The 138,703-nt window shown below is 34.0% G+C and overlaps 2 protein-coding genes across 2 annotated transcripts; both read right to left on the bottom strand.

Annotated features, from left to right (window-relative positions):
* Positions 1-2,709: 2,709 nt before the first annotated feature.
* On the bottom strand, positions 2,710-5,418 carry LOC120350199 (GATA zinc finger domain-containing protein 14-like). The gene is made up of 3 exons (XM_039422730.1): positions 5,257-5,418; positions 4,613-4,682; positions 2,710-3,602 (listed from the first exon to the last, which is right to left on the bottom strand). The coding sequence occupies exons 1-3, from the start codon at positions 5,416-5,418 to the stop codon at positions 2,710-2,712; spliced, it is 1,125 nt and encodes a 374-aa protein (XP_039278664.1).
* A 2,061-nt stretch (positions 5,419-7,479) lies between these two features.
* Positions 7,480-57,179, bottom strand: LOC120350347. Its single transcript, XM_039423217.1, has 2 exons — positions 55,892-57,179; positions 7,480-7,560 (listed from the first exon to the last, which is right to left on the bottom strand). The coding sequence occupies exon 1, from the start codon at positions 56,819-56,821 to the stop codon at positions 55,979-55,981; it is 843 nt and encodes a 280-aa protein (XP_039279151.1). The 5' UTR covers positions 56,822-57,179; the 3' UTR covers positions 7,480-7,560; positions 55,892-55,978.
* Positions 57,180-138,703: the final 81,524 nt, after the last annotated feature.

The following is a 138,703-nucleotide window of genomic DNA, read 5'->3' on the forward strand; positions in this document are numbered from 1 at the left end:
TGAGGAAGAATTTAATATGATGAGCTAGGATAGTAGGTTATGTGAAGGACAATGTTAGAGGCTATAGTGAGGTCCACGTTATAATGACAGTATTTGATCAACTTGGTTTTGCTATCCTTGTCTATCATTCGACAAAGCCACAACGTTGCCAATTATGTTTCTGACAGTGTAGAAATATAATTAATCAATGCAGAGAATCGGCATCGCTATTCTTCTATCTTTATCTACTGCCATTATAACGTGGACCTCACTATAGGGTGAAATGAAAAAAAATTGCAAGATCAAAATAAAATTTAGAGACACAGTAGGAGGTGAGGACAGGAAAGCGAATCAGAATGAAAGGGAAAATGAGATGAGACAGATAAAACAGAAGAAGAGAGAGAGGAGGAGATATGTATTCGAAGAAGCCGGCGAAGAGGAAGAGAAACAGACGAAATAGACAAAGAAAATCAGAAAGTTATAGCGGTTTTAGCCTTACTACAATTAAAATTCATCAAGTTCTCTTTTTTAAATAAACATATGAATAATTCACGTGAATTTACATCAATCATATGTCAATTATGAAACGTATATTATATGTAAATGGTTTACTTCCAGTATACATTCAATTTATACACGAATAGGCCATAAAATCGCTATGAAACAATGAAAAATCAGAAACATAGCGGTTTTAGCCTCACTACAATTAAAATTCATCAACAACTTATTTTTAAATAACCGTATCTATAATTTATGTGAATTTACATAATTATATGTCAATTATGAGACGTTTATAATATGTAAATGATTTACTTTCAGTATACATTCGATTTATTAAGAAATAGGCTATGAAATCACTTATTTTAATCAAGAATCAGTAGCCCAATTTTTTTAGCTCAACTATAACTAGAATTCATCAAGTTCTTTTTTGAATACTTGAATGTATATTGTATGTAAATATACATAAATAATAGGTCAATTCTGGAAAGTATAATCCATGTAAATCATTTACTTTCAGTAAACATTCAATTTATTCACGAATAGTCTATGAAATTGCTATGAAACAATGAAAAATCATTAACACAACGGTTTTAGCCTTACTACAATTGCAATTCATCAAGTTCTCTTTTTAAAACAAGCATATATATTATAATTCACGTGAATTTACATAAATCATATGTCAATTATGAGACGTATATTATATGTAAATGATTTACTTTCAGTATACATTCAATTTATCGATGAATAGGCCATAAAATAGCTATGAAACAATGAAAAATCAGTAACATAGCGGTTTTAGCCCTACTACAATTAAAATTCATCAAGAACTTATTTTTAAATAATCATATCTATAATTTATGTGAATTTACATAGATTATATATCAATTATGAGACGTATATTATATGTAAATGATTTACTTCCAGTATACATTCAATTATTCACGAATAGTCTATGAAATTGCTATGAAACAATGAAAAATCAGTAACATAGCGGTTTTACCCTTACTACAATTAAAATTCATCAAGAACTCATTTTTAAATAATCATATCTATAATTTATGTAAATTTACATATATTATATGTCAATTATGAGACGTATATTATATGTAAATGATTTACTTCCAGTATACATTCAATTTATTCACGAATAGTCTATGAAATTGCTATGAAACAATGAAAAATCAGTAACATAGCGGTTTTACCCTTACTACAATTAAAATTCATCAAGAACTCATTTTTAAATAATCATATCTATAATTTATGTAAATTTACATATATTATATGTCAATTATGAGACGTATATTATATGTAATGATTTACTTCCAGTATACATTCATTTATTCACGAATAGTCTATGAAATTGCTATGAAACAATGAAAAATCAGTAACATAGCGGTTTTACCCTTACTACAATTAAAATTCATCAAGAACTCATTTTTAAATAATCATATCTATAATTTATGTAAATTTACATATTATATGTCAATTATGAGACGTATATTTTATGTAAATCGTTTACTTCCAGTATACATTCAATTCATTCACGAATAGGCTATAAAATTGCTATGAAACAATGAAAAATCAGTAACATAGCGGTTTTAGCCTTATTGCAATTAAAATTCATCAAGAACTCATTTTTAAATAATCATATCTATAATTTATGTAAATTTACATATATTATATGTCAATTATGAGACGTATATTATATGTAAATGATTTACTTTCAGTATACATTCAATTTATTGAGAAATAGCGGCCATGAAACCACTTTTATTAAAAAAAAATTAGTTGCCCAATTCTTTCAGCTCAACTACAACTAGAATTCATTAAGTTCTTTTTTGAATACTTGAATGTATATTTTACCTCAATATACATAAAAAATATATCAATTCTGTTAAGTATATTTTATGTAAATAATTTACTTTTAGTAACTTATACATTCATTTTATTGACGAATTGGCCATAAAATCACTTCAATTCAGTCAAATATCAGTGACACAGCCATTTAAGCTCAACTCCATAAAAAATTAATTAAGTTTTTAATCTTAAAATTTTCATGTATAATATATGTAAACTATACGTATTTTAAAATACTTGACATAGTTTACCAAGATTGACCTAAAAAATAGTATTATATACGTGGTGTGCTGACTGGGTTGGATTTCAAGGTCATCAATCTTTCATCTTTTCTCACTTGCTATTCTCTCAGTTCTTCGAACAATTCTTGGTTCAATTCTTCATTCGAATCTTCATTGAATTCTTCATTGAATTCTTCATTAGATTCTCCATTGGATTCTTCATTAGATTCTTCATTGGATTCTTCATTAGATACTTCATTGGATTCATCATGGATTCTTCATTGGATTCTTCATTTGATTCTTCATTGGATTCTTTATTGGATTCTTCATTAGATACTTCATTGGATTCATCATTGAATTCTTCATTGGATTCTTCATTGGATTCTTCATTGGATGCTTCATTGGATTCATCATTGAATTCTTCATTGGATTCTTTATTGGATTCTTCATTAGATACTTCATTGGATTCATCATTGAATTCTTCATTGGATTCTTCATTGGATGCTTCATTGAATTCTTCATTGGATTCATCATTGAATTCTTCATTGGATTCTTCATTGGATTCTTCATTGAATTCTCCATTGAATTCTTCATTGGATTCTTCTATAGATTCTTCATTGGATTCTTCATTGGATTCTTCATTGGATTCTTTATTGGATTCTTCATTAGATACTTCATTGGATTCATCATTGAATTCTTCATTGGATTCTTCATTGGATTCTTCATTGGATGCTTCATTGGATTCATCATTGAATTCTTCATTGGATTCTTTATTGGATTCTTCATTAGATACTTCATTGGATTCATCATTGAATTCTTCATTGGATTCTTCATTGGATGCTTCATTGAATTCTTCATTGGATTCATCATTGAATTCTTCATTGGATTCTTCATTGGATTCTTCATTGGATGCTTCATTGGATTCTTCATAAGATTCTTCATTGGATTCTTCATTGGATTCTTCATTGAATTCTCCATTGAATTCTTCATTGGATTCTTCTATAGATTCTTCATTGGATTCTTCTATAGATTCTTCATTGGATTCTTCGATAGATTATTCATTGGATTTGTCATTGGATTCTTCATTAGACTCTTCAATAGATTCTTCATTGGATTCTTCTATAGATTCTTCATTAGATTCTTCTATAGATTCTTCATTTGATTCTTCAATAGATTCTTCATTGGATTCTTCGATAGATTCTTCAGTGGATTTGTCATTGGATTCTTCATTAGATTCTTCAATAGGTTCTTCATTAGATTCTTCTATAGATTCTTCATTGGATTCTTCTATAGATTCTTCATTGGATTCTTCTATAGATTCTTCATTGGATTCTTCAATAGATTCTTCATCAGATTCTTCATTAGATTCTTCAATAGATTCTTCATTGGATTCTTCATTAGATCCTTCAATAGATTCTTCATTGGATTCCTCATTCAACTCTTTTGGATTTTCAGCTGCAAGTGTGTCATCCAAACTGTCAGCTGTACTTCTTGTCCAGTCAAGGATATTGAGGGAAAAGATTGGAAATAATTTTCGACCCCCAGTTCCAATAGGCAAGTCTTCTGATAGAATCCACTCAGGTGGTTTGGAGGATTCTTCTTTGAGTGCACTATACTATTGATTATTGAATGTAATATCTGAAATTATACTAAACGATGAATATACTAAAACTGGATACTGTAAAAAATACAGTAAATATGGTAATATGGTAAATATGGATACTGTAAATATGGTTAATATTGATAATGTAATTCTATTGATTATAGAAAATCACAACAAATAAAAAAACACTAATTCACTTGAACTAAAAGTAGGGTCCATACACCATGGTTTGTGAAAATGCACAAACAATGTTCACTTGAGTGAATCTCGTTCATGCTCCACTGTTTGATGAGTGTTTTCTGTTCCTAATATTGGAAAATTATGTTGACTGACTCCACCGCTTACATGCAATGTTTATTAATCGCTATGATCGAGATTTGCTTCAAGTAAATGTCTGATCACCAATCTTTCACTATTTACCTTCCAAAAACCATAGTGTTGAAAATGTTACTTTGCGCCAGAAGGAGCTCCAACATGGATGATAAAACATGAATATTGAATAAATTGAGTTCAACTGACGTCTGTAAAACATCACCAGTTGTACTATTTGAAGTTGGGAGGCTCTTTTGAAAATCGAATGTATTCAAATACGGCAAAAGGCTGTACAGAAATGACGTATTGCAATCTGGATTCTGTTCCGGCTGCCGCAGGGCTTTCAGCATTTGGATTTCAAGGTCATCAATCTTTTGTCTTTTCTCATTCGCTATTCTCTCAGTTCTTGGACAATTCTTGGTAAACTTCTTCATTGAATTCTTCGTTCAACGCTTCTGGATTTTCAGCTGCAAGTGTGTCATCCAAACTGTCAGCTGTACCTCTAGTCCAGTCAAGGAAAGGTTATAGAAGGAAAAGATTGTAGACAATTTTTGACCCCCTCAGGGGGGCCTAAGAATAGGCAATTCTTCTAATAGAATCAACTCAGGTGGCCAGGAGGACTCTACTTTGAGTGCACTATACATACTATTGAATGTAATATCTGAAATTATACTAAACAATGAATATACTGAAACTGGATACTGTAAAAAAGCACTAGTTGTGGATAAGGTTGTTGATCGGATAAAGAGGATTGTTACTTTATTTCTTAGCGCGCTGCCTTACCTGCTGGGCTGTCTTGGTTTTCATAGCATTAGCGACAGCAATTGAGTAGCTCTTGGGGTTTCCCTTTTTAGCAAGATAATCTTTAAGGTACTGCGCTTCATCCTCTGTCCAGGAATTTGGTTTACCAGGAGGTCTTTTCTTGGCTGCCTCAATTAGTATCATTTTATTTCTTCGCGCAGGATGACAATGCTTGATATGCTGAGACAAGCCTGTATTCGTATTGAAACGCATTTCACAGTTCCTCTCCTCGCAGATGAAGTCACCAGTGTAATCTTCGGCCCATTACATAGTGGTACATGGCACGATATTGCATGATAAGTGGCACATTTATCATTGCCACATTGCTCGTATCTAAGCCGGCATATGTTATTCTAAGCCGGCTCCAGACATGCATCATTCCCCAAACACCGAGCAGCGACTCGCCGAATGGCTAGTAGTGTGGATGGATGTTTGTCTATTCAGTAAGCAGCGAACATTCGTGCTCGTTGATTTAGCCGGCTCCAGACATGTGGCATTCGGCGAACACCTAGCATACTCGCCGAATCACGAGTAGTGTGGATGGATGTTTGGTATTCGGCAAGCAGTGAACATTCGTGCTTGTTGTTTTCCCGGTCGGTGTGGGACTTTTGCACACATCAAAGTGGACGAATGTTCATGTGAAATGTACATACCATATGTTAATATAGAACTATAATCTAGAGATACTACCTCTCTGAAACAGATGGTTAAATTTGGTAACTAAAATAATACCCAGTCCAATTTTGTAAGGTTGGCATTAAGTTGAGGAATGTTTCTAAACAAGAGTTGAGTTCTGTCACTTTATTATCATGGGCGTACAAGGAAAATTCACTAAGTGCAATTTTTCCAAAATTAGATTTTTCATTGTTTTTAATTAATTCTCTAACTATGAATGTTAAATCATATCAAATAATCAATTATCAAACAAGTAGAAAATATTTAATTTCTTGCAGTATGATATTATTTTGTAAAAAATCACTATAAGGAAATTAGGTACTTGAGTATTAAACGGAGGCCACCTAACCTACAGAAATATTTCGTACGGGATACCATAAATAACTACATAATTGGAAAGAACACACTTTAATAGATTAACAGGTGAAGTTTAGAATTAATCCGACGCCTGGTTCTGACGTTGTGCAACCCAGAACGCAGCAATGTCGGTCAGGATGGAGTTGAAAGCGTCGCCGCCGCTAGCAGTCACATCTGATCGCCACACGTATTCTACCAAATAGCTATCCAAATGATGGCGCGCAGTTCCTCGCTGCCTTTTATTTCTCCACTTTGCACTGCCCCACATTCGCTCGACATATTGCGTACTAGCCCCAGTGTCAGGGTCCACGAAGTTGTATTTGTGGTTTACCGTGAAATGTGTGAAGCCGGCGTTTTCTAGTTCCTCAGACTTGTAACCTTTCCAACAGTCTGAAATTATCGTACTTCCCGGTTCAATATGGTTCAATATTTCAGTAAGCAATGTATCTGCCCCACGGTTCGGCACTTTTACTAAAAACCTCTGTCCTGTTTCGCGGCACAGACCTCCGAACACCCACTGCTGTGGTAGCACTCTCCCGGCATTATTTTTACGCTTGGTAAACAAACTCTCGTCAATTTCGACAATTTTACCTTCGCCACCAATTTTTCCACTATTCTTGTTTTCAACACTGAATACACAAACCTCTCTCATATAACTGTTCCAGTCGATGACTGTTTTACCGGCCATGCCTAACTGTTTCTGACAGAATTTTAGTGAGGTTAGTTCCTCGGCCCAAAAGTAAATAAAACGAACAATAGTCTTGAACGCTAATCTGCTATGTCCGAACCAAGTATCAACCCTAATAGACACCTTTTTACGACACGAATGTACATTGCACTGCCAGAATGGATATTCCTTACCGAAATACAACTTCATTTCGTGGTCGTTAACACACAATTTCACTGAAGGCAAAAGATGCCATTCTTGAAAGAAACTTACACTATCCTCTTCATTTCGAGGTAAAATCCCACAACAAAATCACGTCACTCATTATTGAAACATGTATAGCAGTAGTAGCGCACGGCAATAAATCACTCAGTACACTGACCAGACACAGTGACAGGCGATGACAGGGAATGGCGCGCGCTCCGGTCAACGACCCTGACCTTGGCCTACTTGGAGGGGATTTTGCGAGTAGACACATGACCCATCTGATAACGCTCGACTCACAACAATACTAGAATAGTTCTACTACAACATCTATAACAATTTTAACCTTCTATAAGTGCCGCGGCGCGTTTCGTAATAGTGGCCTCCGTTTAATACTCAAGTGATTAATGTTAAAAATTGATTTCCTGAAAAATTTACTTTTATAGACTTTGTGGATTTTCCTTGTATGCCCACGTATGTTAATACCATGTTGAAGAACTTATCTATATTATACGTAATAAAGGAAAAACCGGCTTTTACACATACGGGATAGGAAAATTATGTTTGATGCATCATCACGCCTATACTACTGGACTGAAATTTTGCATATAATCAACCGAAGATGGTTTTAGGCCTACTTCAAGCTCTTCAAGATTCTACTCGCTCTATATTTCTATATATATATTTTTTTTTAATCAATAGAAGTAAGAATTCTAGGGCTATTTATGCCCTTTACAGTTATTGACCGGGTTACATAGGGTTAGTTTGGTTTAGTTATAGAAGCAGGATAAGCAAGAAGATCTTCAATATCGAGATCCATGTTTATTTATTTATTAGGTTAGCACAAACGATACAATGATCGGAAAAGAAAAAAACAGGCTATTGCCCAAAACTTTTTCAATTCACTAATTTAGTTCCAAATTGTCCAATATTATACTTAGGTTAGGTCCATTTTAATTTTCTACACCAAATCACAATCTGAGAATATAGATTAGAATAAAACAAACAATTTTACATTTGGATAGATTGATAGTAAAACTTCCGTAAAAACATGAAACAAACTTTAAATTCACAAAATACAGAATAAAACCACTTGAATTTTGAGCTCGAAAATATCATGTTCACCTTAGCTACATAACAACAGCTGTTTCATGTTGACAGTAGATGACATTCAGTTGACGAGTATTTGCTATTCCCAAAACGAGCAAGTGCTCGGAAAACCACGGTTGTGTGTAGATGTGTGCTCGTTAATCGGCAAATAATATCAAGACGAATAGTTCGCTGCTTGCTGAATGACGCATGTCTGGAGCCGGCTTTATATTTGTTATGCTCTCTCAGAGAATGGTTTACAAGACCCTCACTTTTACCAGCCGCTTCAAAGAACAGGTCACAAATTGTGCATTTTTGTGGTTCAAATAGGAATGTGATTCCTATGGTAATGCGGTTGACGTCATTTTCCTTATGTTCGACATTAAGTTTTAACCGGTGTTACAGCTTTCTTCGTCAATTCATTATTTCATGCTTGATTTCTTTCCGAAACCGTTGCAAATCTGCTTGGGTGAAATTAAACTCCTTTGGTCTGGCTAGGAACTCCATAAACTTGCACATGAAAACACCAAAATCATATCCGTTCATTTGTCGTGGCCCTCATTTCATACCACCTTCTCTCACCATAGCCTACTCTTTTGGCTTCCCATGTTAAATAGTCATGTTTTCTGCCAAGTATTATTTTCTCATCACTTCCATTCAGGCTGTCATAGTACGTAAGCTTTTGTGATTGTCCAGTGAAACTAGACTTCAATGGCTACGATAAAAGATTGGCATAAGCACCAATTATAGTTTGAATATTTCGCCAGGTTCGTCGAATGTATTCAAATACGGCAAAAGCTGTACAGAAATGACATATTGAATTCTATAAATGCTGTTCCGGCTGCTTCAGGGCATTCAACATTAGATTTCAAGGTCATCAGTCTTTCGTCGTTTCTTACTTGCTATTCTCTCAGTTCCTGGGACCATTCTTGGTTCAATGAATTCAGTGACCACCTCTTCATTGAATTCTTCGTTCAACGCTTCTGGATTTTCAGCTGCAAGTGTGTCATCTAAACTGTCAGCTGTATTCTAGTCCAGTCAAGGAGAGGTTATAGAGGAAAAGATTGTAGACAATTTTCGACCCCCTAGTTCTATTAGCGATTTCTAATAGATTCCACTCAGGTGGTCAGAAGGACTCTACTTTGAGTGCACTAGTACTCAAATTCAAATGTATTTCTCAAAAAAACACTCAAATATAGTAATAAATAATATTACATCATTGATTACTGATGTGTAATATTTGACTCGACAAGAGGTCCAATCTACATAGATTCGTCCCTTATTAATTATTTTTTCTCGTCGAATATCAGGAGGACATTCGATTACTTACCCAATGGGTGTACTCTCACTCTTTTTTACCAATTTGAATTCTTTATCAAATTTTTCTTTATTTACTGGTTTTGAGAAATTCCTGTTGAAAATTTCTAGACTTAAATCACTCTGGCTCAATTCTTTAGATACATTATATATAATTACTCTAGGTTTTTTCAATGAAGGAGTACTAATTTCGAAATCTTTATCATAACCTTTGATGCACAGAAATTTTTGGTGAGGTTTTTCTTGAAATAACTACGTATTTATTCTATGTCTAGTGACCTTAATAAATGATAATATGGTGTGAATTTTTTTTCACTAGCCAGGATTTATGCAAATGGGGGTATCCCATATACCACCATGCATGAACTGCCGGTCTCTAGAGATGGTACATAAAAAGTACCACCTATGAAATTTCATACAGAACAAGTTCAAAAATATATATCACTGATATTAGTGATCAATCCTGATATTGGAGAGGGTGCAACTCATAGAATAATTAAATAAAAAACTTTTTCAAATGAAATTTAATTTAAAAATAAAAGAACTCAACTTGACTCACCATTATTATACTGTACACTCAATTATTACTGATGATAATTATTGATAGATTACTTATACTCAAAACAATGTAACTTTTCATCTCCTATGAAATAAGTCAAAACAGTTTTTTGTTCCTCGAAGACACAATGGGACCTTACAAACCGAGCATAGCCACATTGATCTCACTTTAGTGCTGCAAAGGGCACATTGACGATATGTCCCTCGTTCAGGCTGGTGCTCTGAAGCATGAGTTCTCACATCCTGTGGGACTGAAGGTTTTTGTTTCTTCAACTCCACTACACTTTTTGATGAACGACGATGTGACGATTGATCAGATGCCTTGATTGAAGGACCAATCCCAAAGAGATCTCCCTCCGAAAATCTTTCAATGTTTTCTTCTCAATTCCCAACTCGGTCCATATTATAAAAGCATTTATTATTGATGCATCAATAAAATGCCAGAATATCCTGTGCCACCACTTCTTACTCTTTCTATCAATAGAATAGTATTTCTTCATCTGATCGAACATATTGACCTTGTTCATGTGACAATTGTAGTCCTTCAGAGCTTCAGGATTTTATTCACAATCCCATCTTCCTCTTTCCTGGGTACTGTAGTCGCCTGTGCAGGGTTGTGGAATTCGACAGTAAATTGACACACCTTTTATCCTTCCACTTCATCATTGAAATCCCAGAGTTACTTATTTTCCAGTCAATTTCACCTCTGGCCAGCATTTTGTCTGCTTTCAACATTGGAAGATGCGTTCGGTTTGCCTGGACAGTGCCACATGCATAGAATTTCTTTTCAAGAAGTTGCATCATCAAGTTATAACTATTGAAATAATTATCAAAACCTGAGAATTCGTCCGTCAAGCTGAGTACAACTCGAGCCCCAAGGTTTTTCTCCACAACATTGCTGTTTTCCCTGTATACACTTCAAATTTAAAATTATATCCATTTTGTGCACCTTTTTTATGGGCTTGTCCTTCATATATTGCTTGAGGGAACTCCTACCTTTGAATTTTATCATTGCCTCATCAACAGCCATCACTTTTCCAGGATTATATGCTTCTTTGAATGTTTATGCTTCTCAGACAACGAGTTCAAAAATGGTCTTACTTTATACAATTTATCATAATCAGCAGATCCTCTTTTACTGCATTATCATTCAGATGGATGTTACTAAGAAGCCATCCAAATCGGTTTACCGTCATGAGACTTGAAATATACTCATCATTCAATTCGGGGGCACTGGACCAATAGTCTCTGTAGGATGGGTAGCGTTTTATCCCCATTAGAATATTTATTCCTATGAATGTCTTCATTTCATTGACAGTGGTTGGAACAAAATTTTTCCCAAATTGTGTAAAAAGTTCATCAGTAAACAATGAACTAAACATTTTCACAGGAGTTTCATGATCCATATCCATGATTTTCTGACTAGGACCAGTATATTCATGAAATTCTTCTGCTGGTTGCAAATTATCAACATTGTTTGTCCAAATGGGCTCCAAAATAGCTTGATGCCTGTGCTCACCTTCAGCCGCCAAGTCAGCTTGTTGTTCATCTTCTGCAGCTGTTATATCACCATGTTGCTCACCTTGGTCGTCTTCAGCATCATCTTCTGCAATAACTCCATCCATATGTTCATTTGGGTCAAAATCAGGGTCATCATCGATCACCGATTCAGAGTCAGAAGGTATTTCGTCCACCAGTATTCTTTCAATCTCGCTGTCTTTTAATCCTCTTCACTCCATTTCAGTAGAATCTGTGAAAAGACAAAAAAAATTAGTATCAAAGTATGCTCAACTCATATAAAATAATATTCATTATTAAACAGAAATATGAGCTTTACATTATCAATTCTAAGACTATGAGATGTATATATTTTAGATGGAATAGTTTTGGGCCAAGCCTGTTGTTCCTTCCCAATCATATTTATATGATTTGTGATTGTACCCACAAATTAATAAATATTCTAGAGAATACTAATACTGTTAATTCTGAAGAATATAGCCACAAACGTTGCATAATCATGGCAGAAGTTATGATTGAATTGCAAATGTAAATCCAGTAACTAGGAAAAAATATAACTGAATGAACTGAATAATAAGCTTTGCATTATTACTTTCAAGGCTATGTAATGTATACATTTGGAAGAATACTAATAATGTAAGTTATAAAGAATATAAACATAAAATTTGCATAATTATGGCAGATATTAAAATTTTTATACAATTCAATTCAATATTCATTCAATCCTTGACCAGTCTTTACAATGGATAGATTTCGTCTTAGAAATTAAAACAAACGTTCATAACCAAATATTGGTTAAATTATTGATATTGGGATCAGCAAGAACAAAATTCTTTAAACCTACAGGGTTTGGTTTTCCTGGAACATGCTGTTTAATGTTAGAGTGTCCAGTAAAGGGAACCATTTGTTCATCAATGGAAAGTTGAGTTCTTCGACACATCTTGTAGCAGCCACCTTTTACAGAGTCAAGGAAAGGCCTCACCTTCCAGAGTTTATCTTCATCTTTTCTTGTTTGCGGTACAGTGAGGTCATTGACAACCTTTAAATTATTTCTTATTTCTCTGAATCTCTCCCTAGGCATTGTTTCTGAAATTGCTGGGACTCGACATGTTTTCTCCCAATTTATTCTTATTCTGGGATATCCCAAAACACTCATAAGAATATTCATCCCAAAAAATTTCTTCATTTGAGTTTTGGTGACATTCAAATGTTTGTTTTTTGTAGATGGTAACGGATGTTTATGTTTTCAACCATATTATCAAACATTTCTTCAGTCAAATATTGCTCAAAGTATTGAATTGGAGTCCAATCTCTTCTGTTCTGAGCCCCAGTGTCCTCTTCTTCTTCTCTCAGAGTTATTAAAGACTGGAATGTTGATTGCCTCTCCCAGTCATTTCGTTTGTCATTCAAAACAAACGTCTGCTGTTCTCTGCAAATGTTCTGCTGTTCTCTCCTCAGACTGCGTTGTCTAGAAGAACCAGCAATTGTTTCATCAGGTTGTCTAGAAGGACGAGCAATAGGCTTAGCAGGTGATGAAGAGTTAGGATTGGTGATTGATGATTGATGAGTCAGGATTGAAGTGGCTACTTCTTCATCTTCTTCTTCTTCTTCTTCTTTTGGTGGTGGTGGAGGATCGGAATCAGGAAAGGGTTCTCTGGATGATGTCAGAAAATTATCATCCTCTTAATCCCCCTCATTGTCCTCAAACTCTGATATGTTTCCATTCTCGATCAAGGTGAGGATGTCATCTACTGAATATTTAGATCCATCTGTTGAAAAAACAAACAAACAAATTTTACAAATAAGTAAATTAATAATCTAAACCAATATAATCTAAATTATTTTTCAAGTTTTCAACAGTTTCTCTTTGGTGTAATGATTTAATTTATTTTTTCATCAACCTTCCTAATTCAAAATTTTTAAATGACTTTTCCTGGATCAAAAATTATGTGCTGAAACAGTAATGTATTTTAATAACCTCATTTTGGACATTATAAAAATTTGGGAAAGAAATGATACAGGCTCAGCCTAGTTTTTCCTCCCTGGTCATAATATCATTATGAATATAGTATTTTGTACAATAAATGAATAAAATAAAATATTTTTATTGGGTGTCAATATGATGACAGATTTGAGAAATATTTAGCTGTGTGATCCCACCAGAATCATTGGTAATATTTTAGATGAATATTGTATTATTCATTTGTGGATGAATAATACGACCTTGAACAATTATTTCTCATATAACTTTTATTTTCAAAGAATAATGTTATTTAAAAAATTTAGAAGAAGAAAAACAAATAGTTGCACTCGTTTTGTTGTTCTGAACGTTTTGTAGAGGTTAGGTTAGAGGTTAGAGGCTGGTGTCCACAAGTGTGGACAGTTTTCAAACAAACACTGACATTAGTTGATTGCAAGAAATTACAAATAATGCAATACTAATCCATTCTAAACATTTGGTAATGTATGAAAAACATCAATTACTCTTTTAAAACATAAAGAAAACAACTTACCTGGCCTTAGAAGATTGCTATCCATTTTTCAAAGTTTGTCTGCTTTGACATCAAACAAAAATCATGGACTACTGATGATTATCCAAGCGACCACTAGAATGCGTTCTAGAAGGTCCACGGATGTGTACACACAGGTTCATATCCCCAGAAAATGTGAGGAAGCTTTCTTATTGGTTGAAAAAAAGAGTCCACAGATGTGGACACTCAAATTGCCTTGGGTCGATAGGGAGGGGGAATCAATTCTGGCTCTAGGCCGTTAGAGGTAATAGATTCTATTAGATTGAACATAACTTTATCATACACATGATGATCATATGTGTTTGACAAGTTCCCTTCAATCTAATAAAATCGATAAGGATTAAGTTGATAACATTTTGTTAATAACCCTGATGTAACTCTGTTGTACTTATTAGGAGCATTTTTGACCGAATGTAGTGAAGTCTATGTTTCAACTTGATTTGCTTTTGTCTGTCTGTATGTAACACAATAATTATTATGGCCAAATGCGTTGTTAGAATTCAATGTGATTTGGCAGGGATACTCCTTTTTCAACTGTGTGTCAATGTATACACAAAGTTTTTTGGAATTTTGAATTTTAAGGATAATATGAGATAAAAAGTAATTCATCCATACTCTGATATCACTATATATAATATCATTTACTTTGAAGATAGGATCAATCAGACTATAGAATTATTCATAATCAATCAGCTGACAAGTGAATTATTATTTTATTTCATGCATTACACATATGCCTGGCCGTGTCTATTTCTACAAGGTAGGATTTCAATATTCTTTATGACCCATGCCCATTAGTATCAATATTCTCATATTTGAAAAACGAATTTAATAGGTGATTGAAAACAAATAAAAAATTATTAAATGAACTGAATAATGCCGAAGAAATGATAATATTCTTGATTGAAAAAAAATAATTTTAAAATAGTTGAGAAATATTTTTATCAGATGGAAAGATTATCACGAAACTGGATAAATCATCATATGGGATACAAATTCAAACGTGAACTGAGTTTATGAGCATAATTGAGTTTTTGATCTTGGAGAAAACAAAATAATAACAGTTTTTAAGAGTAAACTATGTTTCAACTGTGAATTTATTGTGATTCAACTGAATCAACAACTGGAACAGGTGACATCAGATACTTGTGGATGAGAAAACTGTGTGAGGTCTACTGTTCACAGAGCTACTAGTAGGAATATGATGCTTTTCCAAGTTGAATAGCTTCTATTCAACAAGCATTGGTAAAAGAAAATGAAAAAATAAAACTCACAAACCAACAATTTCAAAACAATAAATTGATAATAAATTTCGAAAAAAGTACCTAGTAATTCAGATCATGCCATCAATTTCCAGCTCATCATGTTCATCTTCAATCTCTATCTCTTTATTCGTATCATTAGGGTTGTATAAAGTCCCTGCTTCCTTACAGAATTCAATGAATTTATCAACTTCTCTCAGCTTACAGGATTTTAAAAATAAATATTTTGACAAGTACCCAGGGAAAAATGCTTTTTTTCTATGGTAGCGCGGCAAACTTGATTTTGCTGCACTCCATGTTGCTTCAATTTTGTTGGTGTGAGCACCTGAATCAGGGTCCTCAAAATTAATTGAATGATTGACCTTCAGGTGCTCAAATCCTTCATCCTTTAAACAATCATATGCCTTCCAATAGTCAGATACTATTGTTGTACCCTCTTCAACAAATTCTTTTATAATAGGTATTAGAGTTTCAGATGTTCTGTTCTCCACAGCAACCATGAAACATTCCCCAGACGTTTCATCAATTCCTCCAAATACCCATTGCTCTTCAACAAGACAGCCCCTGTTATATTTTCTCTGCCCAAACTTGCTTTCATCAATCTGAACTCTTCTGCCTGGGCCACCAATCTTTTGCTTTCTAATTACCATTGTATCAAAATGTTACCTCTCGGCAAAAAGAGCTCCAATTGTCTACAGTTTGGCAAGCCATATGCAATTCTTCACTAATCAGCCGGGAAGAAACATTTTTCGTCCATAAATGGACAAAACCCAAAATCTTCCACAGCGGAAGATTTGAATTTGCAAAAAAAGTACCTGTTTGCAAACTTACCAAGTAATTGCATCTTTTTCTTTTTTGTTTCCGCACTACGACCTTGTGCCTACAGATCCATTTGTACCCATCAATACTTTGACAAATTTTCCGAAGCTTCATAACATTATCACAGTTGGAACATTTTATATATTTTTTCAAAATTCTCCAATCCATGCACTTGTCAATTAATGTTCCATCTCCCTTATCACTCCACTCTTTTAAAACCAACAAATTCACTTTAGCGGCCGCCATACTCACTTGTGCATTTGTGATCAAAATTGAAAATTTCCACCAATAATTTCTCATTGTTGTACCAACTACCAACACGTGAAATGACAAATATAATTCGAATAAATAATAAAATAATATAAATAATTTGATCATTTAAAAATTTTAACATTATAATTAATTTTATTTTTATTTGTATTCAAAAATAATGAAATATATTTTCATTAATTAAAATTGTATACCGATATTGTCGGAGCTCGATACCGGTTTGCAGAACTACCGTGTCGATCTTGAAACTATCGATATTTATAAAAGAAACAGTTGATGTTGATCTCGATAATCAGTTTAATAGAAATGAATTTCTCAACCATAGTCTCTTGAATTTTTTATTCATTTGTTTATTCAAATTGCAATTTAAAGATTTTTAATTTGATCCAATTAATTGAATATTAATTAAAATACATTGCAAGAATAATGAGATACACAGTGATTGATATCATTCGATCATTAGTAATCAGTTCTTCAAAATAAGGTTAGTTTTGAAACAGCTATTTATAATATTAAAATTGAATCAAATGGTATAAAAATATGCTAGCGTGCTTTATTTTGTCTTCCTCTTTCATTTAAAAAAACATTGAGTCGATATCTTCAATAATAACTGAGATAACAGAGGTAGCACACCGGCTAGAGCTTAGCCAATAACTGTTCCAATGTTGAAATGAAGCTGAAGATTATTTTTGAATTCATAAAAATAACATGAAGAGAAACATGCACCATAACCTCAAAAGTCCGGAATTGAAAACCATCTCACAATGAAATTCAATCAGCTGACATTGCGGAAACTGTGTAGCATCAATCAGAACATAATGTAAAGAGTAGCCTACCATAAGTAGTTGTGTGCTTCTACCACCATGCAGCACAGGAAAATTAATCAAAAAGGTGGTATAACTGCTATACCGCCATGCTTCAAGGAGTTTGTATCCTAGAACTTTTACCTTTTCCTCAGATGGGTCCATCACCAATATAACTCCACCTCCACGTACGTTTTCTATTTTCAATGATTTTTCTTTTGGAATTCTTTGTTTTAAAGTTTCCCTGACTTTTGCACAGCTTTCACTATCACTTCCCGTTACCACTGCAGGCTCCACTATCATGATGTTCTTGCGCAGTAATTTTGCCCAGTCACTTGTTGCTGCTGCTGTTTATTTACTTTTATTGGTACTTGCACTACTTCTGCAAATGATCTTGTAGCAGTATCAGTGGGTGGCTGTCCTCTCTTGAAGTCCGATGAGAGCTTGTTCATGCTTTTTTCCAAGTTATCCAGTCTGCATAGAACTTCATTCTTTTCATTCTCCTGGGTTTTTTGCCTCGTTTCGACTCTGGTTATGATCAATGCCAGCTTCTTGCACACAGAACTGTATTGATTACAATTCGCTCGAGACAGCTTTTTTGTCTAATGTCTCACTGCCCCATTTAATGAGATCAGAGTAAAGATTGTGAAGAGTTCCCACGTCTTCCAGTAAACTCTGGTCCATGATTTTGCTCACATTCTAATCATCCTTGTTGTTGAAACTGCTTCTCTCCGAATTTTCATCTTGCTCCTGAAACACTGGTGCTAGAAGAAGTGACAACTCCACCGGTGTACAGAATTGAGGTCCCGATCTATCCATAATTGAAGATTTTTATGAATATACACTTTAAAAACTTGAATACTTTTAAACTATTAATATTTAAAGACAATAATTTTATTGCTGAGGGCTAGAATGCTGTTAGCTAATTCTACAATATAGTACTATTAAATTTAATATCTGAAATTATACTAAACAATGAATATACTGGGACTGGATACTATAAAAAATAGCAATTTGCATCTTGACTATTGATTATAGAAAAACACAACAAATAAAAAAAATCTAAACGATACAAAAACACTAATTTACTTGAACGACATCTACAAGAAGTAAGGTACATACACCATGGTTTGTGAAAATGCACAACTACTTCTACATCGTGAAGGAGAACTTGCATTTGAGTAGCGAAATCCAACCGTTGGGGGTAGTTATTTTCTTCTAACTCCTGGACACACACAATCTTGTAAGGATGAAACTTGAGATCCAGTTTCAAAATTTTTCGAACCGACTCACATCCTATGTGTAACGCAGATGAACGACCAGGACTCGTAGTCATTGCTGTTCTCACTCTGTAAATGTTCTCCAGACTCCTCATTGTTCATGTAGCGCTGGGTGGTTTTTTCTCCATAATGTTGCCTGTGGTCCAAAAAGTTGTAACCCATTTCATAATCGTTGGTCGGCTAGATACGGCTCCATGCCTTCCTATGTTAAAATGAATGCAAAAATCACACTGAACCGCTACCACTGACTCATTGATTCTTACATTAGAATCGTACGTAAACACGCGATGTTGAACAGTCCACGGCTCCATTGCAACTGAATAGCAGCAATGGCCACTGCTAGGGAGGTGAATGACTGCCCGCCCATCCCCCCCCCCATTTGCCAAGGCCGAGTACAGTTGCATCAAAAATGTAAATACTTCCCGTGGTCACCCGAAATTTATAAGTTTGTCTGAAACACTATAATTATGCTCAAAAAGTTAATCAGTGAACAATGAACTAAACATTTTCACAGGAGTTTCATGATCCATATCCATGATTTTCTGACTAGGACCAGTATATTCATGAAATTCTTCTGCTGGTTGCAAATTATCAACATTGTTTGTCCAAATGGGCTCCAAAATAGCTTGATGCCTGTGCTCACCTTCAGCCGCCAAGTCAGCTTGTTGTTCATCTTCTGCAGCTGTTATATCACCATGTTGCTCACCTTGGTCGTCTTCAGCATCATCTTCTGCAATAACTCCATCCATATGTTCATTTGGGTCAAAATCAGGGTCATCATCGATCACCGATTCAGAGTCAGAAGGTATTTCGTCCACCAGTATCCTTTCAATCTCGCTGTCTTCTAATCCTCTTCTCTCCATTTCAGTAGAATCTGTGAAAAGACAAAAAGATATTAGTATCAAAGTATGCTCAACTCATATAAAATAATATTCATTATTAAACAGAAATATGAGCTTTACATTATCAATTCTAAGACTATGAGATGTATATATTTTAGATGGAATAGTTTTGGGCCAAGCCTGTTGTTCCTTCCCAATCATATTTATATGATTTGTGATTGTACCCACAAATGAATAAATATTCTAGAGAATACTAATACTGTTAATTCTGAAGAATATAGCCACAAACGTTGCATAATCATGGCAGAAGTTATGATTGAATTACAAATAATGTAAATCCAGTAACTAGGAAAAAATATAACTGAATGAACTGAATAATAAGCTTTCCATTATTACTTTCAAGGCTATGTAATGTATACATTCGGAAGAATACTAATAATGTAAGTTATAAAGAATATAAACATAAAATTTGCATAATTATGGCAGATATTATAATTTTTATACAATTCAATTCAATTTTCATTCAATCCTTGACCAGTCTTTACAATGGATAGGTTTCGTCTTAGAAATTAAAACAAACGTTCATAAAATTTACAAAACTATCGAGATGGCATGTCAAAGAGACAAATAAAACGAGTAATCACCTCTTCACTCAAGGAATAGAGTGGAAGTTTGAGGAGTAAGAATGTAAGCTGTTTGTCAATACTCCAGGAAACGCTAGATCAAGCATGGTGGTATAAGTTGAGTACCACCAAATATAAACCATAATTTTACAATAATAAAACCATAAAAAAGAAAATAAATATTACATACCTTATGTTTTGTTCATGTAATAACTGTTCCAATGTTGAAATGAAGCTGAAGATTATTTTTAAATTCATAAAAATAACATAAAGAGAGACATGCATCATAATCTCAAAAGTTCGGAATTGTAAACCATCTCACAATGAAATTCAATCAGCTGGCATTGCGGAAACTGTATAGCATCAATCAGAACATAATATGTTAAGAGTAGCCTACAATAAGTGGTTGTGTGCTTCTACCACCATGCAGCACAGGAAAATTAATCAAAAAGTTGGTATAACTGCTATACCATCATGCTTCAAGGAGTTTGTTTCCTAGAACTTTTACCTTTTCCTCAGATGGGTCCATCACCAATAACACTCCACCTCCACGTACATTTTCTATTTTCAATGATTTTTCTTTTGGAATTTTTTACACTGTTAATTTCACTTTTAATTTCATTTTTTGCTTCATCTTGTTTTTTAAATTCATTTTTTATACTTTTGTTTTGTTCTTCAAGAAACTTCATCAAGATATCCATTTTAGAATTTACATTATAAAGTGAATCGCTAGATTGAGCAATAGAATTTTCAATGTTTTGTTGAGCATCATTGTTTGAATTATTGACTTGATCATTTGAATTATTATTTGAAATCTTTAAATTTGAATCATCAACTTCTTGTAGTTCAGGTTCATTACAACTCCTATCGTTTTGATCGGGAAAACCAACCAAATCTTCACCTAAGGATTCATTTGACTCTACTAGGGTTAAGTTCAGTTGTTCTTGCAACTCCATATCACTCGGATTCAATACAATAGTATCATTGGATCTATCAAATTCTTGCATTGTACTTTCCCTATCTTCTAATTCATCTACAACTATAGTATCTTTGGACACTTCAGATTCATGAATCAATTTTTCCATTTTGGTTGATGTCTTCGTCTTACTTCTTAGTAGATAGTTGTTCATCAGAACTCGGTATTTTGAATACAGATATACTCATTTACAATTTTTTCTATAATTTACCTCACATTTCAACTCAATGAACTTAACTGATTTGTAATCTAACCTAGTCAAAATCATTCAAAGTATCTCTTAGTGTCACTATCAAATTCTAACCTAACCATGAACTTTTCAAGTTTCAACATTTATTATTTGTGGTCTTTGTGAATATTTTGTTTTGTTGGGTCCCACCAGGGGTACCATTTGGAGCGTTTCGTGTGTCTACTTTGATTGTAGCACCGAAATTCCACTTCAGAGATAGAATTATTTGATACTTTTATTTTCCAAGAAGGATTTTGCCTCTTGTCTAATAAAAATATTCATCATTCTACTCTGGATCTTAAACTAACAAATTTACCATTTTCATTAAGTTGATAATGCGTTAGTAATAAATAAAATACATTGCATCTGATTACATTTATTGAAAACTTTTCAAGGTTACGAAATAAAAGAATGTTACACAATAAAATAGAAACTTATTACTACCAAACCTATTCTCTGAATTATGTTTTTCTCTCAACAAGACCTAATTTTTAAAATAATAATCAAATGTTACTGATCTTCTCAAATAGATGAAATTAATTAAAATTTCTACTCACATGAATTTACCCAAGATTCCACATTTAATTTTCATCACCTCAAAAATTTAAATTGACACTTTCAATACTTACATTTCAATAAACAAATTTTCTACTTTATATTTAATCAAACAAATAAATGAAATAACAAGTTATTAATTAAAATTTTACAAATAAATGTAGAGCAACCAAATTTTTGTTCTATCTCGTGGATCTCTCGGGTGAAAAAGATACCAGATCAAACAGGATATTTCATGAACTTCCTCTACCTAGAGCAACTAAATCTCAATGCTACCGAAATCTGAGTTATATAATTCAATGTATCAATCAAATAAAAGTTAAATTTTAAGTTATAATCTGGTTATTCAATTTGTACAATGTCAAAACTTTATAAAGAATTAAATAAGCTACTGTTACAATTCAATTGAGTTCATTTAGTCAACCTGATTTATCAACATTAAAAGGCGGTAAGTTTAAAATTTTGTTTTGGTGGTACAAGATCGACAAGTTTGAATTACAAAATCAATTCTCTCTCAAGTTAACTTGATAATATTTATCGTAACATTTTTCATTATTTTTCCTAACATTACAAATGCCCGCCTTCAACAATAAAAAAATTTATCTTTAATTTTGAAAATTTAAAATTAAATTTTTTTATAAGTGTAATTACACAAAGTATAGAAATTCTGAATCAAGATTATTACATCGAATATACTGAAATAATTATTTTTTTATATAAAGCAATTACATTAAATTCTCATAGCAAAATTTTAAGTATGTCAAAAAATATTCAAATGATTATTAATTTATATAAGAAAATTACAAAATTATTTCCGTTACATTATTATGCATAACAATCTAGAATGTATCTTGTCAAAATTTTCATCAAAATGAATACATTATAGATATAACAGATTTGTCAAATTGTAAGAATAAAATTCCATAATAAATGAAAAAAAAATTAATAATAAATGAATATAGATTATTAGAATACAAACCAAATATAGAATAAATCAATGATGTATAGTGGATATATTTAGTTATAAAAAACATTCTCAAATACTCATACTCAATTATAGTCTATTTACGAAGAATAGTTCAATATATGAAGACACTTTCAATATTTACGTCGATGAATGTTTTTTGCGATGAAATGTTTTATGTGATGATGAATGATGATGAAGAATGTTTTTATTCCAATGAATGCAAAGATGGCAGCAGTATAGAACTCTAGAAGTTCTTGTAGACCAACTCGTTCTTGAAGTATCATGGAATTGTAGTCATCAGTCATCATTGAAGAATTATAGTCACAAATTGTAGACATCGCAAACATCTGGTTTCATTTTTCTTAGTGCTTCTAAAATTTTTTAGGAGTGATTTTTTCTTCTTTTTTTTATTCTCGAAGATAACATAACAGCATAAAGATTTCAGACACATCTTATGCAGTAATAACTTGTAGATACATCGTGAATAACTTTAAGATATTGTAGATTTCAGTCATGATTTTTTTTTTACAGCATCAATGAGAAAGTTCATTTGATAGAAGTTCTTGTAGAAATAACTGTTTTATTCGATAGTTCTTACGAGTTTTGAAGATCAATTTGACATTTTGTAAAGCAGGAACATTGTTTACAAAAATCCATTAGACTTGGATTTAGATGAAGATGTTACAAAAATCCATTAGACTTGGTTTTATGTGAATCTTGAAGATCAATTTTAAAAATTTTTTACAACTGGAACATTTTTGGATTTAGGCGAAGATGAAAGTTCATTTGCAGGCACATTCGTAGATATATCTCGTTATTTTTTAATCACTCATTTCTTTTACTTCTCACTTTTACATGTCCATACTCGTTTAGATAGCACTTTTATTTGTAGTTGTAGTTGCATTATGTGCAAGTGGAAAATTTTGAAAGGATTAACTTAAGGAACGGAGTGAGTTGCTAGAAAGGATTCACTGTTGCCAATATCTAGAAAGGAATAGCTTTTTTAAGGCAAGGTAAATTTTAGGTAAAGGTTTCTTGCAATGCAAAATCTTGAAGTTCTTGTGACTATAATTTCTGGAACACTCTCTATGTGGAATGACATCTTTACGCTGTGGAATGGAGTTAGGCCACATCTCAGCTTGAAGTTTTGCGACGAAGTTCCATACCACTACCATTTTATTTTCAGCAATTTCGTTGTCGTAGAATATTGAAGATTCGAAGATATCATTCACATTAAATGTGTTGTATTATATGTTGCAGTGTTATTCGATGCACTAGTAATCACTTTCACTTCAAGAATGTATGAGCATTTAAGAATAAAAAACTTATTATTCAAATTTTTAATAAGAATAAAATATATTTTTTTAACACGTTCACTGCCACAATGTACAGTAGAAAGTTTCCTCTTAAGGCCACTGTAATAGAGCGTGATATTATATCTGGTGCCACAGTGCCACCAAAAAAACTTTCCTCCCAGGCCATGGCAAAAGAATATCAATTACTATTCTATTAGCATAAACAATGGTATATATGAGCATAAAATACAATATAAACCTCAAATTATAGAATAAATGGTGAGTGTACCGGCGCTACTCATGGCTCATGAATTAAACTCAGATCATTGAAGTGCCATGAGTATCACCAGCAACCCTCAATTTCATAGCTGCAATCTGAATCTTTACTGAATCACCTGTGGTTTCATTCATAAGAAAGTAATTGAAATATCATGAAGAAAAAACTGAGTATACAAATGCAAATAAACTCCTCTTTATTACAACTATATTTACATAAAATATACAGATTATTAGAATAATAGTAATAAAATATACAGAGTAATAGAATAATAATAAAATAATGTTTATTGATATTATTTCAATGATTTTTTGTGAAGCATGGCAAACACATGTATTTCTCACACTGCTCACATTTGGTTGTGACAAACTTCACTGTTTTTTGAGCTACAGCTCTTCCTTCTTTTTTCACTATTTCAGCATAGCAGAAGACACACCGACCTCTAATTCTCCTGTTCCTTTGATTCCTCTCCGATGTAGGTTTCAAGCTGTGTTTGATAGATGAATCTTCACTTTGTGGGTGTGCTGTGATTGGATTTCCATGTTTGTCACAGTCAAGCATCTGCATGACGAGTTGCTCACGAAATTCAGTAATGGAAACAGGTTTTGTAGTAAAATGGTTGAATATCAACCAAGAATTCACAACAGATGTATTCAAAAGAAGCTCAAAAGCAACCTTATGGTACCATCTAATTGTTCGTCTCAAAGGTGAAAAGTAGCTGGCCATTTGATCAGAGAGATCAATCCCTTGCTTCCCCTTATTATAATCCAGAATGGCAGCTGGCTTGTAGATGACCTCTTTCTTTCTATTCCTCTTACCAGTAGTTGCAGTCTCCAGTGTATTCCTTGTGCTGAGGAAAAAAACGTCTCGTTTGTCTTTCCATTTCCCCACAACAATACCTTCACAGTTCTGTTTGCCTATCACTTCACCTTTCCTTAGGTTTTTGTCCATCACATCACGTGGTAAGTCTCTCCTATTTCGCCTTAATGTTCCAAGTAGATGGGTGTTCCTTGCTAGAAGAGATTTTGCTAGTGGCACAGATGTGTAAAAATTGTCCGTCACTACAACTCTACCACTATCTAGAAAATTTTCACAAAGTTCAAGAACCACATTTTCAGCTAGCCCTTGTGAATTTCTTTCCTCTTTTCCTTGATAAACTTTTACTTGAAGAGTATAGCCAACTGAATTGCATAGTTTGAACATTTTCACCCCATATTTATGACTTTTGTTCGGAATGTATTGTCTGAACTGCAGCCTACCTCGAAATGGAATCATTGTCTCATCCACAGCAATGAACTCACCAGGCACATATTCTTCGACGAATCTATTTTGAATTTTGTTCAGTAGATTTCTTATTTTATATATCTTATCAGATTGGTCGGCAGTCGCGTTGTTAGAGAAATGAACAAATTTTAGAAGAATTTGAAATCTGTTCCTGCTCATGACTCTTGGAACCAAACAGTTTCTGTAAAGTAATGATGTACTCCAGTAGTCGGATATTTTTGGATACTTCACTATCCCCATGTATATAATAATGCCGAAAAACTTCCACATTTCTTCATTCGAAGTTTCAACCCAATGTTTAATTCTATCGGATCGTTTCAGTCTGTTTTTTTCTATAAAACTTTCTATAAAACTTTTGGCATTCAGATTAGTCTCATTAACAATCATTTCCATGATTTCCGTGTTGAAGAAACGACGATAAACCTCACTTATCTTCAAATCCGCTTTATTTTGTGGGTACACATCGTGATGATAAAAATACTCCTCCTGTCCTGTGAATTGAATATGGAATGGGATTTTAGTGACATCCACTTCTTGCCAGTCATTATTGTTAGTAATTTCTGCTGCTGTAGGCTGGTCCAGAGGGTCTTCTTGATCATCTGATGATTCAGAAGTTGATTCAGGCTCAAAATCTGAATCATCCAAAGAATTGCTGGAAATAGAACTGTCTTCATCATCACGTTGCAAAATATGTAAAAGTTCATCATTAGACAATCTTTTCCTTTTGGAACTGTGTGATTGCGAACAACTCGGGCGTGGATTATCCATTGTAAGAAGTTAAAATTATTTACAAATATTATAGTCTATAAACAAAAATAACCAAACTGATGTCTTTGAAAGGCATAGTAAACTGTCAATTGTCATTCAAATTATTGGAAAATATTCAAGTACATAGATGCAACAACAAAAAAGATAACCTAATTTATGTCTTTCCCTCTAACCAATAGCCACGGATACGTTTCAATCACATACACAAAAATAGTCTGCAAAATCAATGTTTCAGTCTTTCACATCACTAATTATATCACTTACATTAAAAAAGTTTTAAGGAAAGAATTAGAAATGATTCACATTAATTATTACTTTTCCGAAACAGCACAGTATTTATGAACCAAACAGCATTCCAGCCAAACAAACTCTAATACGAATGGAGCGAGCAGAATAATAAACAACATTGCGTTCAGCGCCATCTGTGATCACAACAGTAGATCATATGGCAATGGAAACTAAATGGTGATAATCTACAGGCCATTACCTACGTCATCATATAAGTTTCAATGGAGATTGAGTGAACTACATGGCTACACACGGCCTGAGAAAAATAGCTGTGTGAGTAGCCACCGTGTTTACTCATGGCCTGTAGGGGCTGGAAGGTTGTGTAGCGCGAGCGCATCTCATGGCATACGAGAAATAACTGATTGAGTGACCTACGCGCATCTCATGGCCTACAAAGTATGTAAGCCTGAGTATTACTGGCGCAACTCATGGCAGTCAACGTGTTAAAGATAAGTTTTAGAATTGACTATTACTCAAAAATATAGTTAAGTTAATTTTTCTTTTTCGACATAAATCGTCAGTCATATTTCAAACAAAATGAATCATGAATATTATAAGTTCATGAATTTATCCACAAATTTTAAGTAAATCATAAAATAAAATATTGACAGAAGAGTTATACTAAATAATTAGGATATTAGTGATCAATAGCATATGAATCAATTTTAATTAAACAATATTATTATTTCAAGTACATACACATTATTATTACTGAATACAAGTGAATATAGAGTAAATATATCAAATATATCAATCATCATGAATACCTCAACAATATTTGAATACATATTTGACAAATTAAACATAACAATCATCATTAATACATTTATAATATTTTTCAATTCATTGTGAACAAAATACATTTTCAGAATTATTCAGACAGTTAGGTAACAACAATATTGTATTATTTATTCCTTTATTTAAATCGTTTCAATAGTTTTCAGCAATTTATTTTCAATTAATTTGAACATTCATTATTTTATTAATCATTAATGTCAATCATTTGTTTATGAATTTACTATAAAAGTAGGAAGTTAAACACAATGAAATTTAAATATTACTTATAAATTTTCCAAGACTTTCAAAATACGTTTCATCAAGTCATTTAAATCATTGTATTACCAACACAAGCTACATGGTCATTCATAAGCACAAATTACATTACACAAAATTTATGAGCATCCCTTGAGACTTCAAGGTCAGGATTTCTTACTCAAACAAAATACAATTGAAGACTTGTTGTAGAAAACACTGTAAGTGCCAAAAATTAAAATTCTCAGAAAAGCCAAAAAACTAAATCTTTAGCTTCTTTTTATATTTTTACCAATCAAAAATCACAAGTCTGTTACTATAGTATGAAAATGTAATTCCTTGATATTTTTTTTGAATATTTTTCAACTATTTTCCGAAATAAGCCAATTTTATCAATAAAATTTGTGGAGAACAATGAAAGTGCCTATAGCATTCGGTTGATAACAATGAATGTGCCTACCCTATAGTTTTGTGAGAAACGTTCTATGTGCCATGCATCCACAATAACTGAAAACAGTGAATATAAAGAAAGGTTTTATTTGAAGAAAAAATGAGAAAGTTTTGATTACATGTTTGAAATTACTCACCCCTCAAAGTATAATGTGAACTTTCGAGATCTTTGTGAAATGTAATGAAAATGGTTTGTTAATGAAAATAACACTATCTTCTTTCCAAAGTCTTTGTAAAATGTCTATTAGTTGATGAAATAACACTGTCTTCATTCAAAAGTCTCTGTGAAATATATATTACCGTAGTTGATGAGATAACACTGTCTTTTTCTAAAGTCTTTGAAAAATGTCTATTAGTTGATGAAATAACTATTGTCTTTTCTCCAAAGTATTTAAGAGTTTATTTTAAATGTATTTGTGTTAACATGATAATATTCAAACTGAAGCTAGATTTATCCACAAAGTTTTTTTTTAAACATTATTTGTTATCATCAATATCTATTACTGCAAAATTTCTTCATAGAAAGGATGATACTTTCTGTCTAAAAACTCAAGCATTGCGCGGAGATCCCTTTTTTTCTCATCAGACCACTTTGATTCACTTCTCTTCAAAGGAATTTCATTGGAAAGCTCATTGACCATGACATTTTTCTTCAGGACATTTAGTTTATTCCATTCATCCATTTCGTTGAATGAAGTTCTTGACCATATCTTTGTAGGATGTGTAGCATTTAACTTAATCCAACTTACTTTGCTGATTTCCAATTTAGTAGTATTGATAAAATTATTTGTGACACTTGCAACGTCCAGAAAGTCATTAGGTTTCATACTTACAATTTTGAAAGGGGTTTTCACACGTGCACTACGAATGATGTCTTCAACTTCTTTAGGAGTCATTGCTTTCATGTTCCTTTTTCTTTTTTCAATAATCCCAAAGTCTCTGTCGCAAGGTAGGTAACTGTGTCCTGACACAAGGAATTTCATTTCAATTTGGTTGAAGTGTTGTTTTACGCACAAATAAATGAGCACCATCAGTACAATTTTGTTTTATTCTGTCCCTTACAATTATCCGCCCAAATAATTAGTTTCTTCTTGGTTTTGAAATTTGGAATGTTCAATACTTTATACAAACATGATGCTATATCTCGTTACCACCTCTACCTGATATGCCCTCATGCCAAGTACACATGTAGTTATCATTGTTCTCACCAACATTTATGCAGAAATTGTAAGTACTCAGCTGTCTTGAATAAAACATGTTACTGTGAGTTAGAGTTGGTACGAATATAACTTGTAAGTCTATACAGATAACACAAGTATCACTCAAGGGCGCTTTTGATTGTAGAATATCCTCTTTCAGCAAATCGAATGCTTTCTCAGCTTTTCTTTGATGAATGTCCAATGCTGTTACACTTGTCGTTTTTTCAACATCGTTTTCGGCAGACTTGATTCGGATTTGAAGTTTGTCACACACTCTACATGTATCACTTCGAGGATTCCCGAACTTTAAAAATGAAAAATCCTTTTTGAAAACCTTCTCATAAAACTGATATGACATTCTCTTGTCAGGATACTTGATTTTGAATGCCTCAAACAATCGACTCATATTTAGATCAGAGCTAAGGTATTCATTCTTAGACCTACGCCTACTGTAGTGACTTTCTTGTCTCGGAAAAGAATTGATGTGTTCCTGTTTACTTCCTTTAACGGCCGCTCACTCAGATTAGCTTGAGGATGGTACATAGAAATGTAGTAAGGTTTGATTCCCAGACGCTCCATTTCTGACTTCCATATTCTACTTTGAAAACAGGTACCGTTGTCACTGATGATGTATTCAAATTTGCCAAATTCTTTTATGTATTCTTCTACTTTTTTAATTAAAGTCTTACTATTTGCTCTTACTAACGGATATAATTTTACATGCTTTGTAAACCCATCTAATATTATACACATCCATTTATAGCGACCTCCTGGTAATTCACCATATACATCAATAAATATTTTGCTATTCTTTTTCTCAGAAATGATAGTGTGCATATCGAGTAACTTTTTCTCATTTGAAGTTTTTACCAACTGACAATACTTACAATACTTAATAGTTTTCGTTACCATTTTATAGCAATCATTAATATTAAACGTTTCATGCAAAAATCTACAAACTTTAGAAATACCTACATGACCCTGTCTATAATGTGTTTCCATAATTAAATCTTCATAAAGTGCAGAAGGCACACACAATTTCCAATAATTATTTTTAGTAGTTTTTCTACAGAACAATAAGTCTTCATGGATAGTATTGTCATATAAGTATTTACAAATTTGAACGTTACCCATTTCTACTTTATCTTTTATCTTATTTATCCATGGATCAGTATGCTGTGTATTTTTTATTTTCTTAATTATTTCATTCATGGGCTTATCACTTTTAATAATATTAAAAACTTTATATTCATTTGAATTACGTACCTCTAAATTTTCCTCAAAGTCGGTTCTTGAAATTATATCGGCTACAATGTTTTCTTTACCTGGGATATATTCCCATTCAATATTATAATTTTGCAATGCTAAAATCCATCTGCCCATTCTACTGTGTCCTACTTTACATTTTTTGATAAAGGTTAATGTTTTATGGTCTGTTCTTACTATTATTTTACGATCTCCAAAGTAATTCTGAAATTTTTGCAAACCAAACAATACTGATAAACACTCCTTTTCACAAATAGAATAATTTAATTCGCTCTTATTTAAACTCCTGCTAGCATAGGCTATCACTTCATGTTCCTTCTCATTATTTTCTTGGAATAATTCCACACCGATACCTATATCGCTACAGTCAGTACTCATAATAAATTCTCTATTGTAATCAGGATGTTTGAGCATTACACAATCAATGAATTTTTCTTTTATTTCATTAAATACTTTTCTTCCCTTATCAGTCCAAATAAATTTTCTATTTTTATTCAATAGATGCTTAAATTCAGCTGTTAAGTACGAATAGTTCTTTTGAAATTTTCTATAATAATTACAAAATCCAAGAAAAGATTGAAGTTATTTTAAATTACTGGGTTCTGGAAAATCTTTAATTACTCTTAACTTGTCTTGATCCGGTTCAATTCCTTCCTTACTTATTACATATCCTAAATATTTTATTTTATCTGCAATTAACTTAGATTTAGCCAACTTTAACGTTAAATTACCTTCTTTCAATCTTTTAAATAAGAGATCAAGTCTTTGAATATGTTCCTCAAGTGTTTTACTACAAATAGCTAAGTCGTCGACATAGGCGATAATGAATTGACAAACATCTTCTCCTAGTATTTTATACAAACATTTTATGAATTCAGATGAGCTGATATTGAGTCCAAATGGAAGATGCGTGTATTGATATACTTGTCCAAATACGTTGAATCCTACAAATTTTTTACTATCTTCATCTAATTTTACCTGATTAAAACCTTGAGTTAGATCTAAACTTGTTATATAATTACATTGGTTGAATCTTATTAATAAACTATCAATTGGTTCTGGCTCAGTGTAATCTCTCAATATGAATTTATTTACTTCCCTACCGTCTAAGCACAATCTGATACTATTATTCGGTTTTTTAACTACAACCTTTGGATTAGTGTATTCAGAACAGCCTGGTTCAATGATTTTTTGAGATAACATTTTGTTGAGCTCTTCCCTTACTGCATCTCTTTGATTATAAGGAATAGGATAACTTTTCTTGATTAATTTTATATTATCTTTCATTCTTAACTTACAAACGTATCCTTTAGCTGAGCCTGGAGAATCAGAAAATACATCTCTATTGGAATCAAACACATTAATTAATTTCTCTACTAGATCTTTGGATTCATTCTGTAAACTATGACGTATATTTAATATTTGATCATCCCAAATTTCTTCATTAGTTCTTTTATCAGCATTGACTTTAATATTGAAAATTTGTCCATACCTACAAATCAGTTTCTTAATGAAAGGTATCTCTAGTTTTTTAATCACTACTTTTTCTTCTTAGAAATTAACAATACCTTTTATTTCTTTTAGAAAGTCACAGCCTACAATTAAATCTGTATTTAAATCGTCAACTATTAAGAATACTATCGGTAACTCCATTTTTTCAAACCCTACATCTAGAATAACTTGCTTATTTACTTTCTTATGTTTTATACCAGTTGCACTTACAATACTAATATTTTGAGCTGGAACAATACTTAAATTCTTAGAGTTATTTACTTTCAATTCTTTAATTATTTTTTCATTTACTACACTAACCTCAGATCCTGTGTCTATAATTAACATACCGTAAAATGGGGTTACATTGCTCCACTTTTTTCTTGATTTTTCAGTTTTTTGTTGCTATTTTAGTTATGATTCTTTTTTATTATTATGTTTGACATATATCATAAATATAATGTATTAGTTACTAACATTCATTGTTATTTTCAATAAATTTCCATGGTGACCTATTTTACATATTTTTAATAGTTGGAGCAAAGTTTCCCATAGGGGGAGGATACTTTGCTCCACTTGCTTGAATCCATTCAAAACTCATGTTAAATGAAGGCTGGGGCAAAGTAAGACTACAATATGTATTCCAGAACATGAAAATGTAACTATAGAATCATTATAGAACAGAAATATTATTCCCAAACACTAATTAGTAGAGTAAGACTTCAATATGTATTTCAGAACATAAAAATGTAACCATAGAAACATTATAGAAAAGAAATATTATTCCCAAAGACTGATTAGTTCGGGAATGTTGTAAAATCCTCTTTTTGATACTAGTTTTGGCTCTTTGCAATGACCTATGACATCATCCCAGTCATACTCATGTAAATCTGGCTTATCAGGCCACTTCCACGATTTCAAAGATTTCTGCATTGCAGATATTTCAACACTCTTCTCATCAAACTTGATAATTTTTCCTGAAAAGTATTCTCCTTCATAAAGGAATATTACATATTCACCAATTTTTTTTCTACTTTATCAAGTGACAGAAGATCCTCAAAAGTCTTTTTTCCTGAACTCAACAAATCCAAATTCTTCTCGACTTCTACATCTTTTTCAGCCTCTACTATCTCATATTCCATTAAGTCACAATCTTCATCTTCAGATAGCATTACATCCAGAGGAGAAGGCTTTTTCTTCAGCTTCAGCTTAACAGCATTAAAATTGTGCTCCCTTTTGTTACCAGCATTAACCTTATTAATTCTTCCAGAATATCCTGATGGCGATGATGGTTTTTGTCGATTAGCAAGGTCTTCAACAGCAACACTTTTACCTGGCGCAATATCCAGCTTCTTCCTCTTTGAGATCTTTGGCTGTGTAAGATCATTTCTCTTTGCATTCAATGAATCCAAGAATGAGACATCTATTTCTGTAGTCGGTATGATTGATGTCCTAGGCACTCTTTCCAATAGTGGATTCACATCTAGTGGGTAAATACCACACTTTTTGAAACCTGATATGAGATTTTCTTTTTGATTTGGCTCAATTGCCTCAAGAAGTTTTTTTAACAATGAAGGGAAATACTGCTTTTCTAAGCATGTACTCCTGCTCCCCCAAGCAGTCTCTTTGAATTCCTTTAATATTTTTCGCCAAGCTTGTTTCATGGGATGAAAGAAAGTAACATCCAATGGCTGGGTGATGTGAGTACTGTTGGCAGGAATACAAATGAAGCAAATGTCATTTTCTTGGCAGAGTTGAAGTATTTTTACAGAAAAATGAGAGGATAAATTATCACAAATGATCACTTTCTTTCCTTGAAACTTTTTAAGTCTAGGTAGCAGGAGACATTCAAAACAATCTTCAAAAGTACTTGATTCAAACCATCCACTTGATGTAACACTGTATCTACACCCCAAAGGTCCATTCTCTGTCCATGTGTTCCACAGATGAGAAGCTTTATATGCAACATATGGTGGCAGAAATTCACCAGCTGCACTACCACAAAACATTAATGATATGCTACTCTTAGATGAGTTACAAATTTTTTTCAGGATATTTAGAACCTCTTTTAACAATTACTCTTTTTTGCCCTGGATTGTCAGTTAGGTTGGATTCGTCAAAATTCCAAATGTTTTCTGGAGGAACGTCTTTAACACTTTCTCCAAGACTACTGATGTAACTTTGAAGAACTTCTGCATTTACAGATGCTCGAATACGCTTGATGTTTGTTGCAAACCTTGTTGTCAGCTCTGGATGACGCTTTAGGAAGGTCCTTACCCACTCTATACCAGGAATGTTGTTTTTGAATCGACTTACTGTACGGCCAGTTCTTGTAAGATAAGTTTTCACAATCATTCGAAGGTCCAGCTGATCAAGTGGAAAACCATAATCACTGAATTGCAAGATGCACTTCACAAAATGTTTTTATTTATCAAAAGAAAAAAATTGTGGAAAACCTGGTGGATTTCCATCACTTTTCAACTTATTGACAATTGTTCTTCTAGGTATATTGCATTTTTCTGCAGCCTGTCTTTGTGTCAGTTTCCCAGAGCGAATGGCATTCAGGCAGTTTTCCAGATGGTCCTTAGTGTAGTCTGCATACCTTCTGGATCCAGGAATCCTTTTATACACTCGTGGCATCTGAAAATAAGAACAAAACATAAGAAAACATCTAACAGAATTAGAGATAAGGAGGAGGTGATATAGAAGGAGAAGGGGGTAGGTGAATAGTTGTTTAATTGTTTCCTTTCTGTATTAATTTAAATTGAAATTTCAGCAATAGGTGTAGGCAAGTGTAGTCATCTATCATTAGTCTCATACATCAAAGAATTGGTCTTCCAAATCAATTTCATTCCACAATGTACCCATATATTTTGTATATAATTATTAATATGCAAAAATTAACTTAATGTCCAATATGTGCATTGCTTTATGGGGATACTTTGCTCCAAATCAATGGTGCAAAGTATCCCCACATTATTATTCTGGGGATTCTTTGCTCCAGAAATATTGGAGCAAAGAATCCCCAAAGTGGTGCAAAGTAACCTCACTTTTGAATGTAATATCTTTTCTTGGATAATAATACAGGATGTCTATAAAAGAACTCCGGGGTTTTAAGACAAAATATTTTAATAAACTAAAAAACGTACATACATGTTTTTATACATGATTAGAAAGCCTATATTTTCAAAATTTTTTAACAACTTAGTAAAGTTCAATGTGAGCTCCGTGAGTGGCATGGCACTCATTTGACTGATTCCTATCTTGATTTTCTTGATTGTTTTGATTTTTGTTCACCCTATATTCATCTAATAAACTGAATGCATCCAACACCTTGATAAATTCTTCTGCAATCTTTACATTCCTAAAAATTGCAGTGGTAATTATATTTTCATTGTAATGATTTTTCAACATTTCAAAAATTGTGTCTTTGTCAATAGCCGGAATTAAATTTTTACAGATATTAAATTTGGAAATAAAATATTCACTTAAAGTTAACTTACTACCAATGACGTATTTTCCAAATTGAAGTTCTTGTCGTGCTTTCTTCTGGATGTCTTGCGACCACATCTTCGAGATCAATTTGTTTTTGAAGCTTCCAAAACTGTCAATATCGGTTTTTACAAAATCCCACCATTCTTGTTGCTGATAAGTTTTATTCAATTTATTGTCCAAAATACTTTTTATTTTTCCCCATTCAGTAATATGGTTACGAGATAAATATTCAGTTAAGCTATTGATGAAGTTCATAGGATTTCTCCTGTCAATTGACATTTGAAATTCGTATTTGTCAGAAGGAAAGCAATTATTTATTTGCGGTACAAAGTTCGCTTGTGATGAGATTCTTTTCTGTAATTTATTAACTGTAATTATTTATTTGCGGTACAAAGTTCGCTTGTGATGAGATTCTTTTCTGTAATTTATTAACTGTTTCACTGTTTTTCTCTACATTCAACTATAAGGTACTGACCTTGACAGCTTCTTCGTTCTGCCTAACTTCCAAAATATTCAGATTCTTAGTGATCCTATCTTCTAAATTGATTTGCATGGTTGATTGTTTGTGGACACTAGCCCTAACATTTTCCATCTCTTCATTAATATTATTAATTTTATCTTTCAATTGACTTGTATTATTGTTCATTGTTTCGGTTACCTGTTCTACTTGTACTTCAAGTTTTTTAGTTTTGACCTGCATTTCTTTGATTTCTTTGTTATTTTTCATACAGTATTGATCTAACCTACTTTCTTGTTTTGTAATTTTGTTGTCTAGTTCTGACCTAACCTTTTCAATTTTCTTGTCCTGGCATTCAACTTTCTGATTTATTGTTTGAAATATTGTACTTTTATTTCATTAAACTTCTCATCAAACCTATCATTTTGTCTGTTAAGTTTTTGGTTCAAACCATTAATTTCATTTTATACACTGTTAATTTCACTTTTAATTTCATTTTTTGCTTCATCTTGTTTTTTAAATTCATTTTTTATACTTTTGTTTTGTTCTTCAAGAAACTTCATCAAGATATCCATTTTAGAATTTACATTATAAAGTGAATCGCTAGATTGAGCAATAGAATTTTCAATGTTTTGTTGAGCATCATTGTTTGAATTATTGACTTGATCATTTGAATTATTATTTGAAATCTTTAAATTTGAATCATCAACTTCTTGTAGTTCAGGTTCATTACAACTCCTATCGTTTTGATCGGGAAAACCAACCAAATCTTCACCTAAGGATTCATTTGACTCTACTAGGGTTAAGTTCAGTTGTTCTTGCGACTCCATATCACTCGGATTCAATACAATAGTATCATTGGATCTATCAAATTCTTGCATTGTACTTTCCCTATCTTCTAAAATTCATCTACCACTATAGTATCTTTGGACGCTTCAGATTCATGAATCAATTTTTCCATTTTGGTTGATGTCTTCGTCTTACTTTTTAGTAGATAGTTGTTCATCAGAACTCGGTATTTTGAATACAGATATACTCATTTACAATGTTTTCTATAATTTACCTCACATTTCAACTCAATGAACTTAACTGATTTGTAATCTAACCTAGTCAAAATCATTCAAAGTATCTCTTAGCGTCACTATCAAATTCTAACCTAACCATGAACTTTTCAAGTTTCAACATTTATTATTTGTGGTCTTTGTGAATATTTTGTTTTGTTGGGTCCCACCAGGGGTACCATTTGGAGCGTTTCGTGTGTCTACTTTGATTGTAGCACCGAAATTCCACTTCAGAGATAGAATTATTTGATACTTTTATTTCCAAGAAGGATTTTGCCTCTTGTCTAATAAAAATATTCATCATTCTACTCTGGATCTTAAACTAACAAATTTACCATTTTCATTAAGTTGATAATGCGTTAGTAATAAATAAAATACATTGCATCTGATTACATTTATTGAAAACTTTTCAAGGTTACGAAAGGTTACCTTAATTTGAATACCTCGTAACTCCATAGTGTAAAATTTTACAGGAGATGAAAAAAACCTTACCAATTTTTACCTACATTAGGAAATTGTTTCAAAACTTGAAAAAATAATTGTATATAATGTTTTGGTGAGTTTGAAATATTCAAAAGCAATTTTCCGTTTTTCTTGCATATTTTAAAGGAGTTAAGTGGTTTTCACACCGTTTGCACTGGAGATACGTGGTTATCAAAATGGTCATGATGATATTAAATAGGACCAGAAATGAATGAAAAATTTTTGTATAGAATTCAAGTAGGTTTATTATTAAAACATGATAATATGATATATATTTTTTCAAAATTGTCATTGCAGCAAATTTCTTTAATAAACACTATTAGAGAAATAATATGAGCACAATGCATATCAATAGTTTCAAGTTTTTCATCAGTCGAAACAGCACACAGTAAAGTAGGCCTAAGGTCGAAAAGAATGATTAACTATGAAAATATATTTTCTGATTCACAATAGAATCATGATAGGAAATACAATTATAACTTCATGGATATTGAGTAATTTATTTTTTAAATTGACACTTCACTAGATAAACATTAATTCTTAATAATAATAGATGAGTAGTTTGAAAAAGTACATAGCCTAAGTATTAAAGTTCATCGTGTATCTGCAATAAATTGTGGGCTTTTACTGCTAAATTACTAAAACTAAAAATGAGATTAGGATTTATAATTAAAAAACATAAAAATTATTCAAACTTGGAATTGATTGATTGAAATCAATTATTCATCAGAAAGAATTGAACATTTAGGCTACTGGATTTGAAATAAATTTTGACTTTTGAGTACAATACAATAGTTGTTATGATGAGCTAAAAGATAAAAATCATGATTGATTGGAATTAACAGTTAAATAATTGTTTGAAATTAATAGTGAAAATGATTGGTTGAAAAAGTTGTATCTCAATGAGGGAGCTCATCATAAAAACTATGGTAGTCGAACTCCAAAATAGATTTCAAATCTTGTAAATCTTCATATTTCCTGTGCTTTACTGCAATCCTTTCTTCATAGAGGCTAGGTAGACATTCAATATTTGTGGGCTTCACTACTTTGTTTAACCTCTGTGGGATATCCTGCCACTCATCAGAAAAGCTAAGCTTATACTGGAATTTCAAATTTGGCAGGTATCTTAATGCACGAATCTCATTCACTCTTGACTGACCAACGCCTCTGCCAGGACAAATACTGTTGTAAAACAAATGATTATCAATTTTTTTGAAAAATCGGTGGTTTAAATAGTAAACATTGAAAGGTGTAGGTGATTTTCGTGCTTCCCTACAAACATTGATGTAGTCAGCCGGCACATTAATTTTTTTGTTTTTAAGTCTACGTTCAATGAGTGAGTGCATCGCATCCGCTTCCATCTGTGTATGGCCAACTTCTAAAAATTTCTGCTCGATTATCACGTTTTTGGTCGATGCTACATGTAGCAGAGCGTTGGATAAATTGCAACAACGATTTTGGTATGAGCAACCATCACTATATAAAACAATTTTTTCTTTATCTGGAAGTAAAGGAAGTTGTGATAAAACAAAATTAGAAATTAAAGTTGAAAACTCATTCGACGAGAGTCCTCCCTCAGTCTCATTCCAAAGGTAGCAGAATCCTTCTTTTGTACCCAAATTAAAAATAGTGAAGTTGTGAACTGACAACTTCATTTTATAATAGAGTGATGATACGTTTGATCTGGGACTAAGCAACAGCGATTGCAGGTCCATTGTAAATGTAATTGATTTAATGTCTTCTTTGTCTCTCTCTTTTTCCACTCTTGCTTCATCCTTTCTCAAAATATGAGCTTCATACTCTTCTCTGCTCATATTTCCGGATTTATAAGATTCACAATAGTCATATGCATCTTTTTTGGGCTGAAATATGGACAAATTTCTGTCTTCAAAACAGTTCAAAAATGTACAAAGAGAAACTGGATTGATGTTTTTTTTCATGCACCAATCAGTCTTATAAAATTGAAATAGTTCTTGTTTGGAATGCCATAAAGGTTCACAGTATAGTTTTGCTGATCTTCTTCGACAATAATGAGACTCTACCTTCGGTAGAGAAGTGAAAAAATCCTCCAGTGCCTCCATTTCCTTTGGCTTTCTGAGCTTTTTAGTAGCAGGAACAATCTCATTTTCATGATCTGAGTTGTCAGAGTGTGATGAATTGTCTTCTGTTGTGTTGTTTTTTTTCTGCCAATTTATAGCTGTCCACTCCCCAATGCTCAGTGTGTTTAAGAACATGGTTTTACAAACTCGTACTATGTTGGTGCCTTTTTTTAGATAATATTGACATGAGTTTTTCCTTCTACTTTTTGTCTCTTCTTTACGATCCCGAGGTCTAGCAATGTTTGATTTTCTAGTCAACAACTGTACAAAGACTTTTTTAGCTGACCACGCATCTAGATTCCAAAATTCATCAAAATTCTTCTTTCTCTCTTCTTCAGTTAAAGTGCTGCATTGTAATAAACTTTTATCTTTTCTGTTGCATTTACATCTTTGTCTCATTACTCTAGCACACCTTTTCTTTATAAATTTTGACTTTGCATTTACTTGATCTTTAGCTCTCCCCACATATTCCTTACCAAGCTTTCGACTTTCTTTCCACTGATTTATTTTCCAAGTTGATGAATTGACCTGGTGTCTCTTCTTCCGTTTATTCATTTTTGGTTCATCATGTTCAAATGGCTTGAAATCTTCATCAGAAATATTAGCGTCTCCCAGATTTTTCATATCCATATTTTCTCTCAATCCAGTAGTTGATCTTTCATTATCAGAATTATCTAATTCAGATTCCGCGTTATTTAAAAGTCCAATTTCTGTATCCATATCATTATTTTCAAGTGAATGAAGAGTAAGATGAGTGTCATTTAGGTTTGAAGCGTCAGTTGAGTTATCCTGTGGCATTTCAGTGGTCAAATTCGTCGGATTTACATTTTCTCTCAATAGAGTCAAACTTTTAGAATCTGAATCATTCAAAAACGGGTTATCAAAAAGTCTAAATTCTATATCCATATCATTATTGTCAAGTGAATGTAGAGTAAGATGAGTGTCATTCAGATTTGAAGCATCAGTTGACTTGACTTCTGGCGTTTCAATTACCGGTATAATGGTCTCAAAGCAGTTTTCATTATCATCAAATATTACTGGAGTCTCTTCTGTCAGTATAGGGATATCATTATTATAACAATTTCCATAGTTACAAGGAGCCTCGCGATGTTTTAAGGAAGTTGGATGTGCAAGATGAGTGTCATTCAGGTTTGAAGTATCAGTTGACTCGTCTTGTGGCGTTTCAATTATTGTGGTCTCAAAGCAGTTGATAGTATCATCAAATATGACGAAAGTTTCTTCTGTCACTTTGGGGACATCATTAGAACAATTTTTTCCATAAAGATTGTTACACGGAGCCTCATGCTGTTTGTCAGAAGTTGGTTGAGTGATATGAGTTTCATTCAGGTGTGAAGCATCAGTTGTATTATCTTGTGGCGTTTCTGTAGTGGTTTCTAAGCTGTGGATATTATCAAAATCAGACATAATTGGAGTTTTTTCTGTCACTATGGGGACATCATCGACATTATCATTTCCATTGTTACAAGGAGCCTTAATATGCTGTTTGTAGAAAGTTGGTTGTGTTGAATGATTTCCTTTGACTGCCATCTCTACCAAACGTCTTGATCTGGATTCAGGAAAGATTTTTGCTGGTTTCCGTTTTCGTGTTCTGGAAGGGAAATATTTAATTAAGTACTGCAAAGTATTAAATAATACTCAACAGTACCTCCAGGCAAACGGGATTGGCCGGTTTTTTAGGGACACATATTGATAGCCTAATAATTGATCATGCTTTGTAAATAATTGGTCATTCACAAAGTATTAACAACAACAATATTTGTGATTGACTTCACTGTTAATCAATTCAATTATGATTCAATAAATAATAGTTATTATTTATTTTTATAGGAAAAAGGTTTTAGTTTCTTTACTACCTACTTAAAATGCTAAAAAAAAACCTCGTAACTCCACATAAGAGAACATAACCTGTAAAAGTTGCCGCCCAGATAACCTCTTAACTCCTTGTCTATTTTTCAAAGTCGTATTTAGAATAAATAAATATAATTTTACTATAGTTTTGAATAATATATCAGTACTTACTTCTCCATGATTGGATAAATGTAGCAGAAGTTTTTTTCAGTGCAATTACATCTCAATCACCATGACATAAAATATAATCAGTTAATCACGCTGCAACTTTGAACAATCCAATGCAACTGCTGCAGATCAGCTGGGAGTTAGAAGGTTTGCCAACCAGAGAATTGATTAATGGAGTTACGAGGAATTTTCTTTGCTGAATATAAAATCAACGGATTTTTTCTGGAGATAGGTGTTTTTACAAGTGGAAAGAGCTATTTATTATTGATAGGTTGGCATTAAAATCTTATTTTCGATAAAAAGTGGAGTTACGAGGTTTTCAAATTAAGGTAACGAAATAAAATACATTGCATCTGATTACATTTATTGAAAACTTTTCAAGGTTACGAAATTAAAGAATGTTACACAATAAAATAGAAACTTATTACTACCAAACCTATTCTCTGAATTATGTTTTTCTCTCAACAAGACCTAATTTTTAAAATAATAATCAAATGTTACTGATCTTCTCAAATAGATGAAATTAATTAAAATTTCTACTCACGTGAATTTACCCAAGATTCCACATTTAATTTTCATCACCTCAAAAATTTAAATTGACACTTTCAATACTTACATTTCAATAAACAAATTTTCTACTTTATATTCAATCAAACAAATAAATGAAATAACAAGTTATTAATTAAAATTTTACAAATAAATGTAGAGCAACCAAATTTTTGTTCTATCTCGTGGATCTCTCGGGTGAAAAAGATATCAGATCAAACAGGATATTTCATGAACTTCCTCTACCTAGAGCAACTAAATCTCAATGCTACCGAAATCTGAGTTATATAATTCAATGTATCAATCAAATAAAAGTTAAATTTTAAGTTATAATCTGGTTATTTAATTTGTACAATGTCAAAACTTTATAAAGAATTAAATAAACTACTGTTACAATTCAATTGAGTTCATTTAGTCAACCTGATTTATCGACATTAAAAGGCGGCAAGTTTAAAATGTTGTTTTGGTGGTACAAGATCGACAAGTTTGAATTACAAAATCAATTCTCTCTCAAGTTAACTTGATAATATTTATCGTAACATTTTTCATTATTTTTCCTAACATTACACCAGTCTGCATAGAACTTCGTTCTTTTCATTCTCCTGGTTTTTTTTGCCTTGTTTCGACTCTGTTTATGATCAATACTAGCTTGTTGCACAGAGAATTGTATCGATTAAAATTCGCGCGAGACAGCTTTTTTTGTCAAATGTCTCACTGCCCCATTTAATGAGATCAGAGTAAAGATCGTGAAGAGTTCCCACGTCTTCCAGTAAACTCTGGTCCATGATTTTGCTCACATTCTAATCATCCAAGTTGTTGAAGCTGCTTCTCTCCGAATTTTCATCTTGCTCCTCAAACTCTGGTGCTAGAAGAAGTGACAACTTCACCGGTGTACAGAATTGAGGTCTCAATCTATCCATAATTGAAGATTTCTGTGAATATACACTTCATAACACTTGAATACTTTTCAACTATTAAAATTTAAAGACAATAATTTTATTATTGCTGAGGGCTAGAATGCTGTTAGGTAATTCTACAATATAGTACTATCAAATTTAATATCTGAAATTATAGGTACTAAACAATGAATATACTGGGACTGAATACTATAAAAAATAGCAATTTGCGACTTGACTATTGATTATAGAAAAACACAACAAATAAAAAAAATCTAAACGATACAAAAACACTAATTCGCTTGAACGACATCTACAAGAAGTAAGGTACATACACCATGGTTTGTGAAAATGCACATCTACTGCTACATCGTGAAGGAGAACTTGCATTTGAGTAGCGAAATCCATCCATTGGGGTAGTCATTTTCTTTTAACTCCTGGACACACACAATCTTGTAAGGATGAAACTTGAGATCCAGTTTCAAAATTTTTCGAACCGACTCACGCAGATGTGTGCCGTCGAGCTGAACGACCAGGACTTGTAGTCATTGCTGTTCTCACTCTGTAAATGTTCTCCAGACTCCTCACTGTTCGTGTAGCGCCGGGTGGTTTTTTTGCCATAATGGTGCCTGTGGTCCGAAAAGTTGTAACCCATTTCATAATCGTTGGTCGGCTAGATACGGCTCCATGTCTTCCTACATTAAAATGAATGCAAAAATCACGCTGAACCACTACCACTGACTCAATGTTTCTTACATAATATGAATCGTACATAAACACGCGATGTTGAACAGTCCACGGCTCCATTGCAACTGAATAGCAGCAATGGCCACTGCTAACTGATGTCTAGTGCTTTCGATAATCTTCGTGCACGAGAGCCTTTTCTCGATAGTGGTGGGGATGAAGGGGAAGTTGTTGTAGTAGAGAGGGGATGCTTCACAAGTGGATCAACGACATACTGGGTCGAAGTCGAAACACATTTCACTCCAACGACAAACTGGGTAGAAACACATTTCACCCCAACGACTAACTGGGCTAACGACAAACAGCTGTTGTAATGTTCGATGTTTTGTCCAGGAAATAATATGTACCTCACGTATAACCCTTAAACAAAAAACGTATAGGGGCTATATTACTGTGGCTATCTACTGGGCTACATTACTGTGCCCTTAATCAGTTTTCTACTGTGTGTGACGTTTATAAAGAGTCCAACGGGTGGACTATGCAGACTATCAATGCTTATTATAAATAATTATTATTAATAAAGCAAACAGAAAAAAACGATATTGTGAATGTTGATCTCATTAGTTGAGTTGTACAAGAAAAATGTGACTCAACTACTAATATCAAGTGTTGAATATTTATTTGTCCATAACGAGCTTCGAGATATTATCAATGTTTTAACACTATAACCGACTGCAGAACATTGTTTTTAAGTGAAATATATGAATATTTAACTCACCGACTGTAGCATGCTTTCAGATGTCATGCTCTCATTATCAACATGACTTAAATTTCACCTAAAACTATTAAATTATTAAGGATGATGATGAGAGTTGACTACATTTTAGGTAGTCGGGACCGACGGTTTATCGTCTCCTCCGAAAGACGGATCTTTTCTATTTTGCTGTGGTCAAAAACTTTTGCCCCGGTCAAGATTCCAACTCAAGTTCTCTTGATTATTCTATTTATTTATATTTTTTACAAAGAAGCACTGATTGGGAGAGAAAAACTAATGATAATCCTTGTACTATATCTCTCGCAAATTTAGATAGGTAACATTTTAAAAGTCCAAAATAGGGTTATGATTTCACTTTACTAAAATTTAGTCCATTTTCACTCAAAAACAACGAAAACTAAGATTTTTTAATTTTGACGGTTGAAAACAGAATAAAAAGCAAAAATATCACACTCAGATCACCATTAATTGGAAAATTATTGAATTAAATTTATTGGATCGGCTTGTTATCACTTACTCCAATTAGCCACCCAATTTTGTTCCCCAATTATGATAATTACTATAGGCTGCTTATGAACGGTATTGTAATCATATTCTTCTTGAAATATATACCTGGTTAAAAGAATAATATGGCCCTTGGAAGAGGTTTTTAGAAAGCTCAACACAGAAGTCTAGAATGTTCTATTTAATTAAATGACACTCATTGTAATTATCATAATGAATGGTAATTGAACAAGAAGAATATTGAGACAACAATGGTGAATCTGTAACCTATTGCTGATGCTGTGAGGTAAATGGGGTGAGACGTATTGCATAATACAAATAGCTGAGTAGAGTAATGAAAACAAAAATATAAATATAGGACTACATACTGGTATTATATAAAATAAGATTATGACTGTCTTGTTTGTACATTTATTATAATTTAATTTCTGTGAAGAACAATCGGCCTAACTCTGATGAAAATTCCAATGTACATTCTTATAATACCAGACATAAAGATAATACAACGAAGTCTACTGTTATTTGTCTAAATCCTTGAAACAATACTTGAAGCAGTACTTGAGGACCCTATTAAAATTTTCCAGGCTCATATTGGTGTTTATTCCAGCATGGGTCCTGTAACAGTATGCCCAAGATTTATACTTTTCATTTTTCATGTAATAGTTGTAAAAATAGTTGTGGTACTCTGTAGTCTCCAAATCACTTTTCAGTTTATTTAGGGCTGCAGGAAGAATGTTATGGAAGGTGTTGCAGTCCACTTCATAAAGAAGCGTTTTCATCATTTTGTAAACCGTTTCTTTTTTTTCTTTATTCTTGATTTTATTTAGGTTGCCCCGCCAAGCTCGCAACACATGCCAGGTGCAAAAGAGTCGCAATCCTGCTTCTCCCATTGATCTACACCTTGCAGAATAAAATGATTCTTCCATGTCTGACATGAAGATTTTTGGGGTGAATGACCCAGTCACACTTTTTATTGATTCAAAAAATTGAGATATTATTGATTCATCCCCTCGATTTGTAAACATAAACGCACATGGCACACCTTCTCTGGTTTCATCTAAAGTTAATAGAGTATATAATTGAAAATTATAATTGTTTAGACCATGTGTACCATCAATACAGATAGTATTGTGGCCAAAAGTTGTCAATAAAGATTGTTGGGCTTTTGTCATGAATATTAGTAAGAAATCATCCTCTTTAAGATGAGGATATGATGAATTGTATATTCCTTGAGGTTTGTAAATTAACAAAGCAGTGTTTTGATTAGTGGTCATTTCATTCACCCAAGTTTCAACACTCACTGGGTCAAATTTATGTTTTATTTCATCAGAGTTTATGTTAAAACTTCTCTCTATATTGATAAGGTCTTTTTTATTTGATAAATGAATCCTTTGAAGTTCATTGTTTGACAAAGGTGTCCGTCTTAATCTCTTGAGAATCTCGTCATGGGGAGTCTTAGACAATAGCTGTGATGCTATGACCATTCTATCAGCAGCTGGTATTCTCATAAATTTCAATTCATTTTTGTGTCCCACGTGTGTGGGGTAATATACCACAGAAACACCGCCATTCTTGTTGATTTTTGCGTGAATTTCACTAGGGCAATAACCATTAATTTTGCATGACCCTGTTATTTTAATATGTCTAATATTGCGCCCTTTGCTCTTAAAATATCCTCGCCTATGACATACAAAAAGTAGGCATCTAGCTTGATTGGATGAGGCCTTAATAAATGTAGACAAAGTATTCGACTGCAGTTGATCTCTCCACTCATTGAACTCGTCCAAGTCAACAAAACTGTGTTTTACTGATTTTATATTTAAATTATGAGTTTGTTCAAAGTGTTTAAATATTTCTTTTTTGTTTTTTTTTCATTGAATAAAAAGGGCATAATGGACATTTCCTTTTTATCTTGGAGGGATGAATATCCTTGTGGATATTCTTTTCATGTCTCCTTAGGTTACTTTTACATGTAAAAGTGGAAGGGCACTTACCAAACTTTTGTTTTTCTGTAAGCCTATTCGGTTTTGGCTTATGTACTTTTAGCATGTGCCTATTCAGCATACCCTTGTGGTCACTTTTATAGGAACAGTTAGAAAAATCACATTTGAAAACTTTGTTTTTAAAGAAATGCACCGAATCCAAATGATGTTGGAGTGAGGACTTCGTGTTATAAGTCTTATCGCACAACACACATGTAAATTTTGTTACAGTCACTTCTTCACCACGAGAGTTTTTGTTATGAACTGTTTTCATATGCCGGGAACGATTACTTGCCCTATTAAAACTTTTCTCGCAGTAAATACAATTGAACACCTTTTCTTTTTCTATTGATTCCATGACTATGTTTTATTTTAACTCACTTTATTACAACACACTCCTACACTGACCATGCTTTATTTTAACCTCACTTTAATACAACACACACCTACACACTGACCATGCTTTATTTTAACCTCACTTTATTACACTCCTACACTGACGACTGACCACATTGATATGTGACGAATCGATATAGACCGATCGATATATATATATCGATAAGTTCGACTTATCGACTATCATACAGTTCCAACGCCCTCCCCACCACTATCGGGAAAGGCTCTGGTGCACGAAGATTATCGAAAGCACTAGACATCAGTCCACTGCTAGGGAGGTGAATGACTGCCCGCCCATCCCCCCCATTTGCCAAGGCCGAGTACAGTTGCATCAAAAATGTAAATACTTCCCGTGGTCACCCGGTATTTATAAGTTTGTCTGAAACACTATATGCTCAAAAAGTTCATATGAATGGAGTTATTGCAGAAGATGATGCTGAAGACGACCAAGGTGAGCAACATGGTGATATAACAGCTGCAGAAGATGAACAACAAGCTGACTTGGCGGCTGAAGGTGAGCACAGGCATCAAGCTATTTTGGAGCCCATTTGGACAAACAATGTTGATAATTTGCAACCAGCAGAAGAATTTCATGAATATACTGGTCCTAGTCAGAAAATAATGGATATGGATCATGAAACTCCTGTGAAAATGTTTAGTTCATTGTTCACTGATTAACTTTTTGAGCATATAGTGTTTCAGACAAACTTATAAATACCGGGTGACCACGGGAAGTATTTACATTTTTGATGCAACTGTACTCGGCCTTGGCAAATGGGGGGGGGGGGGGGATGGGCGGGCAGTCATTCACCTCCCTAGCAGTGGCCATTGCTGGGAGGTCAAAATCAGGGTCATCTTCAGAGTCATCGATCACCAATTCAGAGTCAGAAGGTATTTCGTCCACAAGTATCCTTTCAATCGCGCTGTCTTTTTATCCTCTTCTCTCCATTTCAGTAGAATCTGTGAAAAGACAAAAAAATATTAGTATCAAAGTTCGCTCAACTCAAATAAAATTATATTCATAAATAAACATAAATATGAGCTTTACATTACCAATTCTAAGACTATGAGATGTATATATTTTAGATGGAATAGTTTTGGGCCAAGCCTGTTGTTCCTTCCCAATAATATTTATATGATTTGTGATTGTACCCACATATGAATAAATATTCTAAAGAATACTAATACTGTAAATTCTGAAGAATATAGCCACAAACGTTGCATATTAATGGCAGAAGTTATTATTGAATTGAAGGGTTTCATTCCAAAAATGACTCCAAAAAGGAAATTTTTCAGGAGAGCCAAAAAATTGAATCTCGCTCATGTGTTCACATTCTAATATCAATTTTTTCATAAAAATGAGTCCTTGAATTCTGTGCACATTTAAAACAATCATAAAAGTTGATTACAGCTCAAATATATATATTTTTTCCAATAAATGTTTTTCTTGTTTCCACAAAATTGACTATTTCCAGGAAATAGTCAGTTTTGTTGCATTTCAACCAAGATAATATTTTCAAAGCATACTTTGCTAAAGTATTAAAAATAATCATAGTCTCACATTCAGACATAGCAAGTTCTAATAATATGAAAACTTGGGTAATAGAAAAGACGATTCAATTTCTATTTTACCAAATAAGTTTTTCTATTTCCTATCTAATGACAAGCAGCTGTTATGTTATCAAGACTGACAACCCTAACTACTGCATTATTATAATCTCAGGCCTGTACTATACGGTAATATTTCTATGTCATACATCTATTATCAAAGATAAATTGTAACAAACAAATTCACTAGGCGAATATTATGACATAGAACATTAATATGATCGACTATTAGTCCATTACACTGATATATTTCATAATCACAGACGTTTTGATGACAGAAATATGAAATACAAAATTTTGAGTTGTGTCTTGTAAAAATGGCTTAGCACAAAGTTCGTGAACCCTCTTTTCGATAAACAAATTGGACTTTCTATCCATGTCCTTCTCTGCCTTAATCCATTCACCAAGCTCAAGACACACAGTGCACATTTCTGTCCCAGGATTGCCAAATCCTAGATTGAATTTAGTGTTAAAGATGTGCCGAAAATAATATTTCTTCACTTTCAGAGCCTCTACTGATTGAGTATTATAGATCCTGAAAAGCTTATCGATTGATGAATCTGATGTAAGATACTTTCTCAAGCTCTTGCCCCTGCAATAATGAGATTCTGTACATTGAAGTGACGAAATAAACTTCATGACAGCTTGATTATTTTGAAGCTATTCCTTTGATTTTGTGTTCATTAGTTTGTGTCAGGTGATTTATATGTCAATATTGGAATAGTATTCAACTGTTATAACAGCTTTGTCATTAAATATAAAAAGATCATGTCTTGTGCATTGTGGAGCAAGACATCATTTTAACAGGTGGTCATCTGACTGGATATCACCACAATCGCAGTGCGGATCGTCAATTTGCCTCCAGGTTGTGCAATTTTCTCTTGTGCAGGCAAATTCAGCTCTGAGGCGGTTCAGAGTCTTCCACTTGCCATATGGCAGCTCTGCTCCTGAAGCTGAATGCCAGTGACATCTGTACTTCCCTGCCACAACTGAATCCTTTCCTGGGTGGCGGAAGAGTCCAGCACTTTTGTTTCACTCAAGAAACTGCGTCGGGACTTGAGTCGGTGAGTGGCAGGGATATGGCCAAACATTGGATGCCTATCATCTGTAATATGTCAAGTTCGCTCTGCTCTACCAGCTATTTCTCTTCTGATTGGAGGGGGGGAGCAATACCACTAAGGGCCGTTTGCACAGTATAGATTGCTAAAATTATGAAATGCCATATTACTGTTAAATACAAACTTGTATTTGAGCCGTTCCATTCCAAAACTCACTTTTTGCAGTTTCGCTTATTTTACAGGAATAAGAAAAAACATTTTGTAATTGCAGTTCCCTTGATTCTATGATGATTATGTATTTCTCTAATGACAAATAACCTCAAAAACATTCTGAAATGGTTGTTTTCCACTTTCAGGCAGCAGTTTTCTCGAAATTGTGATTTTAATCAATCTTATAATCAATCAAATCTTATAATTTTCACGATAAGATAGAGACTTTTAATTAATGAACATGTCGTATTTTGATTTATTTATAACTTATTTGAATGATAAAATTGAATAAATCTAATTTTAATTAAGAATCATTGTTTAAATTAATTCAAAATGTATAGTGTAATAGACATGGACATTCCACGGAGGTGAGGATTTTAACTTTACATATTTATTACATTAATATTATTAATTCAATTTTTACAGCACATACCTGGCAACATTCATCCTTATTTTTATTTATTTAAAATAATAAACAAAATTATCCGTCATTGATTTTAAAGTATTAAAAATTACCGGACAGAAAAAGATGAATTGTTTTGAGAATGACCCATTTACAAAAAGTAAGTTTTGGAATGATACTATGGCAAAGAGAGAGTTTTGCCATAATACCTTGGTAAAAAGTGAGTTTTTGGTACAATTAAGCTGAAATAAGACTTTGTAAAATCACTGTTTTATCAGGATTCGTTTCAGGTGGAAAACATAAATGAAATAAATAAATAACTGAAAATGAAAAAAGAACATTTTTATTTATTGTTGAAATTTAAAATTAGTCCAATTAACTTATATGATCAACTCAATTCCTTCCTCTTGATTTGATGGCTCACAGCATAATATTACATGAGAATCGTCATCTTCGTCTTCATGGTTGTCCTTATTTTCTGGTGCTTGATTGAGAAGCAATGTTTTGAAAAAAATCAAATCTTCTCTATTCTGCAACCGTTCACCAAAATGTTTCTCCAACAAACGTGCAATGTCTTTTATTTTTGCTTGCTCTACTGGGTGTCCTCGATTCAAAACCAATGTGCGCATTCATCGTACTCAATTTCTTTCCTGCCTCCACTACTTTGATTGCACTATACTGTTGAATGTAATATCTGAAATTTTACTAAACAATGAATATACTGGGACTGGATACTGTAAAAAATAGCAAATCGAGTCTTGACTATTGATATTTCTATTGATTATAGAAAAACACAACAAATAAAAAAATCTAAATGATACAAAAACACTAACTCAATTGAATGACATCTACAAAAAGTAAGGTCCATACACAATGGTTTGTGAAAATGCACAACTACTTTTTAATGCTTCACTGTTTAATGAGTGCTTTCTGTTCCTAATATTGGAACATCATGTTGACTGACTTCACTAATGTTGACTCATATGTATGATCAAGATTTGCTCAAAGTAAATGTCCGACCACCAATCTTTTACTATTTACCTTCCAAAAACCATAGCGTCAAAAATGTTACTTTGTGGCATAAGGAGCTCCAACATGGATGATAAGACATGAATATTGAATAAATTACGTTCAAATGACGTCTGTAATACAACACCACCAGTCATATTATTTGAAGTTAGGAGTTTCTTTTGAAATTGAATGTATTCAAATACGGCAAAAGGCTGTACAGAAATGACGTATTGCAGTCTGGATGTTGTTCCGGCTGCTGCAGTGCTTTCAGCATTTGGATTTCAAGGTCATCAATCTTTCGTCTTTTCTCATTCGCTATTCTCTCAGTTCTTGGGACAATTCTTGGTTAACTTCCTCATTGAATTCTTTGTTTAACGCTTCTGGATTTTCAGCTGTCATCCAAACTGTCAGCTGTACTTCTTGTCCAGTCAAGTAGAGTTATGGAGGGAAAAGATTGGAGACAATTTTTGATCCAGCATTGTAATAGGCGAGTCTTCTAATAGAATCCACTCAGGTGGCCAGGAGGACCCAACTTTGAGTGCACTATACTATTGAATGTAATATCTGAAACTATACTAAACAATGAATATACTGAAACTGGATACTGTGAAAAATAGCATAGTAAATATTGAAAGTATGAACACACAGACACATTAGAAATCCTAAAACATACAGAATTCTATAAACACAGCATAGTCTCTAACTTCTGACCAAGCTTTTCTTCTTGTGTCCTTTGTCATAGTTGGTTCAAATTGTTCAAACAATTCTGTTTTCTTAGATAGAATCATTTTTAAAATGTTTCTTTTTTCAATGTTTTTTTTTCGCGTTTTGACATATCTGTATTGTATAAAACAACCAATACAAAAAATCCACACCTTACCAATGAGAGTATTATTATTTTACCTATTTACAATAATGACAAAAACCAATAAACAAATAAACAAAAACACTATTTATCACACATAACCACAAAACTAAATTACAATTTTTATGAAAACATATGTTACAATGAAACAATTCAAAATAAAGGAACTGTATTACAGGTGATTTTAAAAGTATAGGATTATTTTTATAAAACATAATTTTACAGGATTGTAAATTTTAATTTATAAGTTTCATTAAAGTTACAAGTCCTGGGGCCTGTTTCATAAAAATTTAGAAATCCTGTAATACAGGAACAGCTGATTTTATCGGCTATATTGAGCATGTAATTGGAATGGTGATTCTCCTGTATTACAGGACTTGTAACTTTTATGAAACAGGGGCCTGTAATACAGGAAAAGTTCCTGTATTACAGGTAAAATTTAGAAGATTGTGTTTCATAAACAATTTTCCCTGTGAAACAATTTACAAGACATTTGCCTGTATTACAAGTAAATAATACAGGACTTTATCATAGTTGTGTTTCATAAAGAGAAACTTCCTGTATTACTGGATCTGTAAGATGTTGAATATTTTATCATTGTTTAGACCATCCTAAAACTTTTACAAGTGTAGTAGGTAGCATCTTGAAAAGCGACATTTTGTTAAAAAGGCAACGTGTTGAAATGGATGAAGGTGGTAGTTCTAGTTCTGGTAAAGATGACTATGTTATTATTCGTACGCCAAGAATTTTCAAGGACAGCATTTCTTACAATATGATTCAGGAAACTTATCAATATTATGAACGGTTTAGATTAAGCTTTCCTCAATAAAGCGTTATTGGAAATATTCAGAAAATGTACGTTCATAATGTTTTGTTTTTTATTAAACAAATTTAATGTCGTTAATTTAATTAATAACATTTGATAATTAACTTTTTGAAATATTACTACTCACATAACTGTTATAATAAGTTATGAATGCAATCTGTCCATCGTTAGTAATTTGATAATGTGGATTTTCCACCAAAACATATAAAATTTCTAGGTATATTTATTGACAGAAACCTGACTTGGGAGGCTCATATAAACTATGTGTGTACCAAGCTATCTAGAGTAATTTATTTAATCAAACAACTTAAAGCACATGTTCCAGATAATTACCTTAGGTCAGCATACTTTGCTTTCTTCCAGAGCATTGCTACCTATGGCATACTCTTGTGGGGTAACAGTAGTCATATTGAAAAAATCTTGGTATTACAAAAAAGGTGGTTAGAGAATTAACAAGTTCCGATAGATTAGCTCATGCCAAACCTCTTTTTATTGAGCTCAACATAATGACAATAGTGAATTTTTACATATACATAGTTTATTACACATTAAAAAGAACATTTCTAACTTAAATCTGAGACTCGATACTCATTCTTATAATACACGAACTGTGACAGAATTGATGTGCCATACCACCGACTTTCTAAGACAGCCAACAGCTATGATACAATTGGGATAAAATTATTTAATAAACTTCCTACAGATCTCATATCAGAGTCAGATAAAAGATTCAAAAGTAGATTATGCAAATGGCTTCTGTTAAATCCTTTCTATTGTATCAATGAATTCCTTGAAAATGTAATTTCTCTATAGTTACCAGATGTATATTTACACTTGTGCTAGTGAATGTCTTTATATCTTAATAGTACTGTATTGTGACCTGTATTTCAATTTCACCAATTTAAAGCTTTAATGATTGATTATTGACACTCATTATTACCTAAAGACTGTTATGTGACATTGTTTTTTCATTATTATTGTATTGTACCTGATATTTGACGTTGTCTGTGTTCCATGAATTTGATGGCAATAAAATTTTATTTATTTATTTATTATTTATTTATAAGAGATTCCAAATGTCACTTGTGAACATCTTTAAGAAGTATTCCATTGGCCCAAGTAATTCTTCCCCAGCCAGTTCACTTTTGTTGACTACAGTTTCAGTCACAACATCAATAAAAGATTTGTTTCTTCCCCATTCAAAAGTTGTTGGAGGTTGCATATTTTTTATTTTATTGGATTATTTCCCACATTTTTTTTCTTAGGAGTGATTCGTTTCTTAGGAAGAAGTATCCTCTTTTTTGAGCTCAGAACATTCTTTAAACTGTTATTCTTATCAGTCTCACATGGCTCTGCAGCAACGTGAACTGGTAAATCAAAGTTGAAAATGCTGGGAAGGTCAGCCACAAGATTTATGTTTTGAAGTTCATATGAAGTGCTTGATGTTTCTACAATGTAAGAGTGTTCAGTATTGATTGGAGGTGACTCTGTTGATGGACGGGATACTGTAAAAGGAACTGTAGGTGAAATCATTACTGATACATCATTCTGCAACTCTGTAGATGTTCCATAATCTTCTATGGCCATATCCACTTGTGGTACTTCCATTATTACATCATCGAAAGTGGCGTGAATATCATTCTCAATATGATGAAACACAAATGTTGAATGCTTATCTTCATTGCTGTGTGTGGACTGATTCATTTCTTCTTCATCACTTGAACTTGATGATCCACCTGAGTCGAAGTTGGGGATCAATGCAAATAATTGTCGTGTTCGAGATCTTACCTAAAAGTTATCTTTCCTCACCTTCAACTTCAGTTTTTTGGGACTTCTTGTGTTTGTAAGCTGATTTCCTTTTCTTTTTGATTTCAACTTAACCATCATCTGAAAAAACACGACAAAGTAATGCTGATCAGTCTTAAATATTAATATTCAAGTGTATTTATACCAGATAAATTAATAAATAATAACTATAGTTTGAATTGAATCAATTATTGTTTGTTAGGACTCCCTAGTACAGCTAGATGCAAAACAAGAGTTGACCTGATGATTTTTGTGGGCTAAATGGTAAGTTGATTGGTAATTTTTTAGTTTAAAGGAACTGAAAGTTATATGAGCATAACCGTTTATATAAAGAATGAACATCAATCTAGCCAGGAATAACACTGTACACTGAATTCTAATTTTGAGACAAGATATTCTATTCTATCGGCAGACAAAAAATATCTATTCACAGGTTGACAAACAAAAATTAAGGTTTCACTCAAGGTTTAACACTCGAATATACCTCAAACAGCACTTGAGTATTAAACGGAGGCCACCTAACCTACAGAAATATTTCGTACGGGATACCATAAATAACTACATAATTGGAAAGAACACACTTTAATAGATTAACAGGTGAAGTTTAGAATTAATCCGACTCCTGGTTCTGACGTTGTGCAACCCAGAACGCAGCAATGTTGGTCAGGATGGAGTTGAAAGCGTCGCCGCCGCTAGCAGTCACATCTGATCGCCACACGTATTCTACCAAATAGCTATCCAAATGATGGCGCGCAGTTCCTCGCTGCCTTTTATTTCTCCACTTTGCACTGCCCCACATTCGCTCGACATATTGCGTACTAGCCCCAGTGTCAGGGTCCACGAAGTTGTATTTGTGGTTTACCGTGAAATGTGTGAAGCCGGCGTTTTCTAGTTCCTCAGACTTGTAACCTTTCCAACAGTCTGAAAGTATCGTACTTCCCGGTTCAATATGGTTCAATATTTCAGTAAGCAATGTATCTGCCCCACGGTTCGGCACTTTTACTAAAAACCTCTGTCCTGTTTCGCGGCACAGACCTCCGAACACCCACTGCTGTGGTAGCACTCTCCCGGCGTTATTTTTACGCTTGGTAAACAAACTCTCGTCAATTTCGACAATTTTACCTTCGCCACCAATTTTTCCACTATTCTTGTTTTCAACACTGAATACACAAACCTCCCTCATATAACTGTTCCAGTCGATGACTGTTTTACCGGCCATGCCTAACTGTTTCTGACAGAATTTTAGTGAGGTTAGTTCCTCGGCCCAAAAGTAAATAAAACGAACAATAGTCGTGAACGCTAATCTGCTATGTCCGAACCAAGTATCAACCCTAATAGACACCTTTTTACGACACGAATGTACATTGCACTGCCAGAATGGATATTCCTTACCGAAATACAACTTCATTTCGTGGTCGTTAACACACAATTTCACTGAAGGCAAAGATGCCATTCTTGAAAGAAACTTACACTATCCTCTTCATTTCGAGGTAAATCCCACAACAAAATCACGTCACTCATTATTGAAACACGTATAGCAGTAGTAGCGCACGGCAATAAATCACTCAGTACACTGACCAGACACAGTGACAGGCGATGACAGGGAATGGCGCGCGCTCCGGTCAACGACCCTGACCTTGGCCTACTTGGAGGGGATTTTGCGAGTAGACACATGACCCATCTGATAACGCTCGACTCACAACAATACTAGAATAGTTCTACTACAACATCTATAACAATTTAACCTTCTATAAGTGCCGCGGCGCGTTTCGTAATAGTGGCCTCCGTTTAATACTCAAGTACCCCTCAAACTTATAACCTACAATTTTATAAGCTGTAAATAAGTACAGCTTATATCTCAAAATATGGAGAACCTAACTATACAATTTTATTTTAGTCCTGCTACTACTTAGAGCTAGAACTTGCTAGGGAATTTGGCAATGTATCCATTTGGATACATAACCTAAAAAATTGATAGTTCTATGAAATTGGCATGATATTTTTCAAGATACACTTATAAACAATCATTCTATATATCACCAAGATGTTTTATTAGTATTCAATATGAGTACTTACAATTAAAATATAATAAATAATATATCTCATTCAAAATCCATAAGCTGTGAAGAACTTCAAATGGTAGAAAATCGTATTGAATGTTTTGTTGTGATGCTAGACACACTACCACAGCGACTCCTATCTAAACAGCTGTTTTTCCAATAGCATAGATAGCCTAGAAGTAGGTTGTAACAGTAGAGTGCTTATCAGTAATATAATATTTTAAAAGACTGCACCAATCCAACAGGTTTAGTTCAACAAAACTGCCTTATATGATAATATATATTGAATGTTTTGTAATGATCTTCCTGGGGGGCTACTACCTTTATATAATAAGCTTACTTAGGGATTATTATCTTATGATAATCTTATTGGAGTTTGAGGCTCACCTCCGCCCGGGAGTAGGAAGATTAATACAAAAAATGAATTAAATGAGTCTAGAGTAATCAGTCTGGGAGGTGGGGTCACTCCATGTCTGAATTTGCTGATTGCTGATCTTATAGATTCAGATAATAGTTTCAGTCAACATACTGACGCGGGGTGTCTCCTAATCTCTCCTTTCGACTCAATCATACTGACCTTATAAAACTCAATAAAAATACCAGAATAAGATCCAATCACAGGTGATGGTATGCAGTGTGATGTGGTGCTTGCAAATGTTTCAACAAGCTCAGCACTTCCGGTTGACTCCAACAGCCAAGAATATAATTCAATGAGGTCTTTGCTCAACTTCTCGACTCATAACTACACCTTGAGAGTTTGCCAAAACACGGGAAAATGAATAGCTATAAATTTATAACAAATTGCAAATATATTCCACACTAAAAATCAACACTTTGTACAGAAAATCACAGTTAAACGTGTGCAACACATTCAATGCTGTGATGGTAATTCGGAAATTTAATGTATTTAAAGTCTTTAACTGGATATTTGATTCCAAAGAGTCCAGATTTTGAATTGAAGAAGTTTGATAATATTTGATAATTAATTTAGATACTAGTCTTGAGCGACTGAGACTCAGGGTGATTGCATGGAAAATAAGAAATGAGATGAAGATTAATACTAGTTTTATATATTGTGGGTTGCTAGCAATTTCAAATAATTCATCGCTAGTGCTTTTGTAATATTTTATCGATGCCCTGCACTGTGCATTGGGCCCAATACAAAATATTTGAAAGGAGTTACTCACTCGATGACGTCAGATAAAATTGGCTGGACCTCTGACATGGACAGCCCGCGGTGTGGTACAGGCAGGACGTTAGCAGCTAAATTTGGCGATGTTTGAATTTTTTGATATTCCACTTCACTTCATAGCTAATTAAAAATGTATAAAAACGGTAATTGGTGCTGATTGACAGTTATTTAGGCCAGTTACTTTAACATTTAAAACAGGGAACTTCAACCATGGTTGTTTACCGCAACCATGGTTGTTAATAAAATAATTTTTAAAACTTACGTGACCAGTAACAATGTGTAAACATAACCTAGTAACAACATAACCTAAGAAGTAAACAGCTGGCAGTAATCCCAGTTCACCGCCGACAGCACTATGCGCTATCTGTCAGCAAAAGTTGTAACAACAATGGCCGACTCATAACTACAACTATGATGAAGTTCACGTAATTTGATTAGTTGATGGGATATATTAGTTGGCTGGTATTTTGAATAACATGGAATATTAAAAAATATTTATAAATTTTTATAGTATACTAATATGAAGTATGTAATAATTTTAGCATACAAAAATTCACACAGAACACATTTGTTCATCTATAGAGAGTGACTCTTCCAAAGGAACAAGGGATAACCTATCATTGAGATGATCAAGCACTGGCCTTATTTTGTGCAGTCTATCTTGATTGTTCACAGCCATAGCATTATTATTGAAATGTAGGTAGCGCTTGATGCTTTCAAATGTTTTTACACACATTGTCTCCATGACAGTTTTGTTTCCAAGAGTAGCATTCCAATAACTACGAGTGTTGGGCAAGCGCACTAGTGACATTATAATACAAATCCCTAAGAACTTCTCAATTGAGTTTTGTCTATAGAATGCCTTGTTGGGGTCAAGCTGTACGCTATATAGATGTGTTTCATTACAAATCCTATCTAAGAGTTCATCATTGAAAAAAAACTGGAAAAACTGTAATGGAGTCTCTAATGACAAAATTTCATCAGGTAATTTTAAGCAGCCACTGAATTGATTTCTTCTTTTTTTTCAAGTGAATTGACTTTCCAAATAGCATTTCTTGATATGGAATTACGTGTGGGTTTACCTGGTTTGTGAGAAATCTGTCTATTGTCTTCTGTTGTACTAGTCTGTGCTTCTGTGCTGCTGTGTTGATCTGATGTGGTTTCATTATTTCTGGATCGCTTATTATGGGTAGGCCTTTTTGATGAAAGATTTTCATGTTGTGGTTTCAGGACTTCTAGCGGTTTTTTTCTTTTCATGGATGAATAATTATTTTCTTCTCTGATTCCTGGTGATAGTTCCACATTCAATCGACTTACTGACTGTTCTATCTCAGATTGTGAGTTTGAAGGGGGTGCAGGCGGGTCAGATGATTCAGGAATGTGTGCTAAGTTTGGAATTTTTATATCTCTGCTTGAAGAATTGATTGTAGTTCCTTCATCATCATCCGATTCTTCAAGCTCATCCTCACTGAAGAGTGGAATAACCAAAACATTTTCTAATTCAGCTAATAATTGATCTTCTGATATATATTGGTCATCTGACATTATGATGAATAATTTATATTGCAGGAAAATATAAGAAAAAATCGTTCATTTCATCACACAACTTAGTAAATGTTCACTGCACTAGCCTAGTGATGTTATGGATGACAGTCTTACAGTGTGAACAATAAAATCTACACGAAAACTATAGAATAAATTTGAAATAATATCACCTCAAGTCTTACTAAGAAAAGTTGGCACAATAGATCACCATTGATGACAAAAAATAAGCTTATTCACAGTATTTAGGCTATCAGTTCACAAGAAGACACATAACCTACAAACATAACCTGTCAACTTCATTCATGTCTGACCGGTGACCGGACTGCACAATGGGTACAGGAAGGAACAAACTGTTTTTCATCGATAACTATTCAATTCTTCAAATTTACAAACAACTAACGTCAGAAATAAAATTAAAGCAGACAATAATGAACTCTCAATATTTTTCCCGAATAATCTTAAACTTCTCATAACTTTTCAAGCACTTTCAAAATCAACTGTTTCACTCGATCACCTAATGCATAGAGCTACAGAAAAGAAGAGTACCACTTTGATTAAAACTGAACTCTAGCGGACAGTTCTTGAACTAGCTGGTTTACCATGCTTTGGGGATCAAAAGGAACAACATCCCAATGATGCAGAATTAAATTGGAGTTGAGCAGATGTGATAATATGGTTTGGGTCTTGTGGTACCCATTGTGCAACTAAGGGTTAATACATCAAGAATCAAACAATACAAAAAATATAGAACAATGAAGTATGGATCACAATCAATTTCCTTGAATGAATTAGAAATAGGCTTTTCTGATTCGGTGCTTCCTGAGATCATCATTGGCTATCTTCTCCATCAGAAACTTATAATAAGGATAGTCTTTAGTCTTAGTCTTAATATGGCACAAATGTTATGAGCATTCGACTTCAGCTTCTTTATAGATATAAGTTCAAGTGAAACAAGAACTATAAGTTAAATTTCTTAAAAAAATGTCCTAAACTTTTAAGAAAAATTATCATCTTGAAAATGATATTGATATTGAAAAGTACAAAACCTACAATTATGAAAATGAAAACTCAATAAGTGATATAAAATGTTAATACAAAAATCAAAAACATTAATTGAAATAACTTACTTGGGAACTCTAAGCTACTCATAAAATTCGCGGTAAGCAGTAGGTACTAGACGAGATTCCAACAAACTCATTAAATCCTGTTTTTTCCTACAAGTAATCCCAGTTGGTTCTGCGTATGCCTTATTTTCTCCCCACAAGTCCATTACACCTTTCTTCTCCATCAATATGCCTCCATCACCATTATTTCTTTCGGTATAAATCAACAAACTTGAATTAATCATCATACGAAGTCTTATATTGATAAACAAATGGAGGGGTCTTGATCCACTTTTATAACCTTCAGATCATTGAAATTGAATCCTTCATTTTCCATATTTACATTCCAGTTTTTCCCCAATTTTTGTACAAGGCTCTTGAAATCCAAAAAAATCGGTGTGGTCCATTTCTTTCACCTGGTAATATGGGACAGTTTTCTTCGATGATCAGATCAACTGAGTGTACTGTGCTGGAACATAAATTGGTCCAGACTTTCTAGCTCTCTTGATCTCTTGTTCAATAACAGAATGCATACTGTCTTCTTCATTATGAGTGTGACCTTTAATCAGCAACTTGTGAATTATTGATTTCACATTCTTCAACTTATAGATAGCATACGTCATGTACATAGCTAGTATATATTTATTTCTATTCTGTCCAGGACAGTTGTCTGAATGAAAAATAAATTTCAAGTCCTCTGTAGATTGAATTGCTTTTTCCTCAATGAGCTTGAAAACACATGATCCAATTTCATTGGCACCTCGCTGTGCTTCACCCTCACGCCCAAAGTTTCTCCCCTCTGCCCATGGGTATCTGAAAAAAACGAGCATACCAATAATTCCAAGTAATATCAACGTTATAAATGAATATTACGAAGCTGCTAATTATAAAAAGTGGGCTATTGATATAATTATAATTTTGAAATGTCCCAGGTTTTCTATTGTAATAATAAATGTGTAATGTCTACCTGTAGGATTGGAACGAGCATTTATAGTATTCCATGGGTTATTGATTTGTATGAAAAGGACGAGAATTAGGCCTATTCCATATCGAAATTTATTTATATTCACCACTCCATGAAATTGAAGTAATATAAGATGAAAGAGAGAGGAATAGAAATCAAAATCAGAACCAGAAAGCTTTTAAAAATTCTATAATAATGATGAGTAAATTAGTAACTCTACTGTAGCTTCAAATATCATTACATGTAGCTACGGTACCGGTATCTATGAAGGTATAAATATTGATAAATGAGCTTGATTGTCTGAGTTATACTTAATATGCATTACATTTACATTAGTGTGAAATAAATAACTGGCTATTTTTCAAACAAAATCTGAATATAAGATCATTACAATTACAATAATTAATTTTGCAAATAACAGATGCAGGCTATACATGCAACCAGCAGAAGATTTAAACAATCAGTTATCAAGTTAAAAGTACTGCATTTGAAGCAGGAACAACGAGACATCTGCACTACTGTGGGTAAAGCTTACCTTGATGCAAGAAGACTGTGTCATCTTGATGTCACGATATTCTCGTTGTAAGGTCCTTCCTCTATCAATGTCGCAGCGCTACTTGCTGGAAGATACAGTGTTCTTGCCTTATTAACCTCATAAACTACTCACAATAAAACTGTGATCAGCACTCCAAACGGGTATGGTTTGAGTTACATTTATCACGTTGTTCTTGAATCGTAGAGCTCATGAAAACGAATACGATGATGTATCACTCTGAAAATCCATTATTTTTGAGTTGTCACGGTGTTCTTGCCGAATATTATTCAAATGTATTTATAACTGATAAATTTATAAATAATAACTAGGTATAGTTTGAATTGAATCAATTCGTGTTTGTTAGGACTCCCTAGTACGGCTAGATGCAACAAGAGTTGACCTGATGATTTTTGTGAGCTAAAATGTTAGTAAGTTGATTGGTAATTTTTTAGTTTAGAGAACTGGAAGTTATATGAGCATAACCGTTTTTATAAAGAATGAACATCAATCTAGCCTTGAATAACACTGTAATCAGTTAAGATATACACTGAATTCTAATTTTGAGACAAGATATTATTCTATTCTAACTGCAGACAAAATATCTATTCACAGGTTGACTTTATTGTACTCAACAAATCAAAATACTCAATATACCTCAAACTTATAACCTATAATTTGATAAGCGGTAAATAAGCAAAATTATATATATCAAAATATGGAGAACCTAACTATACAATTTCATTTTAGTCCTGCTATTATTATTTGTTACTTAGAGCTAGAACTAGCTAGGGAATCTTGCAATGTATCCATTCCCTAGTGGAAGTGATCAATAGATATCAATAAAAAAATGTATTGATTCAATAGGTATACAAATCCATGGAAATCAATGCATCTCAAGCTGTATTGATATCAATACACATCAATAGATATCCATGGATATCTATTGATGTTTATTGGCCCAAATACCTATTGATTTCTATACAAATCAATAGATATCCATGGATGTCAATACTTAGTCAGCTGTATTGATATCAATACACATCAATATAAATACCCATAGATGTGTATTGGCCCAAATTCCTATTGATATCAATATACAGGGTCTGTATAATAAGTAACCGGACTGACCTCAGTAAATTTTTTATTTGCAAAATATAAACAATGTTTCTTTAGAAATCTTCAAAGTAGTCCCCATTGGAGTCGATAACAGGCTTATACCGGATTCCCCAATCCCTGGACGCTCTCTGGAAGTCGGCAACCTCTATGCTGTCTAGAGCTTTCTTCGTAGCACATTTAACGTTTTCCAGAGTCCCGAACCGCGTCCCTTAAAGTTGTCTCTTGATCTTGGCGAACAAAAAGTAGTAGTCTGGTGGTGCCATATCCGGGCTGTAAGGAGGATGTGGCAACATTACCCTCGATTGTCTGGCCAGTCTCCCCCCCCCCTCATAAAACATTCTTATTCAATTTATTATTCTTATATAGCTGATGCCAAAAAGTTAGGACGCTTCGTGGGTCACATGGTGTAACCATAGAGAAACAATAGCGCAAGTAGATATCCCATGGTATAGGGAATTTATGTCGCAACTTTTACTGTTATCTCAAGCCGATTACTGTCGATTATTGGCAATTTTTACTGTTTTGTTGGGGTGATAGTGTATGAACGGCACAATTTGAGAGACTACCACCGTCACACAGCTGCATAGGAAAGAACTACGTGAACTATCGGCTTGGGATAACAGTAAAAGTTGCGACATAAACCCCCTTTACCATGGGATATTAAAGCCCAATGCTATCGTTTCTCTTTGGTGTAACCTACTCACAGCTGATGCAATGCATCTATTTATTGTCTCTTTTGATTTAAAAATTATCACCTAAGCCAAGCTAGATGACAACTCTACTTGACAACATCAGCTGTTGGAACGCACAAGAGACCCACGAAACCGCCTAACTTTTTGGCATCAGCTATACCTGTAGTGTGGCAAAAAATATCGTATGCGACTCTCTCAGAAAGGTATTCGGATAACATATTCCCGGGCTCGGCAAGCCTCGCCCGGGAAACTATCCTCATACAGTAGACACAAACTTTCTGTGCTTGTAGCCTAATATACTATTTCCAAGAAGATGATCACTTTTCCTCCACCGTATTGAAACACAATATTACTAATTACAATTGGTAATTTGAGGTTATATTGGTATTATTTTCTCCTGTTACTTCTGTGTACAAATTTTCTTGATTGGGGACTTCTTCAAATGCATGTAGATTATATTATCATTATTTTTGTCTGTATTTTCTGTTTGAAAATTTTCTTGGGTGGTGTCTTCCTTAAATTCATGTAGATTATCATTTGTTTTCATCTGAAAACTTTCTTGAATGGCGACTTCTTTAAATTCATGTATATTATCATTATTTTCGTCTGTATTTTCTGTCTGAAAACTTTCTTGAATGCGTGACTTTTTTCACATTCATGTAGATTATCATTATTCTTGTCTGTTTCTTTTGTCTGCAAATTGTCTTGAATGGAAACTTCTTCGAAGGCGACTAATTCATTCAGAATAACACTACTTTTTCCGGTCCTACTGGCTATAAATTTTCATGAATGGCGACTTCTTCAGAGGAAACTAAATCTTCAGAATGAAGAACAACCATCATGTTCTCCAGATCAGACTCGCTGTATATCACAGATTGTGGCAAAGGTGTAGTTCCAGTTTGTAGTGACAGTTTCTTCAACATTCTCCATCTGGAATCAATAAGATGGAAACAATTTTTTAAATAATATTTATTCTCCTGCTGTAGTCTTTATCTTAGCGTGGACTGCCAATCTTTGAATCTTTGACTCACTCATTCACAACATAGCTTAAAATTTTGTTTCACATGCACGTTTTGGAACTTGAGCCCAAACCTCAGAATTGTAGGAGTACTGTAATAAACAGGACTCTACAATGCTGAGGATTAGGCGGAGGTTCCAAAAAACATGTCCAGATCAAAAGATTGTAATTTCTGTAGTCAATGAATAATTCCAATTTTCAAGTGATAATGTCTGTTCGTTATTATTCTAATACAAGCTTGACATTGGAACAAATTCTAGTAGTTCTGTGAACAGTAGACCTCGCGCAATTATAAACCGCAGCCTCCTCTTATACTGTCCTTCAGAGTAAATCCTGTCTGTATGTCGTGTCGGCGAGATATGAGCGAAAACGGCTAATGGCTGTTGGGGTTGGTGTATCAAAAATGCTAACATCAAAAGCTAATCTCCTTCAAGACATACTGGCAACAGGACAGCCTGAGCTCAAAGCAGAGAAATTTCTAGAGACAATACTCTGTAATTTTAGTTATTTATCGCATGCGTTATTGCACGCAATCAATACTTCATTTTAATAATGCATAAAAATTGCATTCAATGAGGCATGCAATTAATAGTCTACACATCAGCTGTTTTTTTTTACCAAGTTACATTGAGATATTGAATTGCATGCGTCATGGCATGCAATTTATAATCCACTTGACAGCTGATTTATGATGTATGATTCTATATTCTGATTTTTACTCTAATATTGGCGTATGAAGGAGGCTCCTTTTTTCTTTTATATTATCTTTAAAATGCAAACTTTCCAAAAACCGTGTATATGCGTCGACGCGCAATTTGAAAAGGAACATACCTATCAAATTTCATGAAAATCTATTACCGCGTTTCGCCGTAAATGCGCAACATATAAACATTTAAACATTCGAACATTTAAACATAAGAAATGCCAAACCGTCGACTTGAATCTTAGACCTCACTTCGCTCGGTCAAAAATTGTTTCATGGCACATTTTTTTCTGTAGTTTATAACACATGTTACAGTTTATTTTCTATGAATAAATGATTGATTGATTGAAATGTTATCTACACACAGTTGGTAGCATCATCTACATGTCTAGTGGCATAAGGTCCACAGTCTTATTTGCCTTGAAGTGGATAATATGCATCTGGTATTTGTAAATAACGCCGTGTACCTAGTAAAGAATGAAGATTGATCTAATTTTGTCAAAACTTCCAGGAATAAACACTAGTACCTTTATTATTTAGTAATAATTCCAATTGGGTACTTCAGTTATTATTCAAATATAAAGAATTATTCAAATATAAATTATGCAGGTCTGCAAGATTAATTATGATTTAGTCAGAAAATGCTAAATATAGGCCTAGCCAGTGCTAAATAGTACGACTTGAAAAAAATGAAAATAAACTAGACTTCAGCCTAGAATTTTGGTACATAAATTACGTCCTCTGAACATGGTGTACATATTTAATTAAATAAAATTAATAAATTTGAAAGTAAACAGTCATCTAAATACTTTAAGACCTATTCAATTTATAGCCAACACACAAACTTGACCTAATTAAAACTCAAAACCACAGTTTATTGAAGCATTATTATTTATTAAGTACCTAATAGTAGAGGGTAACTGAAAGTTATTGAATCTATGTTCATTACTGTTCAAATACTTGAAAGTAAAAGAAACATTGGTATTGAATAAAGTATGAATTAAAAGTTACAAGAAACATCTTTCCTCCAGCAATCGCCAGGGCTTTGGCCAATATCATTTGACTTCTCGAAGTCATTGAATATTAGAAGAGCTGAATAAAATGGAATCACTATTCTATCAATTTTAACTCAAACAACAAAAGAAGTAGGTAATTTTCATAATGAATTGATTTTATATAAACAGCAATCTTCAAACTTATAATGAAGAGCAGTCAACTATAACCATCTGAGTCTCACTGTGTCAATTCCAGCAAACAAAACAAGTAAATGTGACTAACAGCACTTGGTCAACTGAATCATTCATTTGAAAAATACCTCATGTCCAAAAATTTGTATTTTTGGGAAATAATAAAAAACCTTTTAATTCCATCATCTGACATTTTTCACTCTATTGCAATATTTATAAAGGTTTTATGGGTGTTCAAAAGGCTAATGATAGTAAAAATTATCCTTATACTTTCATTTTATAATTAAAAAAAAGTAATAAACTTTTTGGAGATGAGTTGTTCCTCTAATGAATGACCTAATATAGTGTTGAAAGGTATGGAAATGTATGAAATAAGATATAAAGTCGCACACACTATATCAGAAATCACTTATTTATTTTACTAAAAGTCATAATAATGAACTATTCACACTGTTAATAAATATTTTTCATGAATGTTCAATCTCATCTGCTTGAGTTGTTGGCCAATCATAAATATTTGAGTAGAAGTAATTAACAATTAGGTCTGGTATGTACTTTTCGACCTTCTTGAGATCATTGATTTTATGAATATTAATAATTGGATGGCTTTATGCAGAAAGCATCCAAGCCACACCAAGGTCAAACTGAGATATTCACGTTTCAAGTTCACAATATACAAAAGTCTGTAAATCCAACCATTATCAATATTTTTGTCCAAATTTTGGTCAGGGTATACATTTCTCCTGTTTATTTTGTTCAATAACTCTAAAAAATCGAAAATAGTTATTTGTGCAACTAGTGCGCAAAGTGTCAGTTTGCTGCATCGAAAGAAACGTTTACGCCCGAGCCGTAGGCGAGGGCGGAATGGTTTCTTGAGTGCAGCAAACGAACTTTGCGCACATATTTCACATTAAATTTTTCCTACAGTTACCATTGAATATGAAAAGTGGGTAATTATGGGTAAAATTGCCTGAATAATGTAGTAGTGTTTGAATGGCGGGGGGCAGCTGTGTGGTGTGTGCTGTGGTGGCACTGTGCTGTCGTTGTCCTTGGTTATAATATATAATAGTAATAATTAGCGCGTTGTGCTTGGTTGCACCTCTGCTCACTATAGCAGCCACAGCAGTCACTGTTACCAACTTAATTTTGATTTTGCTGCACTGTTGCTCCATATAACCTACTAAGTATTTTGCGTTGTCATGCTGCAAATCTGGAGTACGCAAAGTACTCACTTTGCGCACTAGTGCGGAAAAGTGATTCTTTGCAGCCTGCAATCAGTGCACAAATGGTCACTTTTCAGGGTATCTGTAGGAAAAATAATTTTTTCAATTATTTTTGTGGGTTGGATGCTTTCTGCAGAATAGGCTACTGGACAAAAAGGACCTTTATACAAAAAGCATCCAAACCATACAAACCTAAGACAACACTAATAACGTTCAAGCTTTTGCATATAAATTAATCAATAACTCCAATCTCCATTAATATGACTATTCAGTTCCACATTAGAATATACATTCCAACTTTCTTGCATTTTACAATCATTGTAATGCCCGGTTTCTCAGTTGTTCAATAAACGGTTTATGGATTCAATAGCACTATTGAATCAATAAACATGTGTTTAGAAACGCAATTTTTATTTTTATTGATTCAATAATTTATTGAACGACTAAGAAACCAGGCATTATGTGACCTTTAGAATCGTACAGATACTTTTGTATGTTGGATAATTTCTGATATAAATCACAATGCTGTTTATCAGGGAGGAAGTTGTCATGGATGATGGGTATTTACTCAAGATAATGATAACTAAATGAATTATTACAATAAAATCTTGTTTCAAATCATATATATTTACAAAAGTTCAAGCATTCTAAAAAGTTACAAAAAATCCAAATAGATAGGTACCTATTGTAAGAATTGAAATCAGTAGCCTACATTATTGACTTTCTGTGTCAAAATCAAGATTTGCCACATTATACCCTTCAATGTCTTCACAAAAGTTAGTCTGGGTTGGCCCATTCTCTAGACTTTCATAAAAAATTTGGGCATCAGCTGGTATCAAATGTTTTATTGATACCAAGTCTTTGAGTTTTGCCTCCTGTATTGGTTTTCCAATGGGCCACAGCAATCCCATCTCACTCAAGTTAAAGAGCTGCTCTGGCCTTTCTTGATGCCGTTTTGCCCGTCTTTTTATATCGATTACATGCTCTGTGCTGGAGAACGATTCCATCATTACATACAAATGAAATGGTTCATTCGATTTCAGTTTGATCTGCCTAATATGGAACCAATTTACTTCTTCTTCTTCTCTGTCTCTTCCCCGCATGCCGTCAAAGCGTTGGGGTAGCCTCGACCCATCTTCTCCACTCCCGTCGATCCGCCGCCAGTCTCCTCATCTCTGGAACACTCTTTCCCCTTCTCCTCCCTATTTCCTCTATTCTGTCCTCGTACGAATACCTTGGACGGCCCACTGTTCTTTTGCCCTGTACTCTGACATTTACATACTGTTTGGCCTTTCTATCATCCCCCATCCGCTGTATATGCCCAAACCATCCAAGCTGCCTCATTTCTATCCTCTCGCTCACATCTCTCATGCCAACTTCCTCTCTTATCCTGGTGTTTCGAATCCTATCTCTCCTGGTCTTTCCTACTGATTTCCTGTGACACTTCATTTCCACCGTCCTGATTTTATTCTCATGGCATGATTTAATGGGCCAGCTTTCACTCCCGTACAACATGATGGGTTCAATTACTGATCGATAGACGTGATTTTTAATTCTTTTTTCTATCTCTCTTTTCCCAAAAATGCAATCCTTGATTGCATAGTAGGCCGTAGATCCCTTTCTCACCCTATTCATCACTTCCAGATCTATTTTTCCGTCCTCAGAAAACATTGTACCAAGGTATTCGTACTTCCCTACCTGTTCGAGCAGTTCTTCACTCACCATAATTTGAATATTCTCTCTCCCTCCTCTTGAAACCACCATCACCTTACTTTTACTCACATTCATAATCATTCCTCTTCGTTTCAGCTCCTCAGCCCATTCTGTCACTGATTGTTGGAGTTTCTGCTGAGTATCAGCAATCAGCACTATATCGTCCGCATATAGGAGAGCTCTTGCCCCAATCGGTCGCATGTTCCAATACCCTACCATCATATTCTGGGTCCTTCTCTTGCACACCTTATGGATCTCATCCATCACTAATATGAAGAGTAGGGGACTCAGACTGTCACCCTGTTTTACCCCCATCTCCATACCAAATTCATGGGACCTTCCTCCACATATTCGCACTTTCGCTCTCATTCCTACATTGACACTAATGATGGCCTTGATCAGCTTTTCAGGTACTCTCTTTCTTTTTAAGGCTTCCCATATCACCTGTCGTGGAACTGAGTCAAAAGCAGCCTTCAGGTCTAAGAAAGCTAAATAGACAGGCTTTCCCCTCTCTAAAAATTTTGAGCATATATTCCTCAGCGATGACACATGCTCCTGGGCCTGTCTACCCGGCCTAAACGCTGCCTGTTCCTCCTCCATCTCTTGCTCTACAACTTTGCGCAAACGTTTCTCCAGAATACCCGTGTATACTTTCATGCTCACTTGAGAGAGGCAAACCGCTCTATAATTTTCACAGTCTGTGGTGGGGCCCTTCTTGTGGATAGGGATGATAATATTCTTGGTCCATTGACTGGGAACTCTTTCTTGATGCCATATCAAGTTGATCAAACTTGTCATCTTCTCTATCAAGAGATCTCCTCCCCATTTTATTAGCTCTGGCACAATCCCATCCTCTCCCGCAGCCCTTCCTGTCCTCAGCCTTTTTATTGATTCTTCCACTTCATTTGTAGTGATCTCATTGGTTATGCCATCTATCAATTCATCCATCATTTGCTGATGCTCATCTTGGTCAAACCCTGTTTCATTCTCATTTCTTTGGAACTTATTTTCGTAGTACCTTCTCCATCTCTCCATCACTTCCTCCAACTGTGACACCAACCTTCCATTTTCATCCACTATTGATCTAGTCTGCTTTCCAAATTTTCCTCTCAGCTGTTTCACCGTTCTCCAGAAAGCTCGCCCATTTTCACGTCCATGCAAATTTTGTAGATCTCTGCCAAAATTTTCCCAGGATTCGATTTTTGCTAATTTGACAGTTCTCTTGGCAACATTCCGTTTTTCAACGTAGATTCTGTAATCCTCCTGTCTCTTAGAGCCTATAAATTTCTTGTATGCTTTCTTCTTCTCTCTAACTTTCATCTTGACTTCTTCTGACCACCATCTAGTTCTTCTCTTAAACCTTCCTACTACTTTCTGGCCACATACCTCCTCAGCAGCACCCATAATAACTTCTTTCAATTCACTCCAAATAAAATCAACATTATTTTGCATATCTTCAGCATTTTGCAAATTTTCAATCCGATTTGAGAGCTCTACTTTATATTTTTCTCTATTTTCAGCAAGTCTCAACTCTTCATGCTTTATTCTCCTGTATGCTTTCTGTCTGCAAACCTTTCTTTCTCTAAAACCTGTGTCCGCAACCAGAAGTTTGTGGTCAGTGTCCAGTTCTGCTCCCCTTATGACCTTCACATCCCTAAAAGCATATCTAAGCTCTCCTTGATAGAGAATGTAATCAATCATGCTTTCTGCCTCTCTGCCTTCTCCAACGAATGTAATCTTGTGGATTCTCTTATGAATGAACCAAGTGTTCCCTATGAGGAAATTGTGTTGAGATGCATATTCAATCAATCTTTGTCCATTGTTATTCTTAATCACCTCACATCCATACTTTCCCATACACCCATTCCCCACCTGCTCATCCATTCCGATTCTTCCATTGAAATCACCAATCACTACAAGTTTCCTTGATTCTTCAGCTTCAATGGTTTCTCTCTCTAGCTGCATCCAGAATTCATCTTTCTCGGCCACATTTGCATCTTCTGTTGGTCCATATACTTGGATTATGCTAATTTTCTCTTCCAGGTCTAGATCTACTCTTATTATTCTAGGGCTAATGGCTTTCCAACTTCTAACTCTGGTGTTGGTTTCTTCATCTATTACAATAGCCACTCCACCGCAAGCTCTCCTTCCATCAGCTACTCCTGAGTATCTCATTACATATCCCTCCTCAAGAACTCTCTCTCCTACACCCCTTCTTCTCGTTTCGCATATACCCAACACCTTGATCTTATACTTTTTCATCTCCTCTACCATCTCTACCTCTTTCCCAGTCAGTGTCCGAATGTTCCATGTCCCAAATCTGATAAAGTGGCTTGTCCGTTTATTCCGTAAATTCCGGTCCCGTCCGAGGCTAGTTGTAGTTCTTTGAATCAGCTTTAAACCAGCGTGTGGGTGATTAGCCCAACGACGCCTTCTTTGGAGTACTTCTTCGTCTGACTCCTACCCCTCGACCTGTCCGGCTTGGGAGGCCCTGCTGGTAGTTACACTACCGCCGGCATAGCTCTCGGGGTTATTGGAGTACACAAGCCCCTCCACCAACGACAAGGTGTTGTACTCCTAGGAGGGGAATACTTTTTTGTAGAATGATAAACTTGCTGGCTCATTCACCTCTCCTCACATCATACATTTTCTGTAAGGTAGTTCCAACAGGTAAATACTCTTTAGCTGTCTCTTTTCGACAATAATGAGAAACATATTTTGGAATTCTCTCTATTTGACTAATAATTTCTTGAACTTTTTCTGATGGGAGCTTATTGAAACCACCTTGTTTTTGACCCCTCTGGTCTTGGGAGCTCTGCCATTGAATTTTTTCAATGCAGTATTAATTCTGCATGGGGTGATGCCAAGAGATTTACAGAACATCTCTCGGCAAACAATTATTGAATCTAGAGTATATGTTCTGTAAAACATTCTTTTCTCTGTGTTGTGGCCATATGTACGTTTTTTGGGGGCTTCTGAAACACAAGCAGCTATGAATGTAGTTTGAGCATCATATGATCCTAATGACCAGAATCTTTGAAATTCTTTTTCAGCATTCTCCACCCCAATAAGTCTAGAGCATTGTCTTTTACATGGACATGGAGTACTGTCAAACACTTTTTTGTCTATCAATTTGTCCTTGTAATTTATATAGGGACTATTGCTATTTTTCTTCTTCTTCCTGCTCTCTCTTGTCTCATTTTCATGCTTTCTTTTCCTACCTTTTGCTGGCCTTCCATTTCTTGGATTACATGGTTCTTCTTTTCCCATATGCAGTTGGCACCCACTTCCAGTAACATCACCAGTTCCAGTTGTGTATTGGAACACAGTTTTCCGGGTAGGCACTAATAGGTAGCTCTGGTAAGCCAGTTCCCTGTTTTTTCAAGTCAAAAGAATGTTCATTGAGTCCAGCTATAGAACTTTTTGTTTTAACTTGACCTATATGTTCAATTGAATAAGAAAGCTCTATAAAACTAGAAATAGCAAATTTTATTTTGTTCTCCCTTGCTATGCTTTGAGCCATAGTTTCTGTTGATATAACATTAAAATCAAAATTCATGGAGTCCAGCACTGTCAAACTTTTCCTTTAGTGTTGAGTTGCACTGCAAGTCAATAAGTTCCATCTGCATAGGTGGCGGGGAATCATCAACAACTGCAGTGAATGGATTTGAAAAGAGATCAATAAATTTTTCTTGCTCCTTGAAGTCACAGAAACTTTCTTCAAATTGTCCTTTAAGTTCAGCTATTGCGGTACTATATCTTCCGATGCTTGTTGGATGCACAGTTGATAGCTTAGGAAAGTGAGATAGATTGCATTTACTCAAATGACTTTCCCAAAGTCTCAGTTTACTTTCAAAAGCTTTGATGTATTGAACAAGTGCTGTTATTAGATTGTTTTTCCCCTGAAGGCGGGTGTTAAGATCATTGAGGTGACCAGTCATATCAGTCAAAAAAGCAAAGTCGCTTAACCATTGAGGATCCTTCAATTCAGGTACTTCCTTGCCTTTTTGTGCCAAAAAATTTAGTATGTGATCTCTCAGATGAAAAATTTCTCCATCATTTTCCCACGTGATAGCCAGCGTACGTCAGTGAAATACAATACCTCCCCATATTCTGCATCCAATTCTGCTAAGTAGGCCTGGAACTCTCTGTGGTTGAGGCCGCGAGACCTTATAAAATAATTATATGTGCTACCAGCCCTTCGTTTTTCCCTATCATAGCAGGAGCTGTGTCAGTTACTACAGTAACTAACAGCTCATGTTTTCAATTTTCAGGTTAAACTGATCTAACACTCCCATAACTTTGTTTTAAATGTCCACCCCTTTTGTTGTACCCTTATTAGGCTCAAGTGATAACAACTCCTCAGCTATTTCGAAATTCTTGTCCAGCCAGCTGTGCAGTGTCAGTTATGTCTGTGCTTTCGTCAATAGCAATTGCAAAGGCCTATTATTTAGTGTCGGATGTTGATCTTTGAGAAGTTTCTGCAGTTTTTTGTTTTGAGTGACTGTTTTCTCACTCAATCTCCTAAAAAGTTGTTCCCTACATTTGTTGTCTAGGAAATCCCACTCAGCCTTTTGTAGTTTGCTTGCCAGTTGTATGTGGAGAATATAAATGTATAAAGATAAGCTATCCTTTATTTTATACCAGTGACTGATCTCCTATTTATCCAAAATTTCTGGGCGGTTTTTATGCTCTTCTGTGCAATAGTAAAAGTGTTGTTGGTTGCTATTGTCACATACTTTGGTATAACCTTCAGTTTCAAGCATTTTCTATTGAAGAAAATGTTCCTTTCTGCTACTCCATACTTGAGTTTCAAATTTAAAATATAACTTCACTTGTTAAGCTTGACTTGCTAGTTTCACTTTTTGTGTAGTTGAGAAGTTGATATTGTGTTAATTATTCATATTGAATGAAAAAGACTAAGAAATTGTCAAAAAACCACTGATTTATTGATAATTAGAAAAGACTGGTTTCGGTTATTACACCATTGTCAATCTCTGATAAACTAAAACTAAATACAAGAGCAGCAGAATTTATACTAGTAGGCGAGTCCTGCTATTGGTCGAGGGCATGAACGCCTGCCATTGGCCTAGCTAGACAGTCTCCTCCCCCTCAACGGTGTGACAAAATGGCGGCTTAAGCAACAGAATCGCCATGATAATAAAATTTACTTTTAGTACAAAATAAGAACCAAGAAAACAAGTGTGAAAGATAATAAAACAAATATGTAAATGGAAGAACTATTGACTAATGTATGCTTACATTATGCAGTATGCTTAATGTATGCTAGATCTTTGAATACTCTAGAGGCTTTAGAAATAACAAGAATAATTAAGGAAAATTCCCAGTATAGTTTAAATGACCAGATTCATTTCAAGCAATACAACACTACGAATTTAGTTTTATCATAAAATTGTAAGCATACATTAGTCAATAGTTCTTCCATTTACATATTTGTTTTATTATCTTTCACACTTGTTTTCTTGGTTCTTATTTTGTACTAAAAGTAAATTTTATTATCATGGCGATTCTGTTGCTTAAGCCGCCATTTTGTCACATCGTTGAGGGGGAGGAGACTGTCTAGCTAGGCCAATGGCAGGCGTTCATGCCCTCGACCAATAGCAGTACTCGCCTACTAGTATAAATACAGCTAACAGAGATATGTGGTGTTGGACTTAAATTAACCATGAAAAATGAATTCTCACAAACTTACCTAGAATTATTTACTTTCTCCTACCTCGGGCTTTGCTTTTTCTATTGGGTGGTAAAAACTCAGTTTTCAAAATAGTTTAGAAAATTTATTGATGAAAAAATGGTCAAGAAAGTTCAAAATGGAATAAATTCTCTAGAAAGTTTCTGCATATTTTTGGACTACTGAATTGAGACCTTCCAAGACTAGGAGTAACGTTTTTCTTATACAGTTATTTAAAAATACTAAAAATTAAAAGCTTTACTTTTCAAAAATATTCACTTGAAAAACTATCAGATTTCTTTATCTCATAAAAAATAAATGAGAAAAAATAATAATTCTAAAAAATACTAAAAATCAATAGTTTCTCTCATAAACTGAGCTATACTAACTATTATACCTGAGCAATAACTGAATGAATGAAGAACCCAACTCATTCTGTTATTTCATAAAGATATGCAATAACTTTCTTACATTGTAACTTGATTATTTATGGTTAATTCTTCCTTCTTCTACTTTCAGTCTCATAAGGCAAATTGTCATAGAAACCATGGCAATCCAGCGGTATCATCAATTTTAATGTTTGTAGATCTTCCCACTTATCTCAAGCCACTTTCCTCCTACCCATGGAGTTGAGCAATGGAAAAGATGCTGGATCCTTCTTTTCAACTTTTGGTAGTTGCCGGTGTTGATAGTCCTGTAGTTCCTCATTGAAATTCAATTTAAACTTTATGATTCCAGACGGTTCGTAATGAAGAACATGTATATCAGTAACTTTAGCATCTCCTTTCTTTCTTCCAGGCCTGATTGATTGGTATACCACTGAGTCTTTGCTATAATTCAGAAACATTTCAGGGGCACATAGCTTTGCTCTGTAAGGAAAAGGATGTTTTTGGGCAATTTTAGAGAAACCAACAAATTGGCTGGGCAGATGAACATCTTGATTTTTGTAGCTTTGTTGAATGACTCGATGTACACTATCGCCCTCCATATGACTGTGACCTTTCTCAAAGAATTTCTGTGTAATTGCTACTTCCCTTGTCATACTCAAATGTAAGAGAGCATTAGATAGGGTTGCATTTCTATTTTGAGCAGCACACCCATCTGAATATACAATCATGGGTTTCAAAGCAACATCAAGGAGTTCAGTTATGTATTGTATTAGACAAGAGGCAAATGTTGATGCACTTAAATCTGTTGTGCATTCGTCAAACCAATAATTTTGGGCATTGTGTGTAGCCAAGTTATATACAGTATAATTTATGTACACATAACTTTTATTTGTAATAAGCAGAACTCGCACTTAGAGGTAGATTCTGTACCATCATCACATCACAGCAAAGGGTATAACACTTTCCATCCAATGCATCTTGCTTGTCTCTATTTTTATCATTTTGTGCCTGATTAGCTTGTAAAACATGTTTCTCATGATCGTCTTTTTCCAAATTATTATTTTCGTATGCATAGCATAAATCATACCTATCCTTTCGAGGTTTAAATATTTTTAAATTCAAGCTATTAACGGTCCGTTTGAATTCTGTCTTTCCAAAAGGCTGTTCATGCGAGTTTTAGCAATGATTCTGGTAAATTTCGTGTAAATGAGTCATGGATCTGACATCAGTTTGCAAATACAATTTATTGGATGATTTACAGCAATAATGTGAGGGAATTTTGGGTAGTGCCTCCAAAAATTCAAGAAGAAATGATTTTTTATGACCCCGAGCTATCTTTGTTTGGCCGAGTTTATTACATGAATCATTATTCATTCATTATTCAATCATTATTTGAAGTATTTACTTGATCAGAGATTGATGAGCGTTCCATGTCATTTAGGTTACCAAGAGAGTTATTAGTAGATCCATTTTCTTTTCCAGTCAATTTGTTCTCTATTCAATAGCGGACTTCATTTTCTGTGACACCAAGGGTGTTCAAAAACATCAATTTACACACAGCATATTTTTCTTCTTTGAATTTCAGGTGATAAAAGAATGATAATTTTCTTCTGGAAGTATCATTATTTTTTTTTGTTTCCTGTTTTATTTTGCATACATCTACTAATGAATATGCATATATTTTTTTACAGTTCCAATCCATTTTTTCCTAAATTTGTTGAATAAATTTTGGCGCTGCATTTCAGATATTTCATTACAAAATCTTGTCTTGAATTTTTCACATGCTTTTGATACACATCGAGGTCCCATTTTCCTCTCTTCCCTCGGCACATCATGAATTATTTTTTTTGTACTTTGTTTGTTTGCTCTTCTGTACCCTAAATATGCCTCTCCCTTCATTCGTTTTAATTTTGCCTCAGCCCTATCATCTCCACTTTTGCGTTTGCTTCCTTGTAATGTATCACAATCTTCAATCACAATATTACTACCAATCTCTGTTATATCATCCACAATTCCTCCACCATCCTCATAACATGGAAGTGACGATTCAAGATCCATGACTGTCTCGTTCACATTGATTTCAATAGTATGCAAATGTATTTATTTATTTGAACAGTCACAAACATGATATTTGGAAAGAGAAACAGGCAATTGCCCAAAACTTCTTCAATTCCTTGATTTTGGCACATAAATAGTCCAAAGTGAGGTTAAGTTTAAAATTTCTGTTTTCACCAAAGATTAACACTCAGAGAATATGTATTCGAGATATGACTGATGAATTTTGAATTTCGAAGGGTTGATAAGAGCCGGAAATAACACTAAACAATCCGAAAGTTTCAATAATAAATTCTTGTAAGAAATTAGTCTTTTAATTCTTGTCAAAATCAAAATTCTTATGAGCTTCAAAAACTATGTTATTCTCCAAATTCTCTTGAGCCTTTGAATTGTCATCAGTCTCTAAATTCTTATCAGCCTCTAAAATATTATTGTTTTCCAAATTATTATCAGTCTTTAAACTCTCATCAGTCTCTATGTTTTCAACAGTCTCAAAACTCAAAGTAGCGTAGTCAGTTTCATGATTATTTTCATTCAAAGTGACAACTATCTCTTCATTATTAACACCACAATATTCTACAGGAACACTATTGAGTAAAAGATCAAAATCATAATTATTGGTAATTTCAGTAGGCCTATCATTCTCAAAATTTTGCTGGGATCTTATTGTACTATTGGTATCACGTTGTACTGTTTGTATATCATTACCACAACACAATGATGTCCACATTTCATCAAGTGATGCCCGGTCGTCTTCTTCATCGCCACTGATTGGACTTGACATTCTCCTCGGTAGGTCCTCTAGAACAAATCAGAAAAAGAAAATAATTAATTCGACTTGAATTGATCGAAATCAAGATTTTAAGCTGTCCTATGATCTTTATTTTGACTACAAATTAGAGGAAACTGCAAAAATTATGTTTTGAACAATTGGTTATACTTAAGGGTAAACACAATTGGTTGGAATATGGGCCTTCATTACTAAACTTTTTGAAATATAAATAAAGAATATCTTATATTAAAGAAAGTATTTCAGTGAAAGAATTCTACTGTAATGGGAATAAATTTTCTGGTAAATTTTAATTCATGTGTTTCTGAATTGATACAGAGCTGTAACAGAATGTATCTCATGAATCTCGTTCAAAACAACACAACCTAACTCAAGTCAGAACTTTGAAGCTATCATTCTAATACAGTGATAGACATTTTTAAACGAAACAAACACAAATAATAGAACCTATTCTTTAAGTTAATGAGAAAATTTTGAATAAGGTATAAGTTCGGGAAAATATGGTAAAATAACTTACTTTTGTGAAGAGCATACACAGCCAAAATTCCATAAGCGTGTTTACCATTGGAGCAATGGAGATCCGTGGTGTTGCCGGCCAAAAGAGATACGTTATGTTTGAATTTCTTTGTTAATAGCGAGATCTGGTGACAATTAAGTAAAACTAACAAGCTTTTTGGATTCGCCGCTAGATTTTGCATAAAATGATACCAATAACTCATTTTGCCAAAGAATTGAGATAAGTGGTGTTGCTGTGGCAACAATGAAATGTTCTTTTTGGTAGTCGGGACCATATAACATTATTCAATGACTCATTTGGATTCTGAGTCTTTCCTTTCATCTCCTCAATAAATTTATGTCAGCTAGGCTCTGGAAAATTGGTTTTACCTCATTCATTATTGCTTCAGGTAGATGAAAATGTTTTTCATGGTCATACAGTTCCTTATTCCTTTATGCAGCCAGAAATTTACACCAAGTGTTGTCACCCTTGGAGCAAAGTTGATGTGTTGGCTTCTTGTTGGAAGATTTGACGTGGAAGTATACTGCCCAAACTGCTGCCTGCATGACTTCTAGGCTGTTGGTGTTTCTCCTGATGGCCAGTCCATAAAATATCTGCAGTTTCTTCATAGCCATATCAGTCAGGCAACCCTTACCTGTTAGAGGTTTACCATCACTCAACTTTTGGCCACGTTTTCTATTTTTCAAATCACGAAGACGTGCTCCCATTTGCTTCTGCACGTGCCCTACACATTCCTGTTTTTGAATTACAACATCTGCACCATAAGGCATGGCTTCACATACTGCTTTATATGCATTCAAATCTCCATCTCCTAAATAATCTACATATCTTACATTATATTGTGGAACTGACCTGGCAAAAATTATTTTTGCTCCTTCCACCTCCATTCCACAACTTGTCCCAATGTAATTTGCTGAGCAATTGTCAGTGTGCTCATTCATATTTTTATTTTGACATTTGCAATATTTAGACATTGGGTGGATGTCCAAAACTTTTCTCATGTCAGCTGAGGTCAGAGACACAATCCCATTCAGACTCACATGACCACTCTTCTGCCATGACCCATCCACTCCTACACACAGATCTCTCATTCCTTCATTCACTTCTACTGCCTCATTCACTGCATTTTCCATTGATAATTTACATAAATTTTGAGAAATTTCACCTAAAACATGCTCATTCATGGTAAATTTAGATGGAGGTGGATGGAGGTTCATGATTCCACACAAAACTTGAACTGCTGTGTAGCCCTTTCCAATAGCTCTAAGTCCATGCACTAACCTAATATTTACATCATAAAGTTTCTTTTGGTCCCCTGAACTATTTACACTTACTTGTTCACTGTTCATGAAAGATCTATCACTTTTTTCACAACTGGTGCACGAAATTGTGAATTGGGTTGCAAGTCCAGCTATACTTTTTTTGCAAACTGAAGCTGCTTGTGACAAAATTTACACACAGACACTTGGAGAAACATATTTACAAAATTATTCACATCAACTACTTCATATTCTAAGCTTTCATTCTTATTACTATAATAGGTGAAATTGTCTCTCAACTTTGTTTTTGAGCTGGAAAATGTTTAACTTTTAGATTGGTTGGGTGTCACTCTTGAGGCTGAAGGTACACCGACGGATTTATTTTTTTTATACACAGATCTTTTTGAACCAATCCTCTTCTTGTTGCCCATAATTGAAACTACACGAATTACACGAAAAATTTACACAAAATTTATGAATAATTATTTACAGAAAAGTCGTACTATGTACAAAAACGCATTGAAATTATTGAGCATTGTCAAGAGATAACAACACGGAATCATCAACTAACCTCACAAACTTGAACATGAACAGAAACAACAGCTGATAACCAATGCTACCAACCAAAAAATGAATTCAGCTGTGAAGTGGATGAGTAAATAATTAAAAATTGTATTGAAAAGAATACTTTTGAAGCAATAAAATTCTCTATTATCAATATTTAATAGTTTTCTGTGTATGCAGAGTTGTCTTAAAATGATTTTTTTCAATATTTCCAGATGACATACAGAAATGAATCTGGTTTCATTTTGAAGCGGGAATTTTAAACTATATTATAGGAGCAAAAAAAATTCTGAAAAAAAAATGTTGGAGGTTGCACTCTCCTTACTGCTTCAGGTAAAACTGTTTGTGGCCGATTATTAATTTACTATTTATTTCTGGACAGTCGTTTCTTTCAGACCAGCAGTTGAGAATTTTGAATCATTCAGTCAAAAAAAAAAAAAATACATTTTCGAAAAAATTGGACTTGGTCACTTTTTCTTGTAAGCCGACGATATATTATTATTTATTTATTTAGGAAGAAAGGTCCTTATCTTGTGGTGCTCCAGGAGACTTCAAACTCTTTCTGTTCAAAGTAGCAATTTTCGAGCAACATATTGATTAATTCTACTGCACCGTAATTCAATCTCACTTTTCGTAGTATTTGGATTTTCTTTGAGGAACCGGCGTTTGAACATTTCTAGAACAAATAACAGTTCAAAGTAGGTTATTAAAATCTTAAGAAATTAGAAAATAAGGATTTTATTTCATTATTTAATCTACTAACAAATTTATTCAATCACCTAAAAATGTATTTAAATATGCATGACTCTCCCTCTCGTGAAAGGAAAGTAATAACAGTGGTGTGTACAATGCAACTAAACTACCTGGAAGCAGAGAAGTCTGTTGGAGGTTGAGCCTGCCGTTGAACTTCATCTTGAATATACCAATGCACAGCCCATGTGGTTGCCAAATTGCTTCCCGCTCTAACATAGTGCTTGAATTTTAATCGAAATTGAAGCTCATTATTAGAAGTTCATTTCCACCAGGATTGGGAAAAAGATCCCTGTAATGTAGCCTTGAGTGGCTTTCAGAAAGTTGATGCCTGAGTTATGACCGTGAGAGGGTACGGTACTCTTGTCGACGCAGTGCTCCTCGTTATATTGGCTGCAGCCCAACAGATTTATTTTTAACTAGTGAGCCCCCTGGGCTGAAGAACTCGCTCATAAGCTATATCATTCTGATTTTAAAATCTGCAGCTTAAGCTCTTCTGAGAAAGATTTTGAAAACTCTCACAGAAAAATAAAAAGAAAGTCTTCCCATACATACTGTATGAATATAAATCTGAGTGCCCTTTTTAAATTATTTCGTCAAGACATGTTTTGGCTACTGATGCCGTTTTCAAGTGATTGGAAAATAAATAAATACTAATGCATTAGTAGCCGAAACATGTCATGACAAAATAATTTAAAAAAGGTACTCAGATTTATATTTTTATCTATGTTCAAATTTAGCCAAACAGAAAAAGAAAGTACTATAATTATGACCATCACAGAACACTTTTTGCAATTGAAAAATTGTTTTAAAATTTTATTTCAAAACTTTCTTATAAAATAGTAAACCTGTATGTTTAAAGAAACATATAATATCAATAGTTGGAGTACATGCATTGAAAGATTTCATTTCCTCACACAGAAATATTATGATAACAAATACACAAAAAAGAGGGAGTGAAAAAAAGAATCATTTAGAAATTATAAATGCACTTGCACAAAATTGAATTACAAAGTGTTCTTTCAATTCGAATAAAGACTACTAATGAAACCTGTTGTCCAATTATCCTTTGAAAAGAAAAAATATTGAGCTGTTCACATGATTCTCACAAACAAGCAAACCCACAGATGGACAGCGTCTTAAGCATTGAGTCTGAATTACATTACTTTTTTAAATGAATGAAATGATCATAGAAATAACATGCAATTTAACTTCAGCTGACAAAATAATAAATCAAAACAAATTTTCTTCTAATGCATATTTAATGTTATTTTTATATCCTTGAAAAGGACAAAGGAGTGAATGAATTTTGTTCTCCAAAGAACTTGGCCTGTAAAAAGGTTTGAAGAATACCTGTTCAACATTTGAAGCTGATTGATCAATTCTTTCTAAAGTGATTGTAGAACATGCAAACAAACAGAAAACGACTTTGACCTCTAGTAAGTTGAAAGTGAGAACTTGTTAACGCTCGTTCAGTAAATATGGTTCTATATCTTTATCCACTGCTAAGATTAATGTAAGTTAAAAGGGTGTCTCTAACTATGTGACTAAATAACACTTACTTCTAAAACTATCCATTTTGTGAGGATTCAGCATTGCTTTCGCCTCTGAATCTTTGTGGACGTTGGACTTTCGTCCAGTTACACTCCTATTTTTAAGAATTTCTGGGTCCCACAACTATGAACATAAGTTTTTGGTGAATTGGGAGTCACCAGCTTTCCCACTTTTCACATTTTTTGCAAGAATTAGTTTGTCCTGAGGTATTGTGTCTGCAGCCTGAAACAGTAACACATTTTTTTTAAATTATAGAAATATGAGAAAATTCATTTTAAGAAAAACATGGAAAAATTGAGTATTTATACAGGCCTATTCCTTATGAACTTGTAATATTCGGATCAAATCATAGTTTTAGAGAGCTTAACAGATTTTGTCTATTTTTCATGCATTTTGTATGTAATTAAGGATTATTTTTTCAAGGTTGCGTTTGTCTATTATTATAGACTTATTCTACATCTTTCTCTTCGAAATTAAATTTTCTAAAAGTTCTGTGAAAAAAATATTTTGTGTTCATTGTACATTTAACTTATTTACCTCCTCACTGGAGGTTATTGCAGCTAATCTCCAAAAAATAATACATGTAATCTTCCAAACCAACCATCGTTATCATGCACTGTATATCAGACACTTCACACAATCTTTGATTTATGTAATGTAGCATTATATTTGATATCATTGACACTTCATCAATAATCAACAATACCACATTATTTAAATTTTGCTCTCATAACTTTCAACACATGATACAACTTTCAACACAGTGACCTTCTTGTAAGGTGGTATATCTTCTTTTTCCACTCCAAGTTGGAGCAGCCGGTGCACAGTTAGACCACCAATGTTGTATGCCGATATACCAGTTGGCGTACAAATGACAACATCTTTACTCAGTTTCTCTTTTACACATTTCTGCAATGTTCGAACTAGGTGTGATTTCCCAGTACTACCTACACCAGAAACAAATTGGTCTATTTTGTCAGTGTCATCTGGGCTTTGGAGTTTCTCAGTTACTTTATTGAAAACTCTTAGTTTGTCATCATTCAAAGATGCAGTCATTTCTCCTAAGCTCTGATTATCATTTAGTTTAGCCATGTTTCGAAACTTTTCCATAGCTTCGGCTGCCTCATCCACTTCGTAATTTTTTGGAGACTGATTTTGAGACTGATCTGCATTTTCGTTCTTTTTAGTCATATATCTTATAAGATTTTCTATATCTTCTCTAGCATCCCTCACATCTTGTATTTTTGTGGCATTCTAATGCATCTTCGAGTTGATCCTGACACGCATTGAGAGCCTCTGTATATGTGCACTGGTCACCTTTCAAATCTGAAATCATACGCCAAGGTTTAATTAACAGTTGCAAAGAAAAGAAGTACAGTATTTCTCTGGATTTTGTTTAACATTGAATACAGTGTGTTCTATAAGATAGGGATGATTTCTTTTTTGAATAAAGCCATGTTTGAATTCATGTAATGCAGTTCCTGTTTTTTTCACCACATCGTAATTTCTGGCAATGAAGGCCCACTCCTTCAAACCTCTGGTCTATGTGGATAAACCACTGATAGAGTCCACTTGATTATCACAATAAATGTCTGTCGAATCTGAATTCAGTTTTTCCATATTTCTGATTTTCTTTAATGACTATCTAACATATCTAATGACTGTATCTTTGTCTTTCCCATTGCCACGCCCGTCTTTTTTAATATTTTTATTAAATATAAAAATTCAAATAAAATTCTTTAATTTTTTTTCACTGTCAGGAGCATAATCCAAAACAAAACAGTTTCTTACATGGAGCCTTAGGGAGTTTTTAAATTTTACTATGAAAATGATGGCCTAATGGAATTGATAGTAGAAATAAGAACATATTCAATTTAGTAATATGGTGATTTTAATTTTATATTCATGTTCTTGGACACAGTCCTTAAATGAGTTCAATTTGATCACCATCATGTATCACAATGGTCAGATTGTACAGCCAAATCTGGCGTGAATAATAGACTTCTGTTACACTCAGTTTCTGATTCTGACACTCAGGGCTGATTCTGCTGCATGTCAAATACTATTTTAATAATATTCGGATTTTCTTCTCTAAGGAGCTGATAGAACTTAAGTGCTCGAAGTTTGTGAACGCAATGTTTGGTGATGAGTTCCTGCTTTTTACCAGGATCTGTAGTACACTGTATTTTACTTTCAATTAATTCACAGAAAGAACATACATCAGCACGAGGATTACCAAACCCAATATTGAAATTTGTGACAAAAACATGGTAGTATTTTGAATATGAACAAAATGGCTTATTTTGCTCATTCATTTCGCGTTTCCAGAGTGTCCACATTTTTTTAACAGACAGTTCTGGTGGCAGGTATGAACGAATACTTTTCCCCTACTATAGTGGGAATCACGACACTTGAATGTTTGAATATGATTTTTGATGCATGAAGTGATGGATACATATCTTCATCTTTTATACGAGAGTCCCCACGATTTTCCTTCCGAGAGGTTCCATTCTCAAAGAAATGTTTTGCTAGTGATTGTAGTCTAAATCGACCTACCTGGGTTATGGATCTAAAAGAAGTTGCACATACTCTTACAAGATCTCCCGTCATTCTTCAAATAAAATATTGATTCACAACTCTTGTTTTTGGCGGATGATCGTTTTCCCTTGGTCGTTTTTGTTTTGGTTCAGCTGTATGGATGAATTTCAGCTTAAAGTTGTTATCCTGGTCAATCTTCGTCTTGTTCTCATGGACAGCATTGAAGAACCCTCTAAATGAACAAAATGTTTTATTTATTTGAACAACAGTCATTTGCCCAAAAATGTTCTGAAATAATGCAAGAAAATAGAGTAATGATAAACTGAGTGGATAAGCTTTTTTCTATACTAGTAGGATGTAAGTAAATTTGTTTACAGATTTATAACAATATTGTGAATTAAACTGAATTTAAAGAACTAACATTCTAGTTGTAAGTCAAATTTATTTCAGTTCAATAAAATAAGTGTAAAAGATTAGCCTATTGACTGGAAAATGAAATATTTTGTTGTAGGGTACCTAGATATCAATAATAAAAATGTTGTAGGCTACTCTCAATATAAATATATCATGATCTTAATAGCTGGACTCAAATACTGTAGTGTGATTCATATTTCTTTTGCTTAATCAAATATATTTCTAATCTTGATGAATCTGGAGGCCAAGAGTAGCCAATGAATGCTAAGTAAATAACAAAATCAAAACAAGCTAAAATATGACTCTTTAGTTGACAAAAAAAGATGTAATTAATTATTTCAATCAGATAAATAAGGAAGTTTAATTAAGATATAGAAGATTATGTTGAAATCTTACCTTTTATATCATCATCATCTAGTGTTGAAACATCACATTGAGAAATCTTTTCATTTTTATGCGCACATGTAACTACAAGGACTTCTTTTGCAGCAGCACTATTTCTGGCTATTTTTTTTTTTGCTGTCTTGGTCCAAAGTTCTTTATTTCGTGTTCGCTTTTCACCTTAACTGGTTTGAACTTGTTTATTATAATCTCCAAAATCCATCGTGATACTCACTATTAACGAAAGCTAGGTTAAGAATAAGGTCTGTCAGATCTCGGCCCCCAAGTAAGATACAAGGTCCTTAATGGTATCATTGGTTAGTGCTTCATTAGTGCTGGCAGGAGCACCAATCCCCATTGTTAGTGTTTTTCTCGTTCAGGAGTTATAATGAAAAAACCTTGGGTGGGGCTAACTTCATGTGAACTTGGCCCCACTCAATTAGATCTCGGCCCCCAAGTGAGATACAAGGTCCTTAATGGTATCATTGATTAGTGCTTCATTAGTGCTGGCAGGAGCACCAATCCCCATCGTTAGTGCTTGTCCCGTTCAGGAGTTATGATGAAAAACCCTTGGGTAGGGCTAACTTCACAGTGAATTTGGCCTCACCCAGTCAGATTTCAGCCCCAAGTAAGATACAAGGTCCTAAATGGTATCATTGGTTAGTGCTCTGTTAGTTTTGGCAGGAGCACCAATCCCCATCGTTGGTACTTGACCTGTTCAGGAGTTATGATGGAAAAACCTTGGGTAGGGCTAACTTCACAGTGAATTTGGCCTCACCCAGTCAGATCTCGGCCTCCAAGTGAGATACAAGGTCTTAAATGATATCATTGGTTAGTGCTTCGATGGTGCTATGATGGAAAAACCTTGGGTAGGGCTAAACCTAGCGCCGCAGTGCAGGATGGTTTCTCACAGCTTGGCGTTGTTGTCATTTGAGATGGGTGTCTGGCTTGGAAGTGTTTCGGCTGCATTGCAGGATGACTGTTAACAGTTGCCGGAAGATCAACAGCTGGGTTTTTTTCGTTATTTTTTGAGATAGAGAAATTCTGATTGCAGATTCGTTCTCAGTGACCCCAAGTTTAGCCTGAAGGCTCAGAATGTCAACAATACTTTTAAATAATTAAAAATAATCATGAAAAGTCATTAATATGGTAGTACACCATGTTTCTGGAAACTTTTTACTGGTGACTGGAGTTATTATTGACACACAAAAATCAAAATAATCCTGAGAAAGAAAACTGCTGATGAACGCGAATAAGACCGCCACTCCATTGTTCTATTGTCTCGGCTGCTTGGCTGAGCCTGGCTGGAGGGATCAAATAACTGACTGTTTTGATCTGTCGTCTGTCCGCTAGGCGGAACTACGCCGACCATTGCTGGGTGGAAGATGTTACTGCAGCCACTTGCATTCCCACCAATGCTGCTATTATTTGCTGTCTCAGCGCCTAGTCCGATTCAGCCAAGCAACCAGCCTGCACTGCAGAGCTAGGTTAAGAGTCAGGTGGTTACAAAAAAATACATTCATGACAATCTATTCAAATCCATCCAGTTAATAAAGTATAGCAAACCTTACAAGAATTCCATAAAGGATGTTGGCATGGACAAATTTTTTGTTCACTACTGGTCAGCTCAGACTATACAACTTTTACTGCACAAAAACACAAGTTCAGTAGAACATCAATAATCTGGATTAATTGGGACCAGACCTCATCCGGATTATCAAATTATCTGAATTATCGAAATTACATTAAAAAACGGTCAGCACGCACTATTCAAGAAATAAAGCTGTTAAAATTGCATATACATTATTCAATTATTGGTAGGTAGGCCTTCACCTTCAACGACCACTCCCTTTCTCCTCACTTTGCATCATTCTCCTGTTGCCTGCTCTTAAGTAAGGAGCTTAGCACCGAGGACAGAAGGTACGAAAACTTTATTTCTTGCCAGAGACCAGAATCCGGATGATTGACTGTCCAGATTTTTGACATCCGAATTATCAACGTTCTACTGTACCAACATTGTTCATTGATGCCACAGGTGGGGATAGTTGAAAAAATACAGCGACCTGCAGGAAATTTGTCTGGTCACATTTTCCTTTATTGTGGTGTCATAAAAACTGAGTCTGATGTAGAAAATCAAATACCAATATTGTTTGCATGATCTCTGAGAGACAGTACAAATGCTATAGCATTTTGGCTGAGAGAGTGGCTGAGGTCTGATGCTAAAATTCCACTTCAATGTCTTACTTATTTCTCCCCAGCTTTGCTAAGTGCTGCATGCTGTGCTTTCACGAAATTTTATACTATCCATGATAGCCAAGGACACAGAATAAATTGGAGCATTTCGGAAATAATTTCTACTATTATTCAAAAGTGACAAGCTATCCTGAATAGGGTCAATGTTTTTGCTGTTGTCTCTATTTGCTGAACTGTAGTTATAGATTGTAGCTTCCAAACGTGTAATACCATGCATTTTGGCTGCATCAGAGGTAAAAGTTTCCCGTAATCTTATATCTGGACATGCAATAAAGTCTACAATATGGTTACCCAACTGCTTGTTCACACCAGGGCTTGTGATTTGACATACAAACTTATTATAAATTTTCACCCTCACATTACTATTAACCCAAGTCAAACAATCAATCCCAACAGTTTTGTTGTTATCCACTATCACATTATAGTCTTCTTTATATTCTCCTTGGAAGCAGAAACAATGATTTGTAGTTAGAAAGTCACACATCCCATTCTTGTTGAATATCCCAGCAAAGTCCTGTGTTATGTCCAGGTCTAGTAGATAGAAGTGCTCCTTCCTCAGCTGCTCCAATAGTCTCGGTAGCTCTTCCATCAATGTAGCAATTGGTACATCTGCAAGCTCCACTTTGTAGCAGTTGGTATGTCTGCAAGCTCCACTTTGTAGGATATACCCACTGGTTCCTGGTATTTTTGTTTCACCTCATTGTAATTATCTTTGCCAAGCACTTGTAGAATCTTTTGACACATATCACTTCCACTGTCCAATAGGTAAGGCAGCTTTGCTCTGACTCCATGTTTAGCTGACACCATATTAGAGAATTTGCCTCTGAAATATAAATTGAATGCGCCACATATATCCTTTTTTAGTTCAAAAAGTGTTTTGTCCATTGCCTCACAATCATCTAAAGCACAGATTTTCACAAGCATTATATTGTCACAAAAGGTTCTGTAATAGGCACAAGATTTGAGTCATCCTGCAACAACAGCAGTGATTCTTCTCCAGCAGTGTAATCGATATTTCCAATGTCTGTCACAAGGTTGTCATTGTACAGGTTTTCTGTTAGAAGCCACAAACCAAACCGCTCATTGGTAGGCTTGATTTTATTACCACAGAGTGTAGGTACATTAAACACTTTAGAAGTATCCATGTTTACTGCACCATTGACATTATCGAACTGAATGAATGCAGATCAATGCTGCAGTATTTATAGTAAGATAGTTGAGGGATGATGTCATACAAACTTGTTGGAACAGGAAGTGAATGCTGTTAAAGACTGGTGGGCGTGGCCATTGGTCATGTGACAGGGGGAGGTAGAGTGGGGGTCGTTGAAACAGCCTTCCTTGAATGCATAGCAAGGTGATTTCTTACCTATATGAAAATGAAAAGGGGGATTCTTGCACAACCCAAGGTTGTGTCAGAATTCCCATTTTTATTCTACTTACATGAACAAGTGTTACTATTTTCTAGTTATAGAAAATATGGGAGAGCCTGTACCTCACTGTTTCTTGAGAGTGGACATTGCTCGTGTTTTGAAACTTATAAGTCAATGGCCATTGCTGAGAAGGAAAAGCATAATAGTCCAGTCAATATAGACATAAAAAAGGGGTGTGCTTGCAATTTATATTGTAGTTCTGATTTCTTAATATACTATTTGGGTACATAAGAGAAGTCCAGAACCAATTTCTTCATGCAAAATTTCCTTGTGCTAGATACAGGGTGGCCCAAAAACCTTGTATTTTCAGCTCATTTTCCAGTTTTCAGCTATTTCTGCCAAATCTCGTAATCGGACAGAAAAATTTTCACTCACCTTTTTTCTAGAATATGAAATTCTGAATAAAATGAGATCATTCGGATCTCTCTATCTACAATGAGTACTGAGTTATGATTTTTCAAAAATGAGTGAAATGTTAAGAGTAAATCAATTTTTGATTAATTTTAGACTTTGATCAACAATATCTTCGGATTGTTACCATTTAGATGTATAATTCAAAATCTCTCTGGGGGTATTTTTGTGCTCTACTATCTGAGGTCAGGTAGAGTGCTCTATCTCATACAGATTTCCAGGTACACCTGACAACAATGCTCCTAGTATTGTGAAAAACACCTAATTTTCATTTATTCCCCAATCACTTGATGATGGCATTGTAATTGCTAAAACATGTTATGAGTGAACAATTTCAAAAATGGTACTTAGATTTCTATTGTTATTTTTATATTAAAATATATTATTGATTGATGATTGTGTATGATATTTTGTATATTCTTGTGAGTGATATATTGTTTTGGAATTGTTTGATTATGTATAGTGAGGACAAGCTTCGGTACCTTCACCATGTTCTGCATATGTAGATTCATATTCAATAGCCACAGGACACATTCACAAAAACATACAAACATATATTGAAATCCTACACATTCTTCAAAAAAAAAAAAAAAACTCAACACACTGAAACAATACGAAATCTTTAAACACCTCAAAAATGACAAATCCAACTTATTAAATGATCAACTTAACTTCAAATCAAATGTAATATTTTCCCACATTTTGGCCACACAGTCCAACCCATAAGAGCAAGCGCCCCTCGTGTCAGGCTGATGAAGCTCCTCTTCAGGAGTGAAATGGATTCCTCATACTTTTGTCATGGAAAGCAACATCAGTTTCAGAGTTATAAATTTTGGTATATCCATAAGCTTATAAAAAGCATTTGACTCATAGTCTCCTTGGGGTGGCTGGTTGGGAAAGTCTCAATGTCATCACTGGCAACTTCAATCATAATGTGACCATAAAGACAAAACTCTTGATTGTGAGTTACAAGTCCATTGCATAGTCCCAGCAATGATCTATACTGCTCTGGCACATTCAGAAAAAATTATAAATAGCTTATAACAGTATTTTTTTCAAGTGAGTTTTATTGGTTCTTTTCGAGATATACTGTGTATTTTCCATTTTTTTATGTCTTCCAATTATTTTGGTGCAGGCATTTGAAAAATGTCCACATATGTGGACACCGGGCACCAACTAACCTATACTGGAGACAGGCAGCAGTCATTGGAATAATTGGATGAATAATTAGATAATAAATAATTGGAAGTCATTGAAATAAAAAAGAGCTGTTTATTTCAAAGAAAATTTAAAAAAATTGATAAAATAAATTTAAAAATAATATTACTCATGGAAGGCCTTGTAGCAATTTCTTTCGCAAGTGAGGCAGAGGAAGAGTTTGCAGGTAGTGCACTTCACTCGCCCTTTTCCCTTGCACCCTTCCCTGCGGCACCGTTTAGCATTTTTTGATTTAACCATCTCTGGCATATGCTCTGCCTTTCGTTTTCGGAATTTTTTCCTGGGAGGGGTCGAATTTTCTTTGTTGCAGGTTCGCCTGCTCCATACTCCTCATCCTCATCCTCTGAACCGTCTACTTCTGAATTTTCTTCCTCTTCAGTGTTTTCACCTTCATCACTTTCAACTGTTGATATCATTTCACTACCAAGAGTACTTTTAAAATTCAAAAAATCCATTATATCTTTCCTGTGTTTCCCAACCTGCAGCTGATCATGCCTGTATTGGATCCATGCATTACTTGTGGAAAGATCTGTGAAATGCATGATGGTTCTTAGCGTACATTTTTTTTGTTCTGTAGCCATTTCTGTAGTACGATATCATGCGATCGGACATGTCCACCCCACCCATAAATTTATTATATTTACTAACAACTTGTGGTCTGGTCACCTCCAAATGCACCCTGGCTTCTTTTGACCATCGCTTGCATTTATCTTGTGGTGCATCACCAAATGCACTGGACATCATCAATAGTGGCGATACATACTGCCACTCTGGTCCCATCTTCACTGGCTTTTGAGACAAATGAATCTGTTGTCCCCCATGGCATCTTCATTAAGTCCTTATCGGGAATCAAGTCTATCTTTGGACATCGATTTTTCATGATTGTGCCTGTCACACATATACCTTTTTGGCCTGCTATGTCCAGTAACTTCTCCGTAGTGAACCACCGGTCAGTGAAGATGCCTGTGCCAGGAGGAACAGAATGAAGCAGACAAAGAACTGCTGCTTCTCCCACTAGTAGTCTAGGATCATTCCCTAACAAGGTACCTTTTCCCTGGTAGATTTCAAAGTCCAATACCAATCCATTGGGATCAGAAAGAGCAAAATTCTTTAAACCTACAGGGTTTGATTTTCCTGGAACATGCTATTTAATGTTATAGTGTCCAGTAAAGGGAACCATTTGTTCATCAATGGAAAGTTGAGTTCTTCGACACATCTTGTAGCAGCCACCTTTTACAGAGTCAAGGAAAGGCCTCCAATTCTCCAACTCACCTTCCAGAGTTTATCTTCATATTTTCTTGTTTGCGGTACAGTGAGGTCATTGACAACCTTTAAATTATTTCTTATTTCTCTGAATCTCTCCCTAGGCATTGTTTCTGAAATTGCTGGGACTCGACATGTTTTCTCCCAATACATTCTTATTCTGGGATATCCCAAAACACTCATAAGAATATTCATCCCAAAAAATTTCTTCATTTGAGTTTTGGTGACATTCAAATGTTTGTTTTTTTGTAGATGGTAACGGATGTTTGTGTTTTCAACCATATTATCAAACATTTCTTCAGTCAAATATTGCTCAAAGTATTGAATTGGAGTCCAATCTCTTCTGTTCTGATCCTCAGTGTCCTCTTCTTCTTCTCTCAGAGTTATTGAAGACTGGAATGTTGATTGCCTCTCCCATTCGTTTCGTTTGTCATTCAAAACAAATGTCTGCTGTTCTCTGCAAATGTTCTGCTGTTCTCTCCTCAGACTGCGATGTCTAGTAGAACCAGCAATTGTTTCATCAGATTGTCTAGAAGGACGAGCAATAGGCTCAGCAGGTGATGAAGAGTCAGGATTGGTGATTGATGAGTCAGGATTGAAGTGGCTACTTCTTCATCATCATCTTCTTCTTCTTCTTCTTCTTCTTCTTCTTCTTCTTCTTCTAGTGGTGGTGGAGGATCGGAATCAGGAAAGGGTTCTCTGGATGATGTCAGAAAATTATCATCCTCTTCATCCCCCTCATCATCCTCAAACTCTGATATGTTTCCATTCTCGATCAAGGTGAGGATGTCATCTGCTGAATATTTAGATCCATCTGTTGAAAAAACAAACAAACAAACAAACAAATTTTACAAATAAGTAAATTAATAATCTAAACCAATATAATCTAAATTATTTTTCAAGTTTTCAACAGTTTCTCTTTGGTGTAATGATTTAATTTATTTTTTCATCAACCTTCCAAATTCAAAATTTTTAAATGACTTTTCCTGGATCAAAAATTATGTGCTGGAACAGTAATGTATTTTAATAACCTCATTTTGGATATTATCAAAATTTGGGAAAGAAATGATACAGGCTCAGCCTAGTTTTTCCTCCCTGGTCATAATATCATTATGAATATAGTATTTTGTACAATAAATGAATAAAAATAAAATATATTTATTGGGTGTCAATATGATGACAGATTTGAGAAATATTTAGCTGTGTGATCCCACCAGAATCATTGGTAATATTTTAGATGAATATTGTATTATTCATTTGTGGATGAATAATATGACCTTGAACAATTATTTCTCATATAACTTTTATTTTCAAAGAATAATGTTATTTAAAAAATTTAGAAGAAGAAAAACAAATAGTTACACTCGTTTTGTTGTTCTGTACGTTTTAAAGAGGTTAGGTTAGAGGTTAAAGCCTGGTGTCCACAAGTGTGGACAGTTTTCAAACAAACACTGACATTAGTTGATTGCAAGAAATTACAAATAATGCAATACTAATCCATTCTAAACATTTGGTAATGTATGAAAAACATCAATTACTCTTTTAAAACATAAAGAAAACAACTTACCTGGCCTTAGAAGATTGCTATCCATTTTTCAAAGTTTGTCTGCTTTGACATCAAACAAAAATCATGGACTACTGATGATTATCCAAGCGACCACTAGAATGCGTTCTAGAAGGTCCACGGATGTGTACACACAGGTTCATATCCCCAGAAAATGTGAGGAAGCTTTCTTATTGGTTGAAAAAAAGAGTCCACAGATGTGGACACTCAAATTGCCTTGGGTCGATAGGGAGGGGGAAACAATTCTGGCTCTAGGCCGTTAGAGGATAAAGAAACAGCTAGCTGAGATTTTGCTGGTACATTAATTTTATTGAGTCACTGCCGCCAGCTAGAGCGACCACTTATAATTATTTCTTGAAATTCAAACTTCATTTCTAAATTTTTTCCCCCATGTATGTTTATTATAATTTTTGTTTTCATTAATAGTGAATACTCATTTTTATGATTTATGATTTGATTTGATTGATATTTTTCTTTTACTTGAGTAGTTTATCTAATTTCTTTTCTTAAATTTCATTATTCTAGTTCCTAGATAAGTTTACATTCCTCACCTCCTCTTCTTACTTCCCAACTTCCCTTTGCATGCAAAAAAATGTTTTTCTCTTCCTCTTATCAAATTTGTTAATTTTGTTTCTTTGTAATGTACGATTCTATAATTTACTATGTATATAGGCACCTTATATAGGCACCTACTGAAAAACCTTCGGGTTTTGTGGGACCTCCAATGTAAATATTTTGTTCAATAAAACTTGATTGATTGATTGATTGATTGAGGTATATTGTTAACAGATACTTACCAAAGACATGTTATTCACATATATGTATATATTTATGTATTTAAATTTTCATATGCTCATTTTTTATAATTTTATTTATGATGATGATTTTAGAAATTGTAATAGAATCATTAAATAATTGGTGGGCCAAACTGATTCTCAAGTGTGATATTCTATCATGTTATTAATTAGGTATATTGTTAACAGATACTTACCAAAGACATGTGATTCATATATATGTATATATTTATGTATTTAAATTTCCATATGCTCATTTTAGAAGTTATTGTTATGATGATGATTGTAAAAATTGTAATAGAATCATTGAATAATTTGGTAGGCCTAACTGATTCTAGAGTGTAATATTCAATCATGTTAATAGATATTGTCATGTATATTGTTAACAGATACTTACCAAAGACATGTTATTCATATATATGTTTAAATTTATGTATTTAAATTAGCATATGCTCATTTAAAAAAAAATTATGATGTTTGTAGAAATTCTAATAGAATCATTAAATACTTGGTGGGCCAAACTGATTCTCAAGTGTGATATTCTATCATGTTAATATGTATATTGTTAACAGATACTTACCAAAGACATAAAATAAATATTATTTATATACATTTATATATTCATGTATTTGAATCTCGATTAAACTATTGTAAAAATCTTACATTCATCGTTTTGTTATTACTTATTTTATGCATTGCACCGATTGACTTTTTGATAGTATTCAAAATTTAGTTGCATGTTATTCACTCCTCATGAATAAATGTTTATAATATTATATTATTATCATGTATAAAAACACGTTATGGTGTAATCATCATTATCAAATGAAAATCCAAATTACATTCAGTAAATCACCCCGAAGAATTCTGCTACTGCAAATACTTACAACATGGTTAACAGCTAGATAGAAATGACCCTGTTGTCAAAATTTGCAGTAGCAGAAATCTTCAGGGTCATTTAAAGCATTATCAACATTTTCGTTTAAAAATAATAAATTATTCATTAGCACGTGAATAACCCTTCTACTACCAACGTTTTTCACATACATGAAATACCAAGTGGGGTAACTGGGTTACACCAACAAGATTTCTGTTTTATATAATTATCTGAACTGTCTACAGCTATCACTGTTATGTATTGTTATATATATTATATATTGCTCTAAATTTATATTGTTATACTTTCATGATATTTGCTATTTTAATCAATTTATGGAATAAACGTTTTATGCATTGAATTGAATATTGGATTGTTTTTCATTTATTGACATGATATTTTATAGATTTGATCAAGGCCGTACCCAGAAACAAATTCCGGGTAGGGGGGGGGGGGTTGTGATACTAGGCGGGGTCCGAAGGGCCCAATAAAACCTTTTAAAAATTGTCAAATAACCCTTTTTCAGACCTTTATGTTTTATTGTCAAAACGAAGCTTTGATGGTCTTGCCGCTTGGACCATTTCCATACAAAGCCGTTTGTTGTTCTCTCTGGCTGGCTCAAAAAGGTGCTCATGGCATTAAGGCTCTTCGGTACACGTTTTTTATTTAAAATGGATAATCTTTCTCAATATAATTGTTAAGATCATTATATGAGTGAGAAAAAGTGGCAACTGAAATTTTTATGTGTTCTAATAAGCGAGTTATGGGAGTTATGGGTCGTTGAATTGCTAAATCCGTTTTCTTTCCAGATCATAAAAGGTTTCGACTATATTATTAGAACTTCTCTTGAAAATTCAAAAAATGTATCCTTCCAGACTAAGACATTTTATTCCCCGTATCGTTCATAAATAAAAAGGGACATTTTTTGTCATTTCGATAACTTGTTTATTTTGGCATAAATCGCGAAAAACGCATATTAGAACAAAGCCAATGATATACTGAATGTAAAATAAAACTACAATGGAAAATTCGAAACCGTTTATGATCTGGAAAGAAAACGGAGTTTAGCACTTCAACAACCCATAATTCACTTGAAAATTTCAGTTGCCACTTTTTCTCACTCTTATAATGATCCTAACAATTATATTGAAAAAGATTTTCCAATTTAAAAAAAAGTGTACTGAACAGCCTTAAATAAACTACGTATATGAAAGATAACTTAAATATAATTTTCTCCGCTATGTGGTCTGTGGTGAATAGGAGAATAAAAAGATAGATAATAAACATAGACTTAGCATCGTTTAATGCACCACAAAATTGTGTACGTAACATACTTTTTACTAGAAAATGTTTTGAACTTTGAACTCTTCTTTATTTTCCTATGAAAATAATTTAATAATACTTGAGTAATTTAGTTCCTATGTACATAAAGTTTTATTTTTGGGAAAATTTCGGTGGGGGGGGTCGTCCCAACCCCTGTGACCCCCCCCTGGGTACGGGGTCTTGGAGGCCCAAATTATGGCCTTGGAGGTAAGTTCATATTGAAGGAAATTCACCCAATGGTTAATCTTTTCATAAATTAATTGGAATTTGTGAGCAATGACTTGTTGCAAAATGATGGGTTCGATGAAGGGCGCAGGTGGCTCAAGTTGGAAGTATTTTTGGCAGATAGCAGATTAGAGTCACTCAACGAGCGCCTGTCAGATCCCCTAACATCTTTATCTCCAGACTCGACGTAGTCCTTCCAGCATCAAGTTAACCCAGTTCATCATGCATAATCCACAAACTTCACTTTCCAACAGTTTCCAACTGGAAATTAAGTTACCAACTTTATAGCACTGCCAGGGACTGCGCCATAAAATCTGTTAATGGGATCAAAACAAGAATTCTTGTTTTAGTTGCACTTGTTTAATGTGGTTAATGGTCTGTTGAATGAGTCCATCCATTCTGTGTGCCTCACTCACTCTTCAAGTGAACAAAATTTCAGCTTTAGTATTTCTCTCAAAAGAGGTAGCTAAATAACAACACAGGCCTGGTCTACAATAATAAAGTATCGGTGTCAGAGAAAACACAAGTACTCTCATCATACACCAACCTCCATGAAAACACTTGTTTGAATCAAAGTATTCTAGTTATAAGCTTCATGTCTTTTAAAAAAAGAGTCCACAGATGTGGACACTCAAATTGCCTTGGGTCGATAGGGAGGGGGAAACAATTCTGGCTCTAGGCCGTTAGAGGATAAAGAAACAGCTAGCTGAGATTTTGCTGGTACATTAATTTTATTGAGTCACTGCCGCCAGCTAGAGCGACCACTTATAATTATTTCTTCAAATTCAAACTTCATTTCTAAATTTTTTCCCCCATGTATGTTTATTATAATTTTTGTTTTCATTATAATTTTTCAATAGTGAATACTCATTTTTATGAATTGATTTGATTGATATTTTTCTTTTACTTGAGTAGTTTATCTAATTTTCTTTTCTTAAATTTCATTATTCTAGTTCCTAGATAAGTTTACATTCCTCACCTCCTCTTCTTACTTCCCAACTTCCCTTTGCATGCAAAAAAATTTTTTTTCTCTTCCTCTTATCAAATTTGATAATTTTGTTCCTTTGTAATGTACGATTCTATAATTTACTATGTATACTTATATAGGCACCTACTGAAAAACCTTCGGGTTTTGTGGGACCTCCAATGTAAATATTTTGTTCAATAAAACTTGATTGATTGATTGATTGAGGTATATTGTTAACATATACTTACCAAAGACATGTTATTCACATATATGTATATATTTATGTATTTAAATTTTCATATGCTCATTTTTTATAATTTTATTTATGATGATGATTTTAGAAATTGTAATAGAATCATTAAATAATTGGTGGGCCAAACTGATTCTCAAGTGTGATATCCTATCAGGTTATTAATAGATATTGTTAACAGATACTTACCATGAGATACTTACTATGTGATTCATATATATGAATATATTTATGTATTTAAATTTCCATATGCTCATTTTAGAAGTTATTGTTATGATGATGATTGTAAAAATTGTAATAGAATCATTGAATAATTTGGTAGGCCTAACTGATTCTAGAGTGTAATATTCAATCATGTTAATAGGATATTGTCATGTATATTGTTAACAGATACTTACCAAAGACATGTTATTCATATATATGTTTAAATTTATGTATTTAAATTAGCATATGCTCATTTAAAAAAAAATTATGATGTTTGTAGAAATTCTAATAGAATCATTAAATACTTGGTGGGCCAAACTGATTCTCAAGTGTGATATTCTATCATGTTAATATGTATATTGTTAACAGATACTTACCAAAGACATAAAATAAATATTATTATATACATTTATATATTCATGTATTTGAATCTCGATTAAACTATTGTAAAAATCTTACATTCATCGTTTTGTTATTACTTATTTTATGCATTGCACCGATTGACTTTTTGATAGTATTCAAAATTTAGTTGCATGTTATTCACTCCTCATGAATAAATGTTTATAATATTATATTATTATCATGTATAAAAACACGTTATGGTGTAATCATCATTATTAAATGAAAATCCAAATTACATGCAGTAAATCACCCCGAAGAATTCTGCTACTGCAAATACTGACAACATGGTTAACAGCTAGATAGAAATGACCCTGTTGTCAAAATTTGCAGTAGCAGAAATCTTCAGGGTCATTTAAAGCATTATCAACATTTTCGTTTAAAAATAATAAATTATTCATTAGCACGTTAATAACCCTTCTACTACCAACGTTTTTCACATACATGAAATACCAAGTAGGGTAACTGGGTTACACCAACAAGATTTCTGTTTTATATAATTATCTGAACTGTCTACAGCTATCACTGTTATGTATTGTTATATATATTATATATTGCTCTAAATTTATATTGTTATACTTTCATGATATTTGCTATTTTAATAAATTTATGGAATAAACGTTTTATGCATTGAATTGAATATTGGATTGTTTTTCATTTATTGACATGATATTTTATAGATTTGATCAAGGCCGTACCCAGAAACAAATTCGGGTCGGGGGGGGGGGGTTGTGATACCAGGCGGGGTCCGAAGGGCCCAATAAAACCTTTTAAAATTGTCAAATAACCCTTTTTCAGACCTTTATGTTTTATTGACAAAACGAAGCTTTGATGGTCTTGCCGCTTGGACCATTTCCATACAAAGCCGTTTGTTGTTCTCTCTGGCTGGCTCAAAAAGGTGCTCATGGCATTAAGGCTCTTCGGTACACGTTTTTATTTAAAATGGATAATCTTTCTCAATATAATTGTTAAGATCATTATATGAGTGAGAAAAAGTGGCAACTGAAATTTTTATGTGTTCTAATAAGCGAGTTATGGGAGTTATGGGTCGTTGAATTGCTAAATCCGTTTTCTTTCCAGATCATAAAAGGTTTCGACTATATTATTAGAACTTCTCTTGAAAATTCAAAAAATGTATCCTTCCAGACTAAGACATTTTATTCCCCGTATCGTTCATAAATAAAAAGGGACATTTTTTGTCATTTCGATAACTTGTTTATTTTGGCATAAATCGCGAAAAACGCATATTAGAACAAAGCCAATGATATACTGAATGTAAAATAAAACTACAATGGAAAATTCGAAACCGTTTATGATCTGGAAAGAAAACGGAGTTTAGCACTTCAACAACCCATAATTCACTTGAAAATTTCAGTTGCCACTTTTTCTCACTCTTATAATGATCCTAACAATTATATTGAAAAAGATTTTCCAATTTAAAAAAAAGTGTACTGAACAGCCTTAAATAAACTACGTATATGAAAGATAACTTAAATATAATTTTCTCCGCTATGTGGTCTGTGGTGAATAGGAGAATAAAAAGATAGATAATAAACATAGACTTAGCATCGTTTAATGCACCACAAAATTGTGTACGTAACATACTTTTTACTAGAAAATGTTTTGAACTTTGAACTCTTCTTTATTTTCCTATGAAAATAATTTAATAATACTTGAGTAATTTAGTTCCTATGTACATAAAGTTTTATTTTTGGGAAAATTTCGGTGGGGGGGGTCGTCCCGACCCCTGTGACCCCCCCCCTGGGTACGGGGTCTTGGAGGCCCAAATTATGGCCTTGGAGGTAAGTTCATATTGAAGGAAATTCACCCAATGGTTAATCTTTTCATAAATTAATTGGAATTTGTGAGCAATGACTCGTTGCAAAATGATGGGTTCGATGAAGGGCGCAGGTGGCTCAAGTTGGAAGTATTTTTGGCAGATAGCAGATTAGAGTCACTCAACGTGCGCCTGGCAGATCCCCTAACATCTTTATCTCCAGACTCGACGTAGTCCTTCCAGCATCAAGTTAACCCAGTTCATCATGCATAATCCACAAACTTCACTTTCCAACAGTTTCCAACTGGAAATTAAGTTACCAACTTTATAGCACTGCCAGGGACTGCGTCATAAAATCTGTTAATGGGATCAAAACAAGAATTCTTGTTTTAGTTGCACTTGTTTAATGTGGTTAATGGTCTGTTGAGTGAGTCCATCCATTCTGTGTGCCTCACTCACTCTTCAAGTGAACAAAATTTCAGCTTTAGTATTTCTCTCAAAAGAGGTAGCTAAATAACAACACAGGCCTGGTCTACAATAATAAAGTATCGGTGTCAGAGAAAACACAAGTACTCTCATCATACACCAACCTCCATGAAAACACTTGTTTGAATCAAAGTATTCTAGTTATAAGCTTCATGTCTTTTAAAATTAGAATTGATGATGATAATATAATTAATGAAATATATTATATCATGTATAAAGTTCTTTCCATTTTTACTCTCCGTTGTACTTTTGATTAGGGTAGACTACTTTTGATTTTCAGCTTGGCTGTACGCTAGTCCCAGAGATATCACTTTCAACACGGCTCTTTCTCGAAGACAGAGAATCCCGATTCTCTGTCCTTCACCAATCGCACACACTTCCTAACAGCATTCTCTCTACTATTGTATCAGCATCCAATTGTCCATGCTACAAACAGTCGAAGAAGGTATCAGTTTCCCCTTCTTATTACAAGTAATATCTCTCGCACTATAGGCCAAGTTAATAATGCTTATTGCATTCTATTTCAACCATATTATCATAATTTTTATATAACTTGAGTCACTTTTATTTCAGTCACAGATCATATACATGGAATGAAAATATTTTGACTGACAAAAGAACTAGAAATATTTTTTGTGAGGTGGCATCCATCCAGCGTATTCAACAAGTTATTGACTGGCATGATTTCAACGACCGTATCTATGAACGATTTTCAATAACTTTCTTACCCAAGCACTCTTTGGCAGCCCAGTAATGTGTAACAGAAACCAACCAGAACCTTTAAATGATAATCAAGAATCGTTCTGATTGATTCACAAAAGCGTTCTTTGCTATAAGAATGTCTGTAAATAAACCCTTCAGTCTCACCAGACTGACTCTTTCCTCAGGTTATAAGTTTGAAAAGGTATTGATTGATTGAAAATTTTATTCCATCGTTCAGTATTAATTACACTGTGATATTATCAGAGTGTTATTATTAGCCACCTCTTATAATGTGGCAGTGTCAGTATCAATTAATTTTTCTCTGGAATGCTATAGTGAACATTTGGAACTTTCTACACCTCATGTTTGCTTGATTCATTAAGTAGTAATTCTTAAATCAATACGATAGTTAGTAACAACCAACAAGCTTTCAGTCCAGGTTTGTTTAGCAAAAAATATCTTTTTCATTGATTTTTTAGTAGTTAGTTGAATCACAAAATACATAACAATGAGTGTTCTTTACTCCGTGGTTGAACATACAAGAGGGTTGAACAAGATATTTCAAACTCGCAATTCTTTGACATGCAGTCATTAATATTTCGAATTTCCAAACAATTCGTTCACTTTCACTTGGAGTGCTTTCAAGTATCATTTAACCCATTAACAACAGTCTGTAGTTACGTGAAGTACATAGCAGTGAGCATTGGATAAATAAGTTGGTTAATTTTACAAAATGGATGAATGAAATAAAATGTCCAATTCCTCAAATCACAAATCATTCGTGGAGTCGATAATATCTGTTCCATCCATTCATCTTAGTAAGGGAAACTTTTACAACATCTTTGACTCAAGTGTAAAGATTTGTTGTACTTGGTTTCATTGTAGGAACTCAGGATGAAGATATCACAAAATGAGAGTTATAAGGTTGAAAGAATAACTTGGATGGATGTGAGTCGACCTCGCTCGTGAAATCTGATCAGGGTCAGATGAGGGAAAAAGTTGTGCATGAGAGTGCTGATGATTGCAGAGGCGGCTGGTCGGAACCACAAATCATTGCAAAGTTTGTCGTCCGTCGTCCGGCTTTGATGGTGTGGGCCAGAGAGAATTCATCCGTTTTATATGGAGCGTCAAATCTTTTTAAATAGAACAAGGCTACTTTCCTTCCCCGGCCCTGCAAGATAAAGTGGTTCTTTTAGCTTACGCTGGAGCTTACTTTCCTCTCTTAAGAACATAGTTCATTTCCACTCGGCAGAAAGTTTTCATACAACTGCCGCTGCTCCTTTCGAGGTGCTGATTTTATAGAGCATCCTAACAGCATTTTCTTCTGTTCTAACCATCATTCTGTAGAAAAATTCAACTCGGAAAGAAAGAAGTGCGACTTGCTTCCCTCAACTTTGCTGAATCAGTGAATCAGCCCTCACTTTATAATTCTTTAGTTGAAATCTTTCGCTATAAAAACACTCTTCTTTCTGAGAATGGTGTCTCACAAACTCTAGAAATTTCACACTCTAGAAATGCACAGTCACTCCTATCCATCCATTCAAATGGGTAAAATGGATATACTCCCATTCCATGTCATTTCTATCCCTAATCCTTGAAGGCAAGTAGAAGAGAAGAAAATTCATCTTTTGTTCTAAAAAAACTCAACACACAACTAAGCATAACTACTCACTAAAGTGAAAATAATTCAAAATGTATTCACTGAATACCTGTATTCACTTCACTGAATTACCTCTACTACTTCTCAGAGAGATGAAAATCATTGACCGAGCGAAGTGAGGTCTAAGATTCAAGTCGACGGTTTGGCATTTCTCTTAATGTTTAGATGTTTGAATGTTTAAATGTTTATATATTGCGCATTTACGGCGAAACGCGGTAATAGATTTTCGAGAAATTTGACAGGTATGTTCCTTTTTCAATTGCGCGTCGACGTATATACAAGGTTTTTGGAAATTTTTCATTTCAAGGATAATATAAAAGGAGAAAGGAGACTCCTTCATACGCCAATATTAAAGAAAAAATCAGAATATAGAATTAACCATCATAATTCAGCTGACAAGTGATTACACAGATGTGTGGAGAAGCCAGTCCATTGCTGTATTTCCATAAGGTCTATAGTTTCAATCAGGTACTTGTGTATGAGAATACTGCGTGAGGTCTACTGTTCACAGAACTACTAGTTAACCGGTTTCACCAAAACTACACAGAAAATGAATAGAATATGTATTGGCAACAAAGAACATCGCTGTCTAGATTCTATCGTGAGATGGGATTGTGATAGATTCATTTTCGAGATTGGAGCGTTGGGTGTGATAGGGTGATGGGGGTGGGGTCCACATCACCGATGACACTGCTCGGTAAGGAGGCAGATTACCACGTCAGCTGTCTTAATGTATGCCATCAACGATCCTTTCCCAACCAACCAAGATAATTAGCATTATCTGGCCAGTAGGCCCAAGTCCCATCGGCGGCAACCATACCAGTCAGGCCTAGGTGCTTATAGTAGGCCTAAGATTCTCCCTAAACTGTCACCATTCCTCATAAATAGCATCAATACCTACCGTTCAACGAATACTGACAATTTGTAGTGGGCCCACCGATCGCTTCCCATTTGCTGTCCAGATCAATCACCAAGATGCTGTACGTCTGCCTTCTATATAGCTATAGTAGCTGAACCCACGATCCAGAATTAGACTAATCAAATGCTTTTCGGAATTGCATATTCGTGGCTGATTATCAGGGACAGTACAGTTCTCGAGTCAATTAAAGCTCACCATACGAAGACAGGCTGTGTTCACTTGAAATTCGTGAATATGAGCTCTGACACAGAACTACATATTGGTAAGTTGTAGTGATGTTTATTCATAATGAAAACATGTAGATGTAAATGTTACAAGAACATTATATGTAGAAACATGATATCACATCATATCTTTTCATATCATTTCAGATGTTCATGAGTATAATACGCGAAACAGAGCAGATTATCATATAATGGGTCACAATAGTAGGTTATTTGAACAAAAACCAGATTATATTGGTAGGAAATTTTATAACAAGCTACCTCGAATCTTGAAAAGTAATGATGATTTGAAGATTTTCAAAAAACAAATGAAAAAATATTTAGTTGATAGAGCTTTTTATAGTGTACAAGAATTCCTGTCAAACCTAAACTAGGTTGAACTACTTAGTGTTAGAATTATTATGTAATAACATGACTTGTCTTATACTCCATAACTGGAGTCTTTAGGACGTAATCTTAAAAAAAAAAAATATTTATAAATTAGTTAAGTGATACTTGAATTCATCTCATTTTGAATATGAGTCGAAAAATTTGTTTGGAAGGGTAAGATTGAAAACTAACGAGAACAATACAATAAGACTCTATGTTACCAGAGGGGATTGTAAAATAGCATTAAAATTGAATTTTAATTTCGAAATACAGTCCAATTCTGACACTTTGTAGTTTTTGCTAATTTTCTTGTTAATGTTTCTTCAAATCTTGTATTTATCAAATTGCATGCTTATCAATGAATGTAATAAGTTTCATTACACTACTTGTATCATCAGTTCCCATTTCGGAAGCTATACCGTACATACGAAAGTCAATTATTATATTTATTCAATTCGATATATTGTTGTAATTTGAATAACTGTTTTACAAATTACTGGTCTTTGAACGTTGAGTAGTTGATTCCAATACGACGAATAGCCATCTAGTCTTGAACTCATGGGTAAATTCTTTTTTGACCTGGAATACTGGAAAATAACTATAGTTTTCTATGGTTAGCAAAAATAGCTTAATATAAAAATGAAAAACATTCAATTTAGGCTACTTCTATGTATTGATGTAGACTATTTTTGAAAAAATGTGTTACACAAGTCATATCTGTGATTAAAGATCTATTGAGGAGAAACTCGTCAGCCTACGACTACTCAACCACACTCAAAGGCCCGGTTGCACAACAATTAATCGTGATTAATTTCACAAGAAACAATCAGAGAAGGCCTTTTTGATAAGATGGGCAACCGGCATAAATTCTCATAGCATTATTGTGATTTGTGATAATAGACTACCAGTGTTGTCTAAGGTTGTCTTTACTGAATATTTTGCACGTAATTAATCAGAACGGAACAGCTACAGCTCGAATTGTGTAAGATTGTTGCGGGTGATTTGAGATGTTTGATTGGCTGTTGCTGCTGACACATGTGATCAGTGTTGGAGGCTGCCGTTCCACTGCTGAAGTGCTGAGTAATGGTTACAGCAATGAAAGCTCTTGTGACAGAAAATAAATAGCGGTTGTGAGCTGGAGTTTTCGTATCGCCCAAGTCATTTATATCTCTGGTTTCACCTGCTCTTCAATTTGGAGACTAGTGTTACAACTTTTGTGAGTTGGCACTTCGACTAACTGTGATCAATTTCTTGCAAACTTCAACAGAAAAGATCTCTTATTTGTTCTCTTATCAACGCGATTATATATGGTTTGGTTGAATGGCCACTGTACTTGTAACGTGGTTGCAGAAAATGTCAAATTTCTCCCATCAAAAACTGATAAAATATATTTCGAACATTAAACCTTACACGAGAAAAACTGTGGCGGGTCCATTTTCTAATGTGTACGCAGAAACCAATTAAGGAGAAATTACTGGAAACTTTATGACGCACTTTGGAATGTCCGGATAGATTTGTCTACTCAATTTTCACATTTGTTTACAATAAATTGTTGCAATTTCAGAGAATATGTGGAAATAGTCACAGAAATCTAAAAATAAAACAAGGCAGGATAATATTCTTCAAGACAATTGCGATTCCAACTCTCAGCTATTTAAGTGAGATTGATTTATTTATAACATGCCTGGACTTGAAAAACCTATTGAATTTATAAACATCACAATCATACATTGTGAAATTACAAATGAAAATAGATTGAAAATAGTATTCTAAATATACAAAAGAAGTATAAAATAATAAGGAAACAAGTTACAAGTAATTAAAAAATGAGAGTTGGATTCACACACGAAAAGTAGACAGCAAGATATAAGCTGCTGAAATGAGATTTTGAAGAAGTGTGTTCGCGCTGTACCAGGGCAGATAGAATCAGAAATGATGGAAATAAGATCTGTAACACCAGTAAACAAGAGAATTACACAAAATAGAAGAAACTGGTGTAGTCATTTGAATAGGATGCCTTCAGGAAGAATTTCTTTTGAAGCCCAATATTATGCACCAACTGGAAAAATAGATGTAGGAAGGCCAAGGGAAAGATGGGTACCGGGACAGGTGGATAATCAATAAACCCAATCCTTGAAATGAAAAAAGAAGAAGAAGAATATTAACATCTGTGAACGATTCGTTATTGGGAGATTAATCGCATTTGTAACGTAATTTGGAAAAATTCTAGTAATTTTACAGCTTGTATACTTGTTGATTGACGTTTCAACTAAAATTAAATTCGGGTTTGACAAGAATCAATAAATTCAGCTTTATAGATCGATTTTTGGTTTCCATCTGCAATTTGAAATCCTTGAATGAACATGTAAATTAGACAATATCCCTGTGTTTTCATCATGGATTATGGATGTAGTATCACTATATCTTGCCTAATAAGACATCATAAGAAGTTTTATTCCTCCACTTTTAAGAAGTCAGTACCACAGCTACATGTCTTCCATAACAGCGTAGGGCGATGAAAAACCTTGTTCCCTACAAAGCTTTATGTTTTATGTATATGATTTTCATATTGCAGAAGTGAGCTTAGACCAAATTATCGCTAAGCAATGACATTGGAAGAATGTATTTCTCATCATCTGAATAGACTTGATGATACTCTTTAATGACTATTGTCCTCCTATTTCTCTTCAAAATCTCATTAAACGAAACTCTTAACCGAACTGAAAGAGCTGCTCCTTTGTACACGTCGAGCCATTCCTGTTTCAATTTTCTTTGTTCCTCTTCTATTCAATGTCAGCACTTGGAGGTTTTTAATTACACTTCTTTTTCAATTTAGCATCGTGACATTTCACTCTTCGCCTTCATCAAAAATTTCCTGAATCCAACTTTGCTAAGATCCCATGTGACACTTCATTCTTACAATAATTGGATTGGCACAAATGATCAATAACCATTAATTATTATTCAACAAAACAACTTTTACATCATTAAAGGAACATGCACATTCCCAGCGTATAATTAAGTTTTTTCTTTGTGACATCAAACAAATATTACACACATAGTCTGAGATTATATGTAACACGTATCCTTTGAACCATTATACTGATCAGGTTCGTTGGTCAGTGCGATTAACTCACTCACTCACTTTGTCCTTTATGAGGCGAGAAAGTATACGTGCTTATTATCACAATAATTGATGATTATCTATGGATATAGTCTCTGTTATGAGTAGAATCAATAATCACATAGAAAAATTCATGTGGAAATCATATGGAGAACATTACTTTTGAAAAGTGTAATTTGTTAAAAATAAACAGAAGTTAGTTGAAGTAAATAAATACAGTAAATCGATTCCGAAGAATATTTCAGAGAACAACTACTGACTCTCCATTGGTTAATGAATTGAAAAACCTGCGACTTATTTCGCTGCAGTATTTTCGTACAAGCATACTTGGAACTAGAAAATACAACAAGATATCCATAGCTTCGTTTCTTGGTAAATGTCTGATAAAAGTTTGGCACATTTTTTAAAGAATATCTTTCAATGTATAATGGAATGCAAAGTTGTTGGTCCAACAGAATGATCAACCACAGCACAGCAGAAGAGCAGAGCACAATCATAGAAACAGAAACGAGAAAAGTTGATGATTCCATCAACAGAGGAAAGTTCACGCCAGTTTCAGGCGGACAAAGAAAGTTCTCGAAATTATATTATCGTCGGACAACTTCAATCTAGTTACTGACAACTTTCGTTACAATTGAGCTGTTACAATTCATTTGCATTCAGACTCATTGACAAAGTTATACAAGTTGTGTCGATTGGCAGAGAGAACAATTATTGTTGCTGAGTTGGTGCTTGGAGGATTCCAGTTGAGTAGTTGTCAATTATTTATTTAGCGGCGTCGAAATGTTGGAGTACCTACCGTAAACAGTTTACAGGTTTGAAGTTCAACTTTTTTTGCTGATTGAAATCGTTTATCTTCAAAGTATAATATTTCCATCCATAATATTATGAGCAAGTGCCTTGGTGGAAGATATTATCAGACTAACTGAACAAGCAATTTTATTCTATATAAGATAAAATATTTTCTCTGTGAATTTCTAGATTTATAACAAGTAATAATTCGAGGAAATAAAAAAGTTTTGCCATTAGAACTTCAAGATTCTTTGTTGCCTCGTCCACACAAGGAACTTCATTCTTAAAATTTTACTCGATAATCTTTTCCTTGTAAGAATTCTCTCAGATTCATTATACATAATTCAATACCAGACTGGATAAAATGTAAAGATGTTGAAGAAAACATGAAATAAGAGGCTTATGTATTGCTTATACAGTGTAGAATAAATGTTGAAGTAAGACTCAAAATCAAAGTCACTTTAAATAATACAAGTTAAGTGTTTCATATTTTATTGAAATAAGTCAAAATTCCATCATCACTCAGTAATATTAACAATTGAAGCTAATTGTTTTAATAAGTTCTCATCGGTAATGTGTGCGTTATAACGAGAGCAAAAACTTCCTCATACCTTTCACTGGGAACACCTCCGTCCCAGAGAGAACAAATTACTTGATAGATCAAGGAATAATTCAATAATAGAATCTGTTGTTAAATTGGAGAGCGAGTGGAAGTGGAATGAACCAACCTGTAAGAAAGTCCAATCCAGATCTTCAATATAATCTTCCAAGAGGATTGTCAATTGTCATAGACGGAGAAAGATGGAAAATAAGTAATGGAACCGCTGCAGGAAGCTTTCTGCAAAATTGATAATTTCTCTTCCCTGCGAAGGCTTTATTAATTCATTACGTCATCTAATTCAGGCCAGTTCTCAATTATCCTCTTTCTCTCTCCCAAATAAACGTTATCTGGGAATTCATCAAGGAGATTGATGCAAATTGGATAATATGTTAATTCTGACATGGCATTATTTCCATGCCTGAGCACAAAGTACTTGGAAGTGTATGAAACTATGCTTTTGTGGGATGCTTCTGGTTTTCTGCAAACTTTGGATTAGTTTGAGCAGTGTGTAGGCTGATTTGAAAAGTGGTCTCCAATCATAAAATATTAAATGAGAATACTTTTGCATGTTGATGAAATCGTTCAAAATTGAATGAATAATAACGTGTCTTATCGATATCTGAACATTATATTGATTTTCTGATTCTACAACAAGATTCTAAATTTCACAATTCAGAATTACAACCTTGAATTGCTGGCTTCTTGTTTGACATTTTGCGGAAATATACCTCCAACAAAATGTTATCCATTCTTCTCATTCCTCATTTTCATTATGAAAAAAACTAATCCTGACTATAACCAATACCTACTATTACTTTACTTTACTAAGTAATAGTAGGTATTGCTATAACCCTGAATCATAGTGTCTGAATCTGTTTCCAAGCAGGAGGAACATTTTTCAATATCCGCTTATTCTATATTTTTTCTATTTTTGCAAGATCTCTTCCCATCTCATATTCCTTCATAATTTTAAACCTCATCGATCCCCCTCAATCCGTGCCTACTTATACTGTATCCTAAAAGTGAGGAATGGAATGTTCAATTTTTCAACCGTATTCGAATACTATTCACAACAGGATAAATTCTATAAAATATCAGCACACAGCAGTCGAGCAGCCAATCAAAACGAACGCTACATGGAATTGAAACACGAGTATCTACAGTTTTGCAGCCCAGTCCAATTAAAAAGCTCAGCCACGCCAGACTACATACCGAATCAATTATTATTTCCAGCCGTTCATTGCTAATTAGGCGAACGGGTTGCTTTACAGGGCTGATAGAAAAACATTGAATACTTCAACGAGAGTAATGAGGATTCAAGTGTCTCTCCACGTATTTGAAACGCTAATGATGCAATGCATTTAATGCATTTATTCATGCTTCGTGTATGGATATTGTTTGTGTTTCATTGTTGGCTTGTGAGTGGGGGTCAAGTTCTGCGGTTACTCGTTGTGTGAGTTCAGAAATCATCAATGTTTCTTTTGATCTGGTTTGAATTAACTGGGGGAAATGAAGTGGCTAACTGGTGGCGAGTCTATTGATTAGCTGGCAGTTGGTGATTCTAGTTTGCTACACTGGCACTGGGACTATGTGTACACTCTCGAGTGCAGTGCAGTGCAGTGTATCATAACATAACACACCTGATATTGCGCGCTCATTTCCATTATTCGGACACTCGACACTCACGGCACTCACCTAGCAGCTATAGCTACCAACAGCTGCTGTAAATATTACTCACAGCGCAGGATTTGGCAAATGGGGAGGATATTATTTTATATCATTTACAGAGAATCGACAATTGAAACAGCGCATTTATGAAGTTACATCACAATATTATATTATCGTTATTAAAATTGCATTTAATCTTTATTCTCATTGATTAATTTTTCATATTATGTAAAATTAGTTGAATAATTAGCAATACTGACATTAAATGTGAATTAGTGTATTATATTGGAACATACATGAGTAAAGAACTCTAACCTAACCTAGTCTCTCTATCTTCGTCTCCTATCTGAGGCAGAGAGGACCAGGAGTCCTAACTCCGCCCTAATAAAGGCAAATAATCAATCAATCAATATCCCATTTGTCTATATTTCATGAGACCTATCCCTTTCTCATGAGACCTATTCCTTTTCTCCCTGGAATATGATATTTTATGTATGTACGACCCTCTGTCTCCAGAAGACGGGCAATACTTTCTCTTACTTTCTCTCTCACCTTGCGCCCAAACTTCGCTCTCTAGAAAAAATAAAGGCAGTCATTCAATTCACCTTCATATCAGTTATTCTGTCCCTTTCATCATGAAAACATTATTGATAAAGATATATAAAAATTCAATGAATATCATTTATTTCGTGATATCTATCTTTTTTGTAGAATAAAAATATTCTTCAGTTTTGAGATTTGAAAAGTTCTTTCTATAACGGATAAGAGGCTACTTATGAATCTGGAATAATTCCAAATATTTTTTGTAATCTTCGAGAATGAAGTAATCCCTTTCAATCCGATAAACTCTCTCCTGCTTACTTCCTCTCTCATTCTTGCTCCTTTTCTTCTCTTCCATCCACTGTCTACTTCCCCGAGTATAACTTCCCTCCATTTTCTAGATAGAATGTTCCAATGCAATATTTTCCTCTTTTTCTCCTCCTCTCACATTCACCGATTCTCACTCCCTCGTGTCTACATAATGTTGTTTCTTTTCATACTCTCATCTTCTCCATAATCCTCTTATATTATATCTCGACTTACAACACAATTATTACTATTCCCACAATAATCTTCCATTCCCACTTCTTTACATCCTATATACATGATGACCTTTCACATCATGTGAAAGGATAAACTAAACTAATTGAATAGACTTAAAACGTTGTCGAAAATCCACTTTTATTAAATAAAAATTAACATTCTACAGGAGTTAATTTTTATTTAATTAAAGTGGATTTTTGACAACGTTTAAGTCTATTCAATCATGGAAAAGTTCCACAACATTAACATTCACGCTAGAAACTTAATTAAACTAAACTAGTTGATTACTATTGAGTTTAATAGAGTTGCTTACATCATTTGCCTTTGCTTTGAGAGGTCTCAAGTACTTTCTATTGTAATTCTGACATTTAAAAATTTCACCATCAGCTAGCGGTCAGTAAACATGATTGCTTAAATTAAATTCCACATCACAGATGAAAAACGATTGTCCAGTTCACTAGGATCAGAATAGCCTAGATTTCATGAGATTCCATTTCCTCTATCATTGAAAAAAGTATGATATGGATGACTTCGGCTAGTCTAGTTGATTATGCAGTCTTGTCCATTGGCATATTGGAATCACAGACGTGTGCAGACTATTCACGAAACTAGCGTCAGTCGTATAAGCAACTTTCATAAGGGTAGCTGCGCCAGTCAACTATAGTGAGGTCCACGTTATAATGGCAGTGGAGGAAGATAGAAGAACAAAGTAGCCGATCCTCTGTCTTGTCAATGCCTTCTATAGACGGTAGCTGATACAGGTTTATTGATGTAATATTAGCTGTTCATTCTAGTTTAAAAAAACAATTATATTTTATTAGGCTATAAACTATATTTTTCAATAATTTCATAATGAATTTTCATAATTAAGATTAAATATTTTGTAAATTAATTCATGATTCTACATCGTTGAAAGATGATCTGGCAACAGGGCAAAGCGGGAAAGAGATAGCGGTAACCGCTTTGTTGAATGATAGACGAGGATACCAATACCTTTGCTAATCAAACACTGCCATTATAAAGTGGACCTCACTATAGACCAACCACTATAGTCGTATATGAATAATATTAGAACATAGCATATCTCTCTCCTTTCTTCTCCTTTCTGCTAAGTTTCTCTTTTCTATTCTCTTTACTCTCCACTCGCTCTTACTTCATACTCTTTCTTTTTACGTTCCACTCACCCTCAATCCTGTACTCTACTATTTGCTACTTCCACTTTCTACTTCTGTCTATCAACTTATCAATCTATTTCATTCTTTCTCTCCATATCTTTTCGATCTTCATTTTTTAATCCCCTTTTCACATACCCTCACTCTCTCTCTCCCCCAATCTACTATGAATCAACTCTACTGTGTCTCTCTCCAGTAGCTCTCATTTCTACTCTCCCTTTATCTCTCTACTCTCTACTCTACTCTCTCACTCGCTCGACTCTATATTTAATCTCTCTTTCTCCCATACCCATTCGTCTCCCTAATCAAACCATCCTATGCTAATGCCCGTCATAACTATGATCAACTCATACAATATTATGACTGGTTTCATTACCATTCGCCACTTCTACGTGTTCTAATTGAGCTATGTAAGCTCAATGAGCACAAATATACATACGGTATGTTTGTAGAGCTGAAAATATCTATTTCGTGTATTCTAATGATGCTGTGGATATGTTGGTGAATGCATCGTTCGACTGTCAATATTTTGTGGGATTGCTTTTTGAATTATTATTAACCTGTTCTACTCTGTTGCGTTCCATACCATGAACCAATAATTGAATCTGCTTTTCCGTCATTTCACTGGGTTAAGAGAGCACCTAGCTGAAATATGTTGCAGTCTTCTATATTATTTTCAGGTTCCTTCTTGTGGAAGTGGATAATCGAAGTGTTTAATCTGGAAAAAATAGGTTATGAAATGTATATCTTGAGAATTGTTGTGACACGAGAGGGGACACCTCCATTGGTCTCTTCATCAATAAATATAGCCATTGATAATGCCTATTTGAATCAGTATGACATAAGCATACCGCATCTGAATCAATACAGTACACCCTCACTGAGAATAGAAGATTTTTGTGCGAGCTAATTTCTAGGAGATTGGACCTTCTATGAAGCAATAATACTCTTGAATGTGATAAAATTCTTCAAATTTACTTCGTAAGTAACTCTGCGATAACACTTATTTTTACTTCTTCCAACTTGAAAATTCTGAAAAATTGTTCATTTTTCAGATTACATTGCTACAATGCATTTGTGAAAGCTCTACGAATAGATTTGAGTTATATTGAAAGTTGAAACACTGGGATTATGATTTATTACAATTCATTTGTTCAATCATTCGAACAAGACACTTCATTATTCCACTGAAAATAGATAGAAATCAAAGGTGTTGAAATTTGTTTGATTATTGCACTATTTGGAATAGAGTTGAAATATCGAAAAGAAGTATTATAGAAGTCAATGGGTGTCAATCGATTCTCAACCTAATTATCATTGAACGAAAATCCCAATTAAATGCTATAAACCACCCCGAAGACTTCTGCTACTGCAAATATTGACAACAGGGTAAACAGCTTTGACAGGGTAAACATAAGAATTTGAACAAATTCAACTTCCAATCTATTTCCATCTGATTCTCAACCTTTCTATTTGCTGGTGATTTGTTCCACTTACTAACTTGTAAAGCTGTAATGTTTTTTGTTAATTTCTGTTGGTTTTTAACAATGATTGGTGTTATTGAACATTTTATTGACTTGACTTCTTGCAAATTATCATTATCCATCAGATCAAGAAGCATTGTACTAGTAAAATTCCTTTGTAAATGAATTGAATAATACTCTATCACTTAAAGAATTTTCAATTATCGGTAGAGTATAAATGATCAAGCCTCTCAGATATCAGTCATGAAACTAATACAATTACCCGACATTTGAGCTAAGCAAAGCTATACACTTTGTACACTGTAAACCAATTATCATAATATTGGTTCTCATTACTAAGTTTCTCTGTACCAAAGTACTCTGATACCAATCCAATTACTTGAAGCTATTCGATATGTCTTCTGTATGTGGATTCGGCTTGAATGTTTGCATAATCGCTACATAGTGTAGTATGCTGAATATGCTGATTCTAGTCATGGCACTATGCTATCCTGCTCATTTGATTATTGTACTTTGAGGCACTCATATTCCAAGGAATACTATTCAGAGTGTGGTAATAATACTGTTGGCTTACAACATTGTATGCAACCAAATAGCATATGCCATTACAATTTAAGAAGCCTACATTGAGCACTCACCAGATTCCTAGATACTGCTGATTGCTGACTACTTTTTAAGAATCACATCCTTCTTTCCACTCAACTCAGTTCCTAAATTACTTTCATTGAATCGATTCAATTGACTTCATGCTAGTGATTCTTACTTTGAACTAGGAAAGGGGTCATTTGAAGTATACCACGTATAATATTGACCTACGAACTGAATTTGAAGTGATTGTATTTGCCTACAATAATTGAGTTTGGAACAGATGTTTGGACTGGAGCCTGTTACTTTCCAAATGAGTCATCTTTCACTTGATCTGGGATGATTTATTCAATCCACAATCAGACAATGAGATATTGAAAATAGAGAAACATTAATAAAATATTGAAATATTTTACTCTGCTGCTATCCTGAGAACTCTATCATGTTGTTGCTACCATCCTGCTATCGTCACCTCGATTGCAATGTTAATACTCTCTGCAAGATGTATTTTTATTTTTCTAATTTTGAACCTATTTCAAACTTCTTTTCAAAAAACATAGAAAGAGCACATCAGAATGATAATAAATTATACACGAAAATCTGTGGAGTACAAGAGTCTGTTCCCAAGATTCTCCGGGTATTCAGAGTGTTTTGCAGGATATTCCAGGAAGCATATCACATGATAATATAGCTGTTTATTCACGTAAGAAGGAATCTGTATTCATGAAACCGGGCTGGAGCCCGCATGCAGTCTGTGAAGTTGCTTGCAAAGAAGCAGCGTGCGGCACGTAAGTAGGGCGCCAGATGTCTGTTTTAGTTCGCAAGTTGCGCCACAATTCACAGAACAATTCTCTCAACTATGACGTAATGTTTGCAATAGGACTTGACCTTGATTATTTATGAGAGCGGGGATGCGTAACCCGAATTTAACGACCGGAAAACATCCATTACCCGTGGCGGGCGTTTTTTCCGGCAAAGATGGGACAAAGTATGCACATAGCCGGGCAGATATATAGCCGAAATGTGGCTGAAAGAGCAGCTAACGCTCGTCCGTAACTGTTTATTATTCAATATCAATCTCATCAGTACGTAGACTCCGCCATCACGCCATTTTGCCGGCCTGCCATCCCTCAGAACAAAGCCTCTCGTTGAATAACGATCACTCCTTCATTCCTCCACCCCACCTCCCACCACCTTCTCATCCTCACTCATGAATATCCCACATGACACTCAGCACTGTTAGTACAGCACACACAATGAATGAATGGATGGTTATAGACTACTCCATGTCTCCCTCGCAAGGTAGCATCCAAATCTCTCAACAAAAGACCTGCTAAAGTTTTGTTGACTTTTACAATGCCAATTTGTTACTCATGCTCGAAGGCTACTAACAAATATATATAGGATAGAATTGCTCATATACTACAATGCCTGCTCAAACTACCTATTCATCGTTTTTAATGTTCTTCTGTACATTTATTTAATTGAGATGGAATACCAGGATACACGCCAGGATACCATGATATATCGTACAAATTCGTGTATAATGAGTACTCGCTCATTCCATTCTCCTCTTATTGGAAAAAGGGGAGAATAGAGCATTATCGAAATAGAACAAGTAGATTTGATGGAGTCGAAGGTCTGTATTCCAATTTATGCAATCTCATAATGCAGAATACCACATTTCTGGATATTATCAGTTGTGATTCTACTATGATAATGAAATATTCATGTATTGTGCAGAAAAATGGTGTCTTTGTTTGAAATGAGATTTTACATTAGCAAGATTAGACAGCAACCAATTTTGAAAATGAATTTATATTTTTGTACTTTCATACTGGGAGATTAGTAGCAAAACAGGACTACAGAAAAACGTTTTGTAAGTTTCATTGACAGGCTTTATAGAAGCATATAAATCATGAAAATATGAGAAATCGATAAGAATGGTATTAAGTGATTAATTTTAATTTCATTTCTGTAGAAAAATAATATTTGAAATTTCAATTTGATTAGTTACTAAAATCTCGTTGCCAATCCATTTGAAACTAGCATTGAACGTCATAAAACATTTAAAAAAATCACTGGTTATTTTTATCCATTGGTCAAAAACGTTATTAATCTCTATGACGATGTTCAACTGTTTATTGTATTACATGTATGATATACTCTGTTGAAAAAATTAATATCTTATCTTATTAATTGATAATTTCCTTCACAATCCTTTCCTTTCTGAACTAATAAAACATAGAATTATAAGAGTGGACGGCAGCAATGCCAAGTTGTAGATGGAGAGGAGCGGAGCAATGTTGTCTGGTTTTCTTATCATTTTTGTTTCTACCTCACTTGCTGCGAACAAAATGTGGTCTCCAATATTTTCTCTATCAACTTTCGACATCTTTGAAGTCAGCCAAGCACTCTGGTATACCCATTACTCAATTTCTCCACTTAGCTGCTAGCATGCCATCATTTTGTCAAAACAGTGATAGCAATCTTGGGAAGAAAATATTGGTCAACTGACTTTACAAAGGAGAAGTGCATTTAATCGATTCTTTATTGAAAAACAAACAAACAAGCACTTATTCAAAATTCATTTCGAATTCATGTATATGTTATAAAATACTGTACGTACTAGCTACCTCATCCAAACATTCACATCCAAGCGTCCCTAACCTATCTTTTAGAAGAGTATTGTTTCCCAAAGCTTTTATTGACTTGAATTTATTTTCCTGTAACATTTTATACCTATTTTTATATCTATATAATATCTTGAGTGTCAAATGTATTACACTCATAGATGCGTGATTCCACATTAGTATTGATAAGTGCTACTCCGTCAACCAATAATGTAAACCGTACTTCCATTCATCATCGACTATCATTAATCGAAACATTCATATCTATAAAATATCATCATTGTACCCTTTCTTTGAAAAGTTTTTGATATAAAATAACAAATATACGCATTTCTATATATATTTCATTATGTTTTATTAGGTGGAAATTGGTAAAAATTGTCGTAATAGTACGGTGCAATTAAAGCAAAAATGGCCTAGCCTCAGCATTCAAAGCGAAAGTTTACCTTCAACGCCAAACTGCCCTATACAAGCCCTATATTGTTTAGTAGAAAGTAAAGCACTTACACCCGGTGATTTTTATTCTTTACTTTCTCTGTCTATAAGCCACTGCAGACATTGAACATCACATAAACAAGTTATTAATGATAAAGTAACTTGCGAAATTGAGGCTTTACGCCTCCACTGTGAAAGTACAACTGAAATCAGTGTAATATCATTTGTGAAGATTTTGATACACATTGGGAATCACTTCGAACAATCAATAAAATCGATGGAGAGATTTTCAGGGGTTTGAAATTGTAGAAACTCAGTTGCAAGATGGTAAGTAGACATCTGTGAGCAATACCGTTAGGCCGAATGGGAATTGTTGACGACGAAGCCTACATAATTGCGTGCGATCTGTGCAATACTGGCATGCATTAGCTCTTAATTGAGTTTGCATTCAGTAGTTGAACGTCAAGAGGTTCCGGGGCTACGTGGCTTCCAATTCAGCATTCAATAATTTAACAGCTTTTTGGAGCATGTATGAGACGGAGACCTCACCTAACCTCGTCTGGAATAATGTAATTCAATGTAACAGTGTCAGTAGAAGTGAACGCTACCTTGCTCCTCCTAACCAAATACAAAAGGCTTTTCTTGTGCAGTATCTTGCTTTCTTCTCCGATGTATGTACATTTCAAACTCACTGCCACCAATCTACTTCTCCTGGAATAGTCTTGCTCCTTTCTTCTCCATTCTAGTCCTTCTGGCATTCACTATCTCTTCTCCTTCAAATTCCTCCCATTCTCAAACTATTTGCATCCTGTCTACACTATTATTGATGCTGCTCACTTCTGCTCCTCTATTTCGCATTTTGCAGTTTCCCACTGTTTTTCAAATAGTTCAAATCTTTATTCTTCTTATTCTTATCCGCCCAGCATCTCTATAGCATTCCTATCCCATTCCCTCATCTACCTATTTCCAACACTGTCTCGATTGTTTCCTGAACATGAAAGCATTTTTCCTCTTTCAACATTATTCATGATGATCTTTTGTTGTAGCATTCACAATCCCGCTCTTCCCCTTCCCCCTTGCATTTGTTTGCATCGTATACTCACTAACTATTGTCTTATTGTTTCTTGCAAATAAAAACATTTCTCCCCCATAAAATAATAAGTACCTTATTTGAAATTTCGATTTCATCCATGAATACACTAGCTATCAACATTATTTTTCCATAGCCTTTTTTTCTAAATTTATACTGAAAAGGAGGGTGATTCTTTTCTCTTTGGAAGAAGCAATTGCTGGCCCAATTTATCTCATTTTTTACATTGTTCGGCATGTCTACACTTCTTTTTCTGCGTGAATCGTTCGTTCATTTTCACTTGAATCATTCCCGCTTTCCGCTGTGAACTTTTTCTCTTGCAACATCATCGTGCTCCCTTCCCCCTCTCTGTCGCCTCATTTGGATCCCTTTCACTCTGTCGGTCGGCCTTCTCAAAGCAGTGCCGCTACAATGGAAACGAAACTGAGTCGTAGCGTAATTGAATACATACCCGAATCCAGCCTCTGCTCCGAAATGCTCTGTTTGTTTTGCACTGAATCCACATACACACACACACATATACACGGAGTCCCCTCACAATTTCCTTCACAATGGCGGAATTCAAACGATTTGTCGCTAATTTAGAACTCCTACAAAGTATATAGCCCACTAATCGACTTAGGCTGTTTCCGGCACAAAGCACCGTCTCCGCCCTAAACATACCCATGTGTTTTCAAGTGACCCATTCATCATGTGCAGGATCCTACACTAAGCAGGATAATTGAAGATGACCTCGCTAATGGCACACTGCAGACTGCAAACTGCAGACCACCCCATCCTCTCGCTGATCCACGTCAATTTGGATGGAATCCTCAGCCTGTCATTATCGGCAAAAATTTGAAAGGCTGAAAGAAATTGAAATTGGACTCAGTAGGTATTTCAAAGCAGTAGAATAGTAATCCTATTAGAAAAAAGTATCTTTGGTACCGTCAGCTCTTATCTCTCTTTGCACATTGTATTCAAATAATGCATGTCTCTTCTAATTGTCAGAGGTGCATAGAGGATACTAATCCAAATATATTTCATATAGACAATCTAATTTAAATGGATTCCATTCTTATAAGATTATACTTATGTTCGTATGAATGGATGAGCATTATGAATTCAGATGAAAATAGATGACCAGCTCTACTTACATTCTTCTGAGTAGAACGCGTTGAAGTTTTTGATGAACGCCTGCCTTTTCTCTCAATGTACTTCAATCAATGAATGGGTTATAAGAATATCTCTTTGATAGTCTTATAACCCAAGTCTTGATAGTCTTTGATAGACTATCTCAGTGTAGTGATGATGGTAGTTGTGCATCTTGATTTATCATGAATAAAATGATGATGATCAAGCATTATTGTTCTTCAATAGCGATTCAAAAATATCCACTGCAGTTGAGTTACTAAGTTTCAACTTGTTATAATTTCCCAAATCAATTAATTTATTTGTAATAAGGCTTATTCCCTTTCGCATTTCAATTTCATAAACTCCCATTCAAATAATCCTTCCTCCTCACAATTTAAAAATGATTTACCAATAGATGAATATTAAAAATATCTTGAATTCTGAGGTTTGGAAAACAATAGAAACTATCTTTGTAGAAAATAGATTTAATCATACCTTCTTGCGTCTTTTGCTTCGTTCATCCATTAACGATATGCATCATCTGATCATCAATGATACTGTTGTTTCCAACAGTACATTTCTGTGTAATTTATACTCATCAAAGTTACGGACTACAGTATTCTCTCATCACATTATTGCAACTATTGATCCCACATGTACTCTATCCATGAATTGATTAATCATCCATTCGCTGAGAGAGACAGGTGAGATCACTCTTCAAATTGAAACTCTTGGCTATCGAGTAATACACATAGTCTCATGTTGCAATGATAGTTGAAAGGCTGTTCCAAATCTGGATCGTATTCGAGGATTTCAGATTGAGTTCTGATTCCATTTGAAATTCGAACCAATCTCTGTTTTGTGCCTGTATCACATGGTACGTATTAGGATTGAAAACTTGTTTACTCTACAACTGCAGCATTGTGAGGCACATCGTTCACATGCTCTACAGTCTATACGTGAAGAGGATCATCCTAGTTTCAAATCAGAAGTTAACTCTCTTGAATTGGTATTGACTGAATGCCCTAGAGTATTGTGATACAAAAGCTGATAGAATTGAATCCACCAAATAGTATAAGAGACAACCTGATTTGCAATGTATCATTAAAGAAACATCAATCATAATTGCTATAAAGATTTCATATTGTTATGAAATATCAATTAGTAATTACATTCTCCATCACTCATTTGCATGCTCATTGTGAAACTGCTAGAGATTGTTGTTGAGCAGGCCAGACTATTAAAATCGACAATTTTCAAATTATTATTATTGAAAGAAAATCCAAATTAAATGTTGTAATTCACCTCGAAGACTTCTGCTACTGCAAATATTGACAACAGGGTAAACAGCTAAACAGCTAGATGGAAATTCGATGAGCGCTACTATTCAAAAATTATTTGTCAGCCCGAGAGTAATTATTGCAATATCTCAGTAATTTCCATCTGTAGAATTTAAAATTATGTGATTTAGGTATGCTATCCTGGAACAGAAAATAATATATTCTGCTTTTCAATAGCCTTTTGGTTTTTTGCCTTTGGAAAAGTATGAGAAACCCCTATTTGTGCTATACAATTTTCTAAGACTGAAATGACATATCACTTATAAAAAATCGTTCTACATTTTCCATTCTAGAACCATAATTTTGTTCATAAACAACAAATTGTTCTATATCTGGAAATGGGAGAAATGTGTCACTGTTGTATTGTAAAAAATGTACATATAGACTTATATTGATGAATAATATGTCAAGATGGAGAAGTGGTTGATATTACATCTGAAAGGCTTTACGAGAAGGGGAAAAATCATTGCGAAATTAGAAGAAAAATAAATATTGCTTTTCGAGAAAGTTGTTTCGAGAGTTCTTTATTAAACCGTTCCTTATTCAATCGCTAGGTTTGCCACACGATTTCTTTCATATTTTCTCTATAAAAACGATCAACTGAAACAACCAGCTCCAATGTTTGCAGGCACATTGCAATAAAAATTTATTACGAAGCTGGTTTAGAGATAATTAATAGGATACTCGTGAAAACTATTCTATTCTCTCTAATAATGGTTCCATGTGTACAAACTTGGAGAGAATAGTGTAAGTATAAAATTAATGTGATCTGTTGAGAAAACTTGGTTGTACGCTACTTTGTCTCTGATTCTACTGGAACAGTGTATATAAGCAGTGAGTATAGAAGTAAACCTTTGTCTAAGCCGTATACGACAATAGAGCAGCGAGCAGTTGCAAATGATTAAGTATTCACCAGTTGTTCTGTGTACCTCTTTCGACTACAGCAACCCAGTTTCTTCCAAATTAATTAGATTTTTCCCAGGGATCGTTGTTCGTTGTTGGGCTGCGGCCAAATCAAGTCATGTTAATGTTAAACATACTCATTAAGGTGAAAGCGGCTGGACTGGCAGTTTGCTCAAGATATTCCCGACCCCGAGGAGCACTCGCTACAGAAAGAGGCCAAGAATTATGAAGACAACCGACTCAGCTAGAAGGGGCGATGTGAAATAGGAGGCTGCGACCAAGTAAAAGGATGGATCTCGTTAATCAAGGGGGCGGTTCAAGGGGGTCGGAGAGGGGGTCTGGGGGGGGGGGGGGCTTTTGTCCGGCCGGAGCACGGCGCTAGGCGCTATTTGATAAAAAATGTATCAAAGCTTTTGCCGCCTTCATCCACTGACGCCTCTGTTCCCTCTCCATCCCCCTCCCCATGAACCCCTTATTACGAACCCCTCCCTGTGCTTGGTCCCATTACACGGCACACTCACCAGAATAAATCCTCATTGTGATAATCTAATCCAATTTAAAACTTAAAACTCTCACAACGTTTCTGTTCTCAACTGACAAATGCTTTTAGCTTTGCCTGGAATTTATTTTGTTAATGTTATCAATTAGAGCAATGTACTGAACTGTTTATTTGATTGACCATGATGTTGATTGTGTGAATCGAAGAACGTTCGAAGATATTGTTCCTTTTGCCAATATTAATGTTTTAAAATCAAATGCGTTATCAGATTGCACTGCTTATGGAATGTTTGATGAAATTCACGTGAATGATAACGCGATATTGCAAGATACGTTGATGAAAGTGAGGAGAACTGGAACATCAAGATTAATAAACTCATAGCAAATAGAAGATTGGATTATTGAATTGAAATGAATTTTCAACAGCCAGAATTCGACATTTCTCATAACGTTAACATTTTTTAATATCAATAAACTACAAGTAAATTATCATTGTATACGGTTGAGCAATGATTCGAGTTATTTTTCATCATTACTAGTGACGTATTTACTAAATAAGTAATCTATGTTGTTTATCACCAGAAATAATATTGTAATACACGTTAATGCAGTTATGTTGAAGATATGACAAACTCATTTATATTCCTGGACGAAAAATGAACTTGAATTTTTAACAGTAAAAACATAACCTATTTTCTGGACATATAATTTATAATCAAAATTTGGGGACAGAACAGTTCTGGGCGAACCTGTTGTTCTTTCCCAATCATATTCTTATGATCTGCAGTTGTATCCACAATAAATAAATAATGACTAATGACTCTTAGGAATTCTACGTGTATACATGGAATTGTGACTTGTAACTTGTTAATCTCCTTATTTTAGGTTGAAATTACAAAAGAAAATACTGTTATAATAAAAAAGGTGTATTATTGTTTCGTATTTCTAGAAGGAATGACAGGAGCTGGTGATTTATCATCAACTGTTGTGCCTCCTTGAGGAAATGAATGTCGGAAATTAACATGAAATGAGCTGAGAATGAATAAAAGGGTTGCGTCTGGCACAGAGAACAAAACGGCAAAGTGTTTCGTGATTGAAAATAGGATTGAGGTGTTGGGAACTTCCAAACAATTTTGCTTCCAACCAATTTCAGACTGATCTCTGACGTGGATGTCAAGATTTCACAATAAATTTCCAAGCTCTGACGTTGCAGGCTGAAACTATTGAGCCTATTGCGAGATTTTTGAAAACTTGAAGAGTTTGGATTCTTGGGATAACTGATGTTGACGTTCAATCTTTATTTTTTTCAGGTGTCATCTACAATAAACTTAAACGTTTCTCTCCTAATGGAAGCCTATTTTTAAAGGATGATAAACATGAAAAAGATTTACTCCTTCCAAAAGCAATAATTTTTCGATAAAGTGAACACATTCAGTTGGAGTTGTTGAAATTATGAATTGAGTTAAATAATAGCTTAAAATTATATTGATTGTTAGAACTTCGAAGTCTTAACTCCGCCTGATGAAGAGTTCAGTTTCATTTTGTTTGCATTTTCATGCTCACAATACGAGATAATATTTTCAGCTGAGATCTTGAAATATTAATTTCAAGAAATTTATTGAACCTCTTATTGATCGGTAGGCTACTCTACCAGGGAAAATTCATCTCTCAACATACATCCTGTAGGTTTTCTTGAAATGGATTCACTCAAGGGATTTGTAGAGCATCTCAAAACTTCGAGACGTTTTCACGAAATTATCAACAAGATGTCTCTCACCTCTCAGCTATACAAAGATGTCTTGTTTTGGCTTTGAATTGCAGATAACCATTATTCTGTATATTTTAGAATTACAAAGCGAATTCAAACATGGGAATTTTTGGAATGTGCGTTTAAATACTGTGTAGTATCCATACTTTCTGGAATTTTCTCTTTCTCTCTAATACTTTCTGGAATATCTCCATCTCTGGATTTCATTGAGTCTTCCTTGTAGACTACCTACATTATGATATGGAATTTCATACATTTTCATTATTATAATGCCATTATCCATTGCAAATATCCATTTCCATACCCACCTTATTGTCTTTATTACAGAAATGTAGCTTAGCGATAACAAATCTAAATGATTTCTTATGATACAGGATACAATCCTTGAATTCTGAATCATAATTCCACTTTTAATTGTTGCTCAGTGTACAACTTCTCTTCAAGCCTCAGGCTAAGAATATTATACAATGAAAGTATCTATGAAGAGTTAGTTTTGCAATCAATCATAATAATGAACAAGTAGAAAAATCAATCATCAATAATAGACTTATCCAAGAATTCCCCCTGTAGCCGAAATCCTTGGTCTGCAGATAATGCTCAGCTTTCAACCTTTCAGCATAGTCTTTCTTGTTTCTGTTTGGTGAAATACGAGCTTAGAAAAGAGGCTTTTCTCCTCTTTGTTTTTATTTCCACCTTTCATGGAAATATGGAGGATGAACGGAAGAGTTTTCCATTCTCAGCCGAGTAAAATACACAGATCAATGTTATTTCTTCCTATTGCTGCAACGGAAACAATACTGTTCCAGACATCTCAATATGTAAAGCTCTAGAATTCAAAGGCTGCAATGGGCGAACCCAATGCGTAGCAGCGTACCAAAGGGACATATATGCTATCATAAGAAATGGTATCCTTTGAAAATATTACACTCAACAATGCTCCCAAACACATAAACTATTCTGGCCGTACTTACTTTGTGCGATGGAACACTGCCTGATTGTTCGATTCTATGTTTCCGATAAAACATTCATTTCCAATCTTCCCAAACAAGCTGCAAGGAATTTTTGTCGATAAATGGATATATAACAAATTTATAAATGAACTAGCCGTCAGGCTCGCTTCGCTCGCAATATCCGTCTAGCCAGGGGGCTCTGCCCCCTGGACCCCCGACTGGATCGTACAAAAATGAGATCAGCGGAACCTCTGTACCGAATTTGAACGTATTATGTCAATTTGATCTCGAAATACACCCCGTTACTATATCGGCGTATCTTTGGCGAACAAAATTCTTCCACCTCAGCTAAACCTGTGTACTGAATTTTTTTAAATATATTTTCATCAATTATTGCAAAAGGTGAGGAAACGCAGAAAAGCTGATAAAACGCTAATTTTGGCTAACTGGATAAATTGGTATTTAGGAGGTCCTGGATAAATGCATTTCAATCTTCAACTTGGTGACAACCTAACAAAGTCAACTCAACTTAATGCCAACCCGACAAAATTTTTAATTTAGTTACCAGAACAACTGTTTCGAAGAGGTACTCTCTCTAGATTATAGTTCTATATTAACACATGGTATGGTCATTTCAATTATAATTTAAAGATATTGATATAAGAAGAATATACATGCTAAAAGAACTTTAAACCCTTAAAAACCACCCTTAGAGTTGAAATATCGCCAAAAGATTCCTTATTGCGCCTCTAAATGGCCAACTGAACATACCTACCAAATTTGAACGTTTTTGGTCCGGTAGATTTTTAGTTCCGCGAGTGAGTGAGTGAGTGAGTGAGTCAGTCAGTCAGTGAGTGAGTGCCATTTCGCTTTTATATATAGATGTCGTAAATGGCCTAATCATCGACTAAATATTCCAATACTGGCCTCATTCCTATAAGCCTGGTTTTATAATTATAGAATTTTCCAATCTAAGCTGAGTAAAAGATCATCTCCATTCTTCCAAAAAAAGAGACCGTAGCATTATAGAGACCGTAGCAAAAAGAGACTTGAACATTCAAGGGATAATTGAACATTCTTCTTGAAGAAGATGAATCTATAATCATTGTACATGAAAATGGTAGGTGACATGCATGAGAAGGCTAGAAAGTGGTGAGTGTTGCCAGCATATATAATAGAAATACATATTATATCTAGTATGGATTGGTCTAAAGAGATCAATCGCAATTAGATAAGCCAAAAAAAATCCTTAATATTATACAAATATTTCATCCTCGATAGGCTATATTCAATTAATTACATTCCCAGGTGATCATTACATTATCATCCTCAATTGGCTAAAACAAAAACCATACGAGAGTACAACCCATATTTTACCAATGTTTCGAGGTTATCGTGAATTATACTTTATTTCATGATAGTTATTACTATGATACTATCGATCTGCGCCTTCTATCGTGAAGGTTCCTCAATCAAAGTAACTTCAACAAACGCTCTTCATACCTTACTATTTGATGCTCCGTACTGGTAAGTTTGAATATAATAGGAAGCAATATGAAATTTACTATTCGATGCAACTTCACCAAGTGCTTTTCATCCCTTGCTATTTGTTGTACTTGTAGTTGATAGGTAGGTTTGATTATAATAGGAAACAATGTAAATTTTTCAAGAAAACGAGGAAACTAGACTAGAGTACACAATATCGAAGAAGCTCTACAAAAACGCATAGAGTCAACTCCATTAAAGTATGCTAAATAGGAAGCCAAAGGAGCTGCATGTAGCAGTCAATGGAATAGAATGAACTTGGAGCGTCGCTGATACGGAACTGAAGGACGGACAATGGATGACTGTAGCTTTGCCAGGAGTAGCTTCCTGAGCAACTTTCTTCTTCTTGCCTCGATCATCATTTACAAAGCAGCTCTCCACTACACAGCACTCAACACTTCACCCGTTCCAACCTTCACATTTCATGCCATTTCCTTCGAATGCCACCGTAAAAGGTACAAGTTCAATGAAAAAAGTTTACACAAACCCACACGCTGCTGAAAATGGCTTGAATAATTTATATCTCTAAGGAGCCAGAATAATTACGCAGAACGACCTCTGCTCGGCAAAAGTAGATTTCTGTGGAAAAAGCGTTTTCTCGTTACAACACAGGATTCTTAGCGACTGAGTGGCCATTGTGCGGACGCAACCCAAGCAGCTTTGTTCTCCAAAGTAGAAAGCTCATTCTGTTGTGTTTCATTGCATTGACCGTGAGGGGGAGGATTTGGAACAGCGAAAGACCTTCTTCTATTTGGGCCATCGATTTATTAGAACATTCTTGATATGAATTATATCCTCACACACAGATAAAGAATAGATCAAAGACATAAATTGGATGTCTACATTCATGTTGATAATACAGTGATAAATCATAATAACTAACGATGCACATAATTATTCAATAATTTTCACTGAGTAAGTGTGAACTGAAAAATTATAAATCGATAAGAAATAGAAATTGGATTACAAAATATAGCATTGTGTGTTGTGCTGTATCTTACTGAATTGCCAGAGTATTAACAGATAAGCACTTATTCTTGAAAAAGGATATGGATTACCGAAAATTATGAATGATTATAGAGATTATAGGAGACAGCTCGATCAACAATGCAGTATGGGCTATAACATTGCTCATAAATCATGATTGTCGCCCTTGTCTGTACGGAATGTTTAACCACACTACACTTCAACCCACAAAATAAAATTAGATCCGAGAAAATATTGTAAATGATAAAATATCATTGAATATAATATGAACTTTAACTCAATCATCAACTTCAATTCTTGTTGAGGTTTGAGATAGTGGGAAGCTTATACTAGATTATGTGATTCTTGGAACAATACTTGAATAATAATAATACTATGATACTTTGTTTGCCAATTATTATAAATTCTCCAAATCCATCCTAATAATCTTATCCAACTCAACAGTTTACAATGGGACTTCAAATCATCTCCATTCTCCTCATCTAGAATTTTTTGCAGATTTTCCTGCAAATTCTCAAATAGTATAGCAAATATCAAACTGATATACTCTCCTCTAGAGTTCATTCAAGAGATCTAGCTTCATTGAACTGTAAACCTAACTGGAGAACTCAATCAAATAATTACAGTTCCCCGTTGTGATACATTATATTAATTGCAATAAATTTACACAATTCGTATCGTAATTCACATCTTGAACAATGAATTCCATTGTATTGATCAAACCAAAGTTCAGCATCATATCCTCATGGGTTCTCCAATGGAAACAAATAATGTTTTACCCGTATTCAATAGCTGTTACAATCAGTTCAATGCAGAGATTAAATTGTTCAATGGGAATGAATGAGAGAGAAATTTAAATAAGTTCGTTGACCTCGGAATTATTACAAAATGTGAGCAAAAGCTTTTCCACCTGTTCAATACATTCTCGTATGATTCGTTAGACTACATGCTTGTACGTTAAATGTAGTAAGTTATAATAATAGCAGTGGAATAATAGTCATGTCCAACAATAAGCTACTTAATTAAAATCATCCCAAGAGATTATGCAATTTCCATTTACTCGTAGTAAGCAAAGTAAATTAAACGACACTACATCCTATTCAATATTATTGGAATAAATGTGGGCCGAGACATTACATTTATCCAAGTAAGTAATAAATGAAAAATCTGGTGTGGTACACGCACACAACTTTCCTTGCTCATATTTGAAACTACGATCAGACTTCTGTATATGTGTATATATAATTGTTTTCAGAGTACTTTTTCCTTTGTGTAAATTGTGAAATTCGATGATTTTTTTTAGTCGTCATTTTCTTAAAGTCGTCAAAACAGCATTTCTACAGATGAAATATCTCGACTATGTGTTCTTTTTATGAACTGCGCTACCTACCTACCTCATGCACGAGAAGGAGGTTACTAAGTCCATTTCTCAAGGATGGGGTGGACACCCCATTAGTTTCACAGAAAGGAGACTCATGCCAGTTGATAGAGTTGATAAATAACTATACAGGGTACGAATTTGAAAAAAATCGGTCAAGTTATTTTGAGAAAATCGTAAAAAACATGAGTTTTTTTCGTAATTATCCGCCATTTTTCTCAAGAATATTACGGAGCTCCTGCAATTGTCCCAGAAATGAGACTGATGTCAGATGAAGGGCTTATAAATAGCTATCCATGGTATGAATTTGAAGAAAATCGTGAGAGCCGTATCGAGAAAACCGTGAATAACATGGTTTTTTAGTGATTATCCACCATTTTTCACAAGATTATTACGGAGCTCCTGCAATTTTCCCAGAAATGAGACTCATGTCAATTGATAGGGCTCATAAATAGCTATTCATGGTATAAATTTGAAGAAAACCGTTAGAGCCGTTTTCGAGAAAACCGTGAAAAACATGGTTTTTTAGTAATTATCCGCCATTTTTTCTGCCATTTTGGATTCAATTTTATTGAATTTCTTATTGTCAGATCCTTATAGACATATATGGTATAAGGACCAGGACCTTAAGTTTAAAATTTCAAGTCAACACACACACACACATACACACACACACACACACACACACACACACACACACAACACACACACACACACCACACACACACACAAACACACACACACAAACACATACACACACACACACACACACACAAACACACACACACACACAGACCAACACCCAAAAATCCTGTTTTTGGACTCAGGGGACCTTGAAACGTATAGAAAACTTGAAATTAGGGTACCTTAATTTTTTTTGGAAAGCAATACTTTCCTTACCTATGGTAATAGGGCAAGGAAAGTAAAAGGTAGATGGGGCAATAAATGTCTCATGGAATGGGACTCGAATTCATGAGAGATTAAAGCAGATCAATTTTGCAGAAACTTAACTGGACAACTGCAGCTATTCACTCTGCAAAAGAATAATAATGCTGCTATACGACATTCACGAATAATATAGGCTCCTTTTTGTCAGTGTGATAATGATAACAATATGTTGCTCGATGGGTAATTTGCACTGTTATGTTATTAAGTTATGATACTTGGAAAAAATGAAATAAAGAATAGGAGAAAAATCATTCTAGAATTTGAGATGAGAGTCCTCCAGTTGAAGATTATTCTACTCAATAAGTAAAAAATAATTATTTCTGTTCTAAATTATGTCTTTTTATTCGCTCATGGTACAGAATGAGGAAGAATTTTGAGTGGAATAAAGCTGCCAGGAGTTCCATAAGAAAAATTTGTACACAGAAACAAGAAAGTGTAATATCAATCAGAGAACCTGAAGATAACAGTTTTCGGCGGAAGGTAGCGCCTAAACATTTTGCTTCCATTGGCGTTCGTCTCATTTTTTATTTTCAGAAGAGCAATATAACGTTGGGAAATGATTCTGTATGCTCGGGCATTCTTCCAAGTTTCATTGGATGCAAGAAAGACATAAAATCATGTAATATTCAAATTGAAGCTTCGCCTCTTGCAGGATTCTTGATTTGATGGTGAATTTTATTGGAGTAGATTCATGTGTACGATCGTTCTGAGTTTATTGCCTGCTGGACTAAGATGTAGACTCTCGGGAGAAACTATGATGATTGCTACTCTTCCAATCATCGCTACTTCACTGGCCTAATTCACTCTTTAAATGGCTAATTTTCGAGTTATGTGTGAATCTCAAGCATGGATTCAGTTGTGATTTGATGCTTATTCGTAGCTCATAATCATCGTACGTGAATCGTATGACGTTGTGTCTTAGCACCATTAAATAATTTTGAAGTAAATAACTGAGCTTTAGTAGAATTATTGTAAAATTGGAAGAATAGATAGCCCAGTCAAGGTACCACTCAAATAAAATAGAATATTATTTATGATAATAAGAGAGGAATAGAAGTGTTAATAATAAGTGTGCAGCTCTGTTTCTTGATATATCTAAAGCATATGATGCAATTGATAAAAACATGCTTCTAAAAAAACTTGATTTATCAGGAGTAAGAGGAATTGCCAATGATTGGTTAAGATGCTACCTATCTAATAGGAGTCAAAGGGTCAGAATTAACGATACGTTGAGTGAACCCGGGGACATTACCATAGGTATTCCTCAAGGATCAGTGTTATCAAGTACTTTATTCCTGGTCTTTATTAACGATTTGACGGATGGTGACTTACAGGGAAAGATTACATCTTTTGCAGACGATACAGTTATATTTTATTCGGCCAAAACAAATCAAGAACTTAAAAATAAATTAGAAATGGATCTTAAGCACCTTAGGTGGTGGTTTTGCGAAAATAAATTAACTATCAACACAGACAAATCTAATATAATACAATTTAATCTTCAAAACACGGATCAGGAGTTAACTAGTATTTACTTCCATAAATTAGATTGTGCGCAACAGGTGAATAATTTATTGTGTAACTGTGAAACTATAAAACAAGCACGTACAGTTAAATATCTGGGCCTCATATTGGATAGTAGGCTCACTTGGTCAGATCATGTACAGAAGTTAAAAATGAGTTATTTGTATACATAAGGAAGTTCTATTACCTCAGACAGTTATGTCCAAAAGAAGTATTGTTACAATTATACCATGCAATTATTGGTTCTAGAATAAATTATGAAATAATATGCTATGGGAGTGCATACAATGTTCATATTAAACCTGTGATTACTGGTCAGAAACATATATTAAAAATAATTTGTAATAAACCTAAACAATATAGTTCAATGATGCTCTTCAGAGAACTGTCAATACTATCAGTGAGACATTCTTTTCTATTCAAAGCATTGCTGGATTTAGCTGAAAATAATTTCGATATTCAACAGATGAGAGAAAGATTAAACCTCAGGAATTCACAGGACATTAACCTCCCAAAACCAAGATTAGAACATTCCAGACGACACTTCAAATACATAGCTATAAAAATATTCAATTCACTTCCAGTAACAACAAGGAAAATAACGTCACGTCAGTTATTTAGAAAAGAAATCAAGAAATTCATTTTACAACTAGACAACCCGAATGATTTTTTTACTAAATTAATATAGGTCTAAATTTAGTATAATTTACACATTACACGACATGAACACTGCAACAATCAAAGATCATTGAACTCACAAATCCCGTCCGGTATGCGTAAACAGTAAGACAGTATCAAATTTCAATCACTGTATCTTTCTTCAAAACGCATTCATTTATGGTATAATTACATCAGCACTTTGAAAAAAAAACGAAACGTTAACTATGAATAAAATTGAACTAAATATGAAAAAAAACAGCAACCACTCCGTACATAGTTTTAAGTTTTGTGTAAGTGTGTGTGTGTGTGTGTGTGTGTGTGTGTGTGTGTGTGTGTGTGTGTGTGTGTGTGTGTGTGTGTGTATGTGTGTGTGTGTGTGTGTTGTGTGTGTGTGTGTGTTTGTGCGCATGTGTGAATGTGTGTGCGTATGAATGTGTGCGCATATGTGAATGTGTGTGCGTATGAATGTGTGCAATAATGATTATAAATATTGACATATTGATTTATTTCAATATAATACCATATTCAATTATTATGTTCTTCATGATATAATATTTAAATTAGTATATAAATATTTTATTATATATATTCAAGTGTCCCCATACAGGGTAGCCTATAGGGAACACATATTAGAAATTAGGAAACAATATTGTATTTGATTTTTGGAATGCATTTGATTGTATAATTATTTTTTTTGAATAAAGAATTGAATTGAATTGAATTGAATTGAAATTGATAAAGAGTAATCATATTATCTAAAGCAATCAGAGAACCATGAAAAATTGTAACTAAACAATAATGAGAATTCTTTGGCAGAAATAAAATTATAAAGCGGCTTGTTTATTATTGGCAGATTATAAAAAAAAAGATTGCTTGTATAATTATTCGAGGTTAGAATCTTTTGTTTTGATTCAATACATCAATCGGTCTTAGATCAATCGACAATTTATTGAATCAATATCGAACAAATCAGCTGATTGCTCAATCAACTAATATGAATTGAATTATAATTTTATTTTTACTCACAAAATGTATATCTTCTTCTTCTATACTTATAAAAGGCTAAGCCCCGACAGACTGAAATCACACCACAGCCCAAACTACTGAGCCTTAAAACTTGAAATTTTGCACGATTGTTTATGGTAGCCTGAAAACATCCACTAAGAAAGGATTTTCAGAAATTTGCCCCCCTGAGGGAGCTAGGGCCCCCCCAAAATTTTGTACTTTTTAACCGCTCATTGCACAGCAAAGTCATGAGGAACTTTTTTGTTCAGCTACGAAAAAAATTAGATCTATGCAGAAAAATTTCGATCAGGAGCACAGGGGGGTCCAGGAGAGGGCATTTTTCGAATATTTTGATGTAAAATCACACTACAGCTCAAACTAATTGTCCTACAGACTTGAAACTTTGCACAAAAATTCTTCAAACATGCTAGACGCGCACTAAGAACGGATTTTGAGATATATTGCCTCTAAGGGTTTCAAAGGATGAAAAAGGATCCTATTAAGTAAGGTTATGAACATGGTAAGGTGAGTGCCATATGGAAATGAAATAATTTATTTATTGACATGTGATATTCTAACATATGTTGTAATCATTGGAAATGACAAAATAATATGATAGAAATTCAAAAAAGAACATCTGTTATGTTATTGCTTTCTACCTGATTCCACTCAACCTCAATAATATTGTTCTGATAATTGATAAATATGTTTAATATTATTATTAATATAATAAGAGTATTGTTTTGATAATCAATATTTTTTTCACAAACTCTGTATAATAATATGGCGAATGTGAAACAGCTGCATCAAAGAAATTATGTCAACAACATATGTTAAGGAAAACCATAGTTTTGAACTTCATTTTCCTGATGCAATGTATAGGCCCAATGTATGGATTATTAATATTTTAGCTAGAACAGTTTTTTGAGACTGCTAAATAAACGTCTACAGTTTTATCAATGCTGTATCGGCAATACAAAAACGCATGCAGTTAATATGTCTTTAAATAAAGGTGTTGACATTCACATGAATTATTCTCTACCATTTTTATTTTATTACAATTTCAAAATTATTCGAGCCATGATAGAATTATTGACTCACTGTAGAGTCAGTCAAAAATTTTAATATTGAAATGAGGGGTATTTTGGCAAGCTGAACAAAAAATAAGATCCTATGCACCTTTTCGATATTTCCTCAATTGAAAAATGAGTTTTGTGGGTTGTCAAAACTCCCCCTGAAAGGGAAACTATTCAACTTATCCTATCGTTTAGTAAATTAACAATAATTTCTGCGTTGAATAACATGTTTCTTGCCAACAAGAATCGAACTCTCTAAATGGAGGTAGAATGATAAGGTTGACAACTTTTAGTTCTGTTGCTTTTAACATTTTTTTCAAATCACTTTCAAAAAGTTCATGTAGTACCTACTATTGTGTTCGAGAAACTTCTGGGGCTATCATAGTTTCACAACTATTCTGTTCCACACTCCTATCTCTTGCAGTCGTTAACCATATCTATAATAAAATAAGGAGTTGGCTTATTATACATGTACGGGATAGGAAAATTATGTTTGACGCATTATCACGTCTGAACTACTGGACTAATCAACTTGAAATTTTGCATATAGGCTAGATTCTTAATTAACCAAGGATGGTTATAGGCCTATTTTCAATTATTAAAAATTTCATTACATCAAGTTTTCAGATTATCAATTTTGAAAATGGATCCTTGCGAAGCACGGGTTCCTGCTAGTACTATATATTAGGGAAGGTTTATGTAATAAGATAACAACGATCATTATTGTTACTTGAATATTTATTGAAATCTAAAAAAGTATGAAAACCAAGAGTACACAAAGCTCACATAAAAAATTAAATGTATATCGCATTATAGCTTCATATATTGAGATTTATTTATTGGAATGCTCTCAGGCTATTATCTAATTTATTCATTTATAAACTTCTATTTATCTTTGTATAACAAAGTTGGAGAAACCCTGAATCTTAAGTAACCAATTACATCACGTCTTACTAAGATTAGAAAGCCAATCAGAGGAAAGCTTATAAATCGTTAAAGGAAGAGAAGAAATTGAGAATTGAGAATCTGAGAATTGCTCTGGCTTGTGATCTCGACCTATACGGAGCACATGGAGAATGGGGTCTTTTTCCAATTAATTTTTAAAAGCATCAAGCCAATCCCTTTTTTAAATGTCAAGTATATGTAATAAATGTTTGATTATTTGTGAACTCAGTGTTGTTAAAGAGTTCCTAACTGTAACTTATTCCCGTAAATATATCTTTAATACTGATAGAAACTTGTAAGAAATCTGGACCATACACGAGCCCTGCAGAGTCAAAAGGATCCGGCTAATTAATTATTGGAGATAATTAATTATTCTACGAGAACATCATTATAGTGAGTGTGCAAATTATCTTAAATGAGCTCATTTAATACTAAGGCCTTTGTCAGTGAATTGGGGAATTAATCAAAGCGCTATATAAGATTTTATTCAAATTTAAGAAATTCGCAACGTGTCGAACACTATCATATAGTTTATAAGAAATCTTTTTATGAATTCATTTGATTCATATATAGGAAGCTTATTTCCATGCATGGCACGAATCCACAAATCCTGAGATTTTAAATTATTATTTTTATGAATTATTATTCATTGATCAAAGTATGTTCTGTTAAATCTATAGACTGAACAGGTTCCAAGTTGTTAAGTTCTGAACAGACTTGAAGTCCACATATCAGTATTAATAATATATATATTTTTAC

Source organism: Nilaparvata lugens, chromosome 3 (genome assembly GCF_014356525.2).
Source record: "Nilaparvata lugens isolate BPH chromosome 3, ASM1435652v1, whole genome shotgun sequence".
Taxonomy (NCBI): Eukaryota; Metazoa; Arthropoda; class Insecta; order Hemiptera; family Delphacidae; genus Nilaparvata; species Nilaparvata lugens.

Coding starts and splice junctions, on each gene's coding strand:
- LOC120350199 (XM_039422730.1), bottom strand. CDS start 5,418: ATGATACTAATTGAGGCAGCCAAGAAAAGACCTCCTGGTAAACCAAAT. Junction 4,683..5,256: donor AAACCAAGACAGCCCAGCAG/GTAAGGCAGCGC, acceptor GATGTTTTACAG/ACGTCAGTTGAACTCAATTT. Junction 3,603..4,612: donor GGAGCTCCTTCTGGCGCAAA/GTAACATTTTCA, acceptor AATCTATCGAAG/AATCCAATGAAGAATCTATA.
- LOC120350347 (XM_039423217.1), bottom strand. CDS start 56,821: ATGGCATCTTTGCCTTCAGTGAAATTGTGTGTTAACGACCACGAAATG.